Here is a 144,179-nt window from a genome sequence, read left to right on the forward strand (position 1 = left end):
AAAGTGTGATGATAAAATAAGGAGAGAGAAAATATGATGAGAAAGAACAAGGAGAGAGAGTATGAAATTAAAAAAAATTAAACAAATATACTAAGGGTATTTTTGTCTAAAACTTAATTCATATTCCTATTTCATCAAAACCCAAGGGAGGGGGTGAGTTTCAATTCCAAAATCTTGATTTCATTCCCATCAACCAAATACAATGTTTGGGAATGAATTCATTCCCTCATTCTCAAATCCATAAATCAAACGCCACCTAAGTTATATACTATTTTTTTAAACAAACAAAATTTTATTATATTATTTAAATTAAATCTTGTTTTTATTATATTATTTAAATTAAATCAAATATCCTCTGATTATATTATATTTTTCATAATTTTAATTATATAATTACTTAGCAATATTTAATTATATATCGTAAAAAAAATATTTGATACTTTAATAGTTGTACGTATATCTATCGGATATATCCTACATCTGATAGGTAATATCTGATCCATTACCATTCTCACTGTGCGTTGAAATTATAAAAAAATTTCTCTATTACAGTCGCTCACGGACAGCCATGCCTCATGTAGGGTGGTACCGTCCGAACACTTCTTACGTAGGGTCGCCGCAGGACGACGGTGTAGGATGACACTGTGCGGCCGTGCAAGACGACGGTAAGGCAGCACCGAGCAATCCTGCTCGCGCAGCTGTGCCTCACGTTGAGCGGCACTGTAACCCGCCTATCATGACTTTGTAGTGTTTTTTTCTTAGGTTGTCCCTCGTTCTTTTCTCTTCCGTTTCCCACTTCCGTTCCGTTCCGTACCGTTGTCAGATTCCTCCTTTCATTGGATTTTTTCAACGAGGATTTCTTTCCGTCCTCAATCCGCAACTCGAAGGAATAGAGCTATTCACTCTTGCTTAGCTGGCAAGTCCTGTCGGATTCGGTCCGATGTCTGACCGTCCGTCCGTCCGTCTCGCCAATCGCATCACGCATGCCTTATAACAAAATTAATAGTTCGGTGCCAACTAATTTAAAATTTTTGATTTCGTCCCTCTTCCAAATAAAAAATAATATCTCTCCATTAATGCCACATGCCCCCTCTTTAACGGGAACAGAAAGGAAATTGTAACATTTTAGAATTATGAGGTGCAGAATAAAATTTCCTCTCGCACCAACTCACGCCGTTATATATGATGCGATTGAACTGACAGTCCGCTACCGTCTAGAGATGGAGATGGAGATGGAGATGGAGATGGAGACGGAGTCGGCGTGGGAGGAGGAGCTGTTCTTCGACGAGTTAGACGTAGATGACGACGAGAGACTCGGGTCGGTGATCCGGTCCCTGGAGGCGGAAATCTCCTCCGCCGCCGGTCTCGGAGGCGAGGAGGATTTGATGGCGGAGCAGTACTCGGTGCATGATCGGGAGGAGTGCGAAGACTGCAGAATGGACGACGTTTTGTCGGGCGTCGGCAGCTTCTCGACGGCGTACCTCGCGGAGGCACCGGCGGGCGGAGAGTCCCCTTGCGGCGGCGGCGACGGCGACGACGACGACGACGACGATATGGTCAATTGGTACGTGGACGAGCTGTTTGAGGAGGGAGCTAGGATTTGGAGTAGAGGGAGGACAGGGTGCTCTGTTAACGGCTGCCAATGGGATCGGGACAGTTGTACAGAGCAGTATTATTGTTCATTGTGTGAATAACTGGCTTTAAATAACGTGAATATTTTTGTCCTGAATAATGTGCCTTTTTCCAGTTTAATACTGCAATTAATTATTCCACATATACAAATTAAATTCCATACGAGCATTCATGATGAAGATCATGACGGAATACAATGAAGGAGCCCCCTTGTTTATTTTGAGAAACCGGCTCCCTATTCAGGGAGCCGCTTCTTCATTTTGTTTTATTTTTTAAAATATTATTTTTATTTAAACAAATATAAATAATAAAATATAAAAAAAGTTAAGTAACGTTATTTTCTCGTTAATTGGTAAATTTAAATTTTATAAAAAATTAATTATATATAATGTAAAATATGGAGAAAGGATGAAAAAATATATATAATGAAAAATATGAGATTTATTATAGAATCTTGAAAAAAAATAAAAATAATATATAGGATTTTTTATTTTTATGGGGGAAAATGTAATGAATAATAGGCTATGAGTGTGTAAGGTTACGTAGCATAGCGTGTCGACGGCTTTAGGAGGAGACCCCTTATATGGTGTCAATTTTCCTTTGTCCATAAATATCGATGCATTTCTAAAAATGAACCGACTATTCTGACACCTTTCCAAAACTAGGCACATCACCTTTGCGCTTTGCAAGGTGAAAACTTCCATCGTATAAAGATTGTATAGGGAATATTCCCTTGCTTCTCTGACAACCGTTACACAAAATGTTAACAAGGAATATTTGATTGTTGGATTAGTGAGTCATTAATATGCTCTAATGGTAAGCCGACTGAGTTGCTTGTATCGCTAGATCAGACCTTAATGCATACAGGGTCGAGTTGGTTAAAGAATGATGACCCTCTAAAGGAATTGGTCTTCGCTCAACCTCTCTGTTTAGCCCAAGAGCCTAGCCGAGTCATGTGCTTAGCATGTCCTATCGGACCATAGGTCTGACCGGTCAGACCATTCGGCTGAGGCACGCGCCCATGTTAACCCTAAGCGTGTAATACCCCGGTTATGAGATTCTGGTTAAGTATGACTTAAAAGCTTAGATGGTACTATCTATATCACCAAGGTGCACCTTCTTTTTCGGAAGCCCAAACTTTAGAATTCCAAAGTTAAGCGTGCTTGGCTTGGAGAAATCTGAGGATGGGTGACCTCCTGAGAAGTTTTCCAAGGTGCGTGCGAGTGAGGACAAAGTACGCTGAAAGGACTTCCGGTGGTCTGTGGAGCTAGTCGTCAAACCCGATGGACAATTCTGGTGGCGTTCCGGGTTCGGTCCAGGTGGGGCCCACCCCTGGCCGGGGCGTTACATATGGTATCAGAGCCAGGTTTGCGAGTCAAACTGAGTACTTTCGGATTTGTACGGATTTCCGTTATGTTCATGTTTCAGAATTCCGTTTTGGATTTGTACGGATTTTCGTCGATTTTCTCGTACGGGATTCCGAGGTTATATATGGGGACTGGACAATGACAGAACATCTCCTGACGGCAAATAGGTGAAAAGGTAATTTTATAATTTTGTTACTTGTAGTAATATATGAGTTACAACTTAACAGATATGAGGAGATTTACACGTGCATCTGCGATGAGACGTGGTGCTGGACGATCACGTAAGAGGAATTTGGAATCTTTGGCAACGAATTTGCTAGAGATGCCTACTGGGATTGAGCATGTAGGTCAGGAACAGACTCATGATACTGCGAGCGCGTCGAGCTCTCAAACTCCAGTGGCTTCGTTAGAGGTACCCACCCATACATTATACACTATACCACCCGTGACAAACCCGATACCTCCACCAGTAGAGCCTACGACGTACCCGGCATCACTGCCACCTGGACCTACCGTGTACCCGACACTAGCGGCACCCGCGCCCCCAGTGCCTATAGTGTTGGTTGCTACTCGGAAAACCTATAGGTTCCACTGTACAAAAATTTTGTACAAAGGTCTGAACCTTTTCCTAGCTACCATGTGTTCTTTTAAATTAAATTTTGGATCGCCTGCGGAACTTAACACGTTTGATCCAAAACTTAATCTATTTGTTCTTTTAGGTTTTGACTTGGATCTCCTGCGGAACTTAACACGTTCGACCCAAGTCTCCTAAAGTTATTAATTCCATTAAATATTAATTTCCATAAAAGGTTCCCAGTACTGACGTGGCGAGGCACATGGCCTTCTTGGATATGGGAGCAACCACCACCGACTAGACAAAACCTTTAATAGAAATCTAATATTTAATTTCCTAAAATAACTTTAGGTTAACCAAAGAGAGCAATCAAATCACAAGGAAAAGAAAGAAACAAAAGAACACAACTTCGAAAAAACATATTCGAAATTCTAGAACGTAAGCCTCTTGTATTTAGTATTATTTCTATAAATAACTAGCATGATGCGGAAATAGAAATTACTAGTTATACCTTGTAGAAAAACCTCTTGATCTTCTACCGTATTCCTCTTCTAACCTCGGACGTTGTGTGGGCAACGATCTACCGAGATGAGAAACCACCAACCACCTTCTTCTCCTCCAAGCAAGGTTCGGCCACAAAGGAAGAACTTTACCAAAGAAGAAAATCAAAATACTAACCAAGCTCCAAGAGATGCTAGCTTTCTCCTTCTTCTTCTTCTTCTCCAAGTAGTATCCGCCACCACAAGAACTCCAAGAAAGATGAAGTATTCGCCACCACAAGAGGAAGAGAGGGAGAGGGTAATGGCCACAACACCAAGGAAAAGGGAGAGAAAACAATAGAGGTTGTGTCTCATGAAGGCACCCCTACCCCTTCTTTTATATTCCTTGGCCTAGGCAAATTAGGAAATTTATTTACAATAAAATTTCCTTAATTTCCTTGACATGATTTATTTGAGAAAAATAAAATAAAATTTCCCAAATAAACTCTAATGGCCGGCCACATCAAGAGGAAGCAATTTGGACAAGTTTCAATCAACAATTAAAACTTTCCTTATTTGTTTCCGGAAATTTTAAAATAAAATTTCTCTTTAAAAATCTCTTCATGGTTAATAAAAGGAAATATCTATAATTTTAATTTTATTAACATGTGAATAATTTTAAAGAGAAAAATAAAAAACTCTCCAATCTACAAATAAGGAAAGAGATCTAATCTCTTTCTTTAATCTTTTGTAAATCTTTTACAAGAGAGATATTTTAATTTTAATTCTCTTTAAAATATATCTTCCACATAATAATAAAAATTAAAATTAAATTTCTTTTTAATTTATTTTTGGCCGGCCCTACTAGCTTGGGTTCAAGCTAGGGCCGGCCACCCAAAATCATACCTAGGCCGTTGTTCCCAAGCTAGCTTGGCCGGCCCCCATTGGGTGGGTATAGAAGGTGGGTATAGGTGGGTATAGAACTCTATAAATAAGAGGCTACGATAGGGACCGAGAGGAGGAATTGGTTTTGGTCTCCCGATAAAATTAAGCATCCCGTGTTCGCCTTAACACACAACTTAATTTTATCAATGATAATTCATTCCACTAGAGAACTATCATTGAACTACCGCACCAATCCCAAATTACATTTTTGGGCTCCTTCTTATTATGAGTGTGTTAGTCTCCCTGTGTTTAAGATATCGAATGTCCACTAATTAAGTGGGTTACTGACAACTGTCCAAGAGTAGTACCACTCAACCTTATCATCATGTGGGACTAAGTCCACCTGCAGGGTTTAACATGACAATCCTTATGAGCTCCTCTTGGGGACATTATCAACCTAGTATCTCTAGGACACAGTTTCCTTCTATAATCAACAACACACACTATAAGTGATATCATTTCCCAATTTATCGGGCTTATTGATTCATCGAACTAAATCTCACCCATTGATAAATTAAAGAAATAAATATCAAATATATGTGCTTGTTATTATATTAGGATTAAGAGCACACACTTCCATAATAACCGAGGTCTTTGTTCCTTTATAAAGTCAGTATAAAAGAAACGACCTCAAATGGTCCTACTCAATACACTCTGAGTGTACTAGTGTAATTATATAGTCAAGATAAACTAATACCTAATTACACTACGACCTTCTAATGGTTTGTTCCTTTCCATTCTGGTCGTGAGCTACTGTTTATAATTTATAAGGTACTGATAACATCATCTTCTGTATGTGACACCACATACTATGTTATCTACAATATAAATTAAATGAACAACTACAAACAAATGTAGATAATTAGACCAAATGTGATTCTTTATTCATAATGAATGTTTACAAAGCTTAGGCTTTCAGTATACACTCCAACATATAGTGTACCGAGCACCCGCACCAGAGGTACCGGTTGCTCCATTTTCGGTACCACCACCTATAGTACCTCCAACCGCGACCACTCATATCGACCCTGCAGTACCACCAGTGATATATGCTCTAGCTTATGCAGCAGCACCGGAAGTACCTCCCCCGGTCTATCCAGCGGTACTACTTGTACCACCAGCTCGAGGGATTCCGCCAGTTCCGACGTCGATCCCTACGCACCTCACTGATATTGTCGTGGCACGAGCTCGGATTCCAGCATTGGCAGAGTCGATGAAGAGTCGATTCACACTATTCCGAGGAGAGACTGATCCGAGTGTGGCCCAGTCCTGGATTGAGACTATGGAGCAGACCTTCTTCTACATGACTTGCTCCGAGTGGGAGAAAACAGAGCTGATTGTTTTCCATTTACGAGATGAGGCCGACACCTGGTGGGTTATGCAGCGTTCCATCATAGGCGAGCAGAATATCACCTTGGCTAGATTTAGAGAGGCTTTTGAGAGCCGCTACTTCCCACGGGCATATCAGATGACTCGCTGGCAGGATTTTCTAAGTCTGCGACAGAACAACCGCTCGGTGACAGAGTATAATGCTGAGTTTAATCGGTTGGCCAGATTTTGTCCAGAACTAGTTGCTGAGAACAACTCCCGTATGCATCAGTTTATTCAGGGACTGGATGGACATCTGCAAGTAAAGCTTGCCGATTTTGGGAACTCATCTTACATAGAGACACTGGACCGAGCCCTTATGATTAAGTCAGCTCACCAGAGAGTGTATCCGGACAAGAAAAGGAAGCAGATAGGTCAGACATCAGGACAGATCCAGCAGGCACAGGCGACCGGACAACAACAGAGTGGTCGCAGTCAGCCAGGTCAGGGAACTTCTAGGGCATCTGGTCAGCCTCAGAAGTCGAGGCAGTCTTCATCAGGACATTTCCGGCCTCCTCAGCAGACCCAGAAACAACCCGCTTGTGACATCCACTGCGCCCGGTGTGGGTCCAGAGAGCACACCACATCAGCCTGCACCCTGGGACAATCAGTTTGCTATTATTGCAAACTGCTTGGGCACATGAGCCGAGATTGTTCGCTGAAGGCTCAACATATTGTTTCTGGAGTTTTTGGTCATGGAGTTCAACTCAATCAGACAGGGACTCAGCGAGGAGGGCACAGAGCCCAAACTTCCCATCGCCAGCCGAGGATAGCTCCCCTGCAGCTGCTGCATATGACATGCTCGAATAGGAGCACCCCAGTGCCCTCATAGTACCACAGAGTTCTGTCATGGGATCACCATATCAGCTACAGCCTTAGCCCCTAGTCCAGTATCTGCAGCCCCAACCTCTGGTTCAGTACCAGACACAGTCCCAGCTACCAGTACGGTATTAGTCGTAGCCCTTACATCCACCTCTGGCACAGCATCCAGCACTGCCTCAGTGGCCGACTCCTGCTCAGATGCAACCTGTTGGTTAGTCCTAGGAAAACGTACCGGTTCCACTGTACAAAAATTTTTTGTACAAGTGTCGAACCTTTCCTTAAATAACCTATTGTGTTCTTTAGAAGTTAAATTAGAAATCGCAGACGGAACTTAACATCTTTGATTCCAAATTTAACTTATGTGTTCTTAATGGTTTAGATTTGAATCGCAAGCGGAACTTAACACTATTGATTCAAATCCACCTATGTTATTAATTCCATTAAATATTAATTTCCAAAATTGACTTCCAGGACTGCATGGCGAGACACATGGCCTTCTTGGATATGGGAGCAACCACCACCACATAGACAAAGCCTTTTAAGGAAAGCTAATATTTAATTTCCTTAAATAACTCTAGGTTAACTAAAAAGAACAATCGAATCACAAATTCGAAAAAGAAAAAAACACAAACTCGAAAAACTAGATCTAATATCTTTTGTGTTTGGAATTCTTACAAAAAGAAATAACTAGCATGATGCGGAAAATAATTGCTAATTATACATTCTTTTTGTAAACGAATGACCTCGAGATCTTCTGCTGTATTCCTCACCTCGCCTTGGACGTCGTGTGGGCGACGATCTTCCAAGATGAACACCACCCAAAAGCTTCCTTCCTCTTCCTCTAAAATCCGGCCACCACTACCACCAAGGAGAAGAGAGCAAAAGGGAAAAGAGAGGGGAGAGGGAGGGCCGACCACTTGATGATCTCCAAGCAAGAGAATAAGAATTGTGTCTCATGTAGCCTCCTCACCCCTTCTTTTATATTAGTTGCCCAAAGAAAATAAGGGAAGAATTTTTACAAAAATTAAAATCTTCCTCTAGCTTTTCCTTTTCCCTTTTAATTATCCTTTTCTTTCCTCTTGATTGAATCAATCACCAAAAATAAATTTGAGGATTTTATTATTTTTAATATGGCCGGCCACCTTGCTTGGGCACCAAGCAAGGGTGGCCGGCCCCCATAAGAGGAAAGGAATAATTTTTTTTTATAAAATTTTACAAGAAGAAAAACTCTTATAAAATTTTACAAGCTGTCTTTTCTAAAGTAGGAGTTAAAAAAGGAAAGTTATAAAAATTAAAACCATGTTTTAAAATTTAAAACTTCTCTTATAAAATTTCCTTTTTTAACATGGTTATAGAAAATTTAAATTTTAAAACTTATCCTCCTTTTTTCTTAAACCATGAGGATGGTTAAAAAAAGAAAGTTTTAAAATCTTTTAAACTTTCTTTTAAAATATATGACCTAATTCAAATAAGGAAAGTTTTTGGAATTAAAATCTCTCTTTTAAAACGTATAGTTTTCTAACAAGAGAAGATTTTAAAAATTCAAAACACCCCTCCTTGTTTGAATTATTATGGTCAGCCCCTACATGCTTGGTCACCAAGCAAAGGGTCGACCCCTATAGAAGAGGATGTGGCCGGCCCTTGCTTGGTCACCAAGCAATGGATCGGCTCCCTTCTTGTACACCAAGAAGAGCCTTACATTTGGATGGGCTTAATGATATAATGAGGCTACGACAGGGACCTAGAGGAGAAATTGGTTTGACCTTCCGATGAGCTTGAGTATCCCGTGCTCGCCCCGAACACACAACTCAAGTTCATCGATAATAACTCATTCCACTAGAGAGTTATTATCGCACTATCGCACCAATCCCAAATTACATTATGGGCTCCTTCTTATCATGAGTGTGTCAGTCTTCCTGTGTTTAAGATAACGAATGTCCACTAATTAAGTAAGTTACTGACAACTCACTTAATTAATATCTAGCTTCAAGAGTAGTACCACTCAACTTCATTGTCATGTCGGACTAAGTCCACCTACAGGGTTTAACATGACAATCCTTATGAGCTCCTCTTGGGGACATTCTCAACCTAGATAACTAGGACATAGATTCCTTCTATAATCAACAACACACACTATAAGTAATATCATTTCCCAACTTATCGGACATATTGATTTATCGAGCTAAACCTCACCCTTTGATAAGTCAAAGAAATAAATATTAAATATATGTGCTTGTTATTATATTAGGATTAAGAGCACACACTTCCATAATAACTAAGGTCTAGTTCTTTTATTAAGTCAGTACAAAAAAAACTTACCTAAATGGTCCTACTCAATACACTTAGAGTGTACCAGTGTAATTTATTAATCAAGATAAACTAATACTTAATTACACTACGACTATTCCGATGGTTTGTTCCTTTCCATCTTAGTCGTGAGCAACTATTTATAATTTATAAAGAACCGACAACATGATCTTCTGAGTGTGACACCACACTCCATGTTATCTACTATATAAATTAATTGAACAATTACATTTAACAAATAAATGTAGATATTGACCAATGTGATTCTTTTATTTCAACAAATAAATGTTTACAAAAGCTAGGCTTTTAGTATACACTTTAACACAACCGCCGCTGGCAACGCTACCACCTCCACCGCCGCCAGAGACTGGACGGATACACGCGGTTACTAAAGGGGATGCGCAGTGGGTTGACAGATCCATTTTCTGCGGTATGATTTCCATTTATGCTTTATCTGATGATATGTTGATAGATACTAGTAGCTCGCATTCTTTTATATCCCGTAGCTTTATGAGGGAGATTGGTAGATTACCCACTTTCAGATCGCAGCGACTGCCCGTCTCTCTACCGTCAGATGATACTTTGGACGTCACCCAGGAGGTCAGAGGCTGCCCATTAGACTTTGGCAACATGATACTTACGGTAGATCTTCTAGTACTGGAAATGGTCGAGTTTGATATTATTCTTGGCATGGATTGGTTGTCAGCATATCATGCCACTGTTTATTGCCAAATGAGGGTGATCACATTCCAACCTCCGAACCAACCCTTGTGGGAATTCACTAGCATCAGAGACGACAGTATATCGACTATTTTAGCGGTTCAGGCTCAGACGCTGCTGTCACATGGCTGTCAGGGTTTTCTGTTATCTTTGATTAATACTGAAGACGACAGTAGTTCTCAACTCTCCGACGTTTCAGTAGTCTGAGAGTATCCGGATGTATTTCCAGAGGAGCTACCAGGTTTTACTCCCAGAAGGCAAGTGGAGTTTGCTATTGAGTTGATTCCGGGAACCGCGCCGACATCGAAAGCTCCTTACCGTATGACACCAAAAGAGTTGAACGAACTGAAAGTTCAACTCCAGGAGCTTTTAGACAAGGGATTTATACGCCCTAGTACTTCTCCGTGGGGTTCTCCGGTATTATTTGTCAAGAAAAAGGATGGTACTCTGAGGTCGTGCATAGATTATAGACAGCTGAATGCAGTGACTGTCAGAAATAAGTACCCCTTACCTCTAATCGAGGATTTATTTGATCAGTTCAGAGGTACATCAGTGTATTCTAAGATTGATCTGTGGTCTGGATATCATCAGCTGAGAGTCAAAGAATCTGATATTCAGAAGACAGTATTTCGTACCAGATACAACCATTATGAGTTTTTGGTAATGCCATTTGAGCTTACCAATGCTCCAGTGGTATTTATGGATTTGATGAACTGTGTCTTCCTGGAGTATCTTGATCAGTTTGTTATCATTTTCATCGATGACATATTGATCTACTTACATTCCGAGGAGGAACATACACAACATCTTCGCACAGTCTTGGAGACTCTTCGACGACATCAGCTATATGCGAAGTTTAGCAAGTGTGCCTTCTGACTATCTTCAGTCAGTTTTCTGGGTCATGTGGTCTCTAGCAAAGGTATTTCAGTAGACCCTCAAAAGATCGAGGCTGTCACCAGCTGGGAGTAGCCGAAATTAGTATAGGAGATCCGTAGTTTCTTGGGACTGGCAGGATATTATAGACGTTTTGTCGAGGGTTTCTCCTGCATAGCTATGCCACTGACACGCCTGACAAGGAAAGGCGTGAAGTTCACATGGTCCGAGGCCTGCGAGACCAGCTTCCAGGAGCTGAAGCCGAGATTAGTGACGACTCTCGTGTTGGTTTTGCCCGTTGGAGAGGATGGATTCATACTTTACACTGACGCATCTCTTCAGGGTTTGGGAGCTGTTCTAATGCAGCACGGCAGAATAGTCTCCTATACTTCTCGTCAGTTGAAGGAGCATGAGAAGAACTACCCAGTGCATGATCTGGAGCTAGCCGCCATCATCTTTGCTTTGAAGATTTGGCGGCATCATCTGTACGACATTACCTTTGAGATTCTCACGGATCATAAGAGTCTCAAATATATTTTTACCTAGAAGGAATTTAATCTCCGACAGAGGAGATGGATGGAGTTTCTGAAGGATTATAATTGTACCATTAGCTATCACCCGGGGAAAGCTAATGTGGTTGTCGATGCACTCAGCAGGAAATCCAGAGGAACTTTGGCTTGCCACCGAGCTTCAGTCACGGACTTGATTCATGGTTTCTCCAAGTTGGGCCTTGAGGAGCAAGGACATACAGAGTGAGGTGTTTTGGTTACTATGGTTGCTCAGTCGTCGATTAGGACGAGGATCTGAGAGACCCAGGCCGGCGATAAGTATTTTTAGTTCATTGGCAGCCAGATAGCTGTTAGGACCGAAAAGTAGCTAGGGGGGGTGAATAGCTTCGCGTGTGCTCGTCGTGCTTCGTTGCTTGTTTCTTCAAAGTGATGCGCAGCGGAATACAAAGAAACAAACTACAACAATGCTAACAATAGGATTTTACTTGGTATCCACCTCACAAGAGGTGACTAGTCCAAGGATCCACGCACACACACACACCTCCACTAATAAACACTCCTTTTCGGTAACTACCGAAGGCGGAGAAGCCCTACAAGACTCTCAATACAAGTAGAAGAAAGGGTAGTAAAGAATAAGCAAAAGCTTACAAGAGATGCAGTAAAAACCCTAGCTTCTTCTTCTTCTCGTTGCAACTCGCCTCTTGACTTGGATGAACCTTCAAGAACTGGCGGTGAGGAGCTTAGAGAGTGCTGGGGAGGAGCTGTGATGAATCTGGAATGAATCGGTGAAGTTCTGCCGAAGGAAATGAACGCCTGCGGCTTAAATCGACGCTAACGGTCAAATCCCAATCGATTGGAATGCTCCCAATCGATCGGGGAGGCTTTGGATCGATCCACGGATCGATCCAGAGCGCCTCTGTGCTCTGGAAAAACTTCTGGATCGATCCACGGATCGATCCAGCGCTTATCGCGCGAAGCAGCAGCGTCCCAATCGATCCACTGATCGATTGGGACCTCTGGATCGATCCACCGATCGATCCAGAGGGGTTCTGTTCGCGGGGACTCACCGGATCGATCGGTGGATCGATCCAGATATTCTGGATTGATCCACTGATCGATCCAGATCTGCTGGATCGATCCACGGATCAATCCAAACCTGCTGGATCAATCCAAACCTGCTGGATCAATCGGCTGATCAATCCAGATCTTGGTTTTTGCCCAAAACCAAGCCCAAAGCCCCCTAAACCAACATCTAGTCAACCATGACTTGTTGGTACATAAGACCTAGCATCCGGTCACCCTTGACCAGCTAGGACTCTCTCACCAAGTGTCTGGTCAATCCCTTTGACCCACTTGGACTTTTCTCTTCTTACCAAGTATCCGGTCACTCCCTAAGACCTACTTGGACTTTTCTTCCTCGTGCCAAGTATCCGGTCAATCCCTTTGACATACTTGGACTCTCACCAGATGTCTGGTCAACCTTGACCCATCTGGATTTCTCTTGCCTGGCTTCACTCACCAGGACTTTCCCAATTACCTTGCTTTACTCACTAAGTCTTTCACCTGGCTTCACTCACTAGGATTTTTCTCCTGCCTAGCTTCACTCACTAGGTCTTTCACCTGGCTTCACTCACCAGGATTTTCCTCCTGCCTAACATCCCAGTTAGGACTTCCCAGTCAAGTATCCGGTCATCCTTGACCTACTTGACTCTTCTTCAATCAACCTTGCATTGTCAAACATCGAAATCCAAACCAAGACTCAAGCTTGGTCAACCAGGTCAACCTTGACCTGAGGAATGTTGCACCAACAATAGCTTCCGAGCAACAGACAGGGTTCACCCGAGATGATGCGGGTATTATATATTTTCGAGGTCGATTATGCGTACCTCCATCTCACTCGGTCAGGGAGGAGTTACTTCAGGAGGCTCTCATCGCTCTCGATTTTCTATCCACCCAGGCGGGATCCGCATGTATCGGGATTTGAGGCGTTCCTACTGGTGGAACGGTATGAAGAAAGATATCGCGGAATTCGTAGCTAGATGTCTTGTCTGTCAGCAAGTGAAGGCTGAGCATCAGAGACCTGCCAGATTACTTTAGCGGATTCCTATTTCTGAGTGGAAATGGGAACATATTACCATGGATTTTGTGGTGGGTTTGCCTAGGACACGACGATGTCATGACGCGATTTGGGTAATTGTTGATCAATTAACCAAATAGGCGCACTTCTTAGCGATCCGGAAGACTGATTCCCTGGATCGATTGGCAGATCTGTATTGCCGAGAGATCATCAGATTACACGGTGTTCCTTTGAGTATTATTTCAGTTGGGGACCCTCGGTTCACGTCCCGATTCTGGCAGAGTTTGCAACAGGCCTTGGGCACTCAACTCCGTTTCAGTACAGCTTTCCATCCGCAGACTGATGGACAGTCAGAGCGGACCATTCAGACTCTAGAGGACTTGCTGAGGTCTTGTGTATTGGATTTCGGAGGCAGTTGGGAGGACCATTCGTCATTGGTAGAGTTTGCCTACAACAACAGTTTTCATTCGGCTATCCAGATGGCACCGTTTGAAGTGTTGTATGGTAGGCCTTGTCGGACACCCACCCTTTGGGAGGAGGTTGGGGAGGCCCAGCTGCTAGGGCTTCATAGAGCTCAACAGGAGATAGAGTTGATCCGTACTATCAGACGGAGGATGTCAAAGGCGCAGGACCGCCAGAAAAGTTATGCTGATCGGAAACGAAGGCCCCTGGAGTTCTCTACAATCGACCATGTATTTCTACCATCTCTTTTATATTCCTTGGTCTTGGCAAATAAGGAAAGTTTTATTAAAACTTCCTTATTCTCTTTGCCAATGAAAGGAAAGTTTAATAGAATTTCCCTTTCAAACTATATATGGCCGACCACCTTAATCCCTCCAAAAAAGGAAAGTTTTAAACACAAAATTAAAACTTCCTAATTTATTTCCGGAAATTTCTAAATAAAAATGTCTTTTTTGAAAATTCCCTTCATGGTTGGTTATAAAAAGAAACTTTTATAAATTAAAATTTCTCTATTAAAACATGTGGATGATTTACAAAAAGGAAAATTTTCTCTAAAATTAAAATCTTTCTTTCAATCTACAAGTAAGAAAGATATCAAATCTTTTCTTAATATTTTGTAGAAACTATAAAAGGGAAGATTTAATTTTAAAACTCTTTTTTAAATCATGAGGATGGTTACAAAAAAGGAAAGTTTTATCAAAAATTAAAATCTTCCTTTTAACTACAAATAAGGAAAGATATCAAACCTTTCACTTAATCTTTTGTAGAAAACTATAAAAGGAAATATTTAAATTTTAAACTCTCTTTTAAAACCATGACTTCCACATAAGAAAGATTTTAAAAAATAAAAACCTTTTAATTCATTATGACCGGCCACATCAAGCTTGGGTTCAAGCTAGGGTCGACCACCTAATGTAACCAACCCACCTTGGTTTGGCCGGCCCTAGCTTGGGCTCCAAGCTAGACTTGGCCGGCCACCTTAAGGTGGGTATGGGTGGGTATAATACTTTATAAATAAGATGCTACGATAAGGACCGAGAGGAGGAATTAGTTTTGGTCTCCCGATGAAATTAAGCTTCCCGTGTTCGCCCCGAACACCCAACTTAATTTCATCAATAATAATTCATACCACTAAAGAATTATTATTGAACTACCGCACCAATCCCAAATTACATTTTGAGCTCCTTCTTATCATGAGTGTGTTAGTCTCCCTGTGTTTAAGATATAAAATGTCCACTAATTAAATGAGTTACTGACAACTCACTTAATTAATATCTAGCTCCTAGAGTAGTACCACTCAACCTTATCGTCATGTCGGACTAAGTCCACCTGCAGAATTTACATGACAATCCTTATGAGCTTCTCTTGAGGACATCATCAACCTAGATTATTAGGACACAGTTTCCTTTTATAATCAACAGCACACACTATAAATAATATCATTTCCCAACTTATCGAGCCTATTGATTTATTGAACTAAATCACACTCTTTGATAAGTCAAAGAAATAAATACTAAATATATGTGTTTGTTATTGTATCAGGATTAAGAGCACATACTTCCATAATAACAAAGGTTTTGTTCTGTTATGCAGTCAGTATAAAAAGAACTTACCTTAAATGGTCCTGCTCAATATACTCAGAGTATACTAATATAATTTTATAGTTAAGATAAACTAATACCAAATTACACTACGACTATTCCAATGGTTTGTTCCTTTCCATCTTAGTCGTGAGCTACTGTTTATAATTTATAAGGAATTGATAACATGATCTTCTATGTGTGGCACCACACACCATATTATCTACAATATAAATTAATTGAACAACTACACTTAGTATATAAATGTAGACATTTGACCAATATGATTCTTTATTTCAAAATAAATATTTACAAAAAACTAGGCTTTTAGTATATATTCTAACACAACTGATCAATTAAAATACCATGAAAGTATAGTACAACTAACCAAACTAGAAATGTGTCATGCAATTCAAACATAAAATATGTATACATAATCTACAAACTTTGGATCAATGTTAAGTCTATACAAAAGTAAAAACTCTGCATGGATTGAATCTCTCTGGTAATATTACATCTTCTTGGAAAATATGAGTGCCCTTCTTAGCAAAAAAAAACTCCATTTTCAGTTTCTTTCTACATTCATCTGCAAGGAAGAAAATTATTACATTAGAATTAAAGTGAAGCAACTCACATAATCAATACATTAAATTATTACATTATAATTAAGATGAAGTAACTTACATATATCACTAGTATGTTTGAAATAATGGAATTGCTTTGTTTAAATTAGGACCTTCATGGAATTTAGAAGTTTATCTATCATTGAGATAATCATTTATTTAGGAATTGAGAAAACAAGTAAACAAGCACACTTTTTTCAACATAAAAAAACACTGCACAAGACTATCTTATTCTTACTAAGATTTTTTAGATTATGCTCTCTACCAAAAAATACTTTCTAAGTTAGGAAGGAGAATTCTTGTAATTAATCACAATGATCATGCATACGTGAGTCATGATTGGAACTTGTTGACTATTTGCAATGTCAACAAGGTTCATGAGAATCCTCTGAAATATCTAGCTTGGTTCCTGCGATTGGAAATAAATAGAATCTCTCATCTAATTTTATGTATGCTAACATAAGATCTGTTTCCATGTATATGTAAACAAGTTTCTGAGGACATAAGAAATCTAGCAATATCATTTGTATATTTTTTTTTGTCATAAGATTTGGAGTTAATTCCTGCAATACCAAACAGTAGCAATGAGCGGACTCCATCATAAAGTTGTTCAAATAGTTAAAAATGAAAACTATTACTAAGTAACACAAATAAAATAATTTTTTATAAGATTTCCATCTAGGCATACTTTAGTTTGCTTTAGCGATAGCAGATAAGTAGCCATGAAGCATGCCACGCCATCCACTATGTCCTCTTACTTAACAAGTACATAATCATCTTGGTTAACGTCATCCTTCCCATCAAAATGCTTATCATCCCACAAATCTTTAGCAGTGACCATATCCCATGATGCATTATCATCACCTACGAAGAGGAGTTATTAACAATCAGTCACAGAATAGAACATTTTAACTTAATGAATAAAACGAGTTCTAAGAATAAATTATTAGAAAATAAATAGGTTGAGTACAAGTTAGCTTACCATGAATATTTTGGTAAACAGATGGTTGGATGTGTTCATGCTTTTCAAGGAAGTCTGGTGATTCAACTCTAGATTTTAGAAGTGCACATAGCATATAATACTATAAAAAAATAATATGAGCAACTATTTCTTACCATGAGCAGAATAGCAACTGACAAAATTAATATATATAAATAATTTGGTGGAATATGATAAAATATCTACAATTTATAAGTTAATATGTTGTCATTAAATAATAACATCTACTCAAAATTAGCACAAAAGCAACTGACAATTGTGTCAGCAGAGTTTAAAACATGAGGCTAACCAATTAGAATATGATAACAAATAATGTATCAGAATAGAAATGTCAAAGTAAAGGAAAGAATATCTTAGATAATGAAAATAATGTCAAGGAATAAATTCTTACCTTCTTGGACAACTACTGTGCAACATATAGTTAAATACATAATTTTAAATTTGTTGGAAGAGGGATATACTGACATAAATATTCAAATGTGATGCACTAAGAGAAGTATTTAAATGAGTAAATGCACGAAGGTCATTTCCCATAAATTAAAAACCCAGAATCAAATCATAAGGATTTCTCCTCGAAAAAACTTCCTAGCTTGTGGTTTCTTTCCTAACATTAACTTCCAACTAATGGCGGCAAGTAAGTTGAAGAGGAAATTAGATTAGATTGTTTCCCCCCTTTTGCTTTAAGTGAGTTCCATTTATCCTTATTTCTAGAGCAACAAACTTAGAATAGTGTTCGTCAAATATCCAAATCAAAATAATCAACGGTTGTACTTCTCAGTTTCACTATATCAATGCTACCTATTATAATTGGCATTAGACTGCAAGGGTAAGCTAAAGGCCAAATCAAGCATAGTCATTCAGGAAACAAATCAACAATTTTTGTGCACACATCATGTCGCAATATAGATTTATCTCAAGGTTCATGTTATTCAAAAGAAGAATGCTACTGACAAGTAAAATATTTGGATACAAGAATTAGAATAACTAGAGCAAGTACAACTTCAAAGCATGATTTTCATAACCATTAGCATAATAATGTAATGAAAAAAACCAACACTTACGACAAACACTTTGCCCACTTAACATAGATTAACTCTCTGAATGTAGAATGGGCCAAAATGTCTTATAGATCCACTTGTGTTCTATGAATGTAGTTCTATGCAATGAACTCCAGCAATAAATTTCAACAACTAAATCGTATGTCATTCCTCTCCAGAAACTAAATTTGAAAAAGAAAAAAAGGAATAATCTGCATAGTAAAGAAGCCTTACTAGTAGGAAATGAATGCAATCGCAAGGCCACTTTAAGTGTGGGAATTATACCCTAGATATCCAATGGTCGTAGACAGTCGGAGAAGCGTTAAATAGTAAATGACTACCCAGAACTTTCTCGAGGCATGCTTTAGATTCAGATAGAATAACAAGTGTGAAAGGTGCATCGCTAGGCGATCTCTTCTTTGGTAGGGGGATATAGCTCACTCCTCAGGCAATCAAGAATCTCTAGATCATTTGGCAAGCAAAAGAATTCAAACAAGGCAAGTGAAAAGCCACAAACAAGAGAAGAAAAGGGGCGACATGGCCAATGGAGACGAGGAGGAAGACAAACAATAATTGAATTAGCTAACTGTGCCAGTTATGACACAGATCCAAAACAACAAGCCCAAATCTCAACAAGAAAAGGAAAAGCAGACATCTATTCTTGTATTGAAGAGCTTCTTAATTACCGGCAAGACCCCTTTGTGTGAAGGACAGCGTCGCGGTGAGGAACAGCGTCTCTGTGAGGAATGTCGAGACCCCTTTGTGCAAAGGACGGCTTCGCGGTTAGGAACGGCGAAACCTCTTGTAACCCTTTGTGAGAAGGAAGCTAGGTCGTGGCCAGCGTGGAGGAGTGGCGGAGAAAACTAGGTCGCTGGCGGCGCGGAGTGGTGGAGGAGGCAAGGTCGCGACCATCGCGGTAAAGTGGCGGAGGAGGCATGGAGGAAGGTTTCAGCGGAGATGGGTTTTTGTGGAGTTTCGGTGGAGATGAGTTTTGAGGTAGGTTTTGGAGTTCTCGCGGAGGGAAGGTTTTGGCGGAGGAAGTTAGGTGTTAAAAACATAGTTATCATAAATATTAAGAAAATATTTATAGACAATACTTTTTGAAAAGTGTTGTCTTTGACAAAAAATAATAATAATAATAATAATAATAATATATATATATATATATATATATAATGCTTATTTGAAAAAGTATTATTTTTTTAAAAAATAAAAAATATAGACAATAATTTTCATTAAAAGCATTGTAAAAGAAAAAAAGGACAATGCTTTTTAGCATTGTCTTTTAAGTGTTGTGTAATTGTAATTTTCTTATAATATTGATTACACCTAGGTGGTCGTTAATTCAAGATAATAGAAAGCTCACTAATTAACTCTTTCAACAACATCAGAGGCGGAGAATCTCTTTACAACAGTTGGAATCTCAAAGAAAAGATATAGAATTGTAAGAGATGGTGTGTTTTGAACTCCTAGCTTTATGGCACTATTTATAGCGTTCTGGTCACAAGTGACCGTTGACTGGCATTGGAGGCACTTCATATCACTTGGGGGTGCCTCCAACTAGATAAAACGTTATCCGTGCCACAATGTCTCTTTGACATTAGAGGCATTTCAAGTACTATTCATCCGAGGTGCCTCCAAACAACTGAAGCACCTCAGGTCTCGTTTAGACAACTTCATCAGCTAATCATATGAGGTGCCTCAAAACATCCGAGGCACCCCGAATCTTCACATTTCCACGGGCAACTTCTGAGTTGATCATTTCTGGACTCCGCTTGCTTGGGTGATTCTTTGATGATCCGAAGTTGAGTTCATCCAAACCCAATTTCGACCTTTTCCTCAAGCAGGCTTCCTCCCCGGCTTCTCGTTCCTCTGACACTCCGCACACATCCTTCTTATCAACCGGTGTACTCTTCTACATTTCCTCATTCCTTGGATGCACTGAATCCATCGACTCACTTTCCGTGTTATCTTTCTCACTTGTTGCGTCTTTCGTTCGACTTATGTTCCTAACTCCCTGCACACTCAGATACAAGGTATCAAATACACAAGACCTAACTTAACTCAGTTGATCACATCAAAACTAACCCAGAGTACTTACAGAAATTATATTAGAATTATAATTCTTTTTCTTATATATTTTTTTAATATTAATGATGAAATATCAAGATGAATGTCTAGCAGATAGTAGTACAATCCACATCATTTTTCAAAGTAAAAAGTTATTTTTGGAGTTAACATTAGTTGAAAATAATGTTTATTATTGGGTGCATAAAAAATTATGGAAGATCATGAAAAAGTAAAAATTATTTTACAAAATGATACAAGCTTATATATTAAAAATGCACTCTATGCTAACAAATTAGTAGAAATTTGCTTAGCTTTAAAGATATCCACCGAGTGGATATCATATTGAAATATTAAATGAAAATATTAAATATCTTTGCATTATAACTAGCTAGAAGTAGATAAAAAAAAAGATTGCATGCACTCCCTTTTGGGATGTATTGTACAACAATAAAAGCAATTGAGACAAACATACTAATAAATCAAAAGTTTGTTGACAAGCATACTTCATATTATGACACGACCGACTTTTGTCATCTTGGGGCAAGAATGATGCAAAGAATAATAAATAATTCATATGAACATCCTTTAAAGAACCAGAAGATTCTTTTACCTAACAATTTTTCATATATGACTTATTCAAAAGGCAAACTAATTATAAGATCTTCCTCCACAAAGGTTGATGTTGAAGCTCAAACCTTCTTAGAGAGAATTCATAGGGATAGTTGTGGAATTATAGACCCACCATGTGGACCATTTCAATATTTCATGGTATTGGTTGATGCTTCAATTAGATGGTCACATATTAGTTTGTTTTCATCTCAAAATATAGCCTTCACTAAACTACTTGGGTAAATTATTAAATTATGAGCTCAAATCCCTGATTACTCAATCAAGGCCATTTGCCTTGATAATGTTGCTGAATTGAATAATTCACAAGTATTCGATGACTATTGTATGTCAATCGAAATTTCAATTAAGCATTCAGTTGTTATGTTTATACACAGAATGATCTAACATAATCATTTATTAAACAATTGCAATTAATTAATAGACCACTACTCATGGAAGCAAAACTTTCATCTTCTACTGGGGTCATGCCATAATATATGTTGTATCATTGATTTGTGTAAGACTAAATGATTATCCAATACAACTCGATGTCCCTATAAAATCATCAATTACTCTACTTGTAAATGTATCTAGAATATGCTAGAAGCATAGTCGACCAATTGGCTTGAAAGACATTGTACCTTGAAAAAGAAAGGTACAAGAAATGAAGAATTAGAAGTTACAGAAGAAGCAATTCTAGATGATATAGTAAAAGAAATCAATTAATCATATGTGAATAATGTTGTACCCAAAAATAATAAGATTTTAATAAATTATTTGATATCTCCTAAAATATGGGTTTGTAACAATACAACCATTGACGCTATTTTTGCTCTAAATATGTCTCTTAACATCATGCAAGGTAATGAAGTTCTCGAACCACAATATGTCAAATATTGTAAAGAAAGAAATGAGTACCAAAATGAAAGACGACTATATAAACTGAACTAGAATCTCTATAGAAATGTAAAGTCTGGATTTGTAGTTTGAACACCTAAAGATGGAATCTTAGTAGGTTATAAATGAGTGTTTATACGAAAAAGAATGAAAAAGATGAAATTGTGAGATACAAAGCAACTTGTAACCCAAGGTTTTTGACATAGACTTGGAATCGATTATGAGAAACATATTCACATGTGATGGATGTCACTACTTTTCGATTCTTGATTAGTTTGGCTGTATTAGAAAAAATAGATATGCGACTTACCTTCTGTTTGGATGAGGTGAGCGAAGGTTCATTAACGGAAGGGGAAGGGAGGGGAAGGGAAGTAAAGTATTTATATTCTCCTTGTTTGGGAGGGAGGGAAGGTTCACATATGTTACCGTGTTTGGGAGAAAAGTGAGGGTAATGAAGGTTAAATATATAAAGTTACAAAATTACCCTCACTTTTATTAAAGACTTACACATTCAAAAACCCAGTGCATCTTGCATACATTTGTTGGTTAAGATTTACGCATTCAAATAATTGTAACTCATTTGTTAAAGTCGGCATCAGTATCATCGTCGGCGTCGACATCGAAGTCAATGTCGGTGTCGAAGTCAGCATTGACATCAAAGTCGGCGTCGCCACCAAAGTCGGCGTCGGTGTCGAAGTCATCGGCTGCGTAAAAGTCGATGTCTGCATCAAAGTCAGAGTCGGTGTCGACATCAAAGTCGGCGTTGGCGTCGACATCAAAGTCGGCGTCGGCGTCATAGTCGGTGTCAGTATTTACGGAGTGTGAGCGTTGGGTGGTGCCAGTTGGGCAATGCGAGTGTTTTTCGTCGTGATGCAAAGAATACCTAAAATAATGATTTTTAGAATTAATATAATTACTAAAACAGGGATAAAATTGGAATATAATTTTTTTTAATTCCCTTTACCCTTCCTTACACCCCAAATCGGGGTGTAAGAAATTCTTTCGTTTCATGGGTAAGAAAGGTTAAACTTTACCCTTCCTTACCTTTTCTTTCCGTAGCTCACTTCTTCCCAAACGAGGTTTCAAGTTTCCCTTCCCCTTCTTACCCTTCCCTCTCCTTCCCTCTCTTCCTCCCAAACAGTGCGTTATGGATATGACCACTGCATATCTATATGGTTCACTTGATGGTGATATATATATGAAAATCCCTAAAAGATTCAAATCACCAAAAGCAAATGATGCAACCCCCAAGGCCATATTTTCAATAAATTGGAAACATATTAAATGAATTAAAGCAATTAGGGTCATGTGGTACAATCGCTTGAATACTTACTACAAGAAGGTTATACAAATCTTATTTGTTGGTGCATTTTTACAAAAAAAAAAAGTTTGAAAAGGGTTTTACAATCGTGATAATATATGTCGATGATCTAAATTTTATAGGGACTCTCAAAGAGCGCAACAAGACTATCAATTATTTAAAATGTAAATTTGAGATAAAAGATTTGGGAAGATAAAATTTTATCTTAAATTACAAATTGCATATTTACCAGAAGAAATATTTGTTCATCAGTTCTTATACACAAAAAAGATACTAAAATGTTTTTTTATATAAACCACATCCATTGCCTTCACCAATGGTTGTTCGATCACTTGATATTAAGAAAGATTATTTTCTTCCATTCGAAGATGGAGAAAACGTCATTAGTTCAAAAAAAAATATGAACCAGTTAATACTGAACCCGGGGTGACCAGTCCGACCTTGTAAAAATCTTTCACAAGACATTAAGGTAAATCTGGAAGCGCTCATGGTAAGCGACCTAGAAGCCCAACATCCCGTGGTTGCACGACCCATTTAGAGAAAAATTCTTGTAAATGGATCGTAACTAGGGATCGAACCACAAATTCCTGGATGACAACTTGGCGCTATTCCACTGCATTGTAGGCCGGAGCCAATCATTGGGTTAGAAAAAAAATGATAATCCCAGTTAGCCTCATTGACTATCTCTCGGGGTGACCGGTCCGGTCCCACAGAAGTTTTCCACCGGCCACCAGGGTAAATCGGGAAGCGCACGCGGCGGCCAGCCCAGAAGTCCAGCATCCTTTGATTACGCCTCCCATTTGGAGGAAAAATTCCTGCAAATACGTCATAGTTGGGGTTCGAACCGCGGGTGCCTGAGAGACAACCTGGATGTCCTACCCCGGCACCATGGCCCCGGGGACCAATCATTGGGTTAGAAGTACCATATCTTAGTGCAATTAGTGTATTATCATATCTCGCCAATTACGTACACCCAGATATTACATTTTTTGTTAACCTTCTAGCAAGATATAGCTCTTTTCTAACCCAAATATATTGGAATGGTGTAAGACACATATTTTGTTACCTTCATGGTGTAACTGACATGAGGTTATTTTATTCGATAAGAACAAATTCATCTTTAGTAGGATATACATATGCAGATTATCTTTCAAATTCATATAAATAGATTATGTGTTCGCACGAGGAGACACTACTAAATCATGGAAGTCAGTAAAATAAGCTTTAACAATGACATTGTCAAATCAATATGAAATTATTAATGCAATGCATGAAACAAGTTGAGAATGTATATGATTAAGACCCATGAAGATATTCACAAATCATCCGGACTAACAACAACTAAAGATAGTCCAACGACTATATTAGAAGATAATGTGCCTGCATTGCACAACTAAAGGGAGACTATATTAAAGCTAAGGGGATAGAACAATGCCTATTCCACAAAAATTCTTCTACATATGAACTTTAGAAGATATGTGATATTGATGTTCAACAAATTCGTTCTAGAGATAATACAGTTGATTTATTCACAAAAATATTGTTGACGTCAACATCTAAGAAATTAGTGCGTAAGATAAAGATCCTTCAATTAAAAAAATTTTAGTGATTGAAATCAAGGAGAGTATCTATCTATTACTGTACTCTTTTTTCCTTCATTTAGATTTTTTCCACTGGATTTTACTGACAAGATTTTAATGAGGCAACGTTGGATTCTCTATCAATCATCTAAGGAAAGATGTTATACTAGATGATTTCATTTGATTTGATTGTTGATTGATGAATCATTATATTTTTCTATTTTTATACAGCTTAATCTATTGTATAAATATGGATGTTTGATAGAAATAAAATATCAAATAATTCACTTTTCAATTCTCTCGTCTTCTATTATAAATAGGAATGTTTGATAGAAATAATTCAATTGTCTCTTTCTTCACCTACTAAATTATAAATTATAAGAGGATTCTTGATTCTTTAAATTTATCCTTATCTTATTATTTTATTAAAAATCTTCCCTCTTTATTAACTATATTAACTAACTTTGGTGAAGTCTAAAATGAATTTACATTAATATCTTTTTTTCTATTCACATTAAAAATAATTCAAAGATTTATTAGTAATTCCACAAATGAAACAATCAGTGATCTAGAGTTCGAGATTCAGCTGCGACGCATTATTATGAATTTTTCTCATCATTAATTTTCTCTGGTTGTTTTATATAAAAAAAATATAGTTCTTTTTAATCCCACGTCTTAGAATTGACAACATTATGATAAAAGAAGCTTCTATAAATATTTTAGGCGTTAAAAAAATATAATTTTCTTAGGTTTTTTACTAATATAAGTATAATATTAAATTAAATTAATTTTTTTATAGGGAAGTCCATTACAGTAGTTTGTTTTATAGGGAAGTCCATTACATTATCGCACTATTGCATGGGTCTGACGAATCTTATCCAAATAATTAATTCTTGATTCTGAAAATCCAAACAATTGGGAATCTTATCCTAATGATTTTACTAATAATTCTACTTTAGTATTTTAATGTTAAAATACTTTAATTAATATAATTTTATTATAAAAGATCAATATGATTTCAATATATTATATTAAACATGTGCATGATGATTAATTTTTATAAAAAATTTGTGTTATCAACTCAATATATTCGTATGTCAGTTAACAGAAAGCTGAGCCCATTTTGAAATGTAGGCCCATTTAAGAGCGGCCCCATGGAATTCATAGTAGTCTTCCGCTCTTATGCGTTTCCAGTCACTGAGAACGCGAGGACTGTCGTCTCGGCGTCGCTTCTTCGCCGCCGCAACAGCTCTGCCGCGACGAACCCTCGTGTCTCACGTTTGTTCCCCTCCAATAGAAACTGTTGCAACCTTGCAGATGGATTCTTCCTCCTCCGCTCCTGCTCCTCCGGAGCGCTACAGTTACAACCCCTCGATTCGTTGGAATCCCGAGGTCGAGGAGTACTTTCAGACGGCCTATGGATCTGAACGCTTCGCACAGATATCCAAATCGCTGACGTAATTTCTTCGCTGCTCGCACTCTCTCACTCAGCTCTTCGCGTTTTTTATGCTTGCGATTTGTTTTTTATACTTCGCATTTTTGTTTTATGGCAATCCGTTTTGTTATTTGAAATCTAATTCAATGGTATCCGAGCGAGACCTTTACTAGTGCAGCGTACGATGGCGATTTTGTTTTATTTTGAATAATTATAAACATATTCATGCGAAATTGGTAAAATCACTACGGTCTTTCAGGAGATCTTCATAATTTGGCTGTCACTTTAGTCGATATGTTCTGCAAAGAGAAAATTTAAATGCCTAACTTTGCCTTTTTGTATTTGTTCTGCAAGGATGAGACGCTGATTAATAACATTTGAATGGGCAATTGTTCTTTCATCAGCGTTCCTAATGTTTGTGATTGAAGTCTAATGGACTGTTAATTAGTGTTTTGTTAACATTATTTAGGAGTTTGTTAGAATCTCCCCCAATTTTTCTTTATTCGAATCAATTTATTTCATTATGCATAAGCGTTGCCCTTCCGTGGTTACTGATCCCACTTGAACTTAACTAGTGGGTATACTTCTCCTAAACATGAGGTATTCACAGTTTAATTTTTTTAGGCACCCTTCTTCCTATTCTTGTATTCGCGTGAACACTCTGAAATCTACAACTGATGCAGTTATTGAGAAGCTAATTGCCATTCTAGATGAAAAAAGACCCAAAAGTAATGCAACAGAAGTAGAAGCATCTGAAGAAAGAAGCCAAAGTGCTTCCGTTCTTAGGTGTCCTTATCCTGGTCTTGAACATGTTGTGTTTGTTAAAGGTTCCGGACCACATATGCTTAAGTATGACATGGATTCTTGCCAACCAATGAAAGAAGTAATCGTGAGTCGCAAATGTGCTGAGGCAGTTCTTCGTGGAGCTCAGGTACATTTTTTTAATAACACAGTTAAAACTTCTTTGGTATCTAGTTATCTTGCAACAGTCATATTTTTGTAATCATTTTCTCCAGTTTACCTTGCGTTCCATATAAACTATATATTTTTTTACCATTTTATTGAAAAATATCTGCACTTAATTTTTAATTCAAAATCTAACTTGTGAGTTCATAATGCAACCAATTGTGAATTTGTTTACATTAAAATACCGTTTTTTGTCCTTTTCTTGTTTTTATAATTAATGACATGAGTCTAACTACAGAAATACCCATCTTCATCTGTTGACAACAAAGATCATGCATGAAGAAAATTATGATACAAAAAAAATTGTCCTGATTGATTTGCAGGTATATGTTCCTGGTGTTTTGGCTTGCAGTTCACATGTTGAAAAAGGGGATCTGATTGCTGTGTCAGTTGCTGTGGAACAGCCAATTTCAGATGGTGGATGGGCTTTTGGTTTTACACGAGGAATTGTTTTACAAGGGTCGCAGTCAGGTCGATGATGCCAATTGATAAACCAAGAACTTTATGAGATTCAAATGAGTCTATAGATTTATCTTTCACTAAATTCGCACTATTAAGGAAAATTTTGCCAGAAAAAATCTTTAACATGGTCTCTGGCCTAATTCTAACATCACTGTAAACCTGGAGTTTTCTAATTGAGTATGCCAGTATAACATGAATTTCTATATGACTTATCTTTGGTTATTCCAAATGTCAAGTCGTTTTTGAGATTTTACTTAATTTGTAGCAATGCATCTTCGATCTTTTCTTGTCATGATCGATTGTAGTTGATGGCTTGATGCAGTAGGCTTGTACATGTGGTTCATTTGTAGTCATTTTCTCTCTGGAACTTTCTTGACATTTACCTATTCGAATTAATTTAATAATTTGTATTTTGTTGTTATCTATGCTGTTACAAAGTAACTGTAGTGAGTGCATTAATTTGCTTCTGTTTGCATGATTTTAATATTTTAATCGCTAAGAATATTTCCTTCCATGAATTTATTTTTGATATTGATTTGTTTGAGGTGACTATGGATGTATGCTAATTGTGGTGGCATAATTTCCAAGTCTTTTTGGTGTAAGCAAATATGAACCTTGTCATGAATGCCTACCTAAGAAGTTTTTGTCTACTTGTTTTTTTTGAACGTTTTTATTAATTTTCTGCTCGTTTTGTTTTAATCTTGTATCTTTTAATTTAAATTTATTTTTTAGTTTCCTTCAAGACATCATTTATGTAACAGAGTGAATCTATATTTATGCAATAAAAAAAATGCAGATCCTCAGTATCACGAAAGAAATGGCCTGTATATTGGCCAAGGAACTGCTTCATTGTCAAGGGCTTCTATGTTCCGTGTGTCTTATGGGACTGCTGTGGAGATGACAAACCGAGTGTACAAGCTTCCATCATTTTACAGTATGCTAATATATGAATGAATTTTTTCTTCAGTGTTATACTACCAATTATATTTCTCATCTTAATCTAAACTCTTTTAGAAATCTTGTTGCTGTCTGCATATGCCAATTATTATCATATTGCATTTCATTGTTCTGCGACATGCTGAACTCAAACTCAAAGTAGCTTATCAAACAGAGTTTGTCAAATCATATATTTTTTTGTGACTTTTATTTCTGCTTTTTCTCGGGCTAGATGTACTCGAAGGAGAAATATTTCTGCAAAACTTGCCCAGCATTGTTACGGCTTGTGTTTTAGGTATCAATAAATTTACTTGTTTTTGTTTTCTTTGCTTGTCTTTGATTTCAGAGTAACACTCTTATTTCCTTAGTGTTTCAATTGTTTCTAGTATTTACATTTTTTTTTTTGATAATTTTTTCAAAGCAATCCTAGAGTTCTCATTGGATCATTGTGTTTTTGTGAAACAAGAAAGAATACTTATGGCTTGATATTTCATTTATAGGATACTAGCATAAAAGAACTTTGTTGTATCTTGTATTCTTCCTGCTCTAGTTTGTGAACCTCATGGATTATGGAAGGAAATACCTTATGCAGATACTAAAGGTGCTTCTACTGACATTGAAGTAAATTAAAGTATCCAACTTTTATTGCTGGAATCATACTTCTCCAGTTATAAACATCATTTAGCTGCTATAGGTAGTTTTTTTATGCTGTGAGTTATCAAGTTCTTTAGTTACTAATTTTTGCAAAGATATATTTCTGTTCTTTAGATCCTCAAGAAGGTGAAAGAATATTGGACATGTGTGCTGCTCCTGGAGGGAAAACAACTGCCATTGCAATTCTTATGAGGAATAAAGGCGAGGTTATTGCAATTGATAGATCTCATAATAAGGTCAACTTTCTTGCCCTTGAGTCCATGGATTTCATCATGTGGTTGGGTATGATTGACCTTATGCAAGTTACACCAGTTATTGGTGCCTCAAGTGATAGCCTAACGCCCTGGTGCTGATTGGTAACTTAGAGTATTTCTTTGTTTAGAGCTGTCACTGAATCTCCTGATCATGTTTGTTTTAGATACTTAAGCTTTACATTAAGGGTATAGGATTATCCTGGATTTAGTTGAGGATTATCCTAGACTCTGCAGTGACAGGTTCAGAGATAATTATCTGTTGTGGTACATAAAGTTAATTATTAAGAAACTAAGTAGTTTCCTGCTACTTCGGGATATCACTTTGTATTTATTACATTGTAGGAGCTATAAATAATCAAGTACATGGATCAGAAGTCTTTTGTTCATATATTTTTATGTTTTATTACGGAAAATGTTACTCATCTAAATGGTGGATTTTGTTCAAACAATGACATGGGAAACTCATTAGATTTCAGAGAGATTGTGAAAAATTTAAGTGCTTCAAAATTTTTTGGTTCAAATGTTTGTTTAACCCAGTACAGCATTTTTGATTAAACCTCTGTCTTATCTCGTTTGATTTGTGTCATTAACATTTGATGTTTTCCTTTGACGATTATTTCATCTAATATCTCTAGTTCTTTCTGCCTGTTTTTCCATTGTAATGATATAAATGTAGTTATTTAGCTAATAAATTTTTTTGTTGATCAATGTGACCACTAAATTGGAAATTTATTTGACTGACTCCTTCATCCTCACCTTGACTCAGAAGTACGATCACAGTGCATAACCTGTGTATATAACACTTTCAGGTCATGGATATTTTGAAACTGGTAGCCGAGATGGATTTATCTTGTATAAAGGCTTATAAGCTCGATGCACTTAAATCTGTTGTGAATAATGAAACAATATCTTGCACAACACATGTGAACAATGAAGAATCAGGAGTTCCAGCAATAGACCAAAGCTCATCTACTTTTATTAGAGGTGATAAAATCAGCATTGATGTGGAAACATGCAGCATCAATGATTCACCATCACTAACAGGTAGTAACTCCTAACCAGTAATATATCCTGTCATTTGTTTTCTGATGTGTTTGCAAGTGGGATATACACATATACACAACACGCAAACATCCATTTGTCAATATTTCTTCAGCAGTTCTTCACATTCCAAGGAGTACAATATTCTTGAATTCCCAATCACTATTGACCAGGGTTTCAAGTGTCAATCTGTATTGGTTAGCACAACCAGCATGTATCATTTTGGTCACCGGCCCCTACTGATGCTATGTCAGCATGAGCAAATGATATTCTGTTCATGGTGATACAGTTTCAATAGTATTGATCAGTCATTACTCAGCCGGTACCATCAGAAATCGACTAAAAGAAGAAGGTTTTCTTCTGATGGCCTAACCTTCGATTTTGTTTGTTAGCCATGAGGAGGAGATGAAATACAAAAAAAGAAGGGAGGGGAGGGGAATGGGAGAAGCACCAACATACAGTAATTACCGATTAATTTAGAAGGGAGGGGAGGGGAGGGGAGGGGAATGGGAGAAACACCAACATACAGTAATTACCGATTAATTTCGCCTGACGGTTACATGGAGGAGATGTAATACTAAAAAGGGAGGGGAGGTAGAAACAGGAATGCATCATCTAGAGCACTATCAGTAGCAAAGAGGGATGCTAGGATCTAGGAAACCAAAATGTGTCATCTACCTATGTCGATTTTAGCTTTAATTGTGCAGTTCAAGTTCAGCTCATAGTGTCAATCAAGAATGTTGTGGGAAGATTAAATAGAGCATTATTTATTATGTGTTGAAATACTATTGGATTAATCTCAACAGGATGCGATAAGAATCAGTGTTCCAGATGATGCGTGACAATTGCTCTGATATTAAGAAGGCATAATCATTAATTGACCTTATATTTTGTTACTGGTTGCTCCGAAATTGTAACTCATCTGACTCTATAGTTGCTACAAGTATATGTTAAGGGGTAAATGAGCTTAGTGGAAGTGGATTATAAGATTAAAACTCATTCAAGTTGATCTTATTACTCTAGAAGTACGTTGAAGTGTGTCAGGTGTCGGCATAGAATGGTTCCGTAACCATAGAGAATGAAACAATGGCATGAAATAATAATTTAAACTTGATTTTGACAACACAACATTCCAGTTGTAAGAAGAAACAGGAATGATAAACAATATGAGCCTCACAACAACAACAATAATAGTCCATGACATCAAATATCTTTCTCTGCATTTATATGTCCTCTTGGCCTTCTTAGCTGGTGATCATATTGAATGATTGTCAACTTTACACCTAATTGAAATCTTTATTTATGTCTGTAAATCCCCTAGATGATGATTTCCAAATGAGCTTGAACAAAAAAAAAATGATGAGGAATTCTTTTGTTATTTCAGTAGATTTTTTTTTTGTTTCTATGTCCATGTCTATTGTCTATGCTGAATCCTAATTATGGACTCTCTTACCTGAAGTTATGGATGTCCACCGTCTTGTCCTTGTCCATTTTTTAGTTATTTGGTCTATGCAACTGGATCAAAGAGTTTTGTATCATTTGTTTGAGACACATCTATTTCTTTGGTTGAGGACTTGATGACGCTAGACACTAACACGATACAAACACATTTTACTTGTTATTTCCAGAAAAATGGCAATCCTGCTGGATTCTGGAAGAAAGTTCTTCTAGTTGTGCACCTTACGGTGCATTGTCATAATGACTTTAATGGTTCATAATGTCTCATTTAGTTGGGTGGATGAAATGATGAATAATGAGAGAGAGAAAGGGAAGGAGAGGAGCATGTTGCACGATAAAAAAGGTCATCTATGTGCTTGTATCCTTATTCATCCCCCTTCCCTCTTTAGATCTTCCCTATTATAATCCACCCAAGTTGACAAGCCATAAGAATCCAGGGTTTCTAAAGAAGGATGAACATTATCTAGGAGATTTAGGCTGTCTAATAAATTTCATTTGAAACACTTGAAAGTCAGCATTGGCATTTTGATTATACTTCTTTTCCATGTAATATTATTAGAAAAAGTATTTTCTTGTTTTTTTAGAAATTCCAATGTCCTTGAATGATTTTAAATTGTGGAGTCGAGTTGTTTCTAATCCATGGGTTTTTATTGCAGCTAGATTTTAAATTTTTTTAGAGAACTCATTGAATATTTATGGTAATGGAATCAAGAGCCTGCACACTAAAGGCTACCAAAGTACTCCGGCCAATCACTTGACGGTTCTATCTATCTATTGTTTGTTGATTTGTAGTTATATCCAATTAAGCTTGTCTTAGTGATTTGAATCGTTGTATAAGAGAGAATGCCATGCCTAAAAACATAGGGAAGTACAAGTATAAAATGAGGAAAAATCAACAAAGCTTTTTTCTGTATGCTCGGTGACATCTTGTAAATTAACCAATAGTAGTTTATGAAATGGTTGGAGAGGCAAATTAATATAACATATTTAGCTGGAAAAGATAAGGGATTCAGTTTGATATTTGGTTATCATGGATTGAGTTGCAATAATATTTGCATTCTAACCAAATGTTATAGTATGGTTGTACTGCAGAACTTGTAGTGTTATGATCATATGTTCATATAACTTTCACTTTCTGTGAATGTGAGCTTAACCCAGTCGATCCTATTCTTTAGTCAGTGATGGAGAGGCAGATGGGGAAAATCGCACCCAAAGGAATAATGGCTCTCAACTGAAAAATGGACGAGGAAGAAATCAATGCACGGGTGGTAGGGCTGTAAAATCAAAAGGTTTTATGCCCAACAGTTTTGATCGTGTTCTTCTTGATGCTCCATGTTCTGCTCTAGGTTTGAGACCTCGTTTGTTTGTTGGGGAGGTAATATTCACTATAAACTCCTTAGCGAAATGATTCTTGCACTCTGATAAATTTTATTTTCCTTGGTACTTGAGGCCATTCCATGAGCTTCCAAATTCAAAATCTTCACTCTAGACCCATGTGGAAAATTTAAATGGCATGAAGTGCTCTCATAAAGGTTATGTTAAGTAGGACAACAAGTAAAACATTTTTGTTTAATCAAGCAAAAGGTTCCTCATTTTTTCATGCATGCAAATTCACAAGAACTAGGATTAAGAGAGGGTACAAAGTGGAAATTTTAGGGTTAAGATGGATAACTCCAAGTAGATAAATACAATTTACTCTATCTTCATGTGGAATATCATTGTTGTAGCACCTAAATTTAATCTTGATTGTGAGCTAATAAAGAAGATGACGTCGAGTAGAATAGCGATTAACGAGAAGGGAAAATGGAGAAGTCAAGAAGAGAAAATGTCGAAAACAAAGAGAAAACCACTGGTCTTTAGGTTTTACCAAAAAATAAAAAGTTGTATTCAGAATAGAGGATAATTCCTCAAATAACTAAACAAACGTTTATATAGACTCTAGATCCTTAGATTCAAAGGAAGGAAAGAAATCTTAATATATAGACCTCAATTCTTGAGAAGGAAATCAGAAAAGAAAATTTATAACAGAAATCCTAACATGGAGAAATTATCAAAACATGATGCTTATATAGACAAACCCTAACCCATAAATGCCCTTCATACCAAAAATATCCCAAATACCATAAAAATAGAAATTATTGAAAATAACAAAATATGTTCAAATCCTTCGAAAAGGACCTAAACGGTGTTTTTTGGGCCCAAACTTCAATAATAAACGTAGATTTTTAAATTCGAAAAGCGCAGATAGAGCTTGATTTCGAGTCTCGAGTCAAAAGTTATATCCCTTTGAAGATTGGGTCCTCCTATGTTAGTCCTGCATCAGAAGATTTAAAGTTTAGATGAGCAAGGTACTATTAACTTGAGGTTAAACATTTTGAGCTAATGGTTGGGCCTAACAAGTTAGCTATATTTTTTCATCTAAATGTATTGTGACAATTGTTTTCAAATCAAGCTGTTGGAAATGGTTGCATCCATGTTGGTATAACCAATATTGAGTCTCATGTCACATGACTTGAACTCTAGGTCAAGTTTTAAGCATAAGCATGGGAGATTGTAGACATCCCAGTGTAGAGGCGAGTCTAATATTGCCCTATTGTCACATATTTTACTTTTAATATCTGGTTGTTGTAACTATGACTGTGTCTTTAATATTTAGATATTTGCTTAGTGAAGCAACTTTGTACAGCAGAATACAAGTTGTATTCTAGTATTGCCATTTTTTAACTAATGCCTTTAATCTTTTTTTTTTTCACATGCACACAGAAATATGAATGTATGAAAGACTACCCTCACCATCTCCCTCTCCCTCTTTTGTTGTCACTTAAGCTTTTTATAGAGTGCTTAAGATTTTTGTTGACACAAATCCTGCTCATAATGTTCTCACATGTCCTACCAGTGACATGTTAGTATTAATTTAACTCTTCTGAGATTTTAATGTTATTAGACATTGCCATTGTTCTGAAATTTTAATAAGGCATGTGTCAATTTATAACCATATATATTCAATAATCATGGATTTCTCATTTCAGAATATGGTAAAATAGAAAATAATAATCTTTGTTAAGCAACATTAATCATGCCATAATAATCTCTCAATATGCAAAGGTCAATTCTTGAAAAAAAAAGGGTTACAAATCCTATGTATTAATTTTCACAAACCATTTAAAATTTAGAACTCGAATCAAATTAATCCCATTCAACTATTTATATAAAAACAAATTACAATTTATGACTATTAATCTCAATACATACTGAGTCAATGCTTATTATTAATTATTGAAACTAATTAAATGCTTTTGATTGATACGTCTTTCTTTGAGTGTGTGCCTTCCCCACTTTTTATGTGCAATTTGATTGTAAGGATTCAATTTGGTAATCAGTTTTTCTTAACAATCTCATGAATAAAGGGTATATAAATAGAGAGACACACAGTATGTAGTTCATATTTTAAAAAAACTGTAAGTGTGTCTTTTTATTTTGCAAATCAATTATTTGAATTATTACTCTATGCATATTTTTTGTTTTTTCTTAAATGAATATATAGCATCAAAAAGTCCACTAAAAAAAACTAAAGCCTTTTAAATTTTTAAATATAAAATTAAGTTTGATTCTAGATTGTATTGTTTAAAAATTAGTTGCAACTATCTCTAAGTATGCATGATTAATCATTGATGATTGTATTGATTAAAGTTATAAAATACACATGTATGGTAAATTTAATTAAGTTTGAATTCATCAACTTTTTTCCTATACATGCTTACAAGCAATTTATGTGACGACTAGTCGTGTCTTATTATCGTAGATAGTTACCTTTAAATTTTTTAGAGCAAATTCTAACATAATGCATTTAGCAGGAAACAATGGAATCTCTGATAAATCATGGAAAGTATCAAAGGAAAATGTTTGACCAAGCTATTCGACTTGTTCGTCCAGGAGGAGTGATTGTTTACTCTACGTGGGTGCTTTTTCTCAGTATATTCTGTAGTTTGTTAATTTTTTTTATTGCAATAGTATTTCATTAACCAAATAATAACTTGTTCGTCCAGGAGTGACTAAGCATTTTTTATAATGTTAAACTACGTGTCATGATTGATATTCCTTATGCACAATATGCTAAGAAACCTCAAAGATCTACAGTAGGGGAACGGAAATTTAAGTTCATGTTTTGGTTATCAAGTGGATATCATATAATCTCTATATAATAGCTAGAGCCTCATTTGGCCATGAAACTTTGCTAATTGCCAAACTATGTTAGGAAAGTCACCATAACTGTGTTTGGAAAACATACAGAAATCTAAATTCAAATTCTGTGATTCTGAGATATTTGAAAAAAAATGTTGACAACAAGATTCGTTGTCTACAGCTTAGCATATATGGCCATTACAACTTGCAACAACTTTATAACCTTTTATTGATTGGAAGCATGTAGTCAGTTGAACTACATAATTGGTTTTGATTCTGCTGAAGAACCTTCATAATTTGTTTTGGTTCTTCTGCAAGCTACACGAAAAAGCATGGCATCCCAGTTTAGAGATGAGCAACTTATCATGTACTGCAAGAGTGCAAATAACTTTCTTGGTTAACTTGGACCTTATTGCTATTTCCAATGTTTTCTGTTGGAATCAATCAATACTTCATTCATGCAAGGAGCATCTCTCAGTGTCACGTTAACATTTCAATATCTTTATTTAGTTATTCTGTTGTAGTGTGGTGAGCATGCCTTTGATTATGTGGTAAAGAATATAGGCATCATAAGGCAATGCTAAGCATGTGCTACAATATTACTTTTGGCACTTGAATAATATACATCTATCTGACATGCTGTGGCGTTGTTTTTTATTGCCTTTAAGCCAGTTTTCCCCTCACATGCTCCTTTAATCTAGAAACATAAATTTTGTATGTGCATGATTATATGCTTGAGATTATGAATTATTTTTTCTTGATTATTTTTTTGTCATTTTTGTATAGTTAAAAGTTATTAACTATTTCCAATGATAAGCCTAAAATTTGGCGGAACATTGTTCTTATAAGAGTATGTTATATATAGGTGCTGCTATATATATATAGGTGCTGCTATTGATCTTGATGCAATAAGAAAATTCTTATTCTGTTGTTGATGACATTAACTTTCCTTCTAGGTGTACAATAAACCCAGGGGAGAATGAGGCTTTGGTACGGTATGCTCTAGATAAGTACAAGTGTCTATCTCTGGTATCACAAGTAAGCTTAATTTCATAGCCTACTCCTTTTAGCATGCTTAAGTAGGTTTTTGTGCTTAAATTTTGCTTTCTTGTGAAATCAAGGCTTGTCATCTTGGGCCTTGGATAGCATGATTAATTTGACAATTCTGTGTTTGTGTCAGTGAAGTCATGCATTGCATTTTGGTTAATTGATTATTTTGACAATTTTCAGCACCCAAAAATTGGAGGAAACGGTATAGTTGGGAGTTACAAACCATTGGGGGAAAAATATGCAGAGTAAGTTCCTTTCTGTTCTCTTCTATGGTTACATGTCCACGGTTTCACAAATGTACAAATTAATTTTTTTTGTTACATAGCTGTACTCACTCTTGGGCACCACTGCAGTTTTTTTTTAATTCGATTCACAAATAGATTGAAATAGTATGTAACTTTGATGCTGCTTCTATGACTATCGATGTTCGCAAAATTTGTGAAGCAAGGATGCTTAGTACATCCATTGCTGTTGATGTTCGCTAAATTAAGTGACCTGTGAGGTAGCCATCGTTTATATTATGGTTACTTTGCTTGCACCATCATCCTTACTAATGAAAATTTTAATTTGGTAAATGGATATTGGGATTATAATGTTTTCAGAGTAATTTTGTTGATATTGACTCTATAAAATTGTCATCATCCCTATGTATTTTTCAGCTTTTGATTACTTAAATTCTCTTTCAATTCTCTATGTGAGATTTCTATTCTTGTGTGATTTTTTTTCTCTATGAGATATTGTTTTGGTGCTATATTGTATCTAGGGCTGTAAACAAGCCGAGCCAAGCCGAGCCAAGCCGAGCTTTGGGGTGTTCAAACTTGTTTGATAAGGTAGCCGAGCCGAGTCGAGTCGAGCTTAAAATGAATCAAGCTTTTGAAATGAGTGTTCAAACTTGGCTTGGTTTATTTTTTATGAGCTTGATCTTGTTTGAAGCTTGACTTGAGCTTGGTTCGTTTAGATTATCAAGTTCTCAATTCAAGGTTGTTTGATTGTTTGAAACTTTTAGGTGTTTGATTGGTTATTGAGCTTGATAATTTAAATTTATTTATTTTATTTTATTATTTATTTAGCATATTGAAAAGAGTTTTATTAATGAATATGGTTCGTGAACATTGTTCACGAATATTGTTCACGAGCGTTGTTCACGAACATTATTCACGAACGTTGTTCACGAACGTTGACGAGCTGAACACATATGTATTCAAGCTTGTTTATTTAGTTTAACGAGCTGTTCAAGTTTGTTTGTTTAATTAATCTTATGTATATTGAATGAACATAAATAGATTCTTACCAAACTGAACACCAAACTTATTCATGAACGCTTGGTTCATTGACAGCACTAATTGTATCATTTAAGGAGAAATAAGTGAAAATTTAAAAGAGTCGAGACTAAATGGCTAAAATAGATTATCCCATAAAATGCACAAAGACCCTATATGGTGCTTACATTGGCCGTCTTTTGTAACCTTCCCTCGCTTGTAGTGTGTGTTGAGGGGAAAAAAGTCATAAAAACAGTATATATTTGAACCACTAACCCTAACTTTGTGGCAGTTTCTGATTAGATTTTGAATATGTTTATTCTTGCAGGGATTGGCTAACAGAAAATGAAGCTGAACTTGTTCAGAGGTTCGATCCATCGTCGTCTCTCGATACAATTGGGTTTTTTATAGCAAAATTTAGTGTCGGCAAGAAAGATTTTTAAGGTAAATATTAACCTATTTCATATCAGCTTTGCCTCCATGACTTCCAAGTTTTGTTTTTCGTAAACTCGCATCTATGAACCAATCGAATTCTGTGTAGGTCGATGCTTCATCTGTTGATTTTTCTCCTCGCCCCAACTAATCTATCCAACTAGCTGAAAGAAAACCTTGCCATGAAGGATCCAAAGTGTGCCAGATTGTTGCCTAAAGATGAGATCATTCGACATCTGAGTGTCCTCACTCGTCTGTTCAACATTTTCTAAAATATTTCTTTATTTCAAACTGAATTATCATTCACACATTGTTTTGGATCTTAAGACCTACTTCTGTTGTTAATCATTATTCAAAAAAAAAAAAAAAATTCAAATCAATTTCATCTGTTCAAATATCCACATTGACATGTATAGCGCACATCCACTACTGGCAGTAACTCTTCAAATCTTCATATGATTTTCCTTTCTGAAAGAATTATATTAATTATTACTTTAAATATATTCTAATTTATAATTAGACAATTATTTCCAATTAAGAAGTGTAAAATCAAATCGAATAAAACAAAAAAAAATCTAATAAAAACATATTAGAATGAAAATTTAATACTACAATTAAGGTTAGTAATAAGGAAGGTATTGGTGGGCCGTCGTGGGCTTTGGGTTCTAAGGGCCCACTTAAGAGCCTTGTCGAATGATTAATGGCGATGGCGTTTGCCACATCGATGATTGATCGGGACGAACGAATCGCAGAGGATTTGGTAGTGGTCTAGGGTTAGGTTTTTTGGTGGCCATGGCGACGCAGCAGCAAGGGGGAGCAGGAGGCGCGAAGAGGAAGCCGGTGTTCACGAAGGTGGATCAGCTGAAGCCCGGGACGGGCGGCCACACCCTCACGGTCAAGGTGCTGAAATCCGACACCGTTGTCCACAAGGGCCGCGCCGCCGCCGCTAGTCAACTGCGCCCCACCAGGATCGCCGAGTGCCTCATCGGCGACGAGACCGGGACCATCGTCTTCACGGCTCGCAACGAACAAGGTGCGTTCTTTTCGCTTTCCGGGCTCTCTGATTTGACTCGTGTGTTGCCAAAACCCTATCGCTTTCCGCGGATGACCGTGCGATACATGTCAATTTTGATGGAGTTCGACCTTTATTTTCCCTAAAAGAAAATTCTTCATTTAACTATTCTTGGAAGAAGCCTGATTGAGATGCAAAACTTGGCCATGCTCTCATGAATTCCACTTTGTCAAGTAGTGTAATTGATTGGTTTACTAATAGTTTCAGTCTTGAAATTGAAAAAGGTTCCATCTTGCGCATATGGAAACTTGAACTCAGGGCTTATTTGAGACGGTAACGTGTGTAAAATTAATGATGAGAAAACACAGCCCATATAGTCTTTGGATATACTGAATAAATCTGATGAAAATGGAGGAAAGGGGGTTGCTTTCCATCATCTGCTTGTAGGTTCAATGCGTTTGCTGAGTCACTCAATAAAGAGCAACTTGAACAAAGCTAATGGCAAGAGATAGATACCAGTTATTTGGGTCAGCTAAAAATGTTAATAACTCATTCAAAAGGGACGATTAGATATATTTTGTTATCAACAACATTTATCCTTTATCAAACTATTGAAAATGTTTAATACTAACTCTCGATGAAAGATTGTGTAGGATATACATGCATAACATTGCAGTTCGATTGACATCTTCTGGTGACTTGTTACATCTTAGCGTTTACTTTGGCCTCATGGAAATACAAGTTTCAGTCCACAGAAATTTCATTATCCTGTCAATACAGGGTTGCTTAGCATCCCTTAGTTAACATTTATTGTTTTTATCTGAGTAAGAAGTCCATCAAATGAATGGTACATGCATGCCACCCTTGAAAGCTAATTGGTATACCTAATGCTATGATTGTAATATATGACTATGGATCAGGAAAATTCAGTGTAGACCTAGAAGGAATTGTAGTGGACCGGGTAGAGATTGAAGGAAAGTAATTATCTCTTACACTCATTAAGTTCACTTTAATTATTTCTTGGTCCACTCTGATTGTTTTTGTAATCCATAGTCATATATTATTATGTTAACATCTTAGTTTCTTTTGAGAATAGGCACTCTTTTAGTGTGTTTTTTTTTCATTATCACTACTTCATCACTCTGACAAAATAGTGTATAATTGTATCATCATATATTGAATAAATAGAATACTGTTTCTCAGCAACTAGTGATATAGTCTTGCATATTGTTCAAAAATGGGATTAGATTCATTTAGGGATAAAATTTCTCTCATCTTGCATTTGTTTTGTGTGCATTCAGCATATTATCTTCTCAGAGATGGTAATATTTTTGTTCTCTTCACACCTGTTGCTGGAGTAAAATGATCAACATTTTAGTTTTCTCCCACAATTTCTTTTGTTTGAAGAATGTATTGAAAACCTAATTTTATTTTTGTTGCCATTCCATCAATTTGTATTAGTTTCTGTCTTTCTACATCCTTCTTATGCATGCAGAGTATCTTTTTTTTTAACATGCATGTTACATGGTTGCATACTGGGCAGCAGATCTAGAAGTTATATTCCTCACTATTATTCAGTGTGTGCTTTTGCTAGTTTCTGCCCCCCTAAAGAATTTTGAGACATATTTTACCTGTTGAATGACCCACCTTAATTATTTGGGTCTCCCAAGTAAAAAGCTTCACTCGGTTTCCAGCATATTCATTTACTCCTCGCGGCCAGTTTAATTTTAATCGTTGCTGCTTAACATATCAAATCCTTCACTGGCCATTAAAATGTTCTTCACTGCCCAAGTCTCAGTGAAGACTTTCTATATGAGAAGATAATTGCTTCAAGAATTTAATATTTTCCCCTTCTGCTGCAGTTGATTTGATGAAACCAGACAACACCGTCATTCTCCGGAACGCCAAGATCGATATGTTTAAGGGCTCAATGAGATTGGCCGTAGACAAATGGGGGCGCATTGAGGTGACCAATCCTGCTGATTTCACCGTGAAAGAGGATAACAATCTGTCTTTGATCGAGTACGAGCTAGTGAATGTTACCGAAGAGTAACAACTGTACCTCGGAGAGCAATCTCATCTGGTGCAGAAAATGATCACCAGTTCTACATCATCTCCTGGTGACGAAGTTGTAGGAATCTTGGCCTGCAAAATTTGCTGCACACTGCACTTGTTTAGTTAGTCCACTACCTCTTGTTTTTTCTTCTTTCAGTTGATGTTTCATGATGCAGTTAATAGATTCTGAAATAAACATAATTTTGTGCTTGATTATCCAATTTATTTTAGATCCTTCACGTCATGGTTATGGTGTTTTGCTAGCATTTGGTGATAGATTCTGTCAGATAAGGAGAATTTAGGAGATTTACTTTGTTAATAATCTGGGTGATTACTAATCTAAGGTAAAATGAAGCGCACTAACAAACTCCTTCGATAATGTTGGAGCGGAGAAGTCCCTTACACGAATTGAAAGTACGATCACTTAAAATGAAATTAGAATATAATGTGATATCTCTAAACCTTGAGCATCAAGGTCTATTTATAGTTATTGTGCTCGAAGTGCCTGTTTGTTGATGTGGCGGCTAGAACGGTTGATGTCGATCCACTTGGTAATATTATAATCAACGGATTTGGGCATTGCGAGTGTCTGGAAGTGATTCGGGTACTTGGATTCTACTAACGTAGATACTGTTTCGACAATGGTTCTTGGTGACGTAGCCACCCAATCCAAGTGTCTGGAATGGTTCTTGGTGATGTAGCCACCCAATCCAAGTGTCTGGAATCGTTCCAAGCGCTTGGAATGTTTAACCTTTGTGTTGACCATTCTTTGACTTTCACTCGTTTGGGTGATGATTTGATCATCCGGAGTTAAGATCATCCTAATCTAATTTCGACCTTCCTCCTCGAGCAGACTTCCTCCCTACTTTGCTTCCCTTGGATTGTTTTCTTTTTGCTCTATCGATATATTTTTCCATAACTTCTCATATCTTGGATATATCGAATCCATCGACTCTCTTTTCATACTATTCTTTTCGTTTGTTACATTTTTCCCTCCATTTGTTACGTTCACAAGGCTCAATACACTTAGACATGAAATCCGCAAGGGCTAATTTAACGCAATTAATGTTAACGTCAAAACCGCGGGCTACCAACAAATAATGCTTCTTTTTGAGAAAATTTTTAACATCTTTTGTTATTTATTTACCAGTCTAATGCTTTTATATGCCTTTGTTAGATGAATAAAGCTATGGAAAAATTGCTGAATGCCTTTCTTTGAACTCATTAAATTTTTATTAAATAAGGTTTATTATGTTCTATTATATATAGAAATAACATCAAATATATTACATGAAGTTTAATCTTTTGAAAAAAAAAATAATTTTATGCGATCTAAAATTATTTGAAAATTTCAACTTGCGATTCAATCAAATCTCAATCGTTTTTAAATTGTTAAGTAAATTTAATTGAAAATAAAAAAAAATGTGGTCTTTTTTGTTAAAATTATTAGAAGGGCATGTCTTTTTTTTCCCATCATATGTATTAAATTATGAATCGACTGACACATGATAATTGCTATGAAATCCTAATGATTATAAATACTATAGTAATTAAAGTTTCATAGTTGTTAAATATGATGGTAAAAAATAAATATGTTTATCCTTAGTATCTTCGTCAATTTATCCTAAGGTCAATACGGAAGAGGTAAATCATGGATGACTACTAACCTTTGGAATAATGACTAGCACATAAGGGAGACATTTACCTCGACTTTGTCGAAATTCGAATCCTAGATCTCATGATGGCAACACCTCATGCGGTAACTAATAGACCGTCCCGAGGTGACTCTTAACTGCTAAACATGAATGATGAGTAAGTTGAATCTGTGTTGTAACCATTATAAAATCGTAGTAACTACGATTTCATAATTATTACAATATAAATGTGTATGTGAATAGAATAACCATTACAATATGTGTAATAAGTACGAAATAATAATTATTATAATATGAATATTATTGAACAAGTTAAATCCATTTAATACTTATCTTAGAGATATTGGGGTACTATTATTTTAAAGGGTAACAAATGGAATGAGACGCCTTTTAATTAAAAATCATAAAACGATATTTCTTTATGCTTTAGAAATAATAGGGTGTCATCCTTAATTTTATCTATAGTCTTTCATATAGTAGAAGATAATTCGTTAGCTTCTATCATTTATGTCAATTCATCCCTAAATTAACACAGAAAAAATAAATCACGGATGACTATTAACTATTAGTGCAATGACAAGACATGAAAAAAAAACATACTCAGACACACATAATATTCCATACCTTAACCTTTGCACCTACTGAAGAAGACATCTATAGTCTTTCATCACATTTATAATGGAACAACATGATTCATATAAAATTAAAGATAAGTTTTTTCAAAAAAACTATTTAATATAGTAAAACATACTTAAAAAATCTAAACTCAGTGTTTCATAAGGATAAGAGAATATTCATTAAAATAATAATTTAATAAAAAAATAGAAGAAACTAATTTTATATTCGCCCGTTGGGCGAGTTAGGCATCAACAATAAAGTAATAAAATTTTAATCAAAATGCTCAATTTTTTACTAAAATTATCAATATTCAATCATTATAAATCTCAATTGTATCTATATTTTATTTCGTAATATTTGGGGAAAAAATAATAAATTTGCGCTATAAAATATTTGGTAAAAAAAACATTATGTGCATTTTGCGAAATTGAAATTATAAAAAACATTTTTGCCAAATTAAATTATATATATATATATATTTTTTTTAAAAAATATAAAATAAATTAAAAATGATGAGTCTGTGTCAATAATAAATTAATTTCGTCGTTTGGCCTCCACCACTTGGAATGTATTGGCTCCTAACCAAACACGAGGCTTCATTAAAATAAAAGTCATTTTGTAATAATTAATTAATTAAGAAAAAAAATAATAATTCCAGTTAGTCTCATTTATTATTTCTGGGATAATCGATCTGGTTCCACATAAGTTTTCCACTGGCCATCAGAATAAATCAGGAAGCACACGCGGCGGTCAGTCCAAAAGTCCAACATCCTTTAATTACGTCCTCATTTGGAGGAAAAATTATTGTAAATACATTGTAGTTGGGGTTCGAATTATAGGCATTTGGAAAATAATATGGATATCTTACCGTGACACTATGATCCGGAACTAAAAATATTGATTAATTTATTTAGCCGCACATAATTAATTAAGGAAGATTCGGTGGTATTAATAAGATCTAAGATATCGTAAAGTCTAAGATTTAGTGGTATATTTTAATTATTATGCAAGATTTGTCCTTAAAAATTTAATAATTAATATCTAAATTTTGATAGAGCGACTTATCGTGAATCGCCAGAGAGACATTATTATGAATGCTGTTGGAGCATGGGCATATCATGATGACGTAGCTATCAAGCCACAGCTTTTATTTGCTTTTATCAACATAAAATTGTACGTTTCATTTATTAAATTATAAAAAATAATAATTAAAAGGTACATTTACTTTTTAAAACATTCGTATTTTTAAGGGCAAATCGAAAGTATGCCTCAAATTATAATATTTTTTTTCAAGAAAAAAACCTATGTTTTAAGAATATTCATATTATAACAACTACCATTAACTATTAAACAAATATCTATTTAATTTGTAACAGCTAATATAATAGTTTTATAGTAATTACTTAATAATTTTTATACAATAAAAATTAAATTTTATCTCATTACATAGGATCGGCTACTAAGTAATTTTTATAATTATTTTAAAATATATTTTTTTTATCAATTTAAAATAATTTTAATAAAGTTTAAATAATTTTAATAAGTACGTGAAGATTATTATGATATGAAAGTATTTAGGATTCAATGTTTTAGAATTTAGGTCGCACTATTTTAAAATAATTTTAATCAAGTGAATTTAATAATATTTAAGTAATTTTAATAAATTGATAATAGTATTTAATGTATAATAAATTTTATTAAAATGAAATAATTAATTTTTTAATAATAGTTTTAAAGGTGCACAATTGTCTTCTAATATTTATGATTTGATTCTTATAGACGGCATATTTATAAGGATCCTATTAATTATTTTTTATAATATTGAAAGTAAAGATATTTTTGGAAAAGAAAATATCATTTTGACTTTATTTTTTAAAGAAAATGAGTATGACAATTTGGCGAATTTAAGACCTTTTATTTTTATAAGATTAAAATCTTTAAATACTTTAATAATCCTTAAAAAGTTATATTTGCATTAATTTTACATTATTGCACTTTACTGCCTCTCTGTCTATTTATTATTATTTTTATATTAAGTCACATAAAATTGTAAAGTACATTGAAATCATATTAATTAATTAATAATGATTAAATATTTTTTATGAAAAGTATTTAATAACTTTAGATTTAGATTAAGGATAATTTATTTTTTAATATGTGTTTTTCAAGATGATTACCCTTTTATAAATTCCAAAGTACAATGTATTTTTCTTATATAAATTATTTGGTAATGTTAGTCGCCTATATTTTGATGAATTGATTATTAAATTTAGATTTTTAAAAAATTATATAATAATGACGTATGAGATGACGTTGTGAATTCCGATAATGATAAACTCGGCGAATTTCTAATAATCATAAAATTTGGTTGATATTTGTGGACCCGCTCCTCATCCGTGTGGTCAACTGTCGCTCCTCTACGTCAATCGATGTCGGCAATTCGACCCAATCCGTCATCCAGATCCGACCCGATAGGCCCTAAGCCAAACGTGCCGAATTTTGATCCGTCGGATCTCTTCGCTCGACCGGAGGATCGGCGCCGACGCGAGCCGAGCGCGAACCGGAGGCTTCTATATCTAATCCAAAGCCAGCGAACGCCGTCTGAATTCTGTGGGCCGATGTGTTTGGTGTCCCGGCGAGGACGGCCGATCATTCGGAGACGTCAGCGGACGACAAAGAGGGGCAGACAGGTGCATGGTGATGACGTCATTAAGACGGGGAAGCCTACGCGAAAGCAGAACGGATTTTACTCCCACCGCTCGATGACGTCGGAGGATGTTGCGTTGACGTCATCCCGCCGCGCGGCTTCTACTATATTATCGTCCCCACGTTCTCCTTTCCATTTCCGTGTACTCATTTTCTCCTCGATTTCCTGCCTGTCGATTGGCAAAAGGGGAAGGGAAGAAGGATGCAGGAAGCGATCCCGTACCTGTCGGCGCGGCCGCGCTTCCCCCCTCCGGGGATCGAAGCCGCCGACGAACGCCCCCTGTCGGCGCCGGGTGGGCTTTCGACTTCGCCGGCGGATTCCTCGTCCTCCTCCTCCGCGTCGCTCTCCGGCGGCGATGGCGAAGGCGCGGGGGGGATGAGGCGGCTGGTGGCGGAGAATCCGGCGGTGGTGCTGGCGCGGAGGGGCTGCTGCATGGGACACGTGGCGAGGAGGCTGCTGCTGGGGCTGGGGGTCAATCCGGCGGTGTGCGAGGTCGGGGAGGAGGCGGCGGCAGAGGCGGCGGCGCTGGCGGAAGGCGCGGCGGAAATCGAAGTCGCTGGAGGGGATCTCAGGCGGCCTCTGATTCTCCCGGTGGTGTTCGTGGGGGGAAAGCTTCTCGGCGGGCTCGATCGCCTTCTCGCCGTCCACATCACCGGCGAGCTCGTGCCGATCCTGAAGCAAGCCGGCGCCCTCTGGCTCTGATGACCGTTTTGCCCTTTTTCCCCCATGTACTTGCATCACTACCGTAAATCTGCCTCGTGATTTGTAAATTTTGGAGGCGAGATGCGTTTCCGACCATTCGATCTAATCGTAATGTAAGGAATTGGCCTTTGTCATTTTACAAAAATAATATTAAAAAATCGGAAATTAATTAATTTATTTTTTACAAAAATCAAAAGCTTCGCACGTGCGATGGTCGTAGCCGGTAGGAACGGAATCGTGCGACGGGACCGCATAAAACAGCCGCAGGCTGATCATTATCATCCATGTGGTAGGTGGCAGTTGTCCCGTCTGGCACCGAAGCTGCCCGTCAAAATTGGTTCGGTTCAATTTTTATTTTCTTTTAAAGTTAGGACTTTTTTTTTATTGGAATTCATCCTCAAGCTGTGTGTATTGCTCCAACAGCAATATGATTTTCGTTTCTGAATTTATTAAATTATTGCTATTACTTTTTGTGAAATATAAAAGTATTTAAGTAATCGTATGAATTAAATATTAGCTCGTATGTCCAATCAAATCCGCTTTGGAATCCCTATCTTTGTCGGTGTCGAGAGCCAAATAAACTCCACGTGGAATAAAACGTCCCAGTGTGCGTGGAGGAAAGTTTTTAAACTTGTCAAACTCGAATGGAATATACGATTTAATATGGTCAACAAAATTTATTACGAATTTCTTTCCATTAATTTTATCAAAATTAATATCGTTGCTGTGAGCTCACCACGTGCCTCAGCTTCTTGTTCATGTTGAGTAAATGCATGCTTACTAAATCTCATTTTTATAATGAAGCAAAACATTCAAGGCTATATTTTCACAAATGCAAGTTAAGAAATTAGGTTTTAGTGGCATAATAAAGACAGTAGAGATACAGCTTGAAATTTTGCGATTACACGATATATAGCAGCAGCAGCAGCAGAAGAAGGAAGAAGGAAGCATTTCCTTGACTTGCACTTGCACCTTGTTCAGTGTCAAGGTTTTATATGGATGAATAAACTTCCAAGTGCAAATAGATCACCGCGGCTGTCTGGAACAATTCTTTATGCACCGGAAGCATAAAGACGTGTCCATTCTTTTGCTGCATTATCCAGTCAATCGGTGAGAGTCGGGGTGGTGAGGAGCTTAAAATGGACGAGTTCAATCACTGAGGCCGTGAATGAAAGAATACCTGTTTCCACAGCTTCTGCTTCGTTCGACTTCCAGTGCTTGGCGATGTTCTCTGAGAGAGGGTCATCTGGATTTGGGGCACTAAGAAGAGCCTGAATGCTGAGGGGGAAAAGTAGTAAAGTACAGTGTCACTAGAGAAATGAACTTAAGAAATTATTATTTTTCAAGGAAATAAGAAAGCAACTATCAATTTGTGTATATAAGAAAGCAACTACCTGTGATCACATTATAGTCCAGGAATGCAGGGAGAATAGATATTGAGATAGAGGTAGGAAGAAATCCAAGCTCAAAAGGCAATAACTTTTACCATTGAGTTTTACAAAGAACAATAAAAACTCCATTTTGGAGATAAGTAATAATAAAGTACTTCTCATAACCTTGTTTTTCAATAAAAACATAAGTGGATTCGGTAATTGTTTGTTTAGATTATTTTGATTTGCTTACGAGGCTGCATCATCCAAAATGAAAAAAGAAAAAATGTCACACCCTTTCATGGGTTAAGAAGGTTCAGTATCAACAGATAATGACTGCTAATAAAACAAAACATGTCACCTGAGCAGTACTGTTCTGATTTGGAGGGCTGGACTCCATTTGTCCTTCAGGATGTCAAGGCATATTCTTCCAAGCTGAATGTCGAACCCATTATATTAGATATGCATTTCATATAAAAAGTCAAAATACAAGGTAGAGCATCTTGCCTTGTCAATATTTGGGTGGTATATTTTGGTGAGAAAGCGGACCTGTTCTAGATACAGTTTATAAAAATTAATGACCAATGTAAATAAGAACTATTGTTATTTAACTTTTTAAATCAAAAGGTGAAGAGGAACAAAGCTCTAAAGATGAATACGAGTGACTAAAATGAAAATGGTAGCTCGGTGATCTACTCCATGATATCTTCCATAAGTGATAAAGAAGTTCACACTTTGCCTTGCTGTTTCTAGAGATAGATGTCCAACTAGTTAACACTAGTACACTTCGAGAAAATATGTTTTTTATTTGATGAAATTGCAGCCTCAAATGGTAAAGCAATGCAGAGTCTATATAATTTATTAATTATATTTTTCGCAAGTTTATTGTAGACAAAATAGAATATATTGAGCCTGCTAGAATTCAGTTTAGTAAGAAATTATAGCTGTTCTCTACAACTAGGTTCAAAAGACAAATGAAATTATCATTATTGTCTTATTCTAATACATAATGCCAATATTGTCTATTTGTCTTGTTAATTTCAATTAGCTCATATCTGCAAATTTCCTGGCGCACTAAAAACACAGGAAATTAGTATTAGAAAGCTACCAGATAGACACTCAAAGGGTTTTAATCCTCTGCTTCCCAGAGTTTGGAGTAGAAATGAGCTGGTACTCAATTGGTAGAATTTGGACAAAAGCGACAGTCTCATTGAGATTGTCAGTCAGAGTATCAAACCATTAACAGTTCATTTATGACTTCATGATCATAATCAAGATGAGTTCTGAGAAATATATTAATTCTGAATGCAACAAAGATAGAGAAAAGAAAGAAAAATGAAGATGATAGAAAAAGAACTTGCAATGCATTCTGCATTTTGTAACTATAGGTGCTACAATTACCCTCCTTCCTAATACAAGAGGCTTGTCAACAGATGAACTAATTGCTAAAATGAATAATATCCTTCCAATCACAACTGATAGAAGGATAAAAGGAAACACAAGGCAATTCTAAATTCCAAGAAAATAAGGCCCTCTAAACATTCATGAAAAAGGTTTGGTGAAGACAGAATGACAAACCAAAAGACCAGAATGGAAAAAGTACCCATTCTCCAATTGGAGAACTTAAAGCTAATCCTACTTAGTTATATGTTTGCAAGCAAAATTGTTTCATTGCCTAAATTCAGAAATTCACCCACTTCAATCTACAAAGACAAAACCATTGGGGAGAACATTTGAAACCATGGTAATGCAGCATGCAAGGCATATTGATATATTATACATTATACTGACTGCTGAGAATTACAAATTTGTCCATATGGGTTACTGGTTCCACTGTGAATAATACAACAGACTAAACCAACTGAATAGCTAAAAATTTGATAACATTTGTCGCTAAGTACCAGAGCCAGATCTCTACCTGAGTCATGAAGGGCATGAGAGTGTGTTGAAGCTATGATGTACCCTCACAGTCTTACATAATGTGGACAAATGAGGTAGTCAATGGTATCTGTATATTAAGACACTCCTTCCCAATTGACAATTCACTTTGTCTATTGGAACATGCCCCCCTACCCCCCTCGTGTTGCCTCCACCTTCTTCTCTAGCCTCATCAATACACAAGTCAAAGCTAAGCTCGAGGTCCCATAGGCCAAGGTTGTGTGGCTTGCCTCAATTAGGTAATGGTAGAAAGACAGTGGACACACACATCCAGGAGGAGCTCCATAATGCAACGAGGCTCACAATGCTCTATGCCTGACCAAGCAATGATTGACACACATGGAATTGCCCCAATTTTAATCGCTCACATGAACCACAAAATTCACCATTTTCTGAGAAAAAAAATCCACAAATTTCTAGAAGCAATGTAAACTTGGCAGACAATCAAAACGGCCCCTAATTACCTATATCATTAAAAGAGTGCGCCATTTTTAAAACTTAACAGAACAACGTTCCACCCATAATTTGATAGCTGAAATTTCCCTTTGCGCTCCACTTTGGAGTAGCTTTGACCCAACTTTGGTAAAAACTGCTCCACCTTAGAGTAGCTCTGACCCAACTTTGGTCAAAGTTGCTCTACCTTGGAGAAGCTGTGGTCAAAGCTACATAACCCACACTATTTTAAGAGCACAAGCAACTTTGGTCAAAGCTGCTCTAAGGTGGAGCTCAGAGGGGTATTTCAGAATCAAATTATGAATGGGGCGTTATTTTGATAAATTTTGAAAAAGGAATGCCCTTTGACGATATGGATAAAAAAAGGGCACCCTTTTGATTTTATGCCAGTAAACGTTTTCTAGCCCTTTTCCTTCCACTCCAAGAAACAAAGGAAAAACTTAATTCTAACATTAGACTAAAAAGCAAAAACACATTAATTTCTTGGATGCAATTCTCATACAAGCAAATCCTACCTTTGAGTATTTACACATCACAATCAGAGACCTAATCAAGGTGCAAAAAGTTGGAATCTGTAGAAGCTGATCGAGGTGCTAAACCTTTACACCCGGTTTGGAAATAACTTAAGTCATGAAATTGAATTGAATTCCATTATGAATTGAATTCCATAAGGAGTTGAATTCAATTCTCATGTTTGGAATGAATTGCAACTTAAGTTATGGAATTCTTATGTTTTACCATTTTATCCTTCTCTCTTTTTTTTTTCTTTTTTTACAAAGAAGAGAGAATGAGGGCACAATGGACATAATATGGATAATTGAATTCCCTATCTAAATCACACATAAAGAGGTGTGATTTACTTTTGCCTTGTTTGATGGAATTGAAATTAAATTCCATATCAATTCTTAGCTAAAAAATCATTCCAAAATATGGAATTCAATTCCAATTCTAAAAGGAATTGAATTCCATATCATTCCAAACAGGCTGTTAGTAAAATAGTATGACAAGGATGATAAGGTGTAAAACCAACATGGGTCTGACATGCATGTCCCCACTACTTCTGACCAATTTGAATCTGCCATAAACTTAAGGAGAATTAAAGAGATGGTGGCAATTTTGGGCAAGTAATTGAACTAAAAAATGAACCACATATATTGTATGCCAACTCTCAGCAGAACAAAAGAGTAATATCAGAGATAATCAAATTAATCCTAAATATCTTCCTAAAAATCATTTAACTACCTTGGATGCTCGAATTATGGTTCACGTAAAATTTTGAAGAAATTTAGTCCTAATAGTCACGATACATGACTCAACAAAAATAGAACATTAGTCAATCTTTGAACTTAAAAGGAATATATCAAGACTTTCAGGCTACCGATTATGCATGTAATTCCAACTTTGACTTCAATATTAGAACATATCTGTGAGAAATATTGTGTTTTCAGTCAATTGAAGACATGTTTAACGTATGGATGAATTACCTTCGCCAAAACATTTTCTAGTTTTTATCTTATTAGTGGGAAGGAACAAACAAATGTGAACAATGAATGGAACAATGCAACATGGAAATTTCATGGGGAATGATTGTGCATTTCTATTGTACATTCAATGTTCAGTGTTGTTGTCCCCACGGGACAGACAAATGGTCATTGCATGGGGCATTGCCACCAAGAGGTCTGGATGTCAATTCCTGGCAACAAAATGCTTGCCAGGTTCTATCCTCCCCCATGCAATGGTCATTGCTCGAAGGCTTGTTACATTAAGAATCACATATATCACCCATTGGCGGTCAGGTTCCTTGATTCCAGCAACTATAATTACTCTTTTATTTTACTAGAATAATTTTGTTTAATTGGATAGGGTACAGTTTTGGTTTGCTTTAAGAAGAATCTGTGTGATCATATAACCAAACGCCATGTCCCAAAATCCTATGACTATTTAGCGGGCTCGTGCTGTTATGTCAGCAAGGCCTCTGTAATAAATTTTGAATGATTCTTGTATCAAGTTAACTTCTGATTTTATGGTGGTCTTGCATCAAAGAGTGCCATGACATGAAACAGAAATTAGAATAGTGGGTTAAAAACTAGAAGAACACAAGGCAAAAAAAAGGCAATGACTATGTCCATCCATGAATTTTGATGACAAAATAAAACGTCAATATCATTGTTTCATGACACTGCAACTGTTAGTTTAATTGAAAGCGTACAGTAAAAACATGGCATGCCATATTCATGAATATGGATCCTAATCATATTGTAAGAATAAGTTGGTATATGGCTTTACATTGAACTCAATGGAGGAGAAAACACAGATCCAATCAAACCAAATAATTACGAGTTCAGACACATCGCTAGCTATTGATGTCTGTTTATTTGTTAGGCCCCATCTTCACGAACTTTTAACTAAATCTTGTGGAGTAGAAATGCGTCAATATACGAAAGGAGTTACTTTCCGTTTTGATGTTTTTCTCTTAATTACTTGAATCATGATTTCCGTGCAATCCCATAAAGCCTCCAACGTGCAGTACTGAGTTGATAAATTTTTAATAAACTCAAAATTGTCCATAAAGAAAGCCATAACTTTCGAAGAAAGAAAAGTTTTATAATAATGGAAACACAACACCAATGACAGCAGACAGTGTCCCGACTGTTCCAAGACAATAATTGTAAAGTCATGCTTGAACTAAGAAGCAATGTAGGTTTGAAACAAAAGTAGAACTAGTCAAAACTATATATCTACCTATTCTAGCTTAGCTAGATGCTTAAACGTGGCAAAGACATAAGTCTAAGCATACACAAATTTTGCCTTCTAATCGAGATACGAAGAAGATTAACTACAGAGTATCTTACCTTTGGAGCAGCCATGGGATATTCTTCAGGCAAAAACAACTCCAGCTTGAAAACTCCTCCTGATCATAGGAAAAACAGAAAATAAAATGCAAATAAGAAAATAACTTTAGATCTTCAGATAAAAAATCACCAAACGAAGGTACTAAATAACTCGTATTTAATCAGAAAAGACGTCACCTTCGTAAGGAGACTGAGTTGGCCCGAGGATCATCACATTGAAGTAGCGCATATTATCCTCGGACGGAGATGCACTGATGCCGGGAGCTGCAAAACGTAAAGAGTCGCAATATCCAAACAGGATAAACAATTCCCGAACCAAAACACTGTAATTTCCATCACCCTAAAAATACCTAACACTAATCGAAAACAAAGTAAAACTTACCGGGTTCGCTAAGGAGTCTTTGCGTTTCCTGACAGACCGACATGATACAAATCAAACCACACATTCTCAGCACAAATAAGGAAAACCCTAGTAAAACAACAAACAACCTCCGGTGCTATTTCCCCTATTTCCTGGACCTGATCGTGCCGAATCGGCGAGAGGAGGAAAGGAAAGAACAAAAGGACCAGGAAAGGGCATACCTTGATGATCCGGCGAGGGAGGTTGCTGTTGGCCATCGAGACGACACGAATCGGGTCGCCTGCTGCGCGCTCAAGGCTTCTCTCGCGGATCGATCGGAAGAAGAGGAGGCGAGGAATAAGAGCGGAAGGTAAAGGGCAAGTCAAAAGGAGTAGCCTCACCTTGATTGAATCTAGTGGAATGGCGTTCATATAAAGCTTCCCAGAGGGCAAAGGGCAAAGCTACCTATTTTCCACCAGTATTTTCGATTGGGGATGATTTTCGTTTCGCCCCCTCAAAGTTTTCGTATTTTTCAGCATCCCTGGATCTTGGATTGTTTGCAGGGCTGTAAGCCAACCAAGTTGAATCAAGTTTCATGACCTTCAAATTTATTTAATAAGCTAATTCAGTCCAGTAAAGATAAATCATACTATTAAAATGATTATTGAAGCGACTTAATTTATTTTTTTATGAGTTTATGGTTCATTTGAGCTTAATTTGGATTTGGTTCGTTTGGATATTAATAAACTCTCAATTCAAGTTTGTTTGTTTGATTATTTGAAAATTTTAAATTTTAAATTTATTTAATTAGTTATTAAATTTGTTAATATAAATTTAATTACTTATTTTGAAAGTTTATTTATTTATTTAGTAAGTTAATAAAAGTGTTATTGATGAATATAGTTTATGAATATTATTAACAAGTTGAATATATATATATTGAAATTTGTTTATTTAATTAAACGAGATGTTCAAATTTATTCATTTAATTAATCTTGTATGTATTGAATGAACATCAATAACCTTACTAAGCTGAACACCAATCTCAGTGACGAATCCAAGAATTCAAGTATGGAGGGATAAAATTTACACGAAACAAAGGACAATATCCTCTATGTCCATCGATGGAACCCCAGAATATTAGGGGTTCCATCCACCGTCGACAGGGGCTGACCGTCGATGCCCCCCCTCAGGATCTACTCCTGACCAATCTTATTCATAAACATTTAATTCATTCATTGCCCCAATCGTTTGGTCGCTACTTAAACTAGGCAATCATTTGGTCACTGCTTAAACTTTGAGAGGTTGGCCTTAACTAAAAGGTTGTATCACGTGATTGATTGATCACATCGATAGGGGTGTGAGAGGAGATGTAGGGGTGCGAGAGGAGATATGATATATAACCATAACAATTAAACATTTATCTTACGATTTTATAAATATTTCTATGTTATTGAATTGCCCCAGAACTTGATCTGATGATAGATAAACAGACGAGTTCCCTGAGCAATGAGACTTTGATATTCACTTAGCCTAAATAAATGCAAGCCATTCGATCAATTCATATAAATAAATAAATAAATACAAGTTAGAAATATTGGAATACCTAATTTTTTTTTAATTTGATGTTTTATTATATTATTATTTATATTTAAATAAATTTTATTTTTTTTCTTTTCTCGTATATATTTATAATAGTTTTACATACATTTCTATACATTCATATTATTAAAGGATAATGTGCATCGTGGCCCCAAGCTTGGCAGAGCCATATAGTCTTCTAGACATTTAAGATTTGATTTTTCAACTGTAAAATTCTTTTTCCAGTGGAATGATAAACTTGGGATGTTGGATTACTAAGTCGTCTATTATGAATATTTTCAAATTTATCCTAATGATCAAGAGAAATTTCCATACGACCGGAACGATGATCCCCAATATTAGTCCGTCTAAGGGCAGGACATCTAGTTCCGGCTTAAAAAAAAAACAGATAATGTAGATCCCCCGGCACTGGCGCACTATATGCACCAATAGTTCGAATCTCGAAGTTGGTAAGGAATGCACAAACCAAGTTCAAAGTACTGAGATAATCAAGCTACTAGGCCGTCGATTCTGCTCATATTTCTAGATCTATCCGGTGGGCAGACTAAAAAGAATGGCATCCTAGGACTGGTTGGGCCATAAGACATGGATACATTAACTGCAAAGAAAAAAACAAGAAACAAGAAAGGATAATGTGTAGGGTTGTAAATGAACCGAAAGTTCGTGAATAAGCTTGGTGTTCGACTTGATAAAAACTTATTTATGTTCGTTCAATATACATAAGATTAATTAAACAAACAAGCTTGAACAGCTCGTTAAGCTAAACAAACAAGTTTAAACACATATGTGTTCAGCTCGTTAACGTTCGTGAACAATATTCGTGAACAACGTTCGTGAACAATATTCGTGAACAACGTTCACTAACCATATTCATTAATAAAACTCTTTTCAATATGCTAAATAAATAATAAAATAAATAAATAAATAAATAAATTTAAATTATCAAACTCAATAACCAATCAAATAACTAAAAATTTCAAACAATCAAACAAGTTTGAATTAAGAGTTTGATAACATCTAAACGAATCAACCTCGAATCAAGCTCAAGCCAAGCTTGAATTGAGAACGAACCAAGTTCAAGCCAAGCTTCAAACAAACTCAGGCTCATACAAAATAAATCAAGCCAAACTTCAAGCTTGAATACTCATTTCAAAAGTTTGATTCATTTTAAACTTCGCTCGACTCGACTCGATTGTCTTATCAAACAAGCTTAAACATCTTAAAATTCGACTCGACCTGTTTATAACCCTAATAATGTGGATCTTTCCACTGAAGATCTTTTGTCATAGGGCTGTTCTCTAGTCTCTCAAGCCTGGTTTTGCCTCTAATGATGTCAAAGACAGAGAGAGAAAAAAATGAGTTAAATCATTTTATTTGCTCTAAAATGAAGAAAATCTCATTTTTGAAACCAAAAAAAAAAATCAGGTTTAAGGTTAGACTTAATTGTAAATTGAAATTCTGGCTCGATATTTTTCCTAGTTTTTTATTTCTAAAAAAGAATTACGCTTTTTATTTTACCTCTCGAATATTGAGTGATGACAGCTCTGGTGGGATTCTGCTCCTTTTATTTTAACGCAATAAGCTATCGAAAAAACATTTTTTTTTAGTAAAAGAATTCATAAAATCATTATTGCAGTATAATTCTAATATTAACTTATACAAAATTCAATAGAAGAAAAAAAAAATCGTTTAATTGAAACACAGTCTAAATAATACATACTGGTAAAGTTGTTTCCATACCTTTGTAGATATTTGGATAATCAGAAACTTTGTAGTCAGAAAAACTCTGGAAATTAGTGTGACGCTCCAACATATCGAGTTCAACGTTTTTTAACACAAATTTCTAAGAACCTTCTTAAATCAAGTTAAATAGCCATGAACGATAACAGGAAACAATAACAGATAATCTAAACACTAAAACAAATGGCATCAAATTGACAAGGATGGCCCACGGATAGTTCTTCTCCTGGGGGGCGCTCCAATCCATCAGATCTTCACTGGAAATTTTTTTCCAAAAAACATTACTTAAGCGTCCATCAATAGACACTCAAACTCGAGAAAATATTAGGTTCGATGTTTAATCATTTTTTTTTTTGAAACTCGAGAAAATATTAGAGGGGTATTGGAAAGAACATGAAAATAAATAAGGAACTCCTTTTTGTTTCGTGTAGGAAGTATCGTTAGTCGAAAGAACATATGGAGTGAATTAGAAGAGTACATAAATGGAACGCATTTAATAGAAACCCACCTCTGCGTCTTCAGCTGCACCAGGCTTACCATGGTTCTCCTTTATACTGTCTTCAGTTGCTGCTCAACAGGAAATTTAAGCATTTTAAACTACTCGAAACGAAACCATCAAAAGATTTCATCAAACACTAGTGTGAAAAGGTCAGTTTAAGTAAAATAGTGTGAAGAATTCAAGGCCAGTGTTCGATTGTTTTTGACAAGATGAGTACAATTTTGTGGTGGAGTAATGTTAATCGAACAAACAACAAAAGCTAATTATTTCCCAAAGCAACAAAGCTTAGCATTTCATAATGAAAGATTAGCGAAAAAGATTTTTCTTACAATTTCCCACTACAAGGCAGAATCAACTTGCACATCAGATATAAAAACGGGAAGAAAACAAACATAACTAGACGTGCATATGAGACCTAGTACATGCCTCCACATCGACATGCCAATAATAAAGGTATTACCAGTTATAATCCTGGAATAGAAGATCCGAGACAAATTTGTATTGAAGAGTCGAAACTTTGTCTAAATATTGTGGGCTTCAGCTTGTTTCAGCATTTCATTTTCTCTAATATTCTTATTTATATGCATTATATTTGCGGATTGATTTATTATATCAGAAAAAAGGACAATGGATGGATTGATTTTATATTTATACAATTCAAGTCCATCTTGATAGATAAATATGAGGGGAGAGGGAGATAGGAGGGAGAGAAAGAGAAAGGGAAGAAGTAAGAAAGCTTGAAAAGGCAGGAAATACTCTCGATGGCACCAACAGAATATTACAACCATGGTTGTGGTATCAAGCTAAAGTATCTGCCGTGTATCAAATCTGTGGAAATACAAGAAGATATTTTTATATATAATTGATTAAATTATATAAATTAATAATTATTTTAATTGATTAAATATTGAAAAAATCAATTATTATCAAACTATTTATAATTATTTAACCTTTTAAAATAATCATTAATTAATTTCTTTTAAAATATATTAACTTTCTTAATTTTAATTAGTAAATAATTAATACATAGTAGTTGAAGTTAATTAATAGTCTTGAGTAATTTATTAAGTATCGTGATTAATCAATAAATGCGAGAGAATTCACTGGAGTTCATAAATTGCGACTCCGTTTTGCACCGTTTTGGACAGAAGCAGAGACAAAGGAGAGCTTTGCTTTTGACTTCTTCCTCATCGACAAGGTTAAAAGCATAGAAACGTCAAGACGAAAATGTTCAATGCCGCCATCTTCCTCCTTGTGCTACAAGGACAACGTGGTGCGTGTTGGTGGATCCACCCCCACCTACACCTCATGTTGGACTCTCTACCTTTGCACGACACTAAAGCCTCTAGATAATTTCTATCACCAACACAATGACCCAAACACAACGCGGATCATCCCCACTCCCATCTCTATTTGTCGGAAAATATTCATAAGTGGGAATCAAAGATATCAATTGAACTAAGCAATTTTGCCATAATTTAGTCAATTTTCCCCCTATCGCATTTGATTACAAACTATTAATCATAAATTTAGTATCAAATTTGCCTCGATTAATCTAAATTTTATTCGTTTTGATAGGCTATCCAATTTCTCACTTGAAATTGAATCAACATCAACCTTGATCAAGCTCAGTCAATCGGGATCATTCAATTCTACTAATCATGATCACAACCCTAGTGATCTTTTAATTGACGCAAGTTAAATTTGAAATGCTAAGCAATAAAAGCAACATTCATGGTTAAAAATGGAAAAATATTTAACACAAATATTCTACTTGAGGTCAGCTACGCATCAAAATGGCACTATATTTAACATAAATATTAGTAGTTTATCATGCAAAGATTCTCTTTAAATAATGAAAGAATTCACAATCATCAATTATTACCTCCATCTTCAGGGATGTCAGAGGTCCACAAGGTAAGATTATCCCTCAATAGTTGCAAGATCAAGGTGCTATCTTTGTATGATTCTTCACTCAGTGTGTCCAGCTCAGAAATAGCTTCATCAAAAGCTAGTTTTGCAATGTGGCAAGCCCTGTATTTAGACAATTTGTGTCAGAGGACAAATTAGATGATAACTATATGCTAATAAACCTTCCGTAGAAATTACTGTTCAGGTGAGCTCATGATCTCATAATAGAAAACAGAGAAATTCAATGCCAATCCCAATCGAATTGGATGAGTAGGAGGAAGGTCTGTCTCAGCAGCTTTTGTAGCAGCCTGAAAAAGGAAACCGCTAATAGTTATAAGCAAAAGAAGTCCATAGGAAAGAAATATCAAATTCACAAGAGGAAGAAAAGGATAAATCAATAATTTCATGAAATGAAGAAACAGCAGCAATCCAAGACTATCAACAAAAATAAAAAAGTGACAAATCTCCTAAAGGATAAATATATGTATATCCTCCAGCCATATTATAGGAATCTTAAAGCTATATTACACATTAGGTAATATACACTTCCTCACAGACTTTTGCATGATCATATATGTTATATCCCTAGCAGTTTAGATTCCAATTTGCTTAAAAGTCAAAACCAACAGGATGTGTTAATTGTACATAATTAATAATTTTAAGATCTATAAATTTATGCATTTAACTGCATACAGAGGAGAGACACCTATTTCCTCATATTTCTGGTTGGTCTCCAATTACTTAAATATAGAACAAAAATAAATTATTTAAAACAGGGTATAAATCCAAATGCAAAATTAGCTGTCTCCAAATGGCTTGTCCACAATAATAGTGCAAACTTCAGTTTCTAAGCATAGCAAGAAAATTCTTCATGGCACTGCTGAAGAAGTATAGTGTCATTTATCATAGAAAAAAAGACTTACAATGAGGTGGATAGGTTCCAATGCATGAAGGGACCTAATAAAAAATAATCCTTCTCCATCAACATCATACATAGTCAAAAACTCAAATGAAAGCATCAGAACTATTGACATTCAAAAGTCAAATATTCTGGGGAAAAAGATTCTCAGATCTATACAACGATTTAATGGAGAAAAGATAGACAAAACTATCAAACGATGTCACAAAGATGTAACATCTTCTGTTGTCTACAGTCTTTCAACACTTGCAACAAAGTTAGGACATCTCTCCACATATGCCACAGACATCGCTTTTAAGCATGCATATTGACATGATTCATACAAACTTCAAAGATGAGAATTCTAAATATGGTACATGAACAGGGAACAATGCCAACTTTATCATAGTAAACCTTTTTCAGAATAAATACTTCTAATATATCAAATTCATAAAACTTAAAGTAGATCTAATGGAAACAGATCTAACATAGATGTTAATTTGGATGTGTCATAAACAAAAGTACAACATTTAGTCAGTTCAAGCAGTCTCCTAACGTAAAGTAAAATATGGAAGCCGATGAAAAATGAATCTACCTCATACGCTTTGAGAGACTGTTCAGTTACTTCTTTTTTGTCGTCTCCAACTTTGAACTCTGCCAGGTAACGGTAGTAATCTGCCTTCCTGCAACAAACAAGAGAATAAACTTCGGGACCTCTGAAAATAACAAACTCTAAGAAACAGGGCAATGGTGATTTCCTATATAACTCACATCTTGTAGTAGAAGACATATGCTTCGCCGGCCGAAGCAAAGGGGATGAGGTGCTCATCGATCAGCGCAACGACATCGGTGCAAATATTTGAAAGCTCCGTCTCCACCTTATGCCGGTACTCCTTGATGATCTTCACATGGTTCTCGTTCCCCCTCGCCTCTTCCTTCTGTTCGATCGAGGAGAGGATCCTCCACGAAGCCCTCCTCGCGCCGACCACATTCTTGTAACCCACCGAGAGCAGGTTCCGCTCCTCCACAGTGAGCTCCACGTCGAGATTCGCGACTTTCTTCATACCATCCACCATCTCTGGGGAGATCGGCGCGGATCACATCGATAGGGCGACATAGAAACCCAACAGATACCATAACGAAATGGTCCAGATCGGAAGGCCTACCATCGTAGCGCTCGGCTTGCTCGGCGAGCTTGGCAACGTAGACGAAGTCATCGCGCTCCTTCTGCGACGCCATTGCTGATCCAGCGGGAGCTTGTCGCCGCTATCGCCTCCCTTGCCGTGGGCGTGCGGTGAAGACACGAGATGAAACTGCAAGTGAGCGATGAAAAAAGGTTAAAGAAATCAAATAAATAGTCCTGCGGTCGGGCCGGTAAATGGGCGAGTGGATAAATATTGGATGGTTAATATATAAATATATTTTTTTATTCAACGTAAAGATATTTTTTTTAAAAAAAACACACCTTAGTTATATTATTATCAAAACAATGCTTACATTGGAAACAAAATATTAAAAAGGTATTTTATTTTATTTATTATCTAAAAATAATTTTATTTCAGCACCATTATCGATCAAAATTATTCTATTGTTAATTAAAACTGCTCCAATTTATCCAAAATAGTCTAATAATAATATAGAATAATTTTAATCAAAATTAGTAGCATGTGTGTCCATTTTATGCGATCATGTGTTTTTTTCCTAGAGTTGTTTTAGGCATTGTAACATGCAACTACACAACCCTAAACTATAACTGGAATTCAAAAATAAGTGATACGACATCAGTTCTACGATATTTGTTTCCTTATCCGTATTAAAAAAAGTTTAGAGAAGTTCATGGGTCAATCGTAAGACAAAGCTATGAATCTATCCTCAAAGACTTTTATGAGACAAAGTTGATAGTGTAAAATCAATAGAAAGGGTACTTACCCTAATCGTGAAAGGGATGTTGTCATCGAACTTAGAATGTGAGTTTTGCGAATAGACTTGAAACCAACGCACACTTATTCCGATCCTATTATTTTGCCCTAACAAGGTTGGAGAGTGAGCTCTACACTCTTTGCTAACTTATTCAAATAAATATACAAATTTAGTTAAAATTACCCTAAACTGTTATAATAATTCCCATCAAAACTGCTATAATATATTATTCGTATAATAATATTTTGGAAATAAAAAATAAAAAATAAAATAAGATATTTATTTATATTTTCCCTATTAATGTTTATTATGAGACCAATAAAAATTGTTTATTTATGGAATTGGGCCGGCCACGAATCCACAATTATAATATACAATTAATTGGCCCATTTTGTTAACTATAAAAAAATTATAAATTTCTATTTAAACATGCAAAATTTATGGCTCAAGTTGACTAACCCATCCATTCAATTGGCTCGATCACAATTGGTATTATTTTAAAAATAGGGAAATCAACTGGACATAAATTATGATTAAAAACAAATTGAAGTTAATTATGATTAACAATAAATTATAATATTTAGAAGAAGTTTTTGGATGTTAATGCTGAAGCATGTGTTTGTTTATGCATCAATAGTTATAATAATCAAGTATGCAATCATTTGATCTAAATAACAATTGATGTATCCGAGACTATGATATCATGATAGAATATTCAAATTGTTATCCAAGTAATTTTAATTTGATCTCCAGTTATAATATATTTGTAGTAATTTTTGTAGTAATTTTTCCTCTAAATAGGGAGCGTAATTAAAGAATACTGAGTTTCTGGACTGATCGTCGCTTGAACTTCTTGATTCACTCTAATAGCCGATGGAAAATTTTTATGGGCCGGACAAGACACTCCCAAAAGGTTAATTGAAATTATCATTTTAAATAACAATTAATGTTTTTAAAATAATTTATTTTAGTTTTTTTTCTTTTAAGTTTGATCGCTTAACATTTTAAAAATTGCTTTCGTTACTGATCGCTCGGACCGGAAAATTGAACCGGCATAATTTGGATCAGACCGTAGCGCGAATCTTGAAGCATAATCATACGGTTGTCTGGAAAGGGTCGTCCCGAGGTGGAGACAAAAGCTCGCATAAAAGAAGGGAAGAAACAGGGCAGGCTCTGTTCTTCCTCTCTCGGGCTACTAACTCCGCCGCCGCCGCCACCGCCACCGCCACCATGTTCTCCGGTGAACCTTTGCCTTAAACTATCCTTTAGGTTGACGGAGATTTTGAAGGCTATGCCTTTCGTTTCTGCGTTCGACTGCTTTAGTCACTTCTTCGTCATCTTCTATTCGCTCGCAGCCGCCGTCGCCGCCCAGCAGTCGGATGCCGACAGCTGGACTCCGCCCAACGTCGGCGTCTCTTTCCGGCCCAGCGTTGCTATCGTGATCGGCGTATTCTCCCTCATGTTCTCCCTCACTTTCCTTCTCCTCATCTACGCCAAGTTCTGCCACACCAACTCAGCCGCCGCGGCCGTCGACGCTTCCTCCGAGCTCTTCGGCGCCGACGCCTCCGGACATGGGCGCTTCCTTGTCGCCGGGATGCACCGTTCCTCCGGCATCAGTAAGACCGTCATCGAATCCCTCCCGTTCTTCCGATTCTCCTCGCTGCGCGGAGTTAGGTCCGGTCTCGAGTGTGCCGTCTGCCTCTCCAAGTTCACCGACGCTGAGCTGCTCCGCCTGTTGCCCAAGTGCCGGCACGCCTTCCACCTCGCCTGCGTCGACCGGTGGCTCGAGTCCCACTCCAGCTGTCCCCTCTGTCGTGCCAAGGTCAAAGCAGAGGACGCCGCCCTGTTCAAGTACTCCACTAGCGCCCGCCTCCTCTTCGCCTCCGACTCCAGCGACGCCCTCGATTTGTTCGTGGAGCGAGAGATCGACGGCGAAGCTGACTCCCTCATCGGCTCCTCCAGGTTCAGCTTCCGCAAGTCCACCGACAGAACCTCCGTCAAATTAGGGCAAAATGACCACGAGCTGCCAATGCTGGAAACCGGAGACGACCGAGACCGATTTCTCCATAAGTTCAAGCACAAGATCATCGTCTCCGACGTCGTCTTCAAAAGCCGGTGGAGCGACGTCAACTCCTCCGACTTGTTGACCTTGAACTCGGAGATGCTTGCCACAGATTGGAATCCGGAGCCGATCGCATCCGCCGCCGTAAGAAAAGCCTCGATCGACGGCAAGGCGATCAAGCTCAAGGAAGAGATGGAGAAGAAGCGACTGCTCGAGATCAAAGCGAGCCAAATCCACAATACCCATTCCGCCGCCGCTCTCTCCGCCATTCCATCGAACACTTCCTGGGCGGCGCCGGCGCTCACCTCGTCGCCCAACCGATCCATGTCCGAAATCACGAACCTACCGCGGTTCCGGCAGCAGGCGAGATCGGACGAAGGGGACGAGAAGGTGCGACGGGTGTGGCTGCCGATCGCGAGGCGGACGGTGCAGTGGCTCGCCGGAAGGGATCAGAGACGGCCGCCGGAGACCGAAAGCAGCCACCGCGCGGCAGCTGTTTGACGAAACTCCTCACAGAAACATCAACCAAACCCAATCATCATCCGGGAGCAAATCACGGCGAGATTCTGCGAGTGGTTTCGGGTTTTCATCACCGAAAGCCACAAATATAGTTAATTTTGCCTGCAATATATTTATTTTGCACCTCAATTTCCCATTTAATTATTTCCGTTAAATAAATTTTAATTAATTAATTACGCACGTAACGTATAGAACAATAACAACAACAAAAAATTGGAAGATGCGTGCAAAGCATGCATGCAGGTCACGTGTTTCCCGGGCAAGATCACGTGCCGGGGAAGGAGGTCTTTGTCACGACGCCTCATTAATTAACGACGTGTTTCATGGCATTTGTTTCTTCCTTTTTCTTTTGATATTTTTTTATTAAAAATATATATTTCTGATGAGTTAATTAAAATACAAGTAATTGATGACTAAAAAGGTGAAACGGATGGGAGTTGTTAAATGGATTAGATGTGTCTTTTGATGTCTTCTAGCCAATCGAGTTTATATTACAATACCATCAATACAAGCTTCTTCTCCCGTCAATATCTTTCTTTATTGTCTATAGAAATTTTAAATAAATGGCTAGAGAATTATTTTACATAAAGTTTGTCTTTATTTAACCCTATTGATAATTTAACATAATCTCCTTTGTTTTTTATCTAGGGCGGTAAACAAGCCTTAAACTCTCTGTGGTGTTTAAGATTCTTTAATAAGATAATTAAATTAAGTTAAATCAAAGTCTAAAATGAAGTAAGTCATTCAAGTTTGGCATGATTCTTTTTTTTTTCTAAATTTTAATTTGATTCATTTAGATGTTGTTGAATTCTCAATTAAAATTTATTTGATTGTTTAAAATTTTAAATTTTTTAAAATTATTTAATTAGTTATTAAACTTGATAATATAAGCTTCTTTGTTCAATTTGAATTTATTTATTTATTTTTCATATTCATAAGAGTTTTAGTGAACATTGTTCATGAATAATTTATAATTTTTGTTAATAAACATTAACTAGCTGAATACATATATATTGAAATTTATTTATTTAGTTTAACAAATTATTTAAAATTATTTATTTAATTGACTTTATGTATATTGAACAAATAAAAATAAACTCTTATCAAATCAAATACCAATATTATTCATGAGTGTTTGGTACATTTACCATCGTACTTGGTAGAGATCTTTTATAAGCTCATATTGAGGTAAACTATTAGGGTAATCTTAGCTTCTTTTTTAGAGGCATTAAGCGGTTCGCCTATCAAGTAAATCTAAACTTAATTAAGTTTTGTAACAAATATTCAACTTTGCTTCTTGTTGAAAACTTAAAGAAAACAAACCGTTAGGTAAATATATGTTGGCAAGTGTTTGTTTAGTGATATGCAATTTTTTTATTTATTTATTTATTTAGAATTGGTAGACAGATAGGCTTGTTTAATGCATGAGTTTAAAAGTTAGTGATGAGCGATTAAAATAGAGAGGATCAAAAGATTTTTGGGAAAGTCATTTACCATGGCTTTGTATGTTTGCGAATATATAACAAATAAAGAAAAGGAATCAACGGTTTGATCTTTAAAATTTGAGGATGCTTCGTCCAACGATGAATATGATGAGATGACAAGAAAAAGAAGGAAAGGATCATAGCCACAAAGGTCGATATCATGTTCAAAGTTAGATATATTATTATTATATTTTAAATTTAAATGTTGATTAACTAACTTGTCTAAAATTAAATTCTTAAACTAAGTCATATAACAATTAAGAAGCTCTCCTGGATTGTGTAAAAGACTATTTTCATAACTTGAATCCGAGATAACCAAATCACATAACAAAAAAAATTTATGATCGAGTCATGACTCCTCTTCTAATATCCTATCTTTCTTCTAAAAAGAATTTACTTTATAAGATTATGTTATAAAAAAATAGGTCCTCTGCATTATAACAGTTTTAACAAAATTATAGTATTTTTGATAAAAGAAAAATATTTTAGTTGAAACTACTATAATATTATAAAATTAATCGAGAAAATCGGAAGCAACATTTGTTTTTATTTGTGACCTAATTAAAAGTTAGAAATAAGTTCTATTATTGTTCTAATGATGCGGTTCTTCTTTTGTCAACTCTCCTTGCTCAGATTAAATAATTAGAATTATATATATATTATTTGAGAGGAAGAGATAATCATAGTTGACTTTTTCAGGATTTCGAGCGCCATATATTTGTTCATATTTCCCCAAAACAAGATTTATTTACGTTAAATCTCGATGAATTCCATGCGATACAATAATGTTTTTTTCCTTATCGAAGTGAAAATTTTCACTTTGACATCTTAATTTAGTTTTTTTAAAACTCCCCATTACGAGGAGCATTTTAAAAAGGTAGATTTCCGATGGCAAAATGAAAAAAAAAATTCTATATCACACAATGTTATAAATCAATTCATAATTCTGGGCCACGACGGCCCATTTAAAGCCGAAATCTGGAAAAAAGGATGGCGTCGCCCGGACTCGAACCTGAGACCTTCAGTGTGTTAGACTGACGTGATAACCAACTACACCACGACACCAGATGATTAAAGCATCATAGAATTATTTAAAATGAAATATTTAATCATGCATTTAATATATATATAACAATATCTATTTAATGCCAAAATCTGAAAAAAAAAAAGTGGCGTCGCCCGGACTCGAACCGGAGACCTTCAGTGTGTTAGACTGACGTGATAACCAACTACACCACGACACCAGATGTTGTAAGAATCGTAGAATTATTTTAAATGACATATTTAATATGCATTTAATATATATAGAAAATAATATCTATTTATTTAAAGAATTATTTCCTTTAAAAATATTTATACTTTCTACTGCTTTTTGAATTGCGTCAAGTATCAAAAATATTTTATGTGAAATAATTAAAATCTTATATTGTTATTTAATTAATGGTTAAGGACGATATATAGAAGCCCAATGTCAATAGTTTTAAAAGTTATATTAAAAAGAAAATTAGCGCATATGGTCATAAGCGGCCTCAAAAAAAGGACAGTTGAGTTTTGAAAAAGATATTTATTAATGAACACCTCGATGTTAGACTAAGTGAATTTCTTTTGAGTCTTGAAGAGGATCTTTGAGCTTTGAAAATGACATTTATCGATGTATACCTTAGTCTCAGACTCAGACTGAGTGAATTTATTTTCATCTAGAATTTAAAAAGAAGATCATATTTTACTAATGCATGAAGGATCTAAGTACAAAATTTAAGTATTTGCTTGTGATAAGTGAAAAATATGACTGGTACTCGAGGTCCCTAGGTACTATAAGGCTTCAAAAGAGCAGTGTTCCGTAGTTGGCCCAACGCCTTCCCCTTCGAGTCCTCTAGGTAATGCTCTTGAGTTCAACTTATCACTGACTTGGTAAGATCGTCCCCATTAAGGTTCCAGCTTCCTCACATCTTCAATTGGTTTGATCTACTTCTAGATGAAATCGTCGACTTAAAAAGTGCAAGGATTACTCTTTTATTGTAGTTATGGCACATTTATTGATGGTAGGCCACGAGTCAAGCGGTTGCCTTCACTCAGATTTTGTTGATTAGGTTGAATTATAGCATCCACTTGTTTCACTTGTAGGAGTTGTAGGCGCTTACTCGAGCAAACTCCATGATGATCTCGACGAGGACGAGTGCTTCCCCTCCGTAGACAAAGTGAAAAGATTGTCATGCTTCCTCGAGGGGTTGTTCGGTAGACTCAAAGAATATTCGACAATTCTTCCTCTCAACTATTGTCTACATGGTCAAGCTTAATTTTGAGGCCTCGTTGTTGACTTCCATTTGTCCATTGCTTTAGGATAGGTGACTAAGGTAAATGTCTATCAAATATCAAAAGCTTTGCATCACTCCTTAAGTTTTTATCCCTGAAACTACTAACCATTATCCGAAACTAAGATACGAGAAAGACCATATTGATAGATGATATTTTTCCATAGGAACTTAAACACCTCCTCTGATCCTTCATTATTCATGGCAGGGGTTCAATCTATAAGTATCTTGTTGTGATTTTGGTGTGATCAATCAGGTTAAGTTAAATTTTGTGTATGTTTGATGTCTTATGTCTAAGTATATAGGAACTTCGGAATATAAGAAGTCCAGCGAAAGATGCGGCTAGCGAGAAAAATGGCACGGGAGAGAGTCAACGGGCTCAGTGCGTCTGAGGACGAGGTGCTACAGAAGAATATGCTAGCAGACGAAAATGAAGCATGTGGTATTTCCAAGAGATGAGAAATCGAAATAGAAGTTTGTTTAAGGAAAAGGTCAAAAAAAAAAAAAAAAAAAAAAATTTGGATGAGTCTTATTTTGGAGGACTAAAATCATCTAAACAAATAAAGCTGGAATGGAGAAAAATTGGAACAGTCAACCTGTAAACTTCTTTTGAGTCTTGAAGAGGACTTTTGAGCTTTGTCATTAATTGGTAGGCTTGTTTAATGCATGAGTTTAAAAGTTAGTGATGGGCGATTAAAATAGAGAGGCTCAAAAGATTTATGGGAAAGACATTTACCATGGCTTTGTATGTTTGTGAATATATAACAAATAAGAAAAGGAATCAACCGTTTGATCTTTAAACTCTGAGGATGCTTAGTTGGACAGTGAACATGATGAGATAACAAGAGAAAGGGAGGATCATAGCCACAAAGGTCGCTATCATGTTCAAACTTAGATATATTATTATTATATTTTAAATTTAAATGTTGATTAACTAACTTGTCTAAAATTAAATTCTTAAACTAAGTCATATAACAATTAAGAAGCTCTCCTGGATTGTGTAAAAGACTATTTTCATAACTTGAATCCGAGATAACCAAATCACATAACAAAAAAAATCTATGATCGAGTCATAACTCCTCTTCTAATATCCTATCTTTCTTCCAAAAAGAATTTACTTTATAAGATTATGTTATAAAAAAATAGGTCCTCTACATTAAAATAGTTTTAATAAAATTATAGGTAGAAAATCGGAAGCAACATTAGTTTTTATTTGTGACCTAATTAAAAGTTAGAAAAAAGTTCTATTATTGTTCTAATGATGCGGCTCTTCTTTTGTCAACTCTCCTGGCTCATATTAAATAAATAAAATTATATATATTTTATTGAGAGGAAGAGATAATCATAATTGATTTTAGAGATGTAATCGAGTAGAACCGAGTCAAAATTTGAATATTTGAGTTTGACTCGTTTATAATCGAACTGTATTTGAACTTTATTTAACGAATATATTCATGTCTTACGAGCTTATTCGAGTTTTTATCGAGCCTAAATGAGCTTAATAAATATAAATTATAAATTTAAATATTTATTAAAAAAATTAAATTATATATTTTAAAAAATTATAATATTATTATTAAAATTTATAATTTTATTATAATAAATAAATTTAATATATTTATCTAAATGTTAGTGTAAAATTTATAAATTCAATATAAAAATTATTATTTTTTTATTTTAAAATTAATTTATGTGCTTAAAGAATATGTTTCTTAGTTAACTAGAGTCGAAAATTATGAAACTTGAGTTTGATTTATTTATTTTAATAAATTTTATTAAATGAGTTTTTATCAAATCGAGATCAACTTGATTTATTTACCCTTAGTTTACTTTCTCCAGATTTTGAGCGTAATATATTTATTCATATTTCCCCAAAACACGATTTATTTACGTTAAATCGGGATCAATTCCATGCGATTCTTATCGAGGTGAAAATTTTCACTTTGACATCTTAATTTAGTTTTTTAAAAAACTCCCCATTACGAGGAGCATTTTAAAAAGGTAGACTTCCGATGGCAAAAAAATAATAAAAAAAAAATCTATATCACACAATGTTGTAAATCAATTCATAATTCTGGGCCATGACGGCCCATTTAATGCCGAAATCTGAAAAAAAATGGCGTCGCCCGGAGACCTTCAGTGTGTTAGACTGACGTGATAACCAACTACACCACGACACCAGATGTTAAAAGACTCGTGGAACTATTTAAAATGAAATATTTAATATGTATTTAATATATATAAAAAATAATATCTATTTATTTAAAGAATTATTTCCTTTAAAAATATTTATATTTTCTACTGCTTTTTGAATTGCGTCAAGTATCAAAAATATTTTATGTGAAATAATTAAAATCTTATATTGTTATTTAATTACTGGTTTAAGGATGATAGAAGCCCAATGTAATATTTTAAAAGTTATATTAAAAAGAAAGTTAGCTCATATAGTCACAAGCAGGCCTAAAAAAGGACAGTTGAGTTTTGAAAAGGATATTTATTGATGAACATCTCGGTTTGAGACAAAGAAATTTTTTTTGAGTCTTGAAGAGGACCTTTGAGCTTTGAAAATGATATTTGCTAATGTACTAAGGCATGAGACTGAGTGAATTTGTTTCACGGAGATATAAGAGTTTAAAACGAAGATCATATTTTACTAATGCTAGAAGGATCTATGTACAAAACTTAAGTACTTGCTTGCAATAAGTGAAAAATATGACTAGTACTCGAGATCCCTAAGTACTCTAAGGCTTCATATGATCAGTGTTCCATGGTCGTCAGCCCAACGCCTTCCCTTCTGAGTCATCTAGGTAATGCTCTTGAGTTCAGCTTGTCACTGCGCTGAAAAGATTTGGGCACGCCTATAAAAATAGGCCTCCACCAGACCTTCAAACAATAATGACATCTGCTCTACTACATTGTACTCCTGCGATGCTGCAAAACTCCTCCGGCAACGTGTTGCTAAGAGTTTTTTCTTTCCTTTATTTTGTTGTCGATATTTCCTCTCAAAGTTTGTGTACTTGCATTTGTAACCTTTTGCGAACTGCTAGTTAATTGTCCAACGAAAGCACTCAACGAGTGTGAGTCTTGGAGTAGGAGTTGACGAAGGCTCCGAACCAAGTAAATTGGTTTGTGTTAGCATTGTTTCGCTTTTATTTTTCAGCTGCTTACTCTAACTCGCTACGAATAATTTTAAATCGATATTCATCCCCCCTCTATCGACTTTCATGATCCAATAGCGGGGGTGCCGTCAATTCACTTTGAAGGCGCCTCCAGCAGCAATTCCAACCTCCTTTCGCTCTTTTGCTGCTCCGATCGTCTGGATGATCGCGACCATCCGAAATAGGGCACACCCTGACCCATTTTTTTATCTTCTCCTCGAGCAGACTTCCGCTCCGGCTTCTCATCCCTCGGACCGTTGCGCACATCCTTCTCGTCCACCAATGTACTCTTCCGCAGCATCTCGTCCTTCAGATGCACCGAGCCCGTCGACTCCCTTTTCGTGTCATCCTTCTCGGTAGTTACATCTTCCGCTCGACTTCTTATGTTTCTAAACTTCTGCACACTTAGACACAAGGGTCAAACACAACAGGACTTAACTTAATCTGGTTGATCATATCAAAACTACCACGAGGTTCTAACAATCTCCCCCTTTTTGATATGCATTAACCCAGGTTCAAGTTAAGGAAAAAAATAATGCAATAAAAGTATTGTAAAGAAATTACAATAATAACATTTTAGAAACATTAAGTATAATGTTACAAAATTTTAAAATCTCCCCATAAAATTTCAAACTTGTACCTATTTCTCTTCCTTTGACCACATTAAAAAATAACATATGAAGTTAGAATATTTTGAAGTTAATTTTGAGGGGTACTTAATAAAATGGTAAACAGAATGGTTAAAATTTTTCATAAAGTTATACTTTGTATTAAAAAAAAAAATGACGAAAAAAATATTTTGTAAAAAAAAATCTAACTTTGTTAACAGAGTAAAAGTTAATTAAATATTTATTTCGATAATTGACTTCCAGGCTGTGGCGAGGCACTATGCCTTCTTGGATATTGGAACAACAACCACTTTCTTAGACAAAACTTATTAAAGAAATTAATATTCAATTTAACTCTTTTATAATTAAAAGAATTTTAGTCTAGGTATGATCTTGGAACCCAATATAAGTTCCTACCTACTGGATTAATCAGAAATTTTGGATGTACATAATTTTTAGGAATATTCTTAATTTGTCTCTAGTGATGTCTAATATACCAGTTCAAATTATTATATCTCCTAATATTTTAATTTTTTAAGCATGCACGATTTTTCAAGTATTCTATTTCTGTTTTTAGTTTATCATTTTCTATTTATATTTTTAAATTATCAAACAAATATAATGGGCATGCTTTTGCTAATTGTCTTTTCAAATCATTATTTTCTTTTTCTAGTTTTACTAAATTCTTAGAAAGAACTTTAATGAACTAAAAAGATTGTTCAGGTGAAAGAACGCGTACCTCACTTATCTTAAGTTCTTATGTTCTTCCTTCATCGCAGCATTCCTCTGATGATTCTCTTCCTTCGTCGATGCCCATCTTTGAGCTGGTTTCGTCTTCCTTTTGATGGTTTGCTAGTAGGGCTAGTCCGGCATAGGCTTCGATTTCGAAGTCGGAGAACGACGATTCATCCCATGTGACTTTTAAATTATGTTTGGGCCGAGCTGGCTTCTTATTCTTTTCCTTGTCTTTGTTCTTCAGTTTTAGGCAGTTATCCTTGATGTGCCCTTCTTCGTTGCAGTTGTAGCATCGGACCACCCTTTTGTTTCGATAATATTTTCTCGTCTGCGATTTAAATTTATTAAATTTAATAAATTTATTAAATTTTCTTACTAGTAGCGCCACTTCATCTTCGTCGATCGATGCTTCGGAGTCAGAACCTTCATTCTTGGCTCTCAAGGCAAGATTGTTGTTCGACTTTCGGATTTTTTTAGAATTTGCACATCAAGTTTCGTGAAGTTTAAAAGTGGAAAACAAATTCTCTAGTGTACTACCTCGAAATCTTTAGAGATGTAGTATGCATCTACTAAGAATAACCATTCTGGAGTTCCTGGGAAGGTGTTGAGCGCATACTGGATTGAATCTTGGTTCGTTACTGATTCGTCGAGATTGTTGAGCTGAGCGATGAGTTCTTTGATTCATGCTTGGAGTTGCGCTACCTTTTCTCCATTGTTCATCCGCAGGTTTGTTAGCTGGGTTCGGAAGATGTCTCGCCTTGCTAACTTTGCGTCCGAAGTACTTTCATGAAGTTCTAGGAACTTCTCTCAGAGCTCTTTGGTGGAGTCGTAGATGCCAATTCGATTTACTTCCTGGGGTGGAAGGACGCTGAGCAGATGAAATTCTACTTTACCATTCGCCATGAAATCAGCTTGCTCGTTCTTCGTCCACTGGTATTCTTCTTTGTCTTTCGGAACTACAAAATCATATTTCATAATTAACAGAATCTCAAAATCTGTTTTAAAGAATACCTTCATCCGACGTTTCCATTGTGTGAAGTCTCCCTCAAATTTTGGTGGGTGGATGCTTGCACTGGCCATCGTCTTATTGCTTCAGTCGGCGGTTAGTCCTTCTGAGGCAGTTTGACTCTGATACCACTTGTTGGACCAGTTAGGGCCGGCAAGAGGGGGTTGAGTTTATCTGTCAAAAAGTAAAACAAACACTTTTTTCGACCGTTCAACTCAGATTAACAACAATAGTATAATTAAAATAAACAGCAAGAAAATGAAGAAAGAGGTGCAGGATTTACTTGGTTACAACCTAGATGGTTGTTAATCCAAGGACAATGAAAGCTCTAAAAATCTCCTTTAGTAAATGCGGAGAAGCCTCTTACGCTAGTTAATTGCTTAGACTATTGCTAGAAAAAGAATACAAGAGTTGTTATCTATTTCTTATGTCCAATGGTCCTTTTATAGCCTCTGGAAAATTTTATTCGTGGTTTGAAGGCCCCTTTCATAGAGCTGGAAGGCGCCTCTAGCGAGGCGCCAAAGGATAAAGCTTTATCCTATGGCAACGACTAAAATTAGCCTGGTCGAAGGTGCCTTCCATAGGGCTGGAAGACGCCTTTGTACTACTCATCGAAAGCCCCTTCTAGCCATGGAAGGCACCTTCCAGAATGAAAGTGCAGGGGCGCCTTCAATTCACTTTGAAGGTGCCTCCAGCAATAATTCCAGCCTCCTTTTGTTCTTCTGCTGCTCTGATCGCTTGGGTGATTGCGACCATCCGAAATAGGCCTCACCCGGACCCATTTTTTGCCCTTCTCCTCGAGCAGGTTTTCGCTCTAGATTCTCATCCCTCAGAATGTCACGCACGTCCTTCTCATCCACCAGTGTACTCTTCCGCAACACCTCATCTCTCGCATGCATCGAGCTCGCTGGCTCTCTTCCCGTCCCATCCTTCTTGCTAGCTGTGTCTTCCACTCGACTTCTTGTGTTTCTAATCTCCTGCACACTTAAACACAAGGGTCAAAGACAACAGGACCTAACTTAACCTGATTGATCACATCAAAACTACCACGGGGTTCTAACAGGCACCTCCTTGACGCACTGCTAAGCAGTGACGTGCCAGCCGCATCTGGGCACCCAGACTAGGATAAGTTTATAATTTGTAGAACCATTGCGATACGGATAAAATTTTATCCACACCTAGGCGCTTGGAGCCCTTCCAAGCACCCAGAGCCCTTCCAGGCGCCCGGAGCTGCAACAACAGTAAACACTAAACAGTCAGTTTCGACCAGTAGACTATAAATAGAGTCATAGTTTCAGTAGTTCAAAACAATACTTGTAAACGAATTATGTACTTTAACTTCTAATTCTGTTCTTTACTTTTTTGAGTTTTCAATATTGTAAGAGGCTACTCCACCTTTGGGAGAAGGAGATTTAGTGAGCTAAATTTGTTTTGGATTAGCAATCATTTAATTGCAAACCAAGTAAATATTATTCTCTTTGTTTACTTTAATGCATTTAACTTTCTGTTATTTAATGAGTGTTTGCCTAACTTAGTCCAAAGATCGAGAAAGGATATTTTTTTTTTAATTTCATGCAATTCACCTCCCTTTTGCCGACTACCCGGGGACCTACACAACCTCCATCCGCTTGGAGAAGTAGTTGACCGATACCAAGAAGAACTTCTTCTGATTGGATCCTGTTGGGAAGGGTTTGACAATGTCCATCCCCTATTGGTCGAAGGGGTAGGAGGTGGTGGATGCCCTCAGCAATGCCATAGGAAGTTGAGAGAGAGATTTTGATGCTTCTGGAAGTTGATGCAGGCACCGACAAGTTGAGTCGTGTTAGCTTGCAGGGTCGACCAAAAGTAACCCGCCAATAGAGCCTTTTGGACGAAAGTCTGACCACCAACATGCTTTCTACAACTACCTTGGTGAATCTCTTATATGATGTACTTGGCATCCTCGAGCCTAAGCATCTGAGCGGGTTCGGTTCGAGATTGGCCAATCCCAGAACCCGCCCCTCTAGAAATAATGAACTCGAATTCGGATCCGTCACGCCTACTTTTTCAATCAGCCCCGCCTTGACCCGGCTCAAAACCTGACAGGTTGCCCTGAACCCACTTCTAAACCCGGTCAATGAGTTTAGACTCACCCCGTGTTTGACTGGGTTTAAATCCGCCCCGAACATGGTGGATTTAATACGGGGTCGAGTTTAAACTCTACCAGTTGCCATCCCTATCTGAGAAGGGGATATGAGAAAACACTCTTATATAAGTTGTCTCTGATAAGGACAAATCGTGTTGCTCTCCTTTTGAGTAGTCAAGTATGCTCTGGGTTGTCTGACATGGTTCCCATCGCAGGAAGGAGAGTAGAGGGGTTCGCCAATCTACCAAGTTATCTAACTTAGATGCTTGATCGATCGATGCGATCACATGAACTTGGACAATCAAGTCATCCAAAATATATGCAGCCAAGGCGCTGGCCATCTTGGGGAGCCCATCGGCCTTTTGGTTTTCAGCTTGAGAGATCTTCTAGAGGATGACTTCATGGAAATCAACCTTCAATTTTTTTAAGGCCATGATGTAGCGCCGAAGTCGATCACTCTTGGTTTCAAAAGTCCTATTCAGTTGTTGTGCAGCCAGTTGGGAGTCTGAGTGATCATTCATGCTTTCAATTATGATGTATTATAGAAAGCATCTGCTCTCTAAACAATTAGTTGTTTGGATTCAGCCTGAAACCATATCTCCTCAGTGTGCCATAGGTTTCTTCAATGTTACTGATATTTCTCGGCCTTGGTGGTCTTGATCAGGATGTCATCCATATAAATTTCCACATTCCTTCTGACTTGGTACTTGAAGACTCGGTCCATCAGCGGATGATATGTTGCCCCAGGATTTTTTAGTTTAAAAGGCATAATCGTGTAACAAAATGTTCCATTAGAGGTGACTAAGCTGACCTCTTTTTGTCCTCCATGACAAGAGAAATCTGATGGTAGCCCTAATATGCATATCCAGCATGCATATGAGCTCACATCCCGAGATCGAATCCCTTAATTGGTCGATTTGGAGGAGGGGATAATAGTATTTTAGACACGCTTTGTTGAGATCCTGAAAGTCCACACAAATCCACTTGCCTCTAGGCTTGGGCACCAGTACTATATTCACCAACTTGACTAGGAATTAGACTTCCTAAATGTGTCAAACTTTCATCAACTTAGTAATCTCAACTCTGATTACTTTGTCTTGTTCCGGCCTGAAGTATCACTTTTTTTGTCGGATCGACCACAATTCAAGTCGGTGTTGAGTCGGTTCTTCATAATATCGGGTGATATGCTTGTGATCTCTTTGGTTGACTAGGCAAAAATGTCCAAGTTATGAGAGAGACATACTATTACCTTTTGCTTTAGCTTAGGGGAGAGGCCAGTCGCAACCTGAGTCGTTCAGTTTGGCTACTCTAGCACTATTGAAACTTCCTCATGCCCCTCGGCTAGCCGAGAGACAAGTAGGTCTTGGATGGTCTGAACTTTGGCTTCTAGTGTTCTCTGAGTTTTATGCAAATTTGCTTGTGTTATTTCCATGTAGCACTCATAGCGACTGTCTGATCTTCTATGATTTTGGCTACTTGATCATACACTGGGAAATTAATTTTTTGATGGTAAATAGACACCACAGCTTGGAACAAGCTCATGGTCGATCACCCTAAAATGACATTGTAGGCAGGTGTGTCTACCACTATGAAGATAACAATCTGAGTTTGTCATAGGGGTTCTTCTCCCAATGACAGTGGAAGACTGATTTGTCCCAGTGACTCCACCTCATGTCCAGTAAACCCAAACATCACGGTAGATATGGGTTACAACTTTGTCGGTCGATTTGCATCTGGTCGAAAGCCTTTTTGAAGAGCACATTGACTAAGCTCCCTATGTCGATGAAGACTCTAGCTACATTATAGTTAGCTATGATGACTCATACCACCAGCGCATCCTCATGATGAGTGGTTACCCCTTCTAGGTCTCAGGAACCAAACTGATTGGGGCAGCCACCTCTAGTCTTATTTTATTATTAATCTCGTAGCTCTCGATACTTTGACCATGAGTCTTTTTTGTTTGATTCGAGTCTCTATCAATTATGCCTCTCGAGATCATATTAATGGTACTATAATAAGGGGAATTTTCCCTAGCGACCTTGGAAAAAACATCCTAATGATGCCGAGTCGGCTCTTGCGACCTTCTCCTTGAGGTTAAATCCCTTTGATGATCAACCTAGCAATATAAGTTTTCGCCTCAAGCATACTTGGTTGGAGACCGTCGAGATGGTGTCGGGGATGATTTTTGACAGACAAGCGAGCCTTGGCAGCACAATCGAGCTAGTTCTCTAGTATATTGTTGGCACTCATGGGTGAAGTGCCCATGAGACCAGTGATAGGAGCAAAAATGCCTCGATTTCTCATTATCTGATCTGCTTGGTTCGAAGGGTGAGGTTGGGGATGCTTCAACGTTTGCACTACTCTCTCCCTCATTAGAGCCGATACATACCGATAACTCAGGTATTACTCTTTTTGTCAGAGAGGGGGCTACGGAGCTTTGATTTTAGGTTGGGTTATTATCGGTGTCAACCCACTGACCTATTTCCTCTTTGCGAATTAGGCTTCCTCAATGTTGATGTATTTTTTATAGGAATGTTGACGGTTGGCTAAGGGGGGTGAATATTCTTGAAATTAAAATTAGATAAATCTCTTCCCTTCAAACTTAGCAAGGATACAATATTAATTAAAATAAATAACGAACATAAAAAAATAACAAAAAGGTAAGAAGACTAAGGAATTTTTACTTGGTTGCAATATAGATGGTTGTTAATCCAAGTCAGTTGAAAGATCCACTAAAATTCTCTTTCGTGAAGGCAGAGTAGCCTCTTATAGACTTTGAAAGCTCAAAAACTACTTTAAATACAATAATTGATGAATAATTCCTAGTTCTCGGGCTATTTATAGCCTCCTGAGAAAAATTATCGTTATGCTGATGTGACTTGAAGGTGCCTACAATACAATAGCATCTAGGGCGCCCTCAATGGATTAAACTTCATCCACACAGCCAACGTCTTCAACTGCTCTACCGCATGAGAGGCACCTTCAATGTGATTGGAGGCGCTTCGATTATTGTTCATCCGAGGCACCTTGGGATACTATTCATTCGATGCGCCTTAGGCATATTGGAGACGCCTCAGGTCCCGAATTTAGCAGTTTCGCTGTCAAAACTTGAGGCACTTCCAAAGCCATTAGAAGCACCTCAAGCACTATTAATCTGAATGGTCAATTGTTGTATTAACCATTCTTTTCCCCGTGCTCACTTGGGTGATGCTTCTGCCATCTGGAATTGAGCTCACTCAAACTTAACTCTAACATTCTACTTGAGCAGACTTCCTCCCCTACTTCTCATCCCTCGGATATGCTACGTGCATTCCTTCTCATCCACTAGTGTACTCTTCTATAGCTTCTCATCCCTCGGATACATTGAGCCCATCGACTTGCTTCCAGTGTCATCCTTCTTGTTCACTGCATCTTCTACTTGACTTCTTATGTTCTTAAGTTTTTGCACACTTAGACACAAGACATCAAAATTATAAAACCTAACTTTCTCGGTTGACTACATCAAAATTAATACAGAGTACTTGCACTTTTCAGCACTACCCAGTAATGGTGGAAATTGTTGGTGACTTCTTTACTAGATATAGATAGAAGTCTTCTTCCAGCAACCCTTGTGAGAAAGCGCTCATCAATATTTTTGAGGTCATAGAGGGGACTTCCAAGGTGACTCGGTATAACCATCAGATATACTCTCTTAAAGGCTCTCAGATCTTCTGCTTCAAGGCGAACAAGTTAAAAGGAGTCATATAATACCGCTAGATGCTATCGATAGGAAGGTGACCTTAAAGTCATTAAAGGACTGGATGGAAGAGGACAGTAGTCAACTAAACCAATACTGAGCTGAGTCCAAGAGGTCGTCAAAAAGATTCAACACTTGACGTCGTATGTGTATTGGTGTAATAGATTGGCATTCTCGAACTGACCAAGATGGTCTTTAAGATCAACTAAACCCGTGCATTATCCTAGCTGAGAAGGTCGAAAGTTTCACGACAGTTCATCTTCTAGTACGTGGCTCAAGAAAAGAGTGTCTTGCGGCTTCCCCTCTTCAATGAGTTTGAGCCATTTTCCTTCTAACCGTGTGAGTGTTCCTTGGGTAGGTTCACTATCTTGTTTGGTGATTGATAAATACCATTGGGGGAAGACCCATCAGATTTGATAGTACTTAGCTAGGGATGGGAGACACCTTAGTTGAGGCGGTGAGCACTCCTTCAGGGGCTGGATTCATCGACGGGAACCTTTGTAATATTTCTTGCATAAGCTGATCGACTAGTCATTGAAAATCCTCTCTCATCGTGGTGATAGTCTCCTCACAAACTTTGTCGTTTGTGGCGTATTAATCTTCAACAGTTAATGTTCTCCCGGTTTCCACCATCTTAGCGGCTTAGGTTAGGTGATTTCCTATAGATGACACTAATTTGTTTCTATGTGAGATAGCTATCGAGTGAGTCGGTGGAGAACAATTGTTGTGGTGAGAAGTCCTTCTATTCCGATGGTGAGGAGAGCTTCCAAAATCCTTGCAGCACTCAACAAGAGGTTAGAATGGACGCTGAGGTTGGACTCGATGTGACTAGTCTGATGCTCAAGTCAGTACAAGGGCTACGGGAAAAGAAAGCAGTGGAGAGTTTAGATGCGTATATGCGCGTACATGCGTTTACTGAAGCGAGCTTCCTTTTATACCTTGGCCATGTTCAAATCGTGGACCGCCACATAAGCCACCATTCCCCTATCCACGTCTCTAGTTGCCCCCATATTCTTCATTTATGCTTGCACCCATGTTCTTCTCTTACCCCTGAAGATGTCTAGCACAGGCAAGTCCAGAGGAGTCAGGAGTGACTAAGCTGAGGGAGTTAGGTGCGATAGAACTAGAGAGGTTAGGAAAGACCGAGCTAGGTAGTAGTGATCGAGCTGAAGGTATATTGGGTGGTCAGGAGAGACCAAACTGATTGAGCTCGAGCTAACCAAGTGATCTGGGGGTAGTTAGGAGAGACCGAGCAAAGGGAGCCCAAGGTGATCGAGCTGAAGGAATGTGAGGTGACCGAGTTGAAGGAGCTAAGTAGACTGAGTTGGAGGAGTAGGGTGAATCAAGCTGGAGGAGTGGAGTGGACTGAGCTGGAGGAGTTGTGTGGACTGAGTTGGTTGAGCTAGGTGAACCGAGTTGGAGGAGCCAGGTGGACTGAGCTATAGGGGTCTGGTCTTGGCTAGGATCTAATCTGACCTAATATGATCTCCTTTACTTGCATCTCTGCTTGATTTTTAACCAAGCATTTTGACTTTTGACCTGATTGTGCCATATATGGTGGCAAAAAGATGATTCATTCGTCCTAAACGCCCATGTCAACTCGTCGCAGGGTCAATACGGAAGAGATAAATCATGGATGAATATTAACCTTTGGCATAATGACTAATGCATGAGGGAGGTATTTACCTTAACTATGTTGAAATTCGAACCCCAGACATCATAATGACAATACCTTATGCATTAATCACTAGACCGTCCAAAAAAAATTAACAGTGCCATATATGGGCTCGTATATCTTGGACGTCAATATTTATAAACATCATTCGTAAATATTTATAAACATCATATGCTAAATCTTAATTAAGCTTTCGGTGGCAAATATTTACCTTTGTTTCTCATTGCCAACTTAAAGGAAACAAATGGTTAGGTAAATACATGTTGGCAAGTGTTTGTTTTAGTGATATGTCATATTTTTTATTTTTATTTTATAATTAGTAGATAGATAGGCTTGTTTAATGCATGAGTTTTAAAAAGTCAGTGGTATATTAAAATAGTGAGGATCGAAAGATTCTTTTACGTTATAAAAGAAGAATAGGTCAGACACCTTCTAAATAATAGATTTGTTAAAATTATTTCATATTATAATAGGTTTGATAAAACTATTTTATATTATAATAATTTTAATCAAAACTACTGCAATATTATTATTAGGTTTCATTTGTGGCATAATTAAAAGTTAGAAAAATGTTATATAAGTTATTCTAATGTTATGTTCCTAATACAACAAATTGAATGATGCAGCTCTTCTTTTGGTCAACTCTCCTCGCTCATATTGCACAATAAATAAATAAATAATTATATATATATTTTATTTGAGAGGAAGACATAATCATAGTTGACTTTTTCAAAACGAGCGTAATATATTTGTTCATATTTCTCCAAAACAAGATTTATTTACGTTAAATCTTGATGAATTCCATGCAATACAATAATGTTTTCCTTATCGAAGTGAAAATTTTCATTTTGACATCTTAACTTCGTGTTTTTAAAAACTCCCCATTTCGAGGAGCATTTTAAAAAGGTAAACTTCCGATGGCAAAATGAAAGTATCCCATAGCACACATGTAATAAATCAATTCATAATTCTGGGCCATGCATTAGTTAGAACGGCCCATTTAATACCGAAATCCGAAGAAAATTTGAACGTCATGAAAAAATTATGGCGTCGCCCGGACTCGAACCGGAGACCTTCAGTGTGTTAGACTGACGTGATAACCAACTACACCACGACACCAGATGATTAAAGCATCGTATAAATATTTAAAATGGAATATTTAATCATGCATTTAATATATATATAACAATACCTATTTATTTAAAGAATTATTTCCTTTTAAAATATTTATATTTTCTATTGCCTTTTGAATTGCATAAGTATCTAAGATATTTAAATAATATTTTCGTATAAAATATTTTATATGAAACAAATAAAATCTTATATTATTATTTAATTAATGGTTAAGGATGATAGAAACAAAATATCAACACTAATAATTTTTAAAGTTCTATTAAGAAGAAAATTAGCTCAGAACCTAATAACAATAATCAAATCTTAATATCACATCGCCTAACCACTTTGCAATGCACCACTGAGAATAGTCTTTCTCTAGCTTCCAAAAGCATCAATTTGGATGATTCTCTTTGGTCCTTTTCTATTTTCTCACTGAGAGCTTCTTTCAAAGTGTATCAGATGTCGCCCCTGGCTATGATATAAATACTTATCCTTCGATTTCTTGCTATGGTATACTGTAGATATTTTTCTCTAGGATGAACAATTAGAGAAGTCAACTGTTGGGCTAGAAACCACTTGTATTTTTTAATAAATTTCGATGATCAGTGAAAATAAGAGTTAAATATTTGGATTAATATCTAAGAAAAAAAAAACTGAATATGATGCCAAGTGCCACCATTGCCGCACAGAACAGAACAGAAGCGATCGTCACCAAAAACATAAAAATGGCAAGCATAAATCTCACACGACGACTGCAGATAAGATTCACAAGATAATGATCCAACTACAGAATCTAGCAACAATACCTCCATTGGATTCTATAACATTAAGTCAACTATATGTTTCACGTCAACTCTTGGATCTCTCCAATTGCATCTGAACCTTTCAAGATCCTCAGCCTCCTCCTACAAGAACTAGTAAACATTCTGCGTTAGAAGAAGGTGAGTGAAGGGCGCTGGAATTTTGTTTTATTTTAATTTTTTTATAAAAAAAATTATACAAGAATAGAATTGCTCCTAACAACTCGCATGTTCGATAAAAATATGTTCGATCAATTAAGAAGTTCTTGAATGATTGAAGTACACCTTGATCGAAATATAAGATCGCTGGCCTCTTGTGTTGGTATTCAAAATCGATACAAAGAAAAATGAAACTAGATACGCAGCGGAATTAAAGAACTAGTTGTACTTTTTTTTTTTTTTGTACCTAAAGACCTCTTAATCTTCTGTCGTATTCCTCTCCTTTTCTTGGATGTCGTGTGAGCGACGATCTACCAAGAACAAAATCACCCTCATTCTCTTATCTTCCAAAACTGCCGGCCACAAAAAGGAGTCTCTAGGATGGGGTACTTTCTAATCTTCTTCCTCTCCTTCCTCTTCTTCCTTACGTTTCTCTTCTTCCTTTTCTTCAAGCCGTCGGCCACCAAGAAGAAGAAGTGCCGCCGGCCCTAGCTAGGCGAAAGGGGGAGGCCTTTGCAAGGTGAGAAAGGGGCGGCCCTTGGTGGAGGTGGCGCCGGCCCTAGGTGGGGTTGAAGGTGGCACCAGCCACAAGGAGAAGAAGAGGTGGATGTGGCGCCGACCCTAGGTGGAAGAGGGGGCGCCGGCCACAAGGAGAGAAGAAGATTGTGGAGAATTAGAAAGTTAGGTTTTAGGGGTCACATCCTATTCCTTTTTATAGACTTGCCGTCGGTTACAAGTAAAGAAAAATTAACAAAATTTTATTTAGAAAAAATCTAAACAAACTATGTTAAACCAAACCAAGTTAAGTTAAACTAAACCAAGTTAAGTTAGACCAAACCAAGTTAAGTTAAATCAAACCAAGTTAAACCAAACCAAGTTAAACCAAACCCAATTTATGGATGAGTGGATGCGAGACTTTATATATAGAGGCTACAACAGGGACCTAGAGGAGGAATTGGTTTATGTCTCCCGATGGACTTGGGTTTTCCGTGTTTGCCCCGAACACCCAACTCAAGTCCATCAACAATAACCCATACCACTAAAGGGTTATTATTGAACTACCGCACCAATTCCATATTACAATATGGGCTCATTCTTATTATGAGTGCGTTAATCTCCTCATGTTTAAGATATCGTATGCCCGTTAATTAAATGAGTTATTGACAACTCAGTTAATTAACATCTGTGTCCAAAAGTAGTACCACTCAACTTTATTATCATGTCGGACTAAGTCCACTTGTAGGATTTACATGATAATTCTTATGAGCTCCTGAAGGGGACATCATCAGCCTAAATAATTAGGACACAGATTCCTTCTATAATCAACAACACACCATATAAATAGTACTATTTCCCAACTCATCGAACCTATTGATTTAACGAATAAATCTCATCCATTGATAAGTTAAAGAAATAAATACTAAGTATACGTGCTTGTTATTATATAGAGATTAAGAGAACGCTCATCCATAATAACAGAAGTTCTGTTCTTTTATATAGTCAATATAAATTGAACAACCTCAAATGATCCTTCTCAATACACACATAGTGTACTAGTGTAATTTTATAGTCAAGATAAACTAATACCAAATTATATTACAACCGTTCTAATAGTTTATCCTTATCCATCTTGGTTGTGAGCTACTATTTATAATTTATAAGGAACTGTTAACATGATCTTCTGTGTGGCACCACACATCATGTTATCTATAATATAAATTAAATGGACAACTACATCGACATATATATAAATATAAAATGTAGACATTTGACCAAAATGATTCTTATTTCAAAATATTTCAAAATAGATGTTCATACAAAAGCTAGGCTTATAGTATACATCCCAACAGGTGAGATCATCTCTTAGTTGAATCATACAACAATATTTTCTCATCTTCTCGAACGAAGAAAGTAACGAAAAGTTTGGAATGTTACTTGTGTCACACATTTTTATCGGCGATAAGGGAAAATATTCTGAATTTGCAAAACTAAATTTAGACTTATTTGTTGAATGACTTGAAATGATAATTTCAGATTGTTAAACTGGGAAAGATTAATTGTTTGGGATAGCTGAGTTGTCTGGAAGATGATTGCCTTGAATCGTCGAGTCCGAGTCCCAACTAAGTCCAAGTACCAAGCGCAGAGTCGGCTGAATGCTCTGAGTGCCTAGTCAGGGGATTCGTCACCCGATTACCGAGTACACTGCCGAACACTGAGTCGAGATGCAAGTTGCTCGAGTGGATGATGAGTGTAGCCGAATCGAGATGAGCTATCTCAAGTGGATTCCGAGTTTAGTCGAGTTGAAAAGAAGCCACTAGAGCATATCCCGAGTGCAGCCGACTGTTGAGTGTTAATCGAGCCCGAGTGAGTCGTCTGTGTTGGAAACCCAAGGTTGTTTTGATGTGATCAACAAGTTAAGTTAGGTCCTGTGGTATTTTAACCCTGTGTCTAAGTGTGCAGGAACTTAGGAGCACAGGAAGTCGAGCGGAAGACGTGGCTAGCGAGAAGGATGGCACGGGGAGAGAGCCAACGGGCTCGGTGCGTCTGAGGGACGAGGTGCCGCGGAAGAGTACCCCGGCGGATGAGAAGGAAGTGTGCGCTGGTTTCGAGGGACGAGAAGCCGGAGCGGAAGATTGCTCGGGGAGCAAGAGACACAAATAGCGAGAAGGTCGGCACGGGAGAGAGTCGACGGGCTCGGTGCGACCGAGGGACGAAGAGCTTCAGATGAGTATGCTAGCGGACGAGAAGGAAGCATGCGACAATTCTGAGGGACGAGAAGCCGGAGCGGAAGCCTGCTCGAGAAGGCCGGAAGTTGGGTTCGGGTGAGCTCTATTCCGGATGGCCGAGATCATCCAAGCGAGCGGAAGACCCGGATCGAGGCGAGCAGCACCGGAGCAAAGGGGCCGAATCGAAAGTCAACTTGGTTGACTTAGTGGTCCAAGCGCCCGAATCCATTCTGGGCGCCCAGACCGTCCGAGCGCCTAGAACCATTCCGGGCGCCCGGAGTTGGACTTTGACCAGGATCACGTTTGATCACGTCAAACGTGATCCGTTACGTCGGGGATAAAATTTTATCCCCCTCAGGGCGCCCGGAACCCTTCCAGGCTCCCCGACCAAGGCTATAAATAAAACCTTGGTCCAGAAGCTAGACAATGAGACAAGTAATTCATTTTCCAACACTTGTACACCTTTTTTTAGAGTTTAGCTTCTTTATTTGTGCGCTTCATTGTTGTAAGAGGCTTCTCCGCCTGAAAGAGATACTAGTGCGACATCTTCCTTGGATTAACAACCTCCCCGGTTGTAACCAAGTAAAATCCCTGTGTGTCTCTTCCTTTCTATTTTATTTGTTTACTTCATTTATGCAAGTGTTTATTTGAAAAGTCGAGAAGGGTTTTGCTTTTTGTTTTTGCAGGCTATTCAACCCCCCTTCTAGCCGGCCCCAGTGGACCAACAGTCTGTACCTAGTCGGAAAGTGATGTCAAGGCCTGCACTGGACACAATATCTTTAAACAGATTTTCCCTACCTCCTACGGTGCTTAGATTACATATGAGCAAAAAAATTAATTTATTCAGATGAAAAAATATTGATTGACCAACTTAGACAAAATTTACCTCAACCAGTCTAACATTTGAGGAGTATAGTTGTGCTTGTACATGAGTCAACTTGGTTCAGTGTAATCTGAGCCCTGAATTTGCACGTGCACATACGCGTGAGAGAGAATTTCTCCTCATGCATATATTTACATCATATATGCATGTGCAATAATATAAACCAATCAATTAGCCATAAAACTCCTAATATAGGGATAAAATTTCATGCAATCTCTCACTTCCATCCATCTCTTTTCCATTTAAATTTTCAACAATCTCTCACATGAATGGAAACAGAATATATTACATCATTTAGCAGTTAGTTGAGTCCAGTATAGGACATGTACAGTTGAGTCCAGTATAGGACATGTAAGTTTTACTCTTTGAACCTTTCCTTTTGAAGATCTGTTTGCTTATTTGCTGACAGTAGACATGATGCCCTTGAACTGTTTTACCATCTGTGTAAGTATTGACATATCTCACCCAGGACTCTCTCTAATACAATTTAATTCTCATGAGTATTTTCGTTCTCGGTCATGAACATGTCCAGTTCTCTGAGAAATTTAAGAATTGCGTCTCTAATTCTTTTAAAAGTGGTCCAACTTATTTCTCACATAGCTAATCTCTTAAGAGTATTCTACATTACTTTATTGAATCATTAAAAGTCGTGCGCCTAACTTCCATCCTTCATTGATCTATTGGTTTGTTCCTTACAGTGAGCAACTTTGTTGGTGCAATTAGGCTATTCTTTTAAACCTAGTTCTTGGGATCTCCAATCTGCATAGGTTAGATTTCCTCTGCATCAATATTTCTCATCGACATCAAATTCATTGCTCGTGATAATCTTACAACTAATTCTTGGTTTAACCCTTTGCTTATCAGATCTGTTAGGTTATCCTTTGACTTTACATGGTCAATAGTGATAACTCCTGTTGAGAATAGTTATTTAATGGTATTATGTTTACGATGTATATGTTTAGACTTATCATTATACAAACGACTCTGTGTCTAACCAATTGTTGATTGACTATCGCAATATATGCAAATTGTCGATATTAGTTTCGACCATTTAGGAACATTTTTTAAGAATTATCACAGTCATTTAGTCCTTTCACTATATTTGTCAAAATCTATAAACTCAGATTTCATCATGAATCTAGTTATTACCGTTTGTTTAGAAGATTTTCACGAAATGATTATATTTCCCAAATTAAATATATATCTACCTATAAACTTTGAGTCTTTCATATCAGATATCTAATTCACATCACTATATCCTTAGATCATAATAAGATATCTGATATAATGCAGTCTATATTCACGAATATACATTAAGTACCTTAGTACTCTTGTTATCTCTTTCCAGTGCTGAACACCTGGATTACACGTGCACTACAAGAAAATCCTCATTTAACAACACTCAAATAACAACGGTTTTATGCCAAATTGTTGTTGTTTTGCCTTTTAACAACGGTTTTAACAAAAACCGTTGTCTTTTAGCAGTTTTTTTGGCCTACGACAACGGTTTTTAAAAACTGTTGTCTATTTATATTTTTTTTGAGACTACGACAGCGGTTTTTAAAGACTACGACAATAGTTTTTGAAAACTGTTGTCTATGTGCGTTTTTTTGTGATTACGACAATGGTTTTTGAAAACCGTTGTCTATTAAGTGATGTTGAATACTGGTGTTTTTTTTCCCTTCGTCGTTTTCCCCTTCGTTAATTTTTGCCGCTGCGTTTTTTCTTTCCCTCCCCCCGAAATTTTTTTTGCCGCCGCATTCCCCTTTACCTTCTCGATCCCTAAGCATTTCCGTCCCTCTTTTCTCATAATCTCTCGCTCACCGAAGCCGTGCAGGAGTAGCAGCAGCCGGGAAGAGCAATTATAGGGCGACAACGAGGGTTTGGATCATGGGAGCGTGTGCGACATATCCGACCGTGGAGGAAGGCGTTGGGGAACAAGGCGGCGACCTAGGATCGGCGCTAGACGAGACTCGCCGGAGATTGACCATGCCATCTTTCACCCTGCTCCACTCCTCCCCGCCTCCTTTTTTTTCCCTGCGCCACAACACCATGAACCTTCCTAGGGTTTCGATTTCTCTACACGACGGCGGCAGCATTGGACTCTTTCGTGAAATCCGACGGCTGAGTGAGTCGCGTTCCCATGAAGCAGGGCTTTGCATGGGAGGGGAAACGACATCAACTTGTAGCCGTATGGGGTTCGCCAGCCAGTCGCTGTCGCGTCGCCCTTTGAAATCGCAGGCCCTACTTCCACATCTTTATCATCCCGCCTATCTGAAGTCAATCCAATGGTGACGTCCCTGGACTCTAATCCACTTGCCTCTTGTTCTTCTCGGAAATCAATTCTTATTAAGATAATGAGAAACATTATCCTGGATACTTTGTTTTTTGACAGGCAATTCGCTTATTCGAAGCATCCTGGAAATCAAAGTATTCAAGTAGCTATTATCAAAGAGAAATTTTGTTTTATTTTTCTTTCTCAATGTAGATTGAGGAATTGTTTGTTTTAGTTATCCATCCTATATAGTGCTTTATATCTGAATTTGTGTGATTGATTATTATAGTTATTCACTGAAAGAGAACAAGGACATCCTAACTCGCTGGGAAGATGTCATTGCTGGAATAGCCAAAAGTCTTATTAAAGAGCAAAGCCCTAAACAGTATGCACATGTTCTTTCTATGGTGCTTGTTGTCACCAACTATGATATTGTAATGAGAAAAGGGGTTGATTTTGCATTTTGTTAGACAGATTATATATCATCCGTGGGAAGCTCTAGAATCTTATTGAGCATGATGTTTCACCAGATTTTATATTCAGCGTATTGTGTTTGCTTTTCTTAGACTTCTGACGCTTCAGCTGATAGTGAGAATAATTTTTTTCTTCCCTTTTCAAAGAGAACAATATTAATGTTCTTCCATTCCTGTGTCTACAGACCCTTTTTGAGGAACTGAAGAAACATTTGGATGAACATCTGAAAGCCAAGGTTGAATTCCTCTATCATAAATACCAATATGTAAGCCTGAAAATTTCATTTCAGTACCTTAATACTTATTTGTCTCTAACTTTCGCTGCCCTGGTGCATATATGATACTGAGTAGCAACAAGATTCTGATAAATGGAATGACTCGAAGAAGAACCTCCGTTACTTCATGAGGATCGAAGGTAGTTTTCTCACTTCTTTATCTCACAACTCTCACCAGCATTATCAAATTCGAATAGATTACTATAGCGTATGATTTTTCTTTACAGAATTTACTGCTCATTTTAAGAGTTTGTACAAGTCATTCATCACGAAGAGCGACACCGAACCCAAGCACTGAACAGGTAAAAGCAAATGCACCAGCCTCCCTACTTCTTGGAACGGTTAACTTCCTCTCTATATGATTTCACAAGCACATTCCTTATTCAGGCACAATACGAATTGGTAGAACATTCAGAATTGCCGATAATATCACTCAAGGTTCCTCCTTTGGAAATCAATTCTTAGGATACTTTGTTCAGTGATGGTGGGACAGGTAACATAGTTCTGATTTCGTCCCTTTTTTTTTTCCCTCTTTCCTGGCGCAAGTCGTCATCTTTGCCAGCATCTTTGTCAGCATGATTTAGTTTACAAATCAGTGGTTCACGATCTATCCGCTTAGGAATACGAAGATTCAGAACTGTTGTTTTATTTATCTCGACCTCTATTACGTGAAATGTCTATCTAGAAATTGCTTCTGCTGGTATGGAATTAATATTTGTTTATGTTGATTAAGCGTTCAATGCTGGGCGATTCCTGAATGTGTAATGACGGAATGCACAAAATTTTCTTTCATGAATGTCTTTCGCCCCCCCCCCCCCCTTCTTTTCGGTGAAGAAAATGAGTCCTTTCATTTGTACTTCTGCACCTATATCCATATTATTCTATGTGAAGTAGGAAAGACAACATTTGTGGAGAGACATTTGACTGGTGAATTCGAGAAGAAGTATGAGCGTGAGTATCATGTTAATTTGAAATTTTTATTTGTTTTGATGGGTAATATATGCATCGTATTATCTTGGGGGACTTTTCAGCTACTATTGGCGTTGAGGCTCGTCCCTTGTATTTCTTCACAAACTGTGGGAAGATTAGATTTAATTGTTGGGATACAAGCGGTCAGAAGAAATTTGGTGGTTTGAGGGATGGATACTAGTAACTTCTGGCTCATGTTCTTTATCATCATCGAGATTTCTGGCGGATGAAACAGGCTAGTTCCATTTTAGCACATGCTGCTGGTCATTTTGATATCATTAGCTTTCTTATTAATATGTACAATTTATTTAAGATTGAAGATCTTCAGATGGTTACGTGAAATGTCTGTTGTTTTATTGCCCAGAGAAATGGTCCGGACAAAAGCTATCAGCCAGAGTCACTCACTTCAATAGCTGGGTGTCTGCTTCTGTCACAACTCCGCAGGTTGGTTTAATCAGTCTTGCACCTACATTTGTTTTAGCTTGGGCAAAACCTTCAACAAGCACAAATGATAAGTCATATGTAGTTCAATCTCTTCCTTCTTTTCGTCCATCATCAAATCCTAGTAATAAGAGTTTGTCTATCGCCAATCAATTCCTATCACTTCTGAAAAGAGTGGGAGTTCTAGGAATACATATGTAGTTCTCTTTTTTCGTCCATCATCAAATCCTAGTAATGCATTTCATTTCAAGTATTGAATATATTGGGTGGAGCTAATTAGAGTTTTCTAATTAGATTAAGATTAGGTTTTGTTAGGTCTCTAAATCATTTTATGCATTTTTAACTTACTTTTGGGCAGCGAGTTAGTTCTTTTGATGGAATTATACATCTATGATGCTTAATTTGGGATTGTAGCATACTTTTTGACCAAAGAAGTCTAGATCAATGATAGATTATTTTTCAATCTACTGCTCTTTTTATCATCTTTATCTTGCTATAATGTTATTCTTTAAGATTATGTTGCATTTATTTATAAAAGTTGCATGACATCTCTCTACTCTGCCTTCAAAACTAACGATTTATGTTGTTTCAGGTAATTACTGCAGCCATTCCTACTATAGTTGGTGAAAACCTTAACGTGTTCATGACTTTAAAATAGTATATTCCAGTTTTTCTCAAGGTGAGGACACAAATTTAATGAGGAATATACTTTATAAGATATTAACATCTAAATTGGTATCCTATGCATCAACTTGATGATGTAATAGATTTTGAGATTCCAAGAGGAAGAAATAGACTTGTTTCTTTAAATGGTGAAACTTAAATTAAAGATTAGAAAGTCAACTGATATAACATGCCACTCCACTTCTCTTTTTATGATTTAGCTTATGATCAATGTAAACTTAAAGTATTAATCCAAAGCCTATGGTAACTTTCTGGATTCATTTTTATTTAAGGCATTCTTTCCTTTAATGGTCCCTTTTAGAATTTAATGTATGACTTACTCCTTAGCATCATATGGAGTGTGTGGGAACGTTTGCATTAGATTGTACCTTTTAGAATTAATGCTGCTTGATCACTGGGAAAAATAATGTTTGCATGGTTTATAATAGAAGCTTTGTATGCAGTAACATAGAATGAAAATTCTGCTTAATAAGAAATTTAAGAGCCACCATATTGTTTCAAGAGGTTACCATTTATGTTACATAGATAACGCTTTTTGCACTTCTGTTAGATGACTATATCAAATGGTTTTTATGCTTATGTAACATATTTATGCAGTGCAATTAGAATCACGCGTACAGTTTAGTTTCTAATTTGTAATATATATCTTTATTCGAATAGGTGTCCTCAAGAGTATTGGGAAGAATGCCGACAAGCTAAAAAAATGGAGAGACTTTAACAAATTAAGGAGCACTAGGAGCTGCAATCCCTCATCTTCACCGACATCTAAGTAGAAAATCTCGTGTTATATTGTTCTACCTTTGTTTTAATAGTGTTATCATTTTGTTGGTTGCTTATGAAATTTCTTCATAATGTTATAGATATTATTTTTGAATGTTAGAAAATTGTATATTAAATTTTATTTTGAAATTTAGTATTTTGAATGATTTATAATATTGGAAAATTGTGTATTAATTTTTTTTTTATCTAAAAAAGACAACGATTTTTCACCGTTGTCGTAGATAGTTTAAAACTGTTGTTGAAGACCCTGTTATTAAAGGTAGAGGCTCAAAGACAACGGTGAAAAACTGTTGTCTTTGAAGGAAAAGACAACAGTTTTTCACCGTTGTAAAAATGTTGTCTTTGCCTTCAAAGACAACGGTTAAAAACTATTGTCTTTGGGCACCACTTTTAACAACACGACATTTAACAACAGTTTTAAAGGGGCTACGACAACGGTGAAAAATCATTGTTGTTAGACTTTTTTCTTGTAGTGGTTTATCACTCAGTTTACTTACTGCATAGGTTAAGTATGGTCGTGTACAACTTATTAAATATATTATACTTCCGATCACTTGAGAGTACTTCATCTGAGATATGCTTTCTCCTTGATTCTTTGATAGATGTTAACTTATATCTATCAACGTTCGTGCCCACTTAGTATGACACTTGGTGAATTTCTCAATCTTATTCATATAATAAGACTCACTAAGAATGAGTACTTGTTAGAACCCGTGCGAGCTAAAGGGGGTGAATAGCTCTAATTGCTTCATTTCGATCTTGTACTCATAGTTTAAATGCACAATGGAAATCTTGATTCAAACTCAACTCCAGATACACAACACTTGGATTTTAATTAGCATCTGTCTCCTTGAGGCAACTAATCTATGAGTTCACTCCTCACTCACAACTTCCAGTAAGAACTTCTTTCTTCTCGAAAACCTTCCAAAGGAGAGAAGCCTCTCACAAGCTTGAGCACAAGAATATAATAAAAAATCAGAATGCAAAGACAAATGAAATTAAAAAAGACTTTACAATCAAAACTTTACTTTAAATGATCTGTTGTTGCTTAGAAATATCTCTTATTGGTCTGGAAATACAGCATCACTTTGATAAAAAAAAACCCCAAGAACTGACGCCTTCAAATCTCCACGAAACTCTCTTTTAAAGGGTTGCATTTAGGCTAATTTTTGCCTATCAATCGATTGGTTTCCTTCACCAATTGATTACCATCAAATTTGATCGTTTAAACCTACAAAATGGTTCTTTTTTACCTTAATAATCGATTGGTGAAACTCAACAATTGATTTAGAAGCATTTTGTTCACTGTTGCAGTGCCACCAATCGATTGTTGGAATTCACCAATCAATTCGGAAGTATTTTGTTCATTGTTATAGTATCACCAATCGATTGACACTATAGCAAAAACACTGTAGTATCAAATCCAAACTCGGTTATTATAGTAACCCTGAAATTACTATATCAAACCTTAAATTCTAGAGTTCACGATTGAACCCAATCCTCGGTACTGTAGTAACCCTAGTTACTGTAGTAGAAACCCTAGTTATTGTAACTGATCCGGCGGTAAGAATGGGGGACCCACTTCCTGAAGGGTCCCAACATGAGGACAGATGGAGGGCTGACTAAGCGGGTAATGGCCGCGCCGAGCAGTTGAGCAGGTCCGAGCGGAGCCAGAGATAACCCAGCTATGGGCTTGGATTTCCGACGCCAAGGCGGGAAGACTGAATGGCCGAGCGGGTGTCTGCCCGGCTGGGACCGAAGGGCCGAGCGGGTGGTCCGCTCGGCCAGGATAAGGGCGAGGATACAAAGATTAGCCGAGCGGCCTATTCGTTCGGCTCGGGATATGGGATGTCAGCAAAGGCATGTCTGATGATTATGCCGTACACAAGATTGCACGATGAAGGATCTCGCCGTCACATCATGGAGAGGTTGATACAGTAACGGTATGGCCTTATGGATGCCCTTCTGACAAACTCATACCTGGGCATGGTCGAAAGCAGGTGATTGCTTTGATTGGTGCGCCCAGACTCCTTCGAGAGGTCTATATAAGGCCTCCATTTCTTCACCGGAGGTACGCTGGTTTTTGAATCTCTGAAGCCACCTCTTTGTTATTCCTCGCCTGACTTGGGCGTCGAAGGGCCGTCGCCGGGACACCCCTCCCGGCTCGGTTTTGTTGCAGGTTCGCCGGAGCACTCGAGGATCCAGCAGGGAGCGTCACGTCCCCAGCGTCCTTTGACTTCTGATTCAGACAGGATCAATTTGGCACCGTCTATGGGAACGCACCTGCATCCGAGCAGAGGCAATGGACGAGGCTGGAAGACTACGTACCGTGGCACTCTCACAAGAAGAGTTTGACGCTATAGTTGAGGCGAGGGCGGCCCAGATAGTGGCGCAGCAAAAGGAGAAAGCACAAGCTGAGCGAGCGCAACAGTAAACAACCTCGGCTTCAGCAGGCCGGGCGGCGCAGGCAGACCGCCCGGAATATATTTCAACGGGAGGGTTCCCTCGGGCTCTTTTCCGTACTCCCCCAGAAATCGCGCCCGCCCACGAGGAGCAAGGATCTTCATCCGATGAGCCTCCCATTCGGGATCATAGGAAGGGCAAAGCTCCCCGAGCGGACGCACCACCCGAGCAGGTTCACCGACAATTCTCTGAAGCCATACATCGGGATCCGTTACCAAAATACTATACACCACCGCCGATCGGAGCTTACAATGGAACGACCGACCTCGACGATCATTTGGGGAAGTTCGACAGCGTCGCCACTTTACATCAGTACTCTGATGGCGTAAAGTGCCGGGTATTTCTCACCACTCTATCGGAATCTGCACATAGGTGGTTTCGGAGGCTGCCAGACGGCTCTATCACTAGCTTCCAGGAGTTCCGAACGGCATTCCTTCATCACTTTGCGAGCAGCCGACGTTATCAAAGGACAAGCGTCAGCCTGTTCACCATCAAACAAGAACCAAGAGAATCTCTCCGGGCGTATATACAGCGGTTTAATCAAATAGCGATGGACATCCCCACAGCCACCTCGGAGACGATGGTAAACGCATTCACGCAAGGCCTCGCGGAAGGGGATTTCTTCCGCACGCTCATTCGCAAACCGCCCAAAGACTACGACCACATGCTACACCGGGCGAATGAGTATATAAATGTGGAAGAGGCGGAGGCTGCCCGACGGAAGGGAACTCATGCCGAACGTCCGGCCCAAGCCGAACAAAAGCAGCCCGCTGCCCATCAGCTACCAAGAGGACCAAGAGTTGAGGCATCCCGGGCACATCATGCGAAGTCCTCGGTGGTCCAAGAGGTAGCAGCCGAGCGGCCAAGGATGAAGAAAAAGAGGGTATGGACCCCAATATTTTGCTCTTTCCATAATACTGACTCCCACAACACCCGCGACTGTCGGGGCTTGCCTTCAATCACCCATCCCATACGACGGGGTGGCCCTCGTCGATCGCCTTCACCCGACCGCCGGCAGCGACATCAAGAGTCCGGTCGGCGAACATATAGGAGATCTCCCGAACAGCGTTTCCCTCCAAGGCATGAAGATCACTCTCGAAGGTCCAATGAGCGACCTAGGCAGTCCGCTCGGGAAGAGGAGAACAGAAACAACACCTCCCGGGGAGAAATCAATATTATTGCGGGTGGACCGACCGGAGGAGATTCACACAGGGCGAGAAAAGCAAGTGCTCGGCAGCTCAGAATCCATGAGGTGGGTTGCAGCCAAGAAAAGGCGAGCGGACCCGAGGTCAGTTTCGGGCCCAAGGATCTTGAGGGAGTTGAGGTGCCACATGATGATGCCCTTATCGTCAAAGCGGTGATAGCCAACTACACCATCCACCGTATCTTCATTGACACTGGCAGCTCGGTCAACATCATCTTCAGAAAGGCCTTTGATCAACTACAAATCGATCAAGCCGAGCTGCTGCCCATGACAACCCCCCTCTACGGGTTTACGGGCAATGAGGTTCTGCCGGTTGGACAGGTAAGACTGGCTATCTCCTTAGGGGAAGAACCGCTCCGGAGAACGAGGACAACAAACTTTGTGGTGGTCGACTCCCCTTCATCCTACAACGTAATACTGGGGCGACCGGCGTTAAGCGAATTCCGAGCTGTTGTGTCAACGTTCTACCAGAAGATCAAATTCCCGGTCGAGGACAAAATCGGTGAAGTACGAGGAGATCAGTTAGCCGCTCGGAAATGCTATGTGGAAATGGTCCGAGCCGAATCCAGCGCCGCGCGAAAGGCTCCACGGATCGAGGTACACGCCATAACCGAGAAACCTCCTGCTTTAATTTATGATGAAAAGGATCCGAGCCGATCGGAGGCTACAACCTTTATTGCCGCCGACCTGGAGGACGAACAGAAAGAAGAAGTGGTCAAATGCCTCCAGATGAATCATGACGTCTTCGCCTGGTCGACGCATGAGCTGCCTGGTGTCTCCCCCAGCATAGCCCAACATAAGCTTCACGTCCGGCCGGACGCTCGGCCAGTAAAACAAAGGAGAAGAGATTTCAGCGCCGAGCAGAATATTATCATTCGAGCGGAAGTAGAAAGGCTCTTAGAGGCCGGCCACATACGGGAGGTTCAATTCCCAAGTTGGTTAGCCAATGTGGTGCTCGTCTCCAAGCCGGGCAATAAATGGAGGGTATGCATCGACTTCAGAGATCTGAACAAAGTCTGCCCGAAGGATTTCTACCCTCTGCCCCGAATCGACCAGCTCGTAGATTCTACAGTCGGATGCGAGCTTATATGTATGCTGGACGCCTACCAAGGCTATCATCAAGTGCCGCTCTAGATCAGGAAAAAGTTAGTTTCGTTACACCGGACGGGACATATTGCTATACGGTGATGTCGTTCGGATGAATGTCGGAGCAACATATCAGAGATTGATGAATAGGGTCTTCCGCGAGCAAATCGGACACAATCTGGAGGTCTATGTAGATGACATCCTCATCAAATCCTTCCGAGCGGCCACTTTATGCAAAGATATGGAAGAAACCTTCCATACACTCAGAAAATATGGGGTCAAGCTAAATCCTCATAAGTGTTTGTTCGCGCCAAAGGAGGACGTTTCTTGGGCTATATTGTGACCGAACGGGCATTGAAGCTAATCCTAGCAAGGTGAAGGCTCTTCAGACATGCCACCGCCTTGTAAACATGAGGGAATTACAGCGCTATCACGCTTCATCTCCAGGACTGCCGACCGGAGCCTTCCGTTCTTCAAAATCCTCCGCAAAGCTACAAAGTTCCAATGGAATGAAGACTGCGATCGGGCCTTTGAAGAACTGAAGACGTACTTAAATTCCCTACCTGTGCTGGCCAAGCCAACTGTCGGCGAACCGTTGCACATTTATTTATCCTCAACCGAGCATGCTGTGGGATCGGCGTTAGTCCGGTCGGGAGGTGAGGAGCAACCTGTATATTTCCTTAGTCATATCTTGAAAGATGTTGAAACCCGCTATACCGGACTCGAGAAGTTGGCCTTTGCTTTGATCCTTGCCGCTCGGAGGCTTCGTCCTTATTTCCTGGCGCACACGATTATCGTCAAGACCAATAGCCCGTTGGGACGAGTGCTTTTAAATCCAGAAGCTTCCGGACGGCTCATCAAATGGACAACCGAGTTAAGCGAATTTGATATCCAATATCAACCCCGTTCGGCTATCAAAGCACAAGCCTTAGCCGATTTCGTGACAGAGGTGCAGGACCCGGAACCTGAAGCTGTGTGGAAAGTGTTCGTGGATGGATCGTCCACTAGACACGGGAGCGGAATTGGCATAGTTTTGCTGTCCCCACAAGGAGAGCGGATGCAGCTCTCCGTCCGGCTAGATTACCGAGCGACCAACAACGAAGCAGAATATGAAGCCCTTATTGCTGGATTGCAGGCCGCTCGGCACGTTGGAGCCGTCCGGGTCATCCTCTATTCAGATTCCCAGTTGGCTGCTCAGCAAATCTCAGGGATTTTCGAGATAAATAGTACAAGGCTCAAGCTCTACGTGGAGGCTATTGAAAAACTTAAGCCCAACTTTAGGGAGGTAATTATTCAGAAGATCCCCCGGGCGGAGAATCAAGTCGCGGATGAATTGGCCAAGCTGGCAAGCGCGTTATCCCCGGTCGGCTCTCAGAAGCCGATCGAGCAAGTATCTTTAGTAGCACATGTCGATCGGATGGAGGGCATCACATACCCGAGCGACTGGAGGACAACTATTGTGGAGTTTTTGCGCTCGGGAGCTACCCCATCCGACCGGGGAGAAGCTCATTTACTGAAGAGAAGGGCTAGTCGATTCACCCTCGTAGGAGATCAACTCTACAAGAAGGCCTTCTCCCGTCCGCTCCTAAAATGCGTCAGCTGGGAAGATGCCGAGTACATCCTTCGAGAAGTGCACCAAGGTTCATGCGGTGGACATCCAGGCGGACGGTCATTAACCAGGAAGATTTTGCTAGCCGGGTATTTTTGGCCAACACTTCAAAAGGATGCTACCTGGACCGTGGCAAATTGTCTATCCTGTCAAAAGTATCACAGCATGTACCACCGACCGGCAGAGGAGATGAAAGCATCAGCTGTGGCCTGCCCGTTCGACCAATGGGGGATGGATATCGTGGGACCCTTCCCCATGGCTACCGGGCAGTGGAAGTTCTTATTGGTGGCGGTCGACTACTTCTCAAAATGGGTAGAAGCTGAGCCACTTGCAAAGATATCCGAGCAGATGGTTAAAAAGTTCATATGGCAAAATATCATCTGCCGCTTTTGCATCCCAAGACGACTCGTCTCCGACAACGGACGTCAATTCACGGGGAAGTTGCTCGGGGAGTGGTGCGAAAGTTATGGCATCGAGCAGCACTTCACATCGGTGGCATACCCCCAGAGTAACGGTCAAGCCGAGGTAACCAACCGAGAGATCCTCAGAATTTTACGGACTCGGCTCGACCATGAAGGAGGCAGCTGGGTAGACGAGCTGCCGGGCGTCCTATGGGCTCTCCGCACGACACCAAAAGAGGGAACGGGCGTCACTCCATTTCACTTGGTATATGGAGGCGAAGCAGTCATCCCGATTGAAGTTGGGGTGGAGTCCGTTCGGGTGCAAAACTATGATGAAGATAACGCCGAACGGAGGAGCATGGAGCTAGATTTGGTCGAAGAGGAAAGAGCTAAAGCGTCCGTACGGCTGATGGCGTACCGGCAACGTATGAAACAGAACTACAACCGGCGCGTGATCCCCATAGCCTTTCAAGTAGGCGACCTAGTTTGGAAGAAAGTTAAGCCGGTCGGAGAGGTCGGCAAGTTGGAAGCTCCCTGGGCAGGACCCTTTGAAGTGGTCGAGAAGCTCCGTTCGGGCGCTTATTACCTCAAGGATGCGGAAGGTCGGATGCTGGACCGGCCCTGGAGTGCAAATCACCTTCAGCCATATAGAGCTGGGTGAGAGGTGCGCTGTTGCTCTATTTTGTGTAAATTCAAAATAGCTGTACTCCTTTTGTCGCAGGAAACAAATTATTCCCAAGGCATTCTGTGTTCATAGCCAAACGGCTGGTTATCCGAAGGCCCCCGAGCCGCTCGGCCGGGAGGTTTATATATGCAAACACAGTTAAAGATCGGGAGACGATCCGGCGTCTATAAACCCTCCGGCCGGGAAACCGGGAGACGGTCCGACGTCTATAAACCCTCCGACCGGGAAACCGGGAGACGGTCCGGCGTCTATAAACCCTCCGGCCGGGAAACCCGGAGACGAGCCGGCGTCTATAAACGTCCGAGCGGAAGACCGACGAGCTCCGTCGTTAAAGATCGAGAGCCGCGCCGACCGGCTATAAATATCCGCGCCGACGAGCTCCGTCGTTAAAGATCGAGAGCCGCGCCGACGAGCTCTGTCGTTAAAGATCGAGAGCCGCGCCGACCGACGATAAATATCCGCGCCGACGAGCTCCGTTGTTAAAGATCGAGAGCCGCGCCGACCGGCTATAAATATCCGCGCCGACGAGCTCCGTCGTTAAAGATCGAGAGCCGCGCCGACCGGCTATAAATATCCGCGCCGACGAGCTCCGTCGTTAAAGATCGAGAGACGAGCGGGCGTCTATAAACGTCCGAGCGGAAGACCGACGAGCTCCGTCGTTAAAGATCGAGAGACGAGCCGGCGTCTATAAACGTCCGAGCGGAAGACCGACGAGCTCCGTCGTTAAAGATCGAGAGCCACGCCGACCGGCTATAAATATCCGCGCCGACGAGCTCCGTCGTTAAAGATCGAGAGCCGCGCCGACCGGCTATAAATATCCGCGCCGACGAGCTCCGTCGTTAAAGATCGAGAGCCGCGCTATCCGCGCCGACGAGCTCCGTCGTTAAAGATCGAGAGCCGCGCCGACCGGCTATAAATATCCGCGCCGACGAGCTCCGTCGTTAAAGATCGAGAGCTGCGCCGACCGGCTATAAATATCCGTGCCGACGAGCTCCGTCGTTAAAGATCGAGAGCCGCGCCGACCGGCTATAAATATCCGTGCCGACGAGCTCCGTCGTTAAAGATCGAGAGCCGCGCCGACCGGCTATAAATATCCGCGCCGACGAGCTCCGTCGTTAAAGATCGAGAGCCGCGCCGACCGGCTATAAATATCCGCACCGACGAGCTCCGTCGTTAAAGATCGATAGCCGCGCCGACCGGCTATAAATATCCGCGCCGACGAGCTCCGTCGTTAAAGATCGAGAGTCGCGCCGACCGGCTATAAATATACGAGCGGAAGACCGTCTAGCCCAGGTGTTAAACCGTAGAGACGAGCCGGCGTCTATAAATCCCCGAACAGAAGACCGACGAGCTCCGTCGTTAAAAATCGAGAGTCGGTCCGGCGACTATAAACACCCCGGGCGGACGAACGAATATCAGAGAATAAGAAACCGCGGAAACCACAAGTATTAAAACATTTAGGCCCGCTCGGGCGTTGGTCCTTCGATACTTGACGTTTGTTGAGTTCACACTGGCTAGATACGTGTAAAGCGAGTAGGCCCTCCTGCTCGGATTTTGTTTAATGGGTTAGGCTGACCGGCCGCGTGATGGAGAACGCTTAAGAGCATGACTAACTCTAAGCATAAACGTTAAGCAAACAGAAGAATATTATGGATAGGAAGACACAAGCAAAGACATAATTACATTAAAAGGGAAGCATGCCGAACGACAAGTACAAAAAGTTGCGCTGGGCTTAGGAAACGTAAAAACAAGGTACAGACAAGGAACACTCCTCACTCAGGGTCTTCGAAGTTGAAGAAGCCGTCCGGAATGTCGTCTATCATGGCCGCCAGATCGGAGGCGGGAATGTGCATTCCCGCAGGAAGGTGGCCACCCTTCTTCAAGTAGGCCACAGTGACCTTAACGGCCTCGGCAAAGGTCAAAGAGACGCTGCCGCCAAATTTCGTGCCAAACCTCTCCGAGCGGAGGTAATCTTGACGTGCAGCAACCAGACGACTCGGCTCCCCTTCCTTGTAGTTTCTGAACGCCGCCCGGGAGGCAATCAGTGAATCGTGGAGGACTTTCTGATCCACCTCCGCTTTCGTGCGTTCAGCTGAGCGCCCATCCCGTTCGACAGTTAGTTGGGCTTCCAGCTCTTTAGATCGCTGATCTAGGGCTCGGACTTCAACTTTCATTTTGTCCATATCAGCGATCGCCCGCTTCTTCCGGCTGCTGGCGCGCTTCATGTCTTCGTCGCGCTTCTTCACCAGGCCTTCAAGTCGAGCCACCTCCGTAGCCAGGTCGACGGCCTTCTTCTGTTCGGCCTCACGGGCTTGTTTCTCCCGCTCGGCCGATGGACCCCCCGAGACTTGGAGTTTTTCCATGAGGTCCTCCAGCTCGGCCAGCTGATGGCTAGTGGCGATTTGCTCCGCCCAATGCTGTAAGAGAAATAACAAAATCGGGAACTGAACAGTAGCATGACACAGGAAGAAAAACGAACCTACTTGAGTGGCTTTCTGCATATGATTATCGCCGAGCTGCTTGGGCGTCATGAGGGCTACCCGAATCTGGGCGTCCTCGAAAAGTTTGGCGAGCGGACCCGTCAAGGTTATTTCGTGAACGGGGCTCGATGGCCGATCGGCAGACAATAAATATTCCTCCGATGGGAATCGAAGGGTAGTCTTGATGGTCGGGTGGCCGGCCGGCACTTCTTCAGCCGCAGTCGCCTGGCCCGAGGACTCCCCTATGGTTGAAGTTTCGCCCAACCGTCGTAAGCGACGACGAGTCCGTGGAGGAGAGCCAGAGGGCTGTGCGGTGGGCGAGGCCACGGGGGTCCTGATCTGCGACGGCGTGCGATCTGGAGAAGCGATCTCGATCGACGCCTGTGGATCGCCCTCTTGGGTCGGCGGAAGGCTGGAGCCTCTTCGACGTTTCCGCCGAACTTCCAGTGGTGAATCCCCGGCCTGGGGGACTCCCAGCTCGGCTGGAGCAGAGGAAACAGGATCCGCCTCAACCTCCGTTGAAGCGGACGGGGCAACCTCTGTTTCAGGGGCGGACTGCGCCCCCCCTCTCCTGCATCTGCCGGGCGGCTGGGGATGAGACCCCGCTCGGCGAGTTCTTTTTTGGTAGCCGCCTCAATTTCCACGGCCTTCAATTTCAGATGATCGGTAGCCTTGGAGCGCCACATGACTTCAGCTGCAGTGGAAAAAATTAAAATCAGTTAGATAAAAAAGGCGAAGGGAGTAAAGAGTCCTTACTCATGCGGTAGGGGAGATTGGCCCGAACGGGAGATAATCCAAAAATGTACAACACCCCCTTGAGAAGCAACTGGTCGATTTTGTACCGCTGACCGGACAACCAGTTTGCCGCATGAAGGTAGGCTGGATTGCTTCTGAATTTGCCGAGCTCCGGCTGGGTCGGCACAGCGGTCTGCCATTTGGTTCGGAATGCTGGCCGCTCGTTGGAGGTCGGCATATTCTCAAAAAATTTGAAGCCTATTCTACTTTGGAAAATAAAAGTACCCAACTCGGATTGTTTGGGGTAGAAGAAGTAGTGGAATATTTGGGGGTCGAGTGGGATACTGTGCAGCCTAAAGAGGACGACCACCCCGCTCAGCAGCCTAAAGGAATTCGGCACAAGTTGGCCGAGCGGGATGCGAAAATAATTACAAACTTCCAAAACAAAAGGATGGGTGGGAAATCTAAGGCCGCCCTGGAATTGGTCCAGAAAAAAACAAATGGTACCGATCGGCGGGTTATGGGGCCGGTCGGTCGGGTCGGCTACAACTATTTCATGGTCGTCCGGGATCCCGTACGTCCGAACAAGACACCGAGCGCCCTCTTCATCAAACCGACTCTCCATGGTCATATACCAGGGACCATGAACGTCAACAGCGGCTACGGAAGTGCTCGCCATGACTAAAGTACCAAGAAAAAGAAAGAAGGAAGCCGAAAGAAACTCGGAAACGGAGGACAGATAAGAGTTCGCAAGCAAGGGAATGAAAGGAGTTCCACGCGAAAGGGAAAGGCCGAACGAAAGGAAGGGAGAAGCTTACGGAGGGAAGATGAACGGAGAGGATCACCGGAAAGCCGAAAACCACCAAGAGGCAAGAACTAGGACAGCCGGAATGATGCAGCCGTGGGCACCTTCGACGGAGGACGCGCAATGAAACAGAGAATGCAGTGTAAAGGCGAAGACGAAGGCTTTATGCGAACGAGGCTGGTCGGCCTCGTCCGTCGGATGCAGGTCACGAGAGACGAGGTCTTCATCTAACCGTCCATTTCAAAGTAATCGGCGTCCCATCATACGGATCATCACCGCCACGCAAGAAGAGACACGTGGCGCTCTGTCACCAGGCGCAATTAATGCGCCCATACTGCGCATGCTCTGACTTAATGAAAAGGATTTGCATGATTTTCGAGAAGATTTAGACAAGCAAACATCCACGTTGAGCGCCAAGACATCCAAAACGAAGAGCCGAGCGGCTGAATTTGGCATAAGGGCCGAACGGCTCAAGGGATATTATAAGGCGACGACCGCCCGCTCGCCAGTCAGTCGGACTCACCGCCTCCTTCGACTAGACTTGAAGGGAAGGCAAGTGATCCCGTGTAAGAATGGGGACCCATCAAGGGTCCCAAAGATGAGGATGATGGAGGGTCGACTAAGCGGGTCGCGCTAAGCAGGTCCGAGCGGAGCCAGAGATAACCCAGCCATGGGCTTGGGTTTCCGACGCCAAGGCGAGAAGACTGAATGGCCGAGCGGGTGTCTGCCCGGCTGGGACCGAAGGGCCGAGCGGGTGGTCCGCTCGGCCAGGATAAGGGCGAGGATACAAAGATTAGCCGAGCGGCCTATTCGTTCGGCTCGGGATATGGGATGTCAGCAAAGGCATGTCTGATGATTATGCCGTACACAAGATTGCACGATGGAGGATCTCGCCGTCACATCATGGAGAGGTTGATACAGTAGCGGTATGGCCTTATGGATGCCCTTCTGACAAACCCATACCTGGGCATGGTCGAAAGCAGGTGATTGCTTTGATTGGCGCGCCCAGACTCCTTCGAGAGGTCTATATAAGGCCTCCATTTCTTCACCGGAGGTACGCTGGTTTTTGAATCTCTGAAGCCACCTCTTTGTTATTCCTCGCCTGACTTGGGCGTCGGAGGGCCGTCGCCGGGACACCCCTCCCGGCTCGGTTTTGTTGCAGGTTCGCCGGAGCACTCGAGGATCCAGCAGGGAGCGCCACGTCCCCAGCATCCTTTGACTTCTGATTCGGACAGGATCAGTAACAAACCCTAAAAACACCTCAAAATCTCAATTTTAAAGTTTAGAGTTCATTGGTCGATCAAAACACCCTATCAATAGACTAATACTTTTATTCTAACCTTATCAAGTTGAATTCTCATCTTACCTTATATCCGGTTGAATGTAACCTACTAGAACTTTCTTTGCTCAGCATTCAGTCAACCTTAACCTGCCAAGACTTTTCGTTGCTTAGCATTCAGTCAACCTTGACCTACCTGAAATTTCATCATCACTAAGTGTCTAGTCCTCCATGACCCACTTGGACTTTTTGTGTAACGGCCAAAAAAAAATTCTCAAATCAATTTTAGAAATATTCTATGATTTTTCTGAAATTTTAGGATATTTTTTATGGAATTTTTAGAGTAGCGGAAGTAGCAAAAACAAATAGAAACGTAAAATGATCTAGGCGGGAATTGAACCCGAGACCTATGGGCCCTATGCCTTATAGAGGACTCTAGTAACCAAGTGAACCCAGCAGGGTTGTGCTGAAAGAAGAGGGAACCAATTGTATTTATGTTAGAGTTGGGCGGAATTACCCACTTAGTATAAATAGGAAATTATTAAGTGGGGAGTTGTTTTAACGCTACTCTTCTTTCCCTCAAACCCTCATCCACCGACCCCTCTTCCTTCCTCACCTCTCGGCGCCCAAGTCCAGGGAAGGACCTAGGGTTTCACTCCTAGAGACGTAAGGGCACCTTCCGGCAACGACTCCGACACGAGGGCGTTCCTCTCCGCGAGAAGAGAACGTAGGTGCAAGAGGATCGTCAAGGGAATCGTCTCCACCGGAAAACTAGCGACTAGAATCGTAAGAAATCTAGCGCAGGAGGTACCCCTCACCTGCAGTATAAGTAGCTCCTTTCGAGGTTTTACGCATTAGTTTAATCGTATGCAGAATTTTGGCATGTAGGGTGTGAACTAGTGCACACCATATGTTTGATAAAATGTGTAGCTCAGTTAAATGCTACCACAGACATTTTAATAGCTCAGTAAATGCAATAGAAGCATTTTTAACAGCATGTTCAGTTTGATTACAGCTTATATGAGACTACGGTCCAATGGGTGGGCTCCTACAGTCGCCTCTAGGTTCAGACAACCTAGCTCTAGGTTCAGATAACCTAGAAATAGCAAGATAAGAAAAATTCAGCTATAACCAGTATTTTATTTTCAGCAGTGGCACTGTACTGGACTAGATGTCCATTGGGTTGGGCTCCCATAGTCGTCCCTAGGTTTAGATAACCTAGTAAACCCTACTAGATTCGGAATTTACAACCCCGGGTTTAGTTAGGGATGCGCGCACAGTAAGTACAGCTGCCGGGCCCATCAGCAGCATGATTAGTATTTTCATCTATCTATGATAAATAGTTTTAAAACTTCACAAAACAGTTATGTGAATTCAAAACAGCTTTAGCATTAGTTTAGTATTAGCTTAGCTCAGCCTTTGTATCAGTTTAGTTATTGTTGATACAATACAATAGTTATGATTAGCACTTGTTGTCATGCCTAGTTTAATGTTATGCCATGTTTAGTGTTTTCATCATGATCTTCAGCTTGGATTTCGATTGACAGCATATATATGTTCAGTGGCATGTTTTAAAAATCATAAAATGCATCGTTGCATGTTTTGTGAGGTAGATGGTTTCTTACTAAGCGTAAGCTTACAGATACTTCTTTTCCTTATACTGCAGATAAAGGTAAAGGAAAGATGGACTAGCGGGGGCTGGAGGACAATGCTACAAAGATGTGTGTGGGCAGGAACTTGGAATAAAGATCCTTGGAGAAACTAGCAACCTTTAGAATTTAGTATTTTCTTATAGTATTACTCTTCTGCATTTCTAGATACTTAAGTGTCCGAATTATGCAAGATATGCTTAGATGGTTAGTGGACATGCTTAGAACACTAGTTGTTTGCTATTAGAATGCTTTCCAGTTATTTAGAACTTATGTATGTGACCTTGGCACGAAACAATGCTGAAATCAGAGCTTAGCTGCGAAATCAGAAACCCCAATCGATCCACCGATCGATTGGAGGCCCTCAATCGATCAGCTGATCGATTGGGGAGTTTCCTCGCGAACAGTAAGCTCCTAGATCGATCAGCTGATCGATCCGGTCGCGTTCTGTCACGAACAGAGAGCTCTGGAATAGATCCTTGGATCGATTGACAAGTTTGGATCGATCAGCCGATCGATCCAGAATATTACCCTGCGCACAGTAGCGCACTGAATCGATCAATGGATCGATTAGGCAGGACGGATCGATCAGCCGATCGATCCAGAATCTTGTCCGTGCACAGTAGCACGCTGAATCGATCAGCGGATCGATCAGATGACTCCAATCGATCAGCTGATCGATTGGAGTGTCTGATTTCAGCTGGAAGGGTCTCAATTCAGTCTTTTGGGCAAATAGAAAGCATGGGTTCCTTCCCTAGTGTATGTATGTCAATGGAAAGGTCTTTGAACCTAATCTTACAGGCTGTAATAGTGACTAGCAGAGTAAGATTTTATTCAGCTCAGATTTCCGCACCTTATAGTTTAGCACAGCATAATGTGACGGTCCGGCCTTACAGCTTAGCCTCAGTAGGAGGTGGGTCATTACAGAGTGGTATCAGAGCAAAAGTTCCATACTTCCTACACACACATCAGCATTAAACCTGCAGCTTCCAAGTAAGAACATCTCTCACTTCATTTATGTTCTGCTCTCATGTTTATAGATAATTAAAGCATGCTTCTGTATGATAGTCTCTAGTGTGATTATGGTAGCTAATTAAACATGATAACAATAGTTATGCAACATGATCCTATTAGTTATGTATGTCCTCTATGTTTTTAGAAAATGGTACGAGGACGCCCAGCTAGAAAGACACTACCTACTGAGCCCCAGCATGAGGCAGGCAGTTCAGTGCCTCCCCCAGACCTTACAGCAGTAGTGGCTCAGTTACAGAAGCAACTAGCTGAACAGCAACAGGAGATAGCCACCCTCAGGGCTAATCAGCAGAACACTCCCACTGTCACCCCAGAACCCAATTTAGCGACCCCAGTGGTGATAGAGGTTCCACCAGTCCAACCTACATCACCAGTAACCCTAGCAGTAGGGGCAAGGGGAGAAGCCTATCTGATCCAGTGGCAGTGAGTTAAGCCAGAGAACTTCTCAGGCACCTGTGAACCATGGGATGCTCATGCCTGGTTCAAAACACTGGAGAGTACGATGGAGCTTCTGGACTGACCAGAACATGAGAAGGTGAAGTGTGCCTCCTTCTGCTTGACAGGGGATGCACGTATGTGGTGGGAGAGAATTAAAGCGAAGCGCCTAGTGAACCAGATGACATGGGCTGACTTCGAGAAGGAGTTCTTTCACATGCGGGTCACAAACCGCCACTACGACGAGTTCACTGAATTTCGTCAGGGCAATCTTTCAGTGGAGGAAGCTGTGAAGAAATTCAACATATTGGCTCGTCTATGCCCTGAATTAGTCAGCACTGAGAAAGAACGAGTCCGGTTGATGCTCAAGATGCTAAGGCCGGAAATAGCAATGAACGTGACCAGCGGCATCCATAGGCCGCAAACCACTGAAGAACTAGTAAGCAGCGCTTTGACCACCGAGCACTACCAGAACAATATCAGACAGCAGAAGCAAGTCCTCTCAGAGTCTAAAGGTCAGGGAGGCTCAGGTACTCAGAAACACCAGGGCCACAGCTCCCACGGCTCTAATTGGAAAGGGAACTCCAGCAACAAACGCAAATCAGGGGGTTACCCAAAAGGAGGACCAGCCAACAAACAGCCTAGTTATCCCAAGTGTTCTACTTGTGGGAGATTCCACCCAGGAGTTTGTCGCAAGGGCACACGGGGATGCTTCGAATGTGGACAAGAGGGGCATATGGCTAAGCAGTGCCCGAACAAGACCAGTTTTCCTCAACCACAGCCGATTCAGCATGGAGGCCAGCCAGCCCAGTTACACCAGATGCAGGCTGTTTTAGACGGTCCATTCATCAGTCAGGGCAGACTAGAAGCCCCCTCAGCCACGATGAACACAAGGATTTATTCACTCACCAGAGAGGATGTAGCGAATGCCTCGACAGTTGTTACAGGTCAGATTAGTATTTTACAGCAAAGTGCAACTGTCTTATTCGATACTGGGGCAACCCATTCTTATATATCCAGGGCATTCGCCGAAAAGTTAGCAGTACCCCCAGAGGTATTCAGTGGTCAGTTTCTAACATCACTACCTTCGGGAGAAATTATGGCATCTAAGCACTGGCTCAGAGCAGTGCCAGTCATTATAGCAGACAGAGAACTCTTTTGTGATCTGATAGTGCTAGATATGACTGATTACGATGTCATTTTTGAAATGGACTTCCTGATCCGATATGGTGCCTCTATCGAGTGCCATAAATAGAAAGTCATATTCCAACCTGAAGCAGAAGTGCAATTTGAGTACAGCGGAGAACCAAAGAGGAAGGCCAAGAAGTTTCTCTCAGCTCTGAAGGCACAGAAACTACTAGATTCAGGATGTACGGGATTCTTAGCACATGTAGTCAGTAGCAGCCAGGACAAGGACCGAAAGCTAGAGGAGGTCCGAGTCGTATGTGACTACCCAGCAGTCTTTCCTGAGGAGTTACCAGGCCTAGCACCAGACAGGGAGATAGAATTTGAGATAAAACTTATTCCCGGTACAAATCCCATTTCCAAAACACCCTATCGCATGGCTCCAGCTGAATTGAAGGAACTTCAGGAGCAACTACAGGAGCTGCTTGACAAGGGCTTCATACGTCCTAGTCACTCACCATGGGGAGCGCCTGTATTGTTCGTGAAGAAGAAGGACGGGAGCATGCGCCTGTGCATAGACTACCGGGCACTGAACCAAGTCACCATCAAGAATAGGTATCCTCTTCCCAGAATAGATGACCTGTTCGATCAGCTAAAGGGAGCGGCAGTGTTCTCTAAGATAGACCTCAGATCAGGTTATCATCAGGTGAAAGTTAAAGAAGGGGATATACTCAAGACAACATTCAGGACTAGATACGGACACTACGAGTTCGTAGTCATGCCCTTTGGCGTGACAAATGCTCCAGCTACTTTCATGGACCTCATGAACAGAGTATTCAGGGACTACCTAGATAGATTTGTTATTGTGTTTATCGATGACATTCTTATCTATTCAGGAACTCAGGAAGAATACGCAGAGCACCTGAGAATAGTATTGCAGACCCTTCAGCAAAACCAGCTGTACGCCAAGTTCACGAAATGTGAATTTTGGTTAGATCAGGTGTCCTTCCTGGGTCACATCATCTCAAAGGATGGTATCATGGTAGACCCCAGTAAGATAGAAGCTGTGAGTAATTGGAAAAAACCCAAGAACACCAGTGAAATCAGAAGCTTTCTGGGATTAGCAGGTTATTACAGAAAATTTGTAGAGGACTTCTCCAGAGTAGCCTCCCCACTGACAGCTCTCACCAGGAAGAACAGAAAATTTCAGTGGACAGAGGACTGTGAGAACAGCTTCAGTGAGCTAAAGAGGAGATTGACCAGTGCTCCCATTTTGACTCTACCAGAAAACACAGACAGCTTTGATATTTATAGTGACGCCTCTAAATTGGGACTAGGAGCAGTACTGATGCAAGAAGGTAAGGTGATCGCCTATGCCTCCAGACAACTCAAGGATTATGAGAGGAACTACCCTACTCATGACCTCGAGCTTGCAGCAGTCGTGTTCGCTCTCAAAATTTGGAGACATTACCTGTATGGAGCTCAGTGTAGAGTGTATACAGATCATCAGAGTTTGAAGTACTTCTTTACTCAGAAGGATCTGAATATGTGACAGCGTAGATGTCTCGAACTGGTCAAAGATTATGATGTAGACATCCTCTACCATCCAGGAAAAGCCAATAAGGTGGCAGACAACCTTAGCAGGAAGTCCAGCTCCACCTTACTATCACTAGCAGCCATGTCACCGCCCCTACATTAGAATCCACCTTACTTGGTGATATCCAGACAGCTCAGGGACAGGATCCTGAAATTCAGAAAATCAAGCAAGTACTAGCAGAATCAGAAAGTAGAGAGTTCAGAGTATCAAATAGTGGGGCATTATATTTTGGTGATAGACTTTGTGTTCCAGATCAGGAGGAACTACGGAGGAAAATCTTAGACGGGGCTCACGGAACCCCTTATGCAATGCATCCTGGTTCCACCAAGATGTACCAAGACCTAAAGAAACGTTTTTGGTGGCCTGGGATGAAAAGAGACATCGCTAGATATGTTAGCACCTGTCTGACTTGCTAGAGGGTCAAGGCAGAACACCAAAGACCAGGAGGAGTTCTGTAGCCTATCCAAATCCCAGAATGGAAGTGGGAAGACATTTCTATGGATTTCATAGTGGGACTACCCAGAACCACGAATGGTTTTGATACCATCTGGGTAATAGTTGACAGGTTAACTAAATCAGCCCACTTCTTAGCTATTAGGATATCCTACTCCATGGAACAGCTAGCTCAGTTGTATCTCAAGGAGATTGTTAGACTGCATGGAGTCCCACGGACCATTATTTCAGACAGAGATAGTAGATTCACATCACACTTTTGGGAGTGTGTACAGTCAGCATTGGGCACCAAGTTAAAATTTAGCACAGCTTTCCATCCTCAGACAGATGGTCAGACGGAGCGAGTAAATCAGGTACTCGAAGATATGCTCCGAGCGTGTGCCCTAGACTTCAAGGGAAGTTGGTGCAAATATCTGAGTTTAGCAGAATTTACATACAACAACAGTTATCAGGCCACTATCGGTATGGCACCCTACGAGGCTCTCTATGGGTGGAGGTGTAGATCTCCAATCTGCTGGTATGAGAGTGGTGAATAGAAGGAACTAGAACTTCAGATAGATCTAGTAGCAGACACCACGGCAGCTATACAGCAGATCCGCCAGAGGATAGAGACAGCTCAGAGCCGCCAGAAAAGCTATGCTGATACACGGCGCAGACCCCTAGAATTTTCAGTTGGGGATACAGTATTCCTCAGAGTAGCTCCCATGAAGGGAGTAATGCGTTTTGGGAAGAAGGGCAAGCTAAGTCCCAGATATGTGGGACCATACCTTATTACCAGAAGAGTTGGCAAGGTAGCCTATGAGCTAGAGCTACCTCAGGAGATGTCAGCTATCCACAATGTATTTCATGTCTCTATGCTGAAGAAGCATATCCCAAATGCCACCCAGGTGATTGAGCCCCAGTCGGTACAAGTCCGCGAAGACCTCAGCTATGACAGTCGGCCTATTCAGATAATAGACCGAGCAGTTAAGAAATTGTGGAATAAAGAGGTACCATTAGTAAAAGTTATTTGGCAAAGTCACACAGCAGAAGAGGCAACTTGGGAGACAGAAGCCAGTATGAGGCAGAAGTACCCAGAGTTATTCTAAGTTCGAGGACGAACTTTTTATAAGGTATGGGGGATTGTAACGCCCAAAAAAAAAATTCTCAAATCAATTTTAGAAATATTCTATGATTTTTCTGGAATTTTAGGATATTTTTTATGGAATTTTTAGAGTAGCGGAAGTAGCAAAAACAAATAGAAACGTAAAATGGTCTAGGCGGGAATTGAACCCGAGACCTATGGGCCTTATGCCTTATAGAGGACTCTAGTCTCTAGTAACCAAGTGAACCCAGCAGGGCCGTGCTGAAAGAAGAGGGAACCAATTGTATTTATGTTAGAGTTGGGCGGAATTACCCACTTAGTATAAATAGGAAATTATTAAGTGGGGAGTTGTTTTAACGCTACTCTTCTTTCCCTCAAACCCTCATCCGCCGACCCCTCTTCCTTCCTCACCTCTCGGGGCCCAAGTCCAGGGAAGGACCTAGGGTTTCACTCCTAGAGACGTAAGGGCACCTTCCGGCAACGACTCCGACACGAGGGCGTTCCTCTCCGCGAGAAGAGCACGTAGGCGCAAGAGGATCGTCAAGGGAATCGTCTCCACCGGAAAACTAGCGACTAGAATCGTAAGAAATCTAGCGCAGGAGGTACCCCTCACCTGCAGTATAAGTAGCTCCTTTCGAGGTTTTACGCATTAGTTTAATCGTATGCAGAATTTTGGCATGTAGGGTGTGAACTAGTGCACACCATATGTTTGATAAAATGTGTAGCTCAGTTAAATGCTACCACAGACATTTTAATAGCTCAGTAAATGCAATAGAAGCATTTTTAACAGCATGTTCAGTTTGATTACAGCTTATATGAGACTACGGTCCAATGGGTGGGCTCCTACAGTCGCCTCTAGGTTCAGACAACCTAGCTCTAGGTTCAGATAACCTAGAAATAGCAAGATAAGAAAAATTCAGCTATAACCAGTATTTTATTTTCAGCAGTGGCACTGTACTGGACTAGATGTCCATTGGGTTGGGCTCCCATAGTCGTCCCTAGATTTAGATAACCTAGTAAACCCTACTAGATTCGGAATTTACAACCCCGGGTTTAGTTAGGGATGCGCGCACAGTAAGTACAGCTGCCGGGCCCATCAGCAGCATGATTAGTATTTTCATCTATCTATGATAAATAGTTTTAAAACTTCACAAAACAGTTATGTGAATTCAAAACAGCTTTAGCATTAGTTTAGTATTAGCTTAGCTCAGCCTTTGTATCAGTTTAGTTATTGTTGATACAATACAATAGTTATGATTAGCACTTGTTGTCATGCCTAGTTTAATGTTATGCCATGTTTAGTGTTTTCATCATGATCTTCATCTTGGATTTCGATTGACAGCATATATATGTTCAGTGGCATGTTTTAAAAATCATAAAATGCATCGTTGCATGTTTTGTGAGGTAGATGGTTTCTTACTAAGCGTAAGCTTACAGATACTTCTTTTCCTTATACTGCAGATAAAGGTAAAGGAAAGATGGACTAGCGGAGGCTGGAGGACAATGCTACAAAGATGTGTGTGGGCAGGAACTTGGAATAAAGATCCTTGGAGAAACTAGCAACCTTTAGAATTTAGTATTTTCTTATAGTATTACTCTTCTGCATTTCTAGATACTTAAGTGTCTGAATTATGCAAGATATGCTTAGATGGTTAGTGGACATGCTTAGAACACTAGTTGTTTGCTATTAGAATATTTTCCAGTTATTTAGAACTTATGTATGTGACCTTGGCAGGAAACAGTGCTGAAATCAGAGCTTAGCTGCGAAATCAGAAACCCCAATCGATCCACCGATCGATTGGAGGCCCTCAATTGATCAGCTGATCGATTGGGGAGTTTCCTCGTGAATAGTAAGCTCCTGGATCGATCAGCTGATCGATCCGGTTGTGTTCTGTCGCGAACAGAGAGCTCTGGAATCGATCCTTGGATCGATTGACAAGTTTGGATCGATCAGCCGATCGATCCAGAATATTACCCCGCGCACAGTAGCGCGCTGAATCGATCAATGGATCAATTAGGCAGGACGGATCGATCAGCCGATCGATCCAGAATCTTGTCCGTGCACAGTAGCACGTTGAATCGATCAGCGGATCGATCAGATGACTCCAATCGATCAGCTGATCGATTGGAGTGTCTGATTTCAGTTGGAAGGGTCTCAATTCAGTCTTTTGGGCAAATAGAAAGCATGGGTTCCTTCCCTAGTGTATGTATGTCAATGGAAAGGTCTTTGAACCTAATCTTATAGGCTGTAATAGTCACTAGCAGAGTAAGATTTTATTCAGCTCAGATTTCCGCACCTTATAGTTTATCACAGCATAATGTGACGGTCCGGCCTTACAGCTTAGCCTCAGTAGGAGGTGGGTCGTTACATTTTGTCTCATGTCAACTCCATGTTAGACTTCCGATTACTAAGTGTCCAGTCCTCCATTATTTACTTAGACTTTTATTTTGCTAACTTTCCATTAGACTTTCAATCACCAAGTGTCCAATCAATCTTGACTCACTTTGACTTTTCTCTTGTCAAATTCCCGTTGGACTTTCAATCATTAAGTGTCCGATCAACCTTGACTTTGGACTTTTCTTTTACTAACTTTCTGTTGGACTTCTGATCACTAAGTGTCCGATCAACCTTGACCCACTTGAACTTTCCTCTTGCCAACTTCCCGTTACACTTCCCACTTCTAGTAAAATATCCGATCAATCTTGATCTACTTGACTTCTTACTAACATATTAATTAAATATCAAAACACAAACTCGAGTCAATCTAAGCTTGGTAAACTTAGTCAACCTTGATTCGATGTCGATTGCACCAACAATCTTTCCCTTTTTGATATTTGATAATATGTTTAAGTTAGACTAACTCATTAGCTTAACTTTCTTTTATGTCCTTCTTTTCATGTCAAATCATAATTAAATGAGGGGTTTCTAACTTAAACTCTATATTCTCTCTTTTTGGTACACATTAAAAATTTATTCTCAAGATTGTTTGATCGTCCTTACCTTTCATTGTCTCCAATACTCAACCTTGAGCATACACACATCTTCCTTCTTCTCAATCCTTCAAATCTCCCCCCTTCATATCCAATTCATGTCTTTAAGGTGGACCTCTCCCTTAAAGCATACTTCAACTTTAATCACTACACTTAATAATGATTTAGAGTTCCTAAACCTTTAGACATTTTCAAAAAATTAAGTCCTGAGGTTAAAAATTTAACCTTAAATCTAAACCTCCTTCTTAAATTCGCATTCTTCATCTTTAACCATCTCTTTTTCATTTTCATCAAGAAAATCACATTTGAATGCTTATCCAAGCATAAGGGAAGTTTAGGAATAGTTAAGATACCTAAGAGTAAGCTTCGATGACTTAAATAACCTATTTTAACAAAAATAAATGTAGGTATTAATCAATTGGTAACTGACACTAATCGATTGATGACTTAAAAACTTAAATTTTTATTTTTTCAAACTAAATTTCAGAAATACATAAGTAATTCTATGATTTTTCAAAAATCATGGAATTTCATATAAACATTACTTATATCAAATACTATCAAATAAAATAACCATCATTGATTAGTTAGATACAAAATTACAGTGAAACATTAAAATTTCAATGGTTTTTAACTTTGTACCATTCTTTGAAAATAAGAAAAACCATTGAAATTTTAATGTCTCACTATAATTTTGTATCTAACTAATCAATGGTGGTTATTATCAATAAATAAATTTCATCAAGATTTTTCAATACAATTTTGAAATGGTTTTCAAGTCCAATTTTCAACCATAATTTATGGGCTCAATGCACATGATTTGCACATTAGCATTCCTCATGATTAGTCATGTAAATCTAAGTATTTTGATGAAAGTTAGCTCAATTTTAGTTTATAAAACTATTATCGAAAAACTACTATAAGTTAAAAAAAGAAAATAAAGAGTTAAAATTAACCTTAGCTGGTTCTTGTCGATTAAAAGATTTCGACAAAGTAAAAATAGAAAATAAAAATTTGAAAAAAGGAAATTGAAAAATTGTGCATGCTAAACTTTTATTCCTTCTAATTTTAGAAATTATTCAAGACTTAACTGGTATCTCAAATATCATAAGGGTCAAATTAGAAAAATATCTCAGAAATATATTACTAAGAAATTCTTGATTAATCCTGTAGGAAAGAATTTATATTGGATTCCAAAATCATATTTAGATTGATTATTTTTTTCTAAAGGCTTTCAGAAAAAAAATTAAATATTTAATTTCTTTAAAAGACTTTGATTAGAAAGTAGTTGTTGTTCCAACAACCAGAAGGCCTAGTGTCTCGCCGCCTGAAAGCCAATTATTGAAATAAATATTTAATTAACTTACTGTAAAATATTTAACTAATGCTTTAAATTACTTGTCAAAATTTCTATTAGAAAAAGTCTGATCTTTAAAATTTATTTAAGTTGTTTTTTAATCTAAACATTTTTTAAAAATTCTTTTCCATTAGAATATTTCCTTAGAATTAGTTATCAAAATGCAATTTTCCCCCTAAAATTTAACTTTTTATGAAATTTTTTATGTTTAACCCTTGTTAAATTTTTTAACAATTAAAGGAGTTTTTTTTTGTAAAACATTTTGTTTATAAAACTAAAGTTTTTTTTTCTCTTAGACTTTAAATTTAACTTTTCCAAAGTTATTTTAAAAGTATCCCATTTTTACTGCGATCAAAATAGGGAGTAGTAAAAATTAAGTCTAGGGGGAGAGTAATTTTTTTTTGTACTTGAAATTTTTTTTATAACTGTTATTTGTTTGTGGTTTACCCTAACTTAATTTGGGTTTGCTCACATAAAAAAGGGGGAGATTGTAAGTACTCCAAGTAGTTTTGATGTGATCAACCAAGTCATGTTAGGTCCTGTTGGTATTTAACCCTTGTGTCTAAATGTGTAGGAACTTAGGAGCACAGGAAGTCGAGCGAAAGACACAGCTAGAGAGAAGGACAGTACGAAAGAGAGTCGACGGACTCGGTGCATCTGAGGGATAAAGTGTTGTGAGCCCGAAGCCACTGTACACTCGCTTGATGAGAAGAATATAAAGGTTTTCTCCCTCAAATCTGAGTCGTCCATCTGTGTGAGGAATAAAGTGAAGATCTGACCGTTAGATCTTCAGATAAGCGGTCCAAATCGCTTTAGATTAAATTAAAGTTGACTTCATCTTTAGATCTGACAGTCCACATAACTTCAAATCTGGATGGAGGGCTGAATGACTTAGATTTAAATGAAGGAACAAGATCTCTCAAGATTGTGATTAACGGTTCATATTGATTCAGCTTAATCTTTTCCATTTGACCTCTAAATCAAGCCAAATTTGATCCGACTCGATCCTAATCCATGACTCTTTGTATTTTCTACAAAACCACATTAAAAATATAAGATTTAATTGTATAATTATAGAAAATTTATAATTAAGTCCAAAATAAATTTCTACTTGTAAAACATGGTATTAAATTGAATCTCTCATATGAGAAGGGAAAAATGTCAAGAATAAGAGTCACAATAATAGATAAAAATGCTAATTAGCAAGCATCTCTCAACCTCCAAGTCATCGTGCTCTAGTGTCAATGAATCTCTTGCCTTGGGCCCGTCTTCACTTTGTGCCAACAATCGATTTTCATGAGGCTTGGATAATTTGCTCCATAGTTCCTTTCGATTTTGGTATGTGCCTATCTTGTACAAAATATTGTTAGACAATAAATTGATTAACATTTTGGTTACTTTATCACTAACCTCAGATCTCTTGACTTGCTTCTTGGTCTATTTTTTCCTTTAGGAGTTTTCCTTTACTATCCATTGGAGCTTCAAATTCCTCCAATAGAGTAAACTATTGTTCTATATCCATCATAAGAAAATTTTTTATCCTTGCCTTCCATAGACAAAACCCTCCTAATCTGAAAGGCGGAGATACTTGGATGTTGTATCCAAATCCATCTCGAAGATACATTTGAAGTCAACCTCCTTTAATTAATATTGTATGGCTAACAATTTCAGCTTCTTATTCTTCCTCTAACTCTATGCTCTTTCTGGCAATTAGTCCGGTGAAGAGCGATCTCACTCTAATAACACTTGTTAGGACCCATGCGAGATAAAGAGAGGTGAATAGCTCCAATCGCTTTGTTTCAATCTTGTGCTCATCATTTGAATGTGCAGTAGAAACTTTATTCAAATTCAACTCCACATGCACAACGCTTGGATTTTACTTGGTATCTGTCTCGTTGAGATGATTAATCCAAGGTCCACTCCTCATTCACAACTTCCACTAAGAACTTCCTCCTTCCCAGAAATCTTCTGGAGGTAGAGAAGCCTCTTACAATCTTGAGCATAAGAATACAACAATAAACGAGAATGCAAAGACAAATGAAATAAAAATAATATCAGGACCTACATCCGGTTCTATATCCGGCGGTTATTATGTATCAGATATCCGATGGATTGTCAGTTATTTGGATATCCGACCCTATATCCAATGAAATATAAAATATAAATATAAAACAACAAAAAAATAAAATATTTTAAAATGACAATAGACATTATTTATTACACGTTGTAGTTTTATCGGCAGTAACTACTACAACATGTAGCAATTTATTGACATTAGTTGCTACAAGTAGGGGTGATCGCGGATCAGGTTGGTTTGGTTATTGGGATAAAAAAATTTCCGGCCCTACTAGATCGGATAATGCAATATCAGGACCCTACATCCGACCCTATATCCGACGGATTTTTTTTCGGTTCGGTTCGGTTCGGATCGGTATAAGCAGGTTGGTCGGTTTGGCGAGTTGACTGCTCACCCCTATTACCAATTGATTGGTGAGACTCACCAATTGATTCATAAACATTCTATTTGCTTCTAATACCTTGACATTCATAAACATTTGTAGGATGTTTGTTTTCCATCCATAACTTATAAGAACTCTTATATATTTTCTTTTGGGATACCTTATTTAAAAGGTTATTAACTGTTAACACAGCTTCCCCCACATAAACTCTTTAGAGCAATTTTTTTGCTCAACAACTCCATTTTACTGAGTATAATGAGTTATTATTTCATGTCTGATCCCATGTTCAGTACACAACTTAGCAAACGGTGATACATATTCATCAACTTGGTCACTACAAACCACCTTAATTTTTTTATTAAGTTAGTTTTTAACCTCATTCTTATAGAGAATAGATTTCTCTATAGCTTAATTATTACTTTTGAGATGATACACATAATAGTATTTTATAATATCATATACAAAAGTGATGAAATGTTTATTCCCACAATGTGCTGGTATACCTTTTAGGTCGCATTTGTCAGTGTGAATTATGCCTAGTGGTTCGTTGTCTCTTTTAACATGTTGAAAGGATGACCTTGCCACTTTCGCTTCAATACAAATCTAACATTTGTGTTTTGAGTCAAGATGAAATGTAAGTATGTTTTACATGTTAATTAAGCTACACAATACATCATAGTTAACATGTTCTAATCTACTAAGCCACAAATATGAAGACTTAAGCATATAAACGAAAGAGTTTACAATTTTATTAACTTTAATTCTAACAGCCATTACACTGAGCTTGAATAGCCCATCAATTACATAATTCTTTCATAAAAATACTCCATTTTTAGACAGAATAACTTTGTCTGACTCAAAAGTAATATAAAAGTTATGCTTGTTTAACAGTGATTCAAACGCTAGATTCTTTCGAATCTTTAAAACATATAACACATTGCTGAGAGTTAACTCTTTACCCTAGATCAGCTTCAACATAACTTTTCTTTGGATCATGATGTCTGAGGTTGCTAAGTTCCCCATCAATAGTTTATCTCCATCTTTGATTTTTTTCAAAGCTGTGGAGCAGCTTCTAGCTGCAACATATATGTCTGGTGGAACTGATATCAATCCACCATTGTTGCGGATTTGAGTCCCTCAGGTTTAATTCAGAGACCATGATATAGAGATCATCCATTTATGGTCTTTCGCTTAGGTTGACCTCTTGTTTCTTCTTAGGCTTTCTGCACTTTAAAAATTTGTGACTAACTCAGTCACAATCGAAGCACTTCCTAAAGAACTTCTTCTTACTTATACCTCCTCCGGGTTCCTTCTTTGAAGATTTGGAATTCTTCCGTTTTAAGGTTTGACCGTGCTCGACCACGTTGACTTTTACAGTAGCTTGAGAGAACAACTTTCTCTCTGAACTCTTATTATCTTCTTCAATGTGAAATCTAACAATGAGTTCCTCCATGTTTATCTCTTTTCGCTTGTGCTTCAGGTAGTTTTTCAAGTCTTTTCATCCAGGAGTTAGTTTTTCAATAATAGTAGTCACTTGCAAGTTTAAGTCAGAACCATACATTTTGAGTGAATGTCATGCATGATCACTTAAAGCTCTTAGATTTGATTGATCACCGTTTTAGAGTCAACCATCTTATGATCTAATAATGGACTTATGGACCCATGATGAACTTCTTGGCCACACATCCTCAACCTTGTACTTCTTGTACAAGGACTCCTACAGCTCCTTTGTTGTTCTCTTTGTGATATACACAACATATAGCGAGTTAGTAAAGTAGTTGAGGATGTAGTTGTAGGATCCAAGAGAAAGTACTAGAGGAGATGAATAGTGCATGCCATTGTTTCACGATTTTTTAAAAATACGTAGCAAAATAAGATAAAAAATAGCACAAAAAGACACACTTCTTTTTAATTGGTTCATAGCTCGGCGACTGCTAGTCCAAGGCCTGCAATCGTTAATCTCTTTCGATAGGCAATCCACTATCAACTCATTGTTTACAAAAGATAAAGGAAGGCAACACATTTACTGTTCCCTTTTTAAAATCGAGTACAAACAGACAAATTATGAAAATAAAATATACCAACATCGAAAAGTAAAGGACGTAGAAGAATGTTATCGTTGGAATAACATTTCGGCATCATAACCATATTTTTGAAGCATGGAGCATTTAAAAGAAGAGTAGCAAATGATGTATTGAAGCTCCTGATCGAAAGCTATATTTATACTGCATCTAAGGCACTCTGAAAGACCTAGGGCACATCAAATCAACCTTATCTGATCCGATATGACCACTCATTATCCATTTGTGATAAAAGTTCGATTCAAGGCACACTGGATTATTACAGGGTGCCTGGAACCTTCCGGGATGCTCTGGATTGTTCCAAGGCGCCTAGAACATTCCAGCACCCAAAAACTCCTCCAAGAATCTAGAATTTCGTCCATGCCATTTCCTTTGGCTACTTACATCATAAAGTTAGCACATAAGCATAATATCAAACAGACATAAATAATTTGAAACTCTCAGGATTGTCTATCCTATTTTTAAATTTTCAATGAAACCCTAGGTCGGACCAATATCTACTGTTCTTTTCAAGGGAATGTATCATCACCTACTTCTCTTAGGATGGTTTACCTAACTTACCAACATCGAAAAGTAAAGGACAAAGAAGAGCGTTATTGTTAGAGCAATGTTTTAGCGTCATAATCGTATTTTTAAAGCGTGGAGCACTTAAAAGAAGAGTAGCAAATGATGTATTGAGGCTCCTGGTCAAAAGATGTATTTATATTGCATTTAGGGTGCTTCAAAAGATCCATGGTATCTCAAATTAACCTAACCTGATCCAATACGACCGCTCATTACCCATTTGTGGTAAGAGTTTGATTCAGGGCACACTGGATTGTTCCAAGGCACATTGGATTGTTCAGAAAGCTTGGAACCTTTTGGGACACTCTGGATTGTTCTAGGGCGCTTGGAATATTCAAGTGCCCAAAAACTCCTCCAGGCATCTAGAACTTCGTCCATGTCATTTCCTTCGGTTGCCTACATCACTAAGTTAGCACACAAGCATAATATCAAATAGACATAAATAAATTGAAAGTCTCAAGATTGTTTGGTCATGATTTTTGAATTTCCAGTGAAACCTTAGGTCAGACCGATACCTATTGTTCCCATTAAGAGAACGCGTCATCCTCTACTTAGTTTATGTAACGACCCGCCTTCTACTGGCTAGGCTGTAAGGCCGGACCGTCACATTATGCTGTGCTAAACTATATCCATGACCATCACTAAGTCTAGATGCGGAAGCTGTACTAATTAAAACTTTGCTAACTATTATCATTTCTTGATTCTATATGGGCTAAGGGGTGTAATCTAAACTTTTCATGTCATATATTACATTCCCCGTGGTCAAGGAACTGAACTAAGGGGTTTGCAGCTGTTATCAGGCCTCCCAATCGATCGGTGGATCGATTGGAATGGTCTGATCGATCCAGTGATCGACTCAGCATGCTACTGTATGCGGAACTTAGGTTGGATCGATCCAGTGATCGATTCAGCACGCTACTGTGCTCGGGGCAATATTCTGGATCGATCGGCTGATCGATCCAGACTGGCCAATCGATCCAGTGATCGATCCTAGGGCTTTCTGTTCGTGATAGAAAGCATCCGGATCGATCGGCTGATCGATCCAGGAGCTTACTGTTCGCGGTACGAACTTCTCAATCGATCGGCTGATCGATTGAGAAGCCTCCAATCGATCGGCCGATCGATTGGGGTTTCTGATTTCGTACCAGAAGTCTGATTTCAGCACGGTTTCGTGCCTCAATCACACATACAAGTTCTAAAATGACTGGGAAACATTCTAATAACAAACAACTAGCATTCTAAACAGGGTTACTAACAATCTAAGCAGAGTTTCTATTACTCCATGCATGTAAATACTTAAATAAGCAAAAGTAGTGCAATAAGAAATGCTAAGTTCATAAATGTTCTATTTCTTCACAGTTCTAATGTTCAAACAAAACTCGCTGAAATTCCCTAAGATCTTTATTCCAAGTTCCATCCACACACATCCTTATCGTTGCATTGACCTCCAGCCTCCGCTAGTCCATCTTTCCTTTACCTTTATCTGCAGTATAAGGAAAAAGTATCTGTAAACTTTCGCTTAGTAAGAAACCATCTACCTCACAAAAACATGCATACGATGCGAATTATGTTTTTAAGACATGCTATTTGAAATACATTCTGAATATGCTAAGCATGGCATGACATACAACACATAGAAGCAAAACTGATCATGGCAATAAAGCTAATTATAAACTATCATGTTGTATCAACAGAAAACTAAACTGATACCATGGTTGAGCTAAGCTAATACTAATATGATGCTAAAGCTGTACTGAATTCACATAACTAATTTGTGATGTTTGAAAAACTATATTCATAATAGATTAAAATAATAATCATCTGTACTTGCTGTGCGCGCATCCCTAACTAGACCCGGGTTTGCAAGTCCCGAATTTAGTAGGGTTACTAGATTATCTGAACCTAGGGACGACTATGGGAGCCCAACCCAATGGATATCTAATCCAGTACAGTGCCACTGAAAAGTAAAATACTGAACATAGCTAATATTTCTGGTCTTGCTTTTACTAGGTTATTTAAACCTAGAACTAGGTTGTCTGAACCTAGAGGCGACTGTGGGAGCCCACCCATTGGACATCTAGTCCCATCAAAGCTGTAGCAAGACTATATGAGTTGAAAAATGCTTCTATTACATTTATCTAAGCTATTAAAATGCCTATGGTGGCATTTACTTGAGCTAAGCATTTAATCGGGCACTCGGTGTGCGCTAGTGCACACCCTATGTACCAAAAACTGCATATATCTAAACTAATGCATAAAAATCATACGGGAACTACTTATACTGCAGGTGAGGGGTTTCTTACCTCCCGCTCGAAGTTTCTTACGATTCTAACTGCTAGATTTCCGGAGGAGACGATCCTTTCGACGATCTTCTCGCGTCTATGCGTTCCTCTCGCGGAGGGGAGCGTCCTCGTGTCCACGATGTCGCTGGAAATTCCTCCTATGGCCCTAGGGACGGAATCCCTAGGTGTGCTTGTGATTGGCGCCGAGAGAAGAAGAGGAGAAGGGGCGGCGTGGCTAGGGTGAGGATGAGGAAAAGTTACGTTAAAAAAATAACTCTTCACTTATTAATTCCCTATTTATAATAAGTGGGTAATTTCGCTCAACTCTAATATAAATTTAATTGCCTCCCTTTTCTTTCAGGACGTCCCTGCTGGGTTCACTTGGTTACTAGAGTCCGCTATAAGTCGTAGGACCCAATAGGTCTCGGGTTCAATTCCCGCGTAGGCTATTTTACGACTCCATTTATTTTTGCTACTTCCGCTACTCTAAAAATTCCATAAAAATGTCCTAAAATTCCAGAAAAATACTAGGATATTTCTAATAATTATTTTGAGAATTTTCGGGCGTTACAATCCTCCATACCTTATAAAAAGTTCATCCTCGAACTTAGAATAACTCTGGGTATTTCTGTCTCATGCTGGCTTCTGTCTCCCATGTTGCCTCTTCTGTTGTGTGATTTTGCCAAATGACTTTTACTAATGGTACCTCCTTGTTCCGTAATTTCTTAACTGCTCGGCCTATTATTTGAATAGGTCGACTATCATAGCTGAGGTCTTCGCGGACTGGTACCGACTGGGGCTCAATCACCTGGGTGACATCTGGGATATGTTTCTTCAACATAGAGACATGAAATACATTGTGGATAGCTGACATCTCCTGGGGTAGCTCTAGCTCATATGCTACCTTGCCAACTCTTTTACTGATAAGGTATGGTCCCACATATCTGGGACTTAGCTTGCCCTTCTTCCCAAAACGCATTACTCCCTTCATAGGAACTACTCTGAGGAACACTAAATCCCCAACTGAGAACTCTAAAGGTATGCGTCGTGTATCAGCATAGCTTTTCTAGCGGCTCTGAGCTGTCTCTATCCTCTGGCGGATCTGCTGTATAGCTGTTGTGGTATCTGCTACTAGGTCTGTCTGAAGCTCTAGTTCTTTCTGTTCACCACTCTCATACCAGCATATTGGAGATCTACACCTCCGCCCATAGAGAGTCTCGTAAGGTGCCATACCGATAGTGGCCTGATAGCTATTGTTGTATGCAAACTCTGCTAAGCTCAAATATTTGCACCAACTTCCCCTGAAGTCTAGGGCACATGCTCGGAGCATATCTTCGAGTACCTGATTTACTCGCTTCATCTGTCCATCTGTCTGAGGATGGAAGGCTGTGCTGAACTTTAACTTCATGCCCAACGTTGACTGTACACACTCCCAGAAGTGTGATGTGAATCTGTTGTCTCTGTCTGATATAATGGTTCGGGGGACTCCATGTAGTCTAACGATCTCCTTGAGATACAACTGTGCTAGCTATTCCATGGAGTAGGATATCCTGATAGCTAAGAAGTGGGCTGATTTAGTCAACCTGTCGACTATTACCCAGATGGTATCAAAACCATTCGTGGTTCTGGGTAATCCCACTATGAAATCCATAGAAATGTCTTCCCACTTCCACTCTGGAATCTAGATAGGCTGCAGAACTCCTCCCGGTCTCTGATGTTCTGCCTTGACTCTCTGGCAAGTCAGACAGGTGCTAACATATCTAGCGATGTCTCTTTTCATCCCGGGCCACCAAAAACGTTTCTTCAAGTCCTGGTACATCTTGGTGGTGTAGGATCGAAAAGAATTTAGATATCTCCACAATTGCATGATATTGTCCACTTTGGGCCTAAGCCCTCATGGTTTTGCTCTTGGGCTCTCCCCAAAAGGCCTCATGCCAATAGAGATATCTTTTCTCTTATAAACCCATGATCTTTCTCATGTGTTTCCAATATGGGACTATGTTTGCAACCTTACAACCCCAACAATCCCCCCCTTAAACAAAGGACCATAGGCTTCCCACGTCCGATCTTCGACCCACCAGGTCTTCCTGCCCCTCGGTCCACCCGACCTACTAGGACTTCCTTGCCTAGTCGCAACTAGGACTTCTTGCCTGGTGTCTAGTCCTCTTGATCCGAACATAGGAGCCCCCACTTTCTTTGTTCGAGGTCAATATTGTACCCACATGACTCAATCATACCATAGCTCTTGTGTACAGTCGGCGGTTAAACCTTCTGGCAGTCCGGGCTCTGATACCAATTGTAGGATCGAAAAGAATTTAGATATCTCCATAATTGCATGATATTGTCCACTTTGGGCCTAAGCCCTCATGGTTTTGCTATTGGGCTCTCCCCAAAAGGCCTCATGCCAATAGAGATATCTTTTCTCTTATAAACCCATGATCTTTCTCATGTGTTTCCAATATGAGACTATGTTTGCAACCTTGCAACCCCAACAGGTGGAGCCAGGATGCATCGCATAAGGAGTCTTGTGAGCCTCATCTAGAATCTTCCTGCGTAGTTCCTCCTGATCTGGAACACATAATCTGTCACCAAAGTACAATACCCCACTATCGGATACTCTGAATTCTCCACTGTCTGATTCTGCTAATCCTTGCTTGATTTTCTGAATTTCAGGATCTTGTTCCTGAGCTGTCTGAAGATCACCAAGCAAGGTAGACTCTAACGTCATAATAGAGAGCTGTCCAACTATGAGTACAAGACCAAAGTCTGTGATCTCCTTCTGTAGGGGTGGTGACATGGCTGCTAGAGATAGCAAGGTGGCACTGGACTTCCTGCTAAGTGCATCTGCCACCTTATTTGCTTTTCCTGGGTGGTAGAGGATGTCTATATCATAGTCTTTGACCAGCTCTAGCCACCTGCGCTGTCGCATATTCAGATCCTTCTGAGTGAAGAAGTACTTCATGTTGATACAGTCTGACCTGGCTGTTGTTTTGATGTTGACACTGATTTAAGTTTGTATCAGATGTTAATTGAACTCGGATTGATTACTGATCAAGGTTGATCATGTGGAAGGGAAAAGTCCAAGTTGGAAACTTGGCACGCGAAGTAGGAGAGGGCTCGGTAGCTCGTTCTCCAGACTAGGTCGGAGAGGGCTCGGTAGCTCGTTCTCCGGACCAGGTCAGAGAGGGCTCGGTAGCTCGTTTTCTGGACCGGACGAAGTCGGAGAGGGCTCGGTAGCTCGTTCTCTGGACCAGACGAAGTCAGAGAGGGCTCGGCACTGCTCTCCTGACTAGGTCGAGAGGTCTCGGGAGCTCGCTCGGACCGGATTAGGTCGAGAGGGCTCGTAGCTCGTTTCGGACCAATCCTAGTATCACATAGGCGCTGGATCGGTCAACGCACCGATCCAGGATATTGATGACCGATCGGTTCGCACCGATCTAGTGAGACTAATTTTCGATCGGTCCGGTGACCGATCAAGAAACACTCAGAGCACATCGAGTGTAACTGATCGGTCCAGATCGATCAGAAACACTCGATAGCACATCGAGTGCAACTGACAGGTCCGTAGACCGATCGTGAGAAAATGTCGCGAGAAGAAAAATGGCGTTGGATCGGCCTATGGACCGATCCACATCCAATCTGATCGGCCGCCACGACCAATCGTCATTTCGCACCGATCGTGATGTTGTCGATCGGTCCAGGTCTCGTGATCGGTCACGACCGATCCACGCTAAGTTCATTGTGCGCTTTCTCCGATATTTTCGATTTGCACTTCTTTTGCCCATCTCTGCTTAACCTTCACCGTGAGTCTTTTGGAGATACAGGTTGCAGGTACAATACCAGTGCTTAGTTTCAAATTAAGCCTCATCAAAGGAATGAGACAAAGGATCTTTCCACTGCTTTCTCTGCGTCAAATGCATTTGAAGCAGCAACGGCTACAGGTTGCGATTGGCTGTGTTTTTGGCAGTGATCAGGCGGCGATTGGCTTAACTCCTGGTGATTGGTTCGAGCTCAGAGGCACCAGTGAAGACCGTGGTTCTATTGGTATGAGCTCAGAGAATCAGAAGAGGAAGAGAAGCGATTGGCGACGTCGTAGCTTGCAGCAGGGATTCGGTGCAGGTTGGCAGCGATCCGGTGCAGGCTGATCGAATGCAGAGACATAAGAAGTAGTGTATGCTGGAAAGAAGAAGAGAACATGAAGCAAGTGAAAAGCTGTGTGTGTTTCGGTTGAGAGCTTGCTGTGTTCTTGGACTCTGTCTTCATCATCTTCGTGGCTGTGAGCTTACTTCGATTTTCTTTGAGCCACTGTGATCTGTAAGTCTTGTGTGCTTCATTTTAAATCTGTTCGAAGACTTTGTGGAGAGGTTTCTCCACAGAGAAGGAGAGCTTCATTAGCCGGTGTCATCCGGGATGTGATCTACCGAAGATCAAGGGCTCGTCCACCTTACGGACACGCCGAGGAGTAGGGGCAAGTTATCCCCGAACCTCGTATATCTTGTGTTAGTGGTGCTTGGTTCTTTTCTCGTATAATTTCTTTTTGTTTGCTTATTTTCCGCTGCGCTAACAAACTCACTTAGAATCTTTGTGAAAAGATTAAGATTTTGGTGGAGGCTATTCACTCCCCCCCTCTCTAGTCATCCAAAGGATCCCAACTGTTAGGATCGATGGTCGCGGCTAGAGAGGGGGGGGTGAATACCCGACCCCAAATCTTCGTTTCTTTCTACAAGTTGACGTTAGCGCAGCGGAAAATAAAACAAAGAAACAAAGACAAGAAGATCAAACCTCAACACGCAGCGATGTAACGAGGTTCGGAGATAAACTCCTACTCCTCGGCGTGTCCGTAAGGTGGACGAAGCCTATCAATCCGTCGGTGGATGAGTCCTCGGAGAACCGGCTAATATATATACTCCTTCTGGGTGGAGAAACCTCGCCACAATCTTTCTTGCACCAGCAAGAATAGGAGTACAAGAATACACAAGAAGAAGCAACAATATGAATGTAAAAAACAAACAATCTTGCCTTCTCGTCGGCTGTTGATGAAGCAGCAACTTCACGGGCCAAATACAACAGCAACTGTTGGAGACCCCAGCCGAGGAAGCTCACGCGAAGCTTCAGCTAAGAAGAAAGAAAGCTCAAGCACAAGCAAGAGGTAGCAGATGAGGAGAGGAAGAAGAAGAAGAGAGAGTCGCCCACCAAGGAAGATATTATATCCTGCGAGAAGAACAGAGGCCAAAGACAGCAGAAGAATCTAGCCGTTGTCTCTCAACGGCTAGGGCCAGACCGATCAGGCATCACCATGATCGGTCTGGGGCTGATCTGATCGGTCGTGGGGACCGATCAGGCTCTGTGCTGATCGGTCCCCAGACAGAATGCTTCCTGGCGTTCAAAACAGACCTGATCGGTCCCTGGACCGATCAGAGCTCGATCGGTCCCCAGACCGATCAGTAAGCTGATAGAGGCACACTGATCGCTTTCTGATCGGTCTCCAGACCGATCCAGGTCTTGGTTTTTGCCCAAACCAAGTCCAAACCAATATCCGGTCAACCTTGACCTCTTGGTACATCATGCTTAGCATCCGGTCACTCCCTTGACCTGCTAAGACTCCCCACCAAGTGTCCGGTCAATCCCTTTGACCCACTTGGACTTTTCTCTTCGTGTCAAGTATCCAGTCACTCCCTTGACCTACTTGACCTTCTCAACACCAAATGTCCGATCACCCTTGATCCATCTGGATTTTCCCTTGCCCGGCTTCACTCACCAGGACTTTCACCTAGCTTCACTCACTAGGGTTTTCACCTGACTTCACTCACCAGGATTTCCAATCTGCCCGGCTTCACTCACCAGGACTTTCCAACTGCCTGGCTTCACTCACCAGGACTTTCCCACTGCCTGGCTTCACTCACCAGGACTTTCACCTAGCTTCACTCACTAGGGTTTTCACAACTGCCTGGCTTCACTCACCAGGACTTTCCCACTGCCTGGCTTCACTCACCAGGACTTATCCGTCTGCCTGACTTCACTCACCAGGACTTTCCACATCCGGTCCAGAGAACGAGCTACCGAGCCCTCTCTGACCACAGTTTGGAGAACGAGCTACCGAGCCCTCTTCGACTTCCATCCGGTCCAGAGAACGAGCTCCCGAGCCCTCTCTGACCACAGTCCGGAGAACGAGCTACCGAGCCCTCTCCGACTTCCCATGTGCCAAGCTTCCATACTTGGACTTCTCTGTGCCAAGTCTCCATACTTGGACTTTTCCCGTGCCAAGCTCCCTGCTTGGACTTTTCACCAGATGTCTGGTCAAGTCACCTCGGGTCAACCATGTCAACCTTGACCACGGGTTGCACCCACAATCTCCCAAGCTTGTATCCTTGTCAATCATCAAGATACAACTTTTCTGTTCACGTCAAACATTTCAAACATAACTCGTCAAACATCAAAACACAACTCGAGTCAAGTCAACTCGAGTCTGGTCAACCAGGTCAACCTTGACCTAAGGTTGCATCAACACCAACAAGTGGTATCAGAGCCTGGTGCTCTTCATCTGGACTAACATCCTAAGGAGCAAGAAGATGGCCATGAAGGAAGGATTCAGCACCAACAGACCACCCTTCTTCGATGGAGCAGATTTTCAATATTGGAAGAGTCGCATGGAGTATTATCTCAAAACTGATATCTCCATGTGGTTTTCTGTAAAGGAAGGATTTACGCCTCCAAAGGACGAAGAAGGTAAGGAACTCGACTCCTCGAGGTGGTCCACCGAGCAAACCCGCAAAGGACAAGCTGATGCCAAGGCAGTGGTCACTTTGCAATGTGGAATAGCCAAGGACCAACTCGTCAAGGTAGGTCCTTTCACGAGCGCAAAAGATCTATGGAACAAGCTCATCGAGCTCCAAGAAGGAACTCGGGACTCTCGGATCGCCAAGAGAGACTTGTTCCTAAACCAACTCCAAAACCTCACCATGAGGGAAAATGAGACAGTAAGTGAGCTACATGGAAGATTCAAAGAGATCATCAATGGTCTCCATTCCATGGATGAACGCGTGGAGAATCGTGATCTTGTAAGGTACGCTCTAAAAGCCTTTCCGAGGAGTGCCTTGTGGTCATCTATGGTAGATGCCTACAAGGTCTCTAAGGATCTTTCAATTGTAAAGTTAGATGAATTCTTTTGTGAAATGGAAATTCATGAACTTGCTAACAAAGGTCAAAAGGAGAAAGGTATAGCTTTGGTTGCAGGAGAAAAGAGCAAGGATGGGAGAAGAAAGAAAGAAAAGAAGAAGGAGAAAGAGATTCCTTCATCTTCATCCTCCTCCGAGTCCGATGATGAAGGTGGATCATCATCAAGCGAGATGGCAAATTTTGTGAGGAGGATCATGAGAAGAAGCAGGAGATACAAAGGTAAAATTGTAGATCCAAATATTGATAAGTCTAACGTTACTTACTATGAGTGTAGCAAGAAAGGACACTATCGGAGCGAGTGTCCAAAGCTAAAGAAGAAGGAGGAAAGGGCCAAGAAAAAGAAAGCCCTCAAAGCCACATGGGATGAATCCTCCTCGAGCTCATCAGAGGAAGAGAAGAAGAAGAAGAGCACAAGGCAACTAGCACTCATGGCAAGGGAGGAATCTGATTCCGGGAGTGATGGGGACGCAAGCACTTCAGCCGCGGCTTCATCATCTTCGGATGATGAAGAGGCATTGGTCAAGGGGGAGCGTCTATCAAATTGGTTTGTTGATAGTGGATGCTCCAAGCACATGACCGGGGACAAGTCACTTTTTACTGCCCTTCAAAACAAAAATAGAGGTAATGTATCATTTGGTAACAATGGTAGTCTTAAGGTTATAGGAGTTGGAGACATTCATATATCCGAATGCCTCCAAATCAAGAATGTCCTTCTAGTCAAGGGGATGACTTTTAATCTCCTAAGTGTCAGTCAATTGTGTGATACGGGTTACACAATTGAGTTTCATTCAAGTCAATGTCTGGTCAAACACATTGACACACTTGACACGGTACTAGTAGGCACAAGAGTAGATAACATTTATCAAATTTCTTTTAAAAGTGCTACTAATGCCTCTGCTAAGTGTTTCATGTCAAAAGAAGAAAAATCATGGCTTTGGCATAGGAGGTTGGCTCATGTGAACATGAAGAATATTAGAAAGCTGGCCAACAAAGGATTAGTGCGAGGCTTACCAAGCATCAAGTACCAAAAGACAAAACTATGTGATACATGTCAAAAGGGTAAGCAAACAAAAGCAACTCATAAAGGTAAAAGCGCTGTAAGTACCTCTACTGTTTTAGATTTACTGCATATGGACTTGTTTGATTGTAGTAGTGTCATTTCTTTGAATGGTAGTAGATATTGCTTAGTGATTATTGATGATTTTACTAGATATACATGGACTTTCTTTTTGAAAAATAAGGATTAAACCATAGATATCTTTATTTCTTTTTGTAGAAGAACTGAAAATGAAAAATCAACAACAATTAAAACAATTAGAAGTGATCATAGTGGAGAATTTCAAAACCATAGATTTTTAGAGTTTTGTCAAGAAAAAGGATATAGGCATGAGTTCTCTACTCCAAGGACCCCACAGCAAAATGGGGTTGTGGAGAGAAAGAACCGAGCTTTGCAAGAGGCTGCACGAAGCATGCTCAATGAGTACTCACTACCGAGCTACTTGTGGGCTGAAGCTGTGAATACAGCTTGCTATGTGCAAAACCGAGTCCTGATACATGGGTTTTTAGGAAAAACTCCTCATGAACTTTGGTTTGGGAAACCCCCTACAATTAAACATCTTAGGGTGTTTGGTTGTAAGGTGTTTATCTTGAACACCAAGGATCATCTTGGAAAGTTCACGGCTAAGGCTGATGAAGGGATACTGGTCGGGTACTCTCTCTTCAGCAAAGTCTATCGAGTCTACAACAATAGGACTAAATTGATTGAAGAGTCCTCAGATGTAGCATTTGAAGAAATTCCTAAATCGAATGATCAGTCAAGGGATGTAGGAGAAATTCAACTTGAACTTAGAAATCTAAGTTTGAATGATCAAAATGAAGAAAGAGTCGAGGTTGACTCTGATGACGATGAGCAAAGGCAACAAAGGGCTCAGGCTGATCATTTGCACGATCTCGAGTCTCTGCCTGTGCCTAGTGAGACCATTCATGAGGCACCGCCAACACCAAGGCAATCTAGGATAGCCTCTAGTCATCCCCAAGACCAGATTGTGGGAGACATCCAACAAGGGGTTAGGACTAGATCATTCTTTAGAAATGAGTCTAATGAGGTCTCCTTGATCTCAGAAATTGAACCAAAAATAGTTGATGAGGCATTGCACTATCCTGACTGGATCATAGCTATGCAAGATGAGTTAGGTCAATTTGAAAGGAGCCAAGTGTGAGACTTAGTTCCTAGACCTAAGAAGACCACCATTATTGGAACTAAATGGGTCTTCAAAAATAAGTTAAACCAAAAGGGAGAAGTCGTAAGGAACAAGGCGAGACTTGTAGCCAAGGGCTATAGTCAAGTCGAAGGACTCGATTATGATGAGACTTATGCTCCCGTGGCACGATTAGAGTCCATTCGTTTAATGCTAGCTTTTGCTGCACATAGAGGTTTCAAGCTCTATCAAATGGACGTTTGTCACGCTCCGCAAGTGTACGGAAATGTCGCAAGTAATATAAAAGATTATCGTATCCACAGGGACTGGAATAAGCACTAGAAATATCTCAAAGCGAATTAGCTAAACAACTATCCAATCGTTTCAAATGCAAAGTGAAGGTAAACAAATCTAATATTATAGATCTACAAACAAGAGTTTAGTGTTTTGGGTTATGATAAGGGAGATTCTAGGAGTTTCGGTTTCTTTGTAAGATTTCTTGAATGTAAATGGTTCACCAATTCTTATCCCTCAATTGTCAAACACTTGTAGAAAGTTGTCGGTTCTCTCTTGCAATAGACAACCGGCTAAGGACTGAGAAATGTATCTAAATATGATCAATTAGACGTGAACATACGTTGTCCTTACACAGAAGCGCACCTATTACTATGCCTTCCTCGGATATCAACATAGAAGCCCACAACTTATTAATCTATCAAGATACAAGAAACTAATCACAAAATCCATCCTACTCTCTTGAATATTCCTATTTCCTCTTCAAGATTATCTCTCAAACGTCCTTACACGGGCTTGCACCTGTCACGTGGATCCCTCGGATGATCGAGTGAGAGTTTATCTTTACAAAGTCCACAAGAAATCCAAACAATCAATCAAGAATGAGAATTAAGCACAAATCACCATTAATCATTCAAGATCTAATTGATACAAGCAAGACAATGTCATTGAAATAAGAAAATGGCAAATCCATAAGAGATTACATCAATCCATCATACAAATATTCCATTAATCCTAGAATACAAGATCTACTCCATGAATCGAGGAAGAATATCCGAAGAAATGAAGATTACAAGCATTTCTTAAATCCCCAATCCAAGAAACCAAGAAAAGGGGGAAAGAGAAAACTTATCTACGAAGAAGCCTCGTCTTCGGATCCAATCCTCGCTCCGGAGTCGAAATCGTCAAGAACTCCCTTAGAATCACCCAGAAATCCTCCCAAGAATGGAAGGAAACCACCAAATCTTGCCTTCTCCCAAAGGGGGAGAGATCCCCTTTCAATTCATGAAGGAGGGTTTAAATAGAGGAGGGAATCAGGCGCCACACGGCCCCGTGACACGGTCGTGTGAGATTCACACGGCCATGTCCAGTTCCTTCTCTGCCAAAGCTGCATGTGACTCACGGCCAGACCCTTCGCCTCGAAATGTTACACGGTCGTGGTGCACACGGCCATAGCTGGTTTCGAAACCTCACACGCCATGTAGATCCACACGCCATGTAAGGCTTCGCCTGGTTGGCTTAAATCTTGACACGCAGTGAGGTTCACACGCCATGTCATCTTCCTCTTCTGGTACCAAACTCCACACGGCCCGAGCTCCATACCAGGTGTGAGGTACACGGACCGGTGCTTTCTCCCTTTGTTTCCTCCAAGGCTTGCCCAAAGATGTAGATTCTTCACCAAATCGACTCCTGTGTACAAAAAATGCACAAAAAGCAGATCTCCGAACCAAAAAAGTAAATATGCTAAAAGGAAAGCTGGAAGTATAAAAATGCATAGATCAAGCATGCTCAAAGTATGTAAATGTGCGTAAAAACATGCATAAAAGAGTATATAATCTACGCACATCACACCCCCAGACTTAAACCTTTGCTTGTCCTCAAGCAAAATGCCGCAGTCTAAATTCATATGTTCTACAACACATTCATAAAACCTAGTGCACTTTCCTAACTCTATCAAAAAGTTTCATTAACAAACAAGATCATAGAAACAAGTAAAGTATGGTTCAAGCATAAGAATCTTGTGCACAGTGTAAAAGTAACTCAACACCCTTCAAGTTTCAATCCATGTCCTAGTCAAGTCGTCATCAAATTTGAATTCCTAGTGTTTCCAGTGAAAGACAAGTAACCAGTGATAGGCACTTACTCACCATTCACTTGGTTCATATTTCTCAACTAACCCAAGGTCTCAAAGGTGTGCTCAATCTCAAGGGAAGCTAAGCAGTCATTTCCCCAGTAACCTAACTCGGTCTCAAAGGGGTGACTACTAGATTCCACTCATGACAACTATTTTTTATATCCCTTATTTTATTTTTTATTTTTTTTTATAAGTGTTTGCATTGTGCAAAACTTATTCACAAATGTACTTTTTAGCACACATGTTGGGATATTTTGATTTTTCCAAATGAGCTTTAATGATTTGAGCCTCATCCAGTAACCAAAATGAAAGTTGAGAAATCACCATGGAAACCAAGTACTAAGCAAACAAGATGAATCATGACTATTTCAATGACATCAACTATTCAAGCATCAAGCACAAGTGTAGTGAAGATAAAATCCTTAAGGTTGAACCAAAACTAAAACTCATCACCATAAGATTCTCAGCTTATTAATGCTTCCCAAGATAGAAAAAAGAACTACACAAAGTTTACTACTAGCACCATTCGAACACCATGAATCAAGACAATAATCGTGCTAACATTTCACTTGAATCCAAGAAAGCATATAAGTGAAGATTGATGTTCTTTTTTTTTGCCATGATTATTTCAAAAACAAGCAAAATAAAGCAACAAGAACCAACATGAAAAACTAACAAAAACTAAAAACTGAAAATGAAAACCAAACTAAACAGTACATGACACCCCCCCAGACTTAAACTTTTCATCGTCCCGATGAAATCAATATGGTGGAGGAGGTGGAAAATCAGGGAAGAGAAATGCAAAATCTTCAACAAACCATCTAACTTCGTTTCTGAAAAAATTATGATACTCAAGCAATTTATCAATATCATCCTGCACAAATCTCATAAAACCTCTAAGATCTTCATGAAATTCCATTTTAGCCTTATAAGCATTCATCATTTTAGAAATCTTATCACACAATTCTCTCTCACTCTAAAAACAATCTTGTAACTTTTTAAATAGTTCCTCCTCCATAAGCTTCTTATTCTCAAGAAATTCATAAATTGAATCTAAATCACTATGAATATTCTTTAAAGCAGAATTAAGTTCTTGAAACATAAAACTATGAATCTCTTGGTTACCCTTAGGAACATTTCTTGGAGTAAAAGATGACAAAGCTCTAGATTGTTGCCTAGCTAACTTCAAACACCAATTCTCTTTATTATGAATTGTAGTAAAATCACGATTGGGCAGTTTTAAAGGGAAACCATTTTTAATGACTAAACTAAATCCATGCTCTTCATGCTTAATCATTTTCATTGCTAAACATGAATTCAAATCCAATGTACAAGAACTCTCCACCACCTCTAATTCACTCAAATCACATCCTAATACTAAGGCCAATTGAGTAAGTAATCCCCCTAAAATAATAGGTGTGGTAGAATTCAATTTCCCTAATTTTGCCAAATGTTTAAGAAAGAAATAACCAGAATTAATTTGAACATTTTCGACCATTGCCCACAAACAATACAAATCTACAAGTCTTACTGATCCCTCTTTGTCCTCCCTTCCAAATATAGTGTTTTTCATGAATAAGTAAGCATATTTAAAAATAGGATTGATAATTTGGGATACTCTAGAATTATGATGATCAAATAGCGGTTGTTCAGAAATTTGTTGCCAAAAATGTGAATTCTCAAATTGGGGTAAAATCACACACAGCTCATTCTTTGGCAATTCATAACAAGTATTAAAATCTCCCAACGTCCATTCATAACTTTCATTAAACAAACGAAATTTAAACTTCCCCCCACCTTGAACATTATCAACCTCTATTGAGCTTAAAAATTCAAAAACAATTCTAGGACAAGTAGGATATTTCATGTTCACTAAACCACTCCATCCTATCCTTTCAAATAACCAAACTAAATCATCCTTAAACCCCAAAGTTTCTAAAGTTTCAACATCAAGAAACCTAGTGCCTAAAAGAGGTCGTTTACATAAAGAAGAATATCTATACCGTTGCTCATCACTAGAGAAAACAATACCAAAGTCATTAGAAATACCTTTAAAGCAAACATTCCTCTCCTTTCTTGCAACCACCTTCTCCTTCCCTTTTCTTGTGGCCGAAATCTCCTCAATCACGTTTTCCATGGAAGAAAATCAAATCTCCTTTTTCTCCTCGGGAGATCCCACACGGCCGTGTCTGGATGACACGGCCCTAACACTTCCCTTCTCTGCAACCTTTACCTGGCCGTGTATAGCACACGGCCTGGCTCTGTTTTGCACCTAATCTGAAAACAAAATCAAAAACAAGTAAAAACCAACAAAATGAATTTATACTAGCTAAAAGAATTCAATCTGGAGGGCGAGGTTCAGAAAAATACAACCTTTGTACCTCTTCTATTTTCGCACCATGAATATATTTTTTCAACCGTTGACCATTTACCTTAATTATCCCAAAATCTTTGTTCCAAATATCTACAGCTCCAAAAGGATAAACCTTTTTTACCTCATATGGACCCGTCCACCTTGACTTAAGCTTCCCAGGAAAAAGTTTTAATTTCGAATTGAACAACAAAACCAAATCTCCTACATTAAAGTCTTTACGAAGAATGTGCTGATCGTGCCATTTCTTCGTCCTTTCTTTGTAAGACTTAGCATGCTCATATGCATCCATCCTTAATTCATCAAGTTCGTTCAACCGAAGCTTCCTTTTCTCCCCTGCTTCCTTTAAATCCATATTCAAATTTGCAATTGCCCAATAAGCCTTGTGTTCTAGTTCAACTGGAAGATGGCAAGGCTTACCATAAACTAATCGAAATGGGGTCATCCCAATAGGAGTTTTATAAGCAGTTCGATATGCCCATAAAGCATCATCTAATTTCAATGCCCAATCCTTTCTTGAAGTGGATACAGTCTTTTCCAATATGGACTTAATTTCCCGATTAGATATCTCAGCTTGCCCATTAGTTTGAGGATGATAAGGTGTTGCTACTTTATGCTTCACTCCATATCTTCTAAGTAAGTTTTCAAACTGTTTCTCTATAAAATGTGATCCTCCATCACTAATGACTGCCCTCGGCACCCCAAATCTTGGAAAGATAATACTCCTAAATAATTTGATAACTGTTCTTGCATCGCACGTAGGAGATGCCACAGCTTCTACCCATTTGGACACATAATCTACTGCCACAAGAATATACCTATTCCCATATGAAAGAGGGAAAGGTCCCATGAAATCAATTCCCCAAACATCAAATAACTCAACCTCAAGAATGTAATTTAACATCGTTTCATTTCTTTTAGTTATATTCCCAGTTCTCTGACATTGATCACAAGACTGAACAAACAACTTAGCATCCCTGAATAAGGTTGGCCAATAAAATCTTGCTTGAAGAATTTTCGTAATTATTTTTGAACTACCCAAATGTCCTCCATAGGACGAAGAATGGCAATGAAACAAGATATCTCTAACTTCTTCTTCAGGTATACATCTTCGATAAATCACATCATTGCACTTCTTATACAGGAGAGGTTCATCCCAAACATAATTCTTAACTTCTGAAAAAAACTTTTTCCTTTGTTGATGAGAAAAATCCGGAGGTAACACTCCACTAGCAAGGAAATTCACAAAATCTGCGTACCAAGGAGTTTTCACACTTGATAAAGCTAATAAGTGTTCATCCGAGAATATGTCATCAATAGGTAAATCAAAATCCACCTCATTTTCTGACTTTTGAGATATTCTAGACAAATGGTCCGCTACTACATTTTCAGCTCCTTTCTTATCTCTAATCTCAAGGTTGAACTCTTGCAAAAGTAAAATCCACCTGATTAACCTGGGTTTAGCATCTTTCTTTCCAAGTAAATACCGAATAGCTGCATGATCAGTATACACTATTATTCTTGATCCTACTAGATAGGATCTGAATTTATCAATAGCAAATACCACTGCCAATAATTCTTTTTCTGTAGTAGAATAGTTTACTTGGGCTGCATCAAGTGTTTTACTTGCATAATGGATCGCATGTAAAATCTTATTCCTTCGTTGTCCCAAAACTGCTCCTACAGCAAAATCACTAGCATCACACATTATTTCAAAAGGAAGATCCCAATCAGGTGCTTGAATGACTGGAGCTGTTGTAAGAGCACTCTTGATTTTATTGAAGGCTTCAATACATTCGCTATCAAAACAAAACTCAACATCTTTAATCAACAGATTAGTCAATGGCTTGGAAATCTTTGAAAAGTCCTTAATAAAACGTCTATAGAAACCAGCATGTCCCAAAAAACTCCTAACTCCTTTTACACTGATGGGTGGGGGTAATTTGTCTATTACTTCCACTTTTGCCTGGTCTACCTCAATACCACGCTCTGAAATTTTATGCCCCAAAACTATTCCTTCCTTAACCATAAAATGACATTTTTCCCAGTTCAACACTAGGTTTGTATCTTCACACCTTTTTAGAACAGTAGAAAGATTTGACAAACAAGAATCAAAGTCATTTCCATAAACTGAGAAGTCATCCATGAACACCTCCATAATTTTTTCTATTAAATCTGAAAAAATTGCCATCATGCATCTCTGAAAAGTGGCTGGAGCATTACAAAGCCCAAATGGCATCCGACGATAAGCAAAGGTACCATAAGGACAAGTAAAAGTAGTCCTCTCCTGGTCTTGAGGATGAATTGGAATTTGAAAAAATCCAGAATATCCGTCCAAGTAACAAAAGTAGGAATGTTTAGCTAATCTTTCAAGCATTTCATCAATAAATGGTAAAGGGAAATGATCCTTCCTTGTTTCTTTATTCAACTTCCGATAATCAATGCACATTCGCCACCCCGTCACTGTTCGTGTTGAAATTAGCTTATCTTCTTCATTCTTGATAACTGTCATTCCTCCTTTCTTTGGAACCATGTGGACCGGACTCACCCATTCACTATCCGAAATTGGGTAAATAATCCCTGCATTAAGAAGTTTAATCACTTCCTTCTTTACTACCTCTTTTAAATTCGGATTTAGTCTCCTTTGATGCTCAATTGAGTTCTTGTACCCCTCTTCAAGTAAAATTCTATGCATACAGAGAGATGGACTAACCCCTTTTATATCATCAATTGTATATCCAATGGCCTTTCTATGCAACCTTAACTCATCCAACAGTCTCTTTGTTTCATACTCATTTAACTGGATAAGTAGAATTCGGCCCAAGAAATTCATACTTAAGATTTGGTGGTAATGGTTTAAGTTCAAGTTGAGGTGGTACTATTTCTGGTAAAACTGGCTCTTGTTCTATCAACATAGTCTCCTCCTTAGCCAAGCTTTCTTCTAAAAACTCTTCATTATCTAAAGACAGATCATCCTCCTTAAGATCACCAAGACATACCCCCTTTTCTGTTGAAAATGCTTTTTCACCAAACATTTTTTATAATGATTCACAGCACCAAGGAAATAATGTTTGGAAATCGTTTTGATTCAAGATAAGCCCTTTTTCAACATCATCCTTTTCCCTAATGATATCCATTGTTAAGAATGAGCTATCTTGCTCTGCCCAATCATTGGAATTTTGCGTAATTCTGCCAACTATCTCAAAAGTTTCTTCTAGATTTTTTTTCAAGAATGATCCTCCAGATGCTAAATCCAGTTGATTCTTATTTGAGAAAGAAAGCCCAACATAGAACAAATGCATAATTAACCATTTCTCAATTCCATGATGTGGACATAACTGCTGAAGAGAAGAATATCTTTCCCAGGTTGGTATAATTTTTCTCCATCCAATTGCTTAAAATTTAAAATTTGACTTCTCAAATAAGTAGTTTTCCTTGGAGGGAAATATTGGTCATGGAATTTTTGCTCTAACTCATCCCATGTTTTGATACTTTGAGACTTTAGAGAATTATACCATCTTTTTGCAGCATCCTTTAGACTAAAAGGAAAAGCAAGCAGCTGAACAATATCAGATGAAACTTCTTCATATTTCAAAGTATAACAATATCTATAAAACTCCATCAAATGGGAATAAGGGTTCTCAATCTCCAATCCTCCAAACTGAGTTTTCTGAACCATGGAAACAAAAGATGGTTTGAGTATAAAATTTCTTGCTTGTATGTTAGGGTAAACAATTGCTCCCATTTGTTTTGCAGACTTCGGAGCTCCATAATCTCCTAGTGACTTGCACACCATGTTAAGATATTCCTGTTCTTCTATTTGCCTTTGCAGAATTCTTCTTTTATGGAAAGTTCTGTCAATCTCAGGGTCAAAAGGAAAGAATTTCCCTACAAAGTTAGATCTTCGCATACACAAGAACAAGATAGCAAATGACAATTCAACAGAAAAAGAAAAATAAAAGAATCAAAAATGCAGAATTGAATTTGTACAAAAAGAATTAACAAGAAGTAAAAGTTATACAAGAAAATAAAAATAGAAATCTAATGATTAGTTACAACTATGCAATATGAAAGGAAAACAAATGTTATGTTTAGTCTAACTCAATTGATAATTCCTAATGTTATAGCGCAGTCCCCGGCAACGGCGCCAAAAACTTGTCACGCTCCGCAAGTGT

The 144,179-nt window shown here is 38.9% G+C and overlaps 6 protein-coding genes, 2 long non-coding RNA genes and 3 other non-coding genes across 11 annotated transcripts; 5 read left to right on the top strand and 6 right to left on the bottom strand.

Moving 5' to 3' along the window:
- Positions 1 to 16,097: 16,097 nt before the first annotated feature.
- On the bottom strand, positions 16,098 to 19,390 carry LOC121987760. The gene is made up of 4 exons (XR_006113719.1): positions 19,062 to 19,390; positions 17,321 to 17,374; positions 17,027 to 17,202; positions 16,098 to 16,301 (listed from the first exon to the last, which is right to left on the bottom strand). It is a non-coding gene; the product is annotated as an uncharacterized LOC121987760 (long non-coding RNA).
- A 6,649-nt stretch (positions 19,391 to 26,039) lies between these two features.
- On the top strand, positions 26,040 to 39,361 carry LOC121985472 (rRNA (cytosine-C(5))-methyltransferase NOP2C-like). The gene is made up of 13 exons (XM_042538953.1): positions 26,040 to 26,309; positions 26,912 to 27,218; positions 27,577 to 27,724; positions 28,512 to 28,649; positions 28,884 to 28,946; positions 29,420 to 29,541; positions 30,369 to 30,603; positions 33,234 to 33,433; positions 35,913 to 36,013; positions 37,197 to 37,278; positions 37,471 to 37,535; positions 38,878 to 38,993; positions 39,091 to 39,361. Exons 1-12 carry the CDS (start codon positions 26,170 to 26,172, stop codon positions 38,990 to 38,992), a joined length of 1,716 nt encoding a protein of 571 aa, XP_042394887.1. The 5' UTR covers positions 26,040 to 26,169; the 3' UTR covers position 38,993; positions 39,091 to 39,361.
- A 317-nt stretch (positions 39,362 to 39,678) lies between these two features.
- Positions 39,679 to 42,292, top strand: LOC121985473 (uncharacterized protein At4g28440-like). Its single transcript, XM_042538955.1, has 2 exons — positions 39,679 to 40,014; positions 41,856 to 42,292. The coding sequence occupies exons 1-2, from the start codon at positions 39,774 to 39,776 to the stop codon at positions 42,044 to 42,046; spliced, it is 432 nt and encodes a 143-aa protein (XP_042394889.1). The 5' UTR covers positions 39,679 to 39,773; the 3' UTR covers positions 42,047 to 42,292.
- Positions 42,293 to 47,044: 4,752 nt separating this feature from the next.
- On the top strand, positions 47,045 to 47,903 carry LOC121987761 (monothiol glutaredoxin-S3-like). Its single transcript, XM_042541493.1, has one exon. The coding sequence runs from the start codon at positions 47,230 to 47,232 to the stop codon at positions 47,728 to 47,730; it is 501 nt and encodes a 166-aa protein (XP_042397427.1). The 5' UTR covers positions 47,045 to 47,229; the 3' UTR covers positions 47,731 to 47,903.
- A 617-nt stretch (positions 47,904 to 48,520) lies between these two features.
- LOC121985474 (ubiquitin-conjugating enzyme E2 35) lies at positions 48,521 to 55,109 on the bottom strand. The gene is made up of 8 exons (XM_042538956.1): positions 54,926 to 55,109; positions 54,726 to 54,753; positions 54,521 to 54,607; positions 54,344 to 54,402; positions 49,608 to 49,649; positions 49,462 to 49,535; positions 48,911 to 49,008; positions 48,521 to 48,820 (listed from the first exon to the last, which is right to left on the bottom strand). Exons 1-8 carry the CDS (start codon positions 54,959 to 54,961, stop codon positions 48,783 to 48,785), a joined length of 462 nt encoding a protein of 153 aa, XP_042394890.1. The 5' UTR covers positions 54,962 to 55,109; the 3' UTR covers positions 48,521 to 48,782.
- Positions 55,110 to 58,036: 2,927 nt separating this feature from the next.
- LOC121985475 (14-3-3-like protein B) lies at positions 58,037 to 62,680 on the bottom strand. Its single transcript, XM_042538957.1, has 7 exons — positions 62,500 to 62,680; positions 62,105 to 62,411; positions 61,929 to 62,016; positions 60,634 to 60,743; positions 60,410 to 60,558; positions 58,534 to 58,592; positions 58,037 to 58,282 (listed from the first exon to the last, which is right to left on the bottom strand). The coding sequence occupies exons 1-7, from the start codon at positions 62,570 to 62,572 to the stop codon at positions 58,280 to 58,282; spliced, it is 789 nt and encodes a 262-aa protein (XP_042394891.1). The 5' UTR covers positions 62,573 to 62,680; the 3' UTR covers positions 58,037 to 58,279.
- Positions 62,681 to 64,405: 1,725 nt separating this feature from the next.
- LOC121985476 (putative RING-H2 finger protein ATL12) lies at positions 64,406 to 65,830 on the top strand. The gene has a single exon (XM_042538958.1). The coding sequence runs from the start codon at positions 64,545 to 64,547 to the stop codon at positions 65,814 to 65,816; it is 1,272 nt and encodes a 423-aa protein (XP_042394892.1). The 5' UTR covers positions 64,406 to 64,544; the 3' UTR covers positions 65,817 to 65,830.
- Positions 65,831 to 68,309: 2,479 nt separating this feature from the next.
- On the bottom strand, positions 68,310 to 68,383 carry TRNAV-AAC. The gene has a single exon. It is a non-coding gene; the product is annotated as a tRNA-Val (tRNA).
- Positions 68,384 to 68,488: 105 nt separating this feature from the next.
- Positions 68,489 to 68,562, bottom strand: TRNAV-AAC. The gene has a single exon. It is a non-coding gene; the product is annotated as a tRNA-Val (tRNA).
- A 15,156-nt stretch (positions 68,563 to 83,718) lies between these two features.
- Positions 83,719 to 83,792, bottom strand: TRNAV-AAC. Its single transcript has one exon. It is a non-coding gene; the product is annotated as a tRNA-Val (tRNA).
- A 7,317-nt stretch (positions 83,793 to 91,109) lies between these two features.
- On the top strand, positions 91,110 to 91,686 carry LOC121987762. The gene is made up of 4 exons (XR_006113720.1): positions 91,110 to 91,176; positions 91,291 to 91,371; positions 91,457 to 91,520; positions 91,608 to 91,686. It is a non-coding gene; the product is annotated as an uncharacterized LOC121987762 (long non-coding RNA).
- Positions 91,687 to 144,179: the final 52,493 nt, after the last annotated feature.

Source organism: Zingiber officinale, chromosome 5B, assembly GCF_018446385.1.
Source record: "Zingiber officinale cultivar Zhangliang chromosome 5B, Zo_v1.1, whole genome shotgun sequence".
Taxonomy (NCBI): domain Eukaryota; kingdom Viridiplantae; phylum Streptophyta; class Magnoliopsida; order Zingiberales; family Zingiberaceae; genus Zingiber; species Zingiber officinale.

Excerpts from the sequence above, each read along its gene's own strand:
- LOC121985472 (XM_042538953.1), top strand. The coding sequence starts at position 26,170 with ATGGATTCTTCCTCCTCCGCTCCTGCTCCTCCGGAGCGCTACAGTTAC. Across the intron at positions 37,279-37,470 it reads GTCTATCTCTGGTATCACAA|CACCCAAAAATTGGAGGAAA; the intron begins GTAAGCTTAATT and ends GACAATTTTCAG. Across the intron at positions 37,536-38,877 it reads TTGGGGGAAAAATATGCAGA|GGATTGGCTAACAGAAAATG; the intron begins GTAAGTTCCTTT and ends TTATTCTTGCAG.
- LOC121985473 (XM_042538955.1), top strand. The coding sequence starts at position 39,774 with ATGGCGACGCAGCAGCAAGGGGGAGCAGGAGGCGCGAAGAGGAAGCCG. Across the intron at positions 40,015-41,855 it reads CACGGCTCGCAACGAACAAG|TTGATTTGATGAAACCAGAC; the intron begins GTGCGTTCTTTT and ends CTTCTGCTGCAG.
- LOC121987761 (XM_042541493.1), top strand. The coding sequence starts at position 47,230 with ATGCAGGAAGCGATCCCGTACCTGTCGGCGCGGCCGCGCTTCCCCCCT.
- LOC121985474 (XM_042538956.1), bottom strand. The coding sequence starts at position 54,961 with ATGGCCAACAGCAACCTCCCTCGCCGGATCATCAAG. Across the intron at positions 54,754-54,925 it reads TCCCTCGCCGGATCATCAAG|GAAACGCAAAGACTCCTTAG; the intron begins GTATGCCCTTTC and ends TCGGTCTGTCAG. Across the intron at positions 54,403-54,520 it reads AACTCAGTCTCCTTACGAAG|GAGGAGTTTTCAAGCTGGAG; the intron begins GTGACGTCTTTT and ends TCCTATGATCAG.
- LOC121985475 (XM_042538957.1), bottom strand. The coding sequence starts at position 62,572 with ATGGCGTCGCAGAAGGAGCGCGATGACTTCGTCTACGTTGCCAAGCTC. Across the intron at positions 62,017-62,104 it reads TATGTCTTCTACTACAAGAT|GAAGGCAGATTACTACCGTT; the intron begins GTGAGTTATATA and ends TGTTTGTTGCAG. Across the intron at positions 58,593-60,409 it reads TGACATCCCTGAAGATGGAG|CAACTGAAGACAGTATAAAG; the intron begins GTAATAATTGAT and ends CCTGTTGAGCAG.
- LOC121985476 (XM_042538958.1), top strand. The coding sequence starts at position 64,545 with ATGCCTTTCGTTTCTGCGTTCGACTGCTTTAGTCACTTCTTCGTCATC.